General features: G+C 34.4%; 3 protein-coding genes and 3 pseudogenes across 3 annotated transcripts; 2 read left to right on the top strand and 4 right to left on the bottom strand.

Moving 5' to 3' along the window:
• Window positions 1-48636: 48636 nt before the first annotated feature.
• LOC120208311 lies at window positions 48637-50288 on the top strand (annotated as a pseudogene).
• Window positions 50289-52066: 1778 nt separating this feature from the next.
• LOC120208310 lies at window positions 52067-52471 on the bottom strand. Its single transcript, XM_039207612.1, has one exon. It carries the CDS (start codon window positions 52469-52471, stop codon window positions 52067-52069), a length of 405 nt encoding a protein of 134 aa, XP_039063543.1.
• An 11643-nt stretch (window positions 52472-64114) lies between these two features.
• Window positions 64115-65232, bottom strand: LOC120208298 (annotated as a pseudogene).
• Window positions 65233-82941: 17709 nt separating this feature from the next.
• Window positions 82942-99389, bottom strand: LOC120208309 (zinc finger BED domain-containing protein RICESLEEPER 2-like). Its single transcript, XM_039207610.1, has 5 exons — window positions 99322-99389; window positions 99193-99264; window positions 98903-99046; window positions 98717-98788; window positions 82942-83842 (listed from the first exon to the last, which is right to left on the bottom strand). The coding sequence occupies exons 1-5, from the start codon at window positions 99387-99389 to the stop codon at window positions 82942-82944; spliced, it is 1257 nt and encodes a 418-aa protein (XP_039063541.1).
• Window positions 99390-117765: 18376 nt separating this feature from the next.
• On the top strand, window positions 117766-118983 carry LOC120208326 (annotated as a pseudogene).
• A 2785-nt stretch (window positions 118984-121768) lies between these two features.
• LOC120208293 (membrane protein PM19L-like) lies at window positions 121769-122680 on the bottom strand. The gene is made up of 3 exons (XM_039207600.1): window positions 122531-122680; window positions 122134-122311; window positions 121769-122054 (listed from the first exon to the last, which is right to left on the bottom strand). Exons 1-3 carry the CDS (start codon window positions 122655-122657, stop codon window positions 121820-121822), a joined length of 540 nt encoding a protein of 179 aa, XP_039063531.1. The 5' UTR covers window positions 122658-122680; the 3' UTR covers window positions 121769-121819.
• Between the last annotated feature and the right edge of the window lie 21499 nt (window positions 122681-144179).

The following is a 144179-nucleotide window of genomic DNA, read 5'->3' as shown; positions in this document are numbered from 1 at the left end:
ATTCTTGATTTCTACTGCGTCGTGCTATGGACTTGATGTACGATGAACGATACTGACCATCTAGATTTTAGCTTGCCAGGAAATAGCTTGAGTCGTGAATTATAGAGCAATACTTGTTGTCCAGAAAAAAATTACCTAGGTAAAACTTTTGTCATGCCATCTTTTCATCTTTTCTTTGTAAAAGCGGTCATTTTCATATGCCTGAGCTCTAAATTCATCCAATTAATTCAGCTCCAGCAATCTTCTTTCTCCAACAAGCTGCACATCCATATTTAGTTTCTTGATGGCCTAAAATGCTTTGTGTTCCAATTCCACGGGAAAATGCCATGCCTTGCCATAGACTAACTTAAACGCGGACATTACAAATGGCTTTTTAAATGTTGTTTGGTAGGCCCACAATGCCTCATCAATCTTTGGCAACCAGTCTTAACACTTTGGATTGACCACCTTCTCAAGAATCTGCTTGATCTCGTGATTAGAGACCTCAACCTACCCATTAGTCTGAGGATGATATGTTGTGGCAATTATATGGTATACCCTGTATCTCTTCAAAGCCTTGGCAATTAAGTTGTTATCAAAGTGAGTACTTTCATCGCTGATAATTGCTCGTGGTGCTCCAAAATGTGTGAATATGTTTTTGTGCAAGAATTTTAACACGGTCTTGGAGTCATTGCGAGGTGTGGCCACATATTCAACCCACTTTGAAACATAGTCTACCGCCAAGAGTATATACAGATCACCAAATGATGATGGGAAAGGTCCCATAAAATCGATCCCCCATACATCGAAGAGCTCAACTTCCAAAATAATATAATTAAAGTAATTATACTCCCAATTAAATTTGAATTTTTAAAAAAAGCCCTAATAGTTAGGGCGACACATATATAAGGGATATATTGATCTAGCAGTCGTTTAAGGTTTTTTTTTTTTTTGAAAAATACTGAAAATCCTAGAACCTTTTAGAAAAGGTTTTTCTCTTAATAGTTATTCAACTGGGTTAACTAAGTAGAGGTCGAGACAAATTTTCGTGAAAGCTAGGATTCGAATTGTTCTTGATTTCCATTAGTCACTGTTGTATTTGTTGATTTTCAAGGAAACCAATGTAAGTAATCGCATCTCTTCCTCCCGGTTTCAGATTTAACGTACTTGGATCGTTGGTGAGACTGTCATGTTTTTGTTTCCGCTGCGCCATAGGTGCGCTGACAGTCCCAACAGTGATATCAGAGTAACTTGTATGAGATGTACGTTTTAGTTTTATCGTTTTCGATGAATATGCATACTATTATTGTTCGATTCGATAACCACTACGATTAATACGTTAATATGTTAAATTTACAATCACTGATTAAGAGTTAATCATATATTGGTTTGCTACAAGAGTTTACGATATTGATATGTTAATTTTTAATATGTCGATTGGTGGGTATGCGATAACAGATCGTGTTTGGTAGAGGAACAAAGATTTTTCTAATATAAAAAAACATGATTTTGTTGATAAATGCTATCAAATCGTGAGGTTTTTCATAGAAGCAGTAAGTGTTGTTTTTCAAAAATTCTGACCAGCGGTGCCTTGACCCCTTCGTAGGCAACATATATTGTAGGCCTATATTGGTAATTTTAAAAGAGTTAATAACATATATTTGATATATTTGATTTGCATGGTGTTTGACATGCATGGTTATAGCCCTTTTAATTTACAATGGTTGTAAATTTTAAATACAACATGTGTGTCGTGCCTTTCTATATTTCTATTGTATTTTTGTTCTCATCTAACTCCTTTGTATGTGAAATGAGTTTCTTGAATTGTAATCCCTTGAAGTTACAAAGAACCAGAAGAATGGACCGACTAAAGGCGAGAAGGTGCTTGAGAAGCAGTCTTAGGTTTTAGGATTCTTGGTTCACCCAATGGCTTGGGATAGGACCTTAGTTTTTTGTTTTGGGCTATAACAATTGCATTTTATTTACTATTTATATCTATCATGTATGTGATGAAACAAATGACACGTTAGCATGCTAAAATAAGAATGAACCTTGATTAGATCAATAAAGGACCTAATATTAACAATGATGAGATAATTTCGCAAATCCCTCTTTATAATCTAGGTTAGCAAACTGTCCAATATTTACCCTCATTAAGACTTCGATCGATATTGTGTGAGCTTTGCCAAATCATTGGCACATAAATCTATCTTGGTTAAACGTTAATAATAAGCAAATGATATTCGTCAGTTGAAATATTGGTAATAACTTAGCTAGGTTATTCTAATAGGATTAGAAACCTAGAGGTTAATTATTTAGATGAATCATGAGATGATTTAAACAAAGAGTTGTTCACAAAATTGAGGAGTTACATGAGATGTAATTAGTAAGGTGTTACTTACCTAAAAAACAATTTTCCTAAAAGAAAAAGCCAAAGCTGATTTAGGAAGAAGGTGAAATATGGATCCTCGTTCACTAGAAAAACTTCCGAGATGTTTTTTCTGAAATTAAAACTAAAGGGTTTTTAATTTTGAATAAAATAGTGGGAGTAATTTGTAAATAAAGACATGTTTATAAATTTTTTGGTAAATTTACTTTAAATATTTCCATTGTTGTATATTAATGGCAAACCACACTTTATCACTGCGATCACTTCTTGAGAAGGAGAAGTTGAATGGCATAAACTTCCTTGACTGGTTATTAATTTGAGAATAGTTCTCAAATAGGAAAGGAAAGAATATGTCATTGAAGAACATGTTCCTGATAAACCGGCAACTAATGCTTCTAGAGTTGACAAAGAAAAATTTAAGAAACATATGGATGATATGTTAGACGTAGGTTGTCTAATGCTTTCCAACATGACTTCTGAGCTTCAGAAGCAACATGAGGACATGGTTGCATATGAGATGATTCAAAATCTAAAAAGAAATATATGAGGGGCAACCACGTCAAGAGAGGTATGAGACTTCTAAAGCTCTGTTTCAATGTAAAATGGTAGAGGGATCTCCTGTAGGAGCTCATGTCATCAAGATTAAGGGCTACATCCAAAAGTTGGAAAAGCTGGTATTTTCTCTCAAAGATGAATTGGCTACATATGTTATCCTACAATCTTTACCAGATAGCTTTAACCAATTTGTCCTTAATTTCACTATGAATAAAATTAATAAGACTTTTCCACAGTTACTAGGCATGTTATGAATTGCTGGAAGTAACATGAAAAAAGTTAGACTTAAGCCTATTTTGATGATCTGTAAGGATAAAGGAAAGGGAGATAACAAGAAAGTGGCCAAGCCTAAGGGTAATGGCAAGCCCAATCCCAAATAAAAATATGCATTGAAACCCAAATGGGGAGTTAGCAAGGAAGGAAAATATTTTCATTGCGACAAGACCAGACACTGGAAAATAAACAACCCCATTTACCTTGAAGAGGTCAAGAAGGAAAAAGAAAACGAAATTCTTATTTCAGGTATTTATGTTATTGATGTTAATTTGTTAAAATCAACTTCTTGGGTATTAGATATCGGTTGTGGTTCTCATATTTTTATTTTTGTACAGGAAATACAAAAAATAAGGAATCTGGCTAAGGGAAACGTAGACCTACGAGTTGGAAATAGAGCAAGAGTTTATGCATTAGCTATAGGAACATATGATTTATCTTTGCCTAGTGGACTTGATTTGCATTTAGAAGATTGTTATTTTGTGCCCAGTTTGACTAAGAACATTATTTCTATTTCTTGTTTGGACAAGATTGGTTTTGAGATTATTATTAAGAATAATTGTTGTTCTTTTACCTCGATAATGTTTTTTATGGTTTGGCACAGTTGATTAACGCCCTCTATATTTTAAATTAAGAAAATACCATATATAACATAAGTATTAAAAGATCAAAAACAAATTAATCAAATCAAGCTTATCTTTGGAAATGTCATTTAGGCCATATAAGTGAGAAACAATATCAAAGCTCCATAAAGATGGATTCTTAGATGCATTTGTTTTCGAACAATTGGATGTATGTGAATCTTACTTATTAAGGAAAATGACTAAGTTTCCCTTTTAATAGTAAAGGTGAACAAGCAAGTGATTTATTGGGATTAATACATAGTGATGTATCAGTACAATGAATACACAAGCCAGAGGTGGATTCCAATACTTCATTACGTTAATTGATGACTTCAGTCTATATGGGTATATTTAGCTTATACTCCATACATATGAAGCTCTTGAAAAGTTCAGAGAGTTTAAAAATGAAGTTCAAAATCAATTACAGAAAAGTATTAAGGCACTTTGATCAGATCAAGTTGGAGAATACTATAGCATAGAGTTTGATGAGCTCTTAAAAGAATGTGTGATTATCTCACAACTTATGCCACTTGGTACACCACAGTGTAATAGAGTTTCCGAGAGGACGAATCGAACATTGTAGAAATGGTTCGATCAATGATGAGTCATAGTGATCTTTTGACTTCTTTTTGGGGATATGCACTTGAAACAGCCACTTTCAGACTAAATCATGTTCCATTTAAATCGGTTCAAAAGACACCATATGAGATATGGACTGGTAAGTGTCCTAGATTTAGGGTTGTGAAGCTTATGTTAAACATCAGATGTCTACAAAGCTTGAACCTAAATCTCATAAGTGTATATTTTTTGGATATCCTAAAGAAACTAAGGGATATTATTTCTTTAACCCTAACGAGAAAAAAGTTTTTGTTGCTCGAACTAGAGTCTTTCTTGAAAGAGAATTTCTCTCAAAGAAAGGGAAGGGTAGAAATGTTGAAATTGGAGAAGTTTAAGAATAATAAATCGATAAACTTGAGGTTGAGAATGTTTTAGAAGTTATTGAGGTAGATTTAACATATTTAAGAATACAACCACTGCGAAGATCGACAAGAGAATGCCATGTACTTGAGAGATATGGATTTCTCATTATCACACATGGAGACGATTGTTTATGAATAAAATGAGCCTAGAACTTATCAAGAAGCAGTGTCGGAACCAAACTCTGAGAATTGGCTTGAGGCCATGAGATATGAGATGGATTCCATGCGATATGAGATGTAAATAGGATTTCAAGAAGAAAGTTGAAATGGATGGTAATGTAAAAACATAAAAGGGGCGATTATTCGCTAAAGGTATTTGACAATTTCATGGTGTAGATTATGAAGAAACCTTTTCTCCAGTAGCTATGTTTAAATCCATCCAGATTTTGCTACCAATAGTTGCCTTCCATGATTATAAAATATGACAAATGGATGTCAAAACCACTTTCCTTAATGGAAAACTCAAAGAGGATGTGTGTATGACACAACCAGAAGATTTTTTCACTCCAGGAAATGTTAGAAAGGTTTGCAAGCTTCAAATGTCTATTTATGGACTAAAACAAACTTCTCAAAGTTGGAATCTTCATTTTAATGATGCAATCAAAAATTTTGGTTTTATCAGAAATAAAGATGAACCTTGTGTTTATAAGAAGAATACTGTGAGCATTGTTTCTTTCCTAATCTTGCATGTAGATGACATACTCATCCTAGGAAATGATACCTACTTTATAGTCTGTTAAGACTTGGTTAAGCAGTTGATTTTCTATGAAATATTAAGGTGAAGCAATGGTCATCTTAGAAGTTAAGATCTATAAAGATAGATCTAGACGACTTCTAGGTTTGAGTCAAAGTACATATATAGACAAAGTGCTGAAAAGGTTTAGTATGGAGGAATCCAAGAAAGGATTCTTACCTATGAGACATGGTGTTTCTCTTTTAAAGGAAATGTTTCCTTCAACCCCACAAGAGAGGAAACGAATGAGTAATATTCCATATGCTTCGGCTATTGGTTTTATCATGTATGCCATGATATGTACTTGACCAGATATATCGTATGCTTTGAAAATAATGAGTCGGTATCAGGAAAACCTTGGTGAAAATCACTGGGTTGCAGTTAAAAATATCCTTAAGTACTTGAGAAGAACTAAGGATACATTTCTTGTCTATAGAGGTGAATAATAGCTTGGTGTAAAAGGTTATATTGACGCAAGCTTTCAAACTGACAAGTATGACTCACGATCGCAATTGGGTTTTGTGTTTTGTCTTAACTAAGGTGTTGTGAGTTGGAAAAGTTTAAAGCCAGCAAGAAAAAGTAGTTGATTCTACAATAGAGGCTGAGTATATTGCAGCCAGTGAAGTAGCAAAAGAGGTTGTTTGCATCAAGAAGTTCATATCTGAACTAGAGGTTGTTCCTAGCATAGTAGATGATTTAGAACTTCGTTGTGATAACAATGGAGCCATTGCAGAAGAAAAGGAATCCATATCTCATCAATGATCCAAACATATTCTTAGGTGTTTCCATCTCATTCGAGAGATCATAGATAAAAATGATGTGGAGATATGCAGAGTAGACACTGATAGCAACATTGTTGATCCCTTGACAAAGCCTCTGTCACAGCAGAAGCATGATCGTCATACTGAATCACTCGGTATTAAATATGTGAGTGATTGGTCTTAGTGCTAGTGGGAGATTATTAGAGCATGCCCAAAGAACAATCATATGATGATTGTATTGACATGTTCTATTTACTATATTTATCAAATAAAGGCATTACCGTTATTTTCTTTTATTGTATTTATGTGCATTGAATAATCAAAAAGATAATAATGGCGTATAATAATGTGATTATTATTAAAATATCCTTAGTCAAGTATTATTATGGGCATGGACAGTAATAATACGCTTAAGACTAACAGGGTATTGATTGATGACAAAGAGTTGTCATTGGCATAGAGATGTCAAAATTAATAAATGAATATATTGTCAGAGAACAATATATTAGATTAACCAGCTATGAGCATATGTCTTGGATTATTATGTGATGGTCACGATATTGCTCATAGTGACAACTATTTGTATAATCCTTAGACTTGAGATCATTACAATCTCAACGTATATTGTTATATGTTTTGATAAAGTTAAGCGTGCTCCATAACTGATTGAACTCTAAAGACTTGCATTGAATATATCATGATATATGTAGCATGGAGTGAATGATTGAGATATTATGTCCTTCCTATATAATAGGAAATATATCACAATCCACTTGATTGAGTGATACAAGAAATGCATTGCCATGCTCTAATAAGTTGATATGAGATATCACAAATTATTTGTTTATTATAGTCTACTCTAGATATCAAGAAATAATAGATGGGCTACACAAGTGTGACTATTTCAAGACTTGTGTATATTCTAGATATAAAGTACAAAAGGATATAATACATTAAAAGAGTTAGTCGCGAGCATACTATGTCGAATCATGACTTCCCATAACTTAGGTAATAATGACATATTGCTAGATGTCACTCATTGTTTATAATATTAGAATAGTTCTAATTATTACTACTAACGTTATAGAAACCTATAGTGTCGCACCCAATGGATGAAAAGAGAGCAACTCATAAATGTGTCACATATGTACAATTTGATTGTACATGAATAATTTTTTTAATATATATATATATGTATGTGTGCGTGTGTGTGTGAGTAATTTTAATTACACAAGAATATCAAATTTAGTAATATAATTAAAGTGATTATACTCCCAATTGAATTTGAAAATTTTAAAAAGCCTTAATAGCTAGGGTGACACATATATATAAGGGATATATTAGTCTAGCAGCCGTTTAATTTTTTTTTATTTTGAAAATCCCGAAATTCCTACAACCCTTTTAGAAAAGGTTTTGCTCTTAACAACTATTGAATCGGGTGAACTAAGTAGAGGCTGAGATGAATTTTTGTGGAGGATAGGATTCGAACTATTCATGATTTCCATTAGTCATTGTTGTATTTGTTGATTTTCAAGGTAAATAGTCGGATCTCTTATTCCCATTTTCGAATATGATGTATTTGGATCGCTGATGAGACCGTCACATTTTTGTTTTTGTTATGTCATAGGTGCTCTAATGGTCCCAACACAATTCCTCCATGTCTAAAGGAACTTGATGTAACACCCATATCTCGCATACGTTTCCATATACGAATACAAATGTCACATTACTTTAAAAATGGTTTACTCATTTTGTAAAGTCTTTAAAATTTTGTTGCAAATTTAATTTCAACATAAATGAACATAATAAATAAGTATTCATTAAGACATATTATAAAATGTTATGTTAAATTTAATTACATGCCAACAAGTTTACAAAAGTTTACTACTGTCCTAATATTACTGGTGAGTCAACCGTAGTGAATGATATCTGCTGCTACGGCTTCACTCCTTACTTGATTATTTATGTTGTTACCTACGCGTGAAAATACACACGTTAAGTAAATTATTAGTGAGTAATAATAATGTAAAGTAACCATTATATATATGCATAAGTTTATTCACAATTATTAAGATAATTGATCATTATTCTTTCTTTTCATTTATAACCTCCACTTATGTTTATAATGCACCATTATGCATATTTCCAATATATCATACTTTTATGTTGATAATGCACCCATATGCATTTCAACTATAACATACTTTTCTATTGATAATGCACCCATATGCATTTCAACTATAGCATATTCTTCTGTTGATAATGCACCCATATGCATTCCAACTATAGCATACTTTCCTGTTGATAATGCACCCTTATGCATTTCAACTATAAAATACTTTTCTGTTGATAATGCACCCATATGCATTTCAAATATAGCATACTTTTATGTTGATAATGCACCCATATGAATTTCAACTATAGCATATTCTTTTGTTGATAATGCACCCATATGCATTTCAACTATGGCATCCTTTCATGCCGATAATGCACCCATATGCATTATTATTTTCATTTGTTTTAGAGCAGTTCATACTCTAAAACTCATTTGCAATATAATTTCCATATATTCAATAAAAAAATAATTACAGTAAAACATACATTAATATTTAAATATTACATCTTGAATAATTTCTAATCATTTTCATCTAGGTTTTTTCCAATAAATGTACTCACTTGCCTTGCCTTGCTTTGATATCCAAAACTCACCAACTGCTACTCCGGGACTTGGCCTTTGCCTTTTACTTCAATTGATTCATGAGCTTGATTTCGATCTACACCATTATCCATTAATTACACATAACATACCAATGTTAGTATACTATTTAACCTGATACCTTAAGAATATTCAAAATATCACTATCTCAATTTCTATAACAATTACAACCTAATTAATCGTTCCAAGCTTAATAGTATCGATACTACTTCAATACTAAGGTAACGATTCTTCCTCTGGGTATCGATACAAAAATTAGGTTCAATGTTTCCTGGTATCGATACCCTTACCATGGTATCAATATTACTATACTATGGTACCAATACCCCATTACGGTATCGATACCAAAATTAGATTCGATGTTTGCTTGGTATCGATATTGTCTCAACGGTATCGATACTGATTGAATCAGTATTAATACTATTCAACAAATTCATCCCATTTTTGCCTATAGTATCGGTATTGTTCTATTAGTACCGATACCCTTGCACAGATTTTCCAGTTTTTAACCAGATTATTAGCCAAATGGGACCAAATTTCTTTATATTTGCACTCAACAATGCTATTTAACTCTTCTTTACTTATCCATACAAATTTTCCTTCATCTTGATTCATAAAACATCTAACATCTACCAAGAACATTAAGTTCTAGAAATCACACCACTTTTTCTAATGTGTTTTTACTCATATCCAATGCTTCTAATCTCTCATTTGCTTCTATGACAAATCAAATCTACCATAAAACATTCATAAAGACTCCTATATTAACATATCATTTAAAACCCCATTTTATAAAATCCCCTATATTTCTTTCATTTCTTAGTACTAATCTCATTTAATCCTTCCTTAAGCTTCTATACCACTTAAGGTTGTAAAAGCAACTCATAATCAACAAGAAAAACTAATCAATTGAAGCTTACCTTTGGGAGCTATGGAGGAGGCTTATCACGTGAAAGAAGAAGAAGAGGAATGAGCTTTTGTTGATATCTACTTTCCCCATTTTCCCTTACTTTTAATATCTTATAAAATATGAATTTTTAAATTCATTTTTATTTAAAGGACTAAAATTCCCACTAAACCATCCCTTGTTACAATTTAGTCTAATTCACTAATCTAAATCATTTATATCTTTTATCATTTAATTAAAAATTTTCCTCATATTTTAAATCATTTCAATAAAGTCCCTACTTCGATATTTTGGGATACTACGAATTCTTACCCTTTAGAAAATCAATCCTCGAAATTAAATAAAAACCTGAAGCAAAAGGGTTGGGAAACTGCATTCTCATGTCCTCATCTCTTTCCCAAGTAGCCTCTTCCACCTTATGATTTTTCCAGAGTACCTTAACTAAAGGAATTTGTTTGTTGCGCAACTCTTTGATTTCTCTAGACAAGATTCGCACTAGTTCTTCTTTATAAGTTAGATCCGTTCGGACCTCTATTTCCTCTGAATTAATGAAGTTGGATGGAATGGATCGATATCTTTTGAGCATCGATACATGAAAAACATCGTGAATTTTGTCCATATCCAGAGGCGAGGCTAGCTGATATACTACTGGTCTGACTCTTTTCAAAATTTCATAAGGTCCAATAAATCTCGGACTCAGCTTTCCTTTTTGCCTAAATCTCAAGACTTTTTTCCAAGGTGAAACCTTTAAGAACACTTTATCTCCATCTTGGAATTTGATTTCTCTTTTTTTTCAAATCAGCATAAGATTTTTGACGATCGGAGTATATTTTGAGATTCCCTTGAATAATCTTTACTTTCTTTTCCATCTCTTTAATCAACTCCGGCCCAATTATGTCTCAATCTATCAATTCAAACCAATTAAATGGTGTACAACACTTTCTCCCATATAATGCTTTATACGGGGCCATCTTAATGCTCGAATGGTAAATGTTATTATACGTAAATTCGGCTAAAGGAAAAATCCTTTCCCATGATCCTTTAAACTCAATCAAACATGCCCTTAGCATATCCTCAAGTATTTGGATGACTCATTATGACTTCCCATATGTTTGTGGATAAAAAAATATGCTGAAGCTCAATCGAGCACCTAATGCCTCATACAATGACTTCCAGAACCTTGAAGTAAACCTTGGGTCTCGATCAGACACTATTGATATAGGCACTCCATGCAGTCTGACTATTTCTTTAGTGTACAACTTTGTATACTTATTCATCGAGTAATCTACCCGAACTGGAATAAAATGAGTTGTCTTGGTTAATAGGTCTACAATAACCTATATGGAATGCTTTTTACCAGGCAATAAAGGTAGCCCCGAAATAAAATCCATGGTAACTCGCTCCCACTTCAACTCCGGAATAGATATCTGTTGAAGTAATCCAGAGGGTACTTGATGTTCAGCTTTCACTTGCTGACATGTCAAACATTTTTCCACAAACTCTGATATAGCTCTTTTCATACCAGGCCACCAATAATGATTTTTTAAATCCTGATACAACTTATTACCTCCAGGATGCATCATTAAAGGGCTATAATATGCTTCACAAAGAATATCTTTCTTCAAATCATTGTTACCCGGAATACAAAGTCTTCCCATATAATAAAGACATATATTCTCAATAATCATTATTCTTCTTGACTTTGTAGCTCCCTAATCCGATCCAAGAACATCGAATTTAGATTAAGCTCTGCAATTAAGGAACCATCTTCCTTCAATGACATTTGTGCATCCAAAGCCCGTAAAGATGCAAAAATCTTTTGGCTTAGCGCATCTGCTACCACATTTGCCTTTCCATGATGATAATCAATAATTATATCATATTCCTTTATAATCTCAATCCACCTTATTTGCCTCAAATTCAATTCTCTCTGAGTCAATAAATACTTCAAACTCTTGTGATCAGTATAGATATGGCACCGCTCCCCATATAAATAATGATGCCAGATTTACAATGCATACACAATTGCTGCCAATTCTAAATCATACATCGGATAATTTTTCTCCTGATTCTTCAACTGTCTTGAAGCATAAGCCACCACCTTACCACCTTACATCAACACACAACCCAGTCCATTATTAGATGCATCACTAAACAAAACATAGTCTCTTCTGGACTTAGGTTGTACAAGTACAGGGGCCTCTTTTAATATTCTCTTGAGCCCTTCAAAGCTTTCTTGGCACTTTTCCGTCCAAACAAAAGGCACATCCTCAACAGTTTAGTTAGTGGCAAAGATAACATTGAAAAGTTATTCACAATCTGTCTATAGTATCCGGCAAGTCCCAAGAAACTTCAAACCTCAAAAACATTCCTTAGAGATTGGCAATCTACTATAGCTTGGATCTTTCTTAGACATACTCATATGCCATCTGTGGAAACTATGTGACCATGAAAAGAAACCTCGGCTAACCAAAACTCGTACTTTGACAATTCAGCATACAACTTCTTCTCGTGAAGCGTCTGAAGAACTACTCAAAGATTGACATCATGCTCTTCTCTGGACTTGGAATATACCAAGATATCATCTATGAATACCACTAGGAATTGATCCAAATAAGATTGGAATACTTGGTTCATCAGATCCATGAATGTCGATGGTTCATTAGTCAAACCAAATGGCATCACTACAAATTCATAATGCCCATACCGAGTTCGAAAAGTTGTCTTTGAAATATCATCGTCTTTAATTTTCAACTTATGGTACCTCAACTTTAAGTCTATCTTAGAAACACTGATGCTCCTTTCAATTGATCAAACAAATTGTCAATCCAAGGAAGAGGATATTTGTTCTTTATTGTGACTTTATTCAACTGACGATAATCGATACATAATCGCATAGAGCCATCCTTCTTTTTCACAAGCAAAATAGGTGTTCCATAATGAGAAACACTAGGTCTTACAAACCCCTTATCGAGTAATTCTTGCAGTTAGGCTTTCAATTCTCGTAGTTCAGTCAGAGCCATTCTATACGGAGCCATAGAAACAAGTTCGATACCCGGATAAATCTCAATCATGAATTCTACCTCGAAATCTGGAGGCAATCCTAGTAAATCCTCAGGAAATACATCTAGAAATTCTCTAACCGTGGGAATATCATTTATTCTAACTTCCAAAATTCTAGTATCTATCACATTGGCTAGAAAAGCTATACATCCATTTGACATCATCTTCTTCGCAATCATGGTTGATATCACATTTGAGGGTGATTTTGATTTTTCGCCAATTGATACAATTTCTAAACCTTTGGAATTATTTAAAAATAAATGTTTCTTACGAAAATCGACCCATCCATAATGTGAAGACAACCAATCCATGCCTAGAATAATTTCAAATTCATTGAAGGACAATTCCATTAAGTTTGCCAGAAACACAATCCCCTGGATATTTATAGGGCATTTTCTACATACTCTATATACTTTTGCACTATGACCCATAGGATTTCCCGCTATCACCTCACTCACAATTGGTTCTAAAGGAATTCCTCTAGCTCTAACTAACTTTATACTAATGTATGAATATATAGAATCAGAGAGACTAAAAGAAATACATGTTCATCGAAAAGATGAAAATACCTATTATGATCTCAGGGTCATCCCGATCCTCAGGGGTATTAATGTTGTAAATTCTAGCGACTCCCTGAGTCTCTTATCTCAGCATTGAATCCGTATGTCCCCTTGATCTACCCCTTCCTCTGATTCTATTTGAGGCTTCCACTGATCTTTCAGACTGTGTCGAATTATCACCAGATTTATTAGGGTAGTTCCTCGGTGCAATTTGCCATATGTTTGACATGGATTCCTTTCCCCAGAAGCTCCACTCGAGCTAACAACAAAAGAATGGGATTGTATACTTTTCTGTAAAGCTACTGCAAAACTATCTCTCTCAGAGAATCTAAAACTCGAGCCTTTGCCTCTTTTAGCACGATAGGGAGTGGAAGGTATTCCCACTCTTTTCCCCGCTTGAACACTCTGCTTCGCCGTTAATGTTTCCTCCTAAGCTCTCTCAGAGAATCTAAAACTCGAGCCTTTGCCTCTTTTAGCACGATAGGGAGTGGAAGGTATTCCCACTCTTTTCCCCGCTTGAACACTCTGCTTCGCCGTTAATGTTTCCTCCTAAGCTCTTTCAATATCTTTGGCTCTATTTATAACTTCTTGTAGACTCGGCAAATTCAAGGCCAACATCATCTCTTTCAGCTTCAGCCTCAAACCTTCTATAACCAATCACGTGTTACCTTGTCATTTGGCACAACTTCAATGGCAAAACGGTTCAACTTATTGTGCTAAGCCTCAAATTCATGTACGACTCGATCACCTTGATTTAAATTAAAGAACTTCAACAAAATTGCTCGTTTAAACTGTTCACCCACATACTTGTTTTTGAATTCTTCCTGGAAAAATTGACAGGTGACTTGCTTCGGTGGTGTATACATCGTAGTATTAGACCACCATACTCGAGCTGATCCTCTAAGCAAAGATACAACTCCTCCCAAATTTTCCTGATATGAGCAATGCAGGCTTTCAAGCATTAACATCATAATATTTATTCATATATCGACCTCTAAAGAACCCTCACCCTCATCTCCTCTGAACTCTGGAGCTCCCAAACACTTCAACTCCTTTGGAATCAGCATTCTAGGTACTGGAGGAGTAGGGGGAGGTTAAAACCAAGTCAGTATAACATCAAGGGCTTGCATGAAAGTTCCAAACTCAGGTGTCGGAATCCCTTGAGGTGAAGGTGCACTTACATTTTCAGAAGGAATAGGTTGTGCACTATTATCCTCATAACTTTCACTCCACGTTCCCTCTTGTATTTCTTGTTCCCTCATTTTTCACGAGTTCCAGGATTCTGACATCTAATAAAACATACAAAATAATAACAATACCATTAATAAGGAGTGTTATCAATCACTATCTAATGACACCATCTTAGTAACATTGACAACATTATTGGCATGTAATCCTTTTTCTATTTTAAAATAGAAATAGATTTAGCCGAGAATCGGCTAAACCTGTAGCTATGATACCAATAAATGTAACACCCATATCCCGCATATGTTTCCGTATACGAATACAAATGTCACAATACATTAAAAATGGTTTACTCAATTTATAAAGTCTTTAAAATTTTGTTACACACTTAATTTCCACATAAATAAACATAATAAATAAGTATTCATTAAGACATATTACAAATGTTATGTTAAATTTAATTACATGACAATAAGTTTACAAAAGGTTTACTACTATCCCAATATTACTGGTGAGTCAACCTTAGTGAATGATATATGATGTTACGGCTTCACTCTTTACTTGATTATCTCTGATGCTACCTACGCGTGGCAACACACACGTTAACTAAATTCTTATTGAGTCATAATATTGTAAAGTAACCATTATATATATACATATGTTTATTCACAATTATCATGATCATTGATCATTATTCTTTCTTTTCTTTTCTAACCTCCACTTATGTTTATAATGCAGCATTATGCATTTTTCCAATATATCATATTTTTATGTTGATAATGAACCCATATGCATTTCAACTATAACATACTTTTATGTTGATAACACACTCATATGCATTTCAATTATAGCATACTCTTCTGTTGATAATACACCCATATGCATTTCAACAATAGCATACTTTTCTGTTGATAATGATTCACCCTTATGAATTTCAACTATAGCATACTTTTCTGTTGATAATGCACCCCCTATGCATTTCAACTATAGCATACTCTTATGTTGATAATGCAACCATGTGCATTTCAACTATAGCATACTCTTCTGTTGATAATGCACCCATATGCATTTCAACTATAGCATACTCTTCTCTTGATAATACATCCATATGCATTTCAACTATGGCATCCTTTCATGCCAATAATGCACCCATATGCATTATTATTTTCATTTGTTTTAGAGCAGTTCATACTCTAAAACTCATTAGTAATATCATTTCTATATATTCAATAAAATATAGTAATTACATTAAAACATACATTAACATTTAAATATTACATCTTGAATAATTTCTAATCATTTTCATCTAGATTTTATCCAATAAATGTACTCACCTGGCTTACCTTGCTTTGATATCCAAAACTCACCAACTGCTACTCCGGGACTTGGCCTTCGCAATTTACTTTAATTTATTCATGAGCTTGATTCTGATCTACACCATTGTCCATTAATTACACATAACATACCAATGTTAGTATACTCTTTAACCTGGTACCTTAAGAATATTCAAAATATCATTATCTCAATTTCTATAACAATTACAACCTAATTAACTGTTCCAAGCTTAATAGTATCGATACTACTACCCTAGTACAGATACTTCAATACTATGGTACTGATACTTCCTCTGGGTATCGATACCAAAATTAGGTTTGATGTTTCCTAGTATGGAACCCTTGCCATGGTATTGATACTACTATACTATGGTACGGATACTCCCTTACGGTATCGATACCAAAATTAGATTCGATGTTTGCTTGGTATCAATACCTTTATAATGGTATCGATACTGCCTCAATGGTATCGATACTGATTGAATCGGTATTGATACTATTCAACAAATTCATCCCATTTTGCTTATAGTATCGGTATTGTTCTATCAGTACCGATACCCTTGCCCAGATTTTCCAATTTTTAACCAGATTATTAGCCAAATAGGACCAATTTTCTTTATATTTGCACTCAACTATGCTATTTAACTCTTCTCTACTTATCCATACAAATTTTCCTTCATCTTGATTCATGAAACATCTAACATCTACCGAGAACATTAATTCTAGGAATCACACCACTTTTTCTAATGTGTTTTTACTCCTATCCAATGCTTCTAATCTATCATTTGCCTCTATGGCAAGTCAAATATACCATAAAACATCCATAAAGACTCATATATTAACATATCAGTTAAACCCCATTTTATAAAATCCCCTATATTTCTTCCATTTCTTAGTACTAATCTCAATTAATCCTTCCTTAAGCTTCTATACCACTTATGGTTGTAAAAGCAACTCATAATCAACAAGAAAAACTAATCAATTGAAGCTTACCTTTAGGAGCTATGGAGGAGGCTTATCACATGAAAGAAGAAGAAGAAGAAAGAGCTTTTGTTGATATCTATTTTCCCCCTTTTCCCTTACCTTTAATATCTTATAAAATAAGAATTTTTAAATTCATTTTTTATTTAAAGGACTAAAATGCCCTCTAAACCATCCCTTGTTACAATTTAGTCTAATTCACTAATCCAAATCATTTCTATCTTTTATCATTTAATTGAAAATTTTCCTCATATTTTAAATCATTTCAATAAAGTTCCTAATTCGATATTTGGGATAATACAATTCTTTCCCCTTAAGAAAATTCGTCCTCAAATTTAAATAAATACCTGAAGCAAAAAGGTATGGAAACTGCATTCTCATGTCCTCATCTCTTTCGCAAGTAGCCTCTTCCACCTTATGATTTTTCCAGAGTATCTTAACTAAAGGAATTTGTTTGTTGTGCAACTTTTTGATTTCTCTAGCCAATATCCGCACTGTTATTCTTCATAAGTTAGATCTGTATCTTTTGAGCATCGATACATGAAAAACATCTTGAATTTTTTCCATATCCGGAGGCGAGGGTAGCTGATATGCTACTGGTCCGACTCTTTTCAAAATTTCATAAGGTCCAATAAATCTCGGCCTCAGCTTTCCTTTTCGCCCAAATCTCAAGACTTTCTTCCAAGGCGACACCTTTAAGAGCACTTTATCTCCTTCTTGAAATTCACTTTCTCTTTTTTTCATATCAGTATAAGATTTCTGACGATCAGAGTCTATTTTGAGATTCCCTTGAATAATCTTTACTTTCTCTTCCATCTCTTTAATCAACTCAAGCCCAATTATGTCTCGTTCTTTCAATTCAAACCAATTTAATGGTGCACGACACTTTCTCCCATATAATTCTTCATATGGGGCCATCTTAATGCTTGAATGGTAACTGTTATTATACGCAAATTTGGCTAAAGGTAAATACCTTTCCCATGATCCTTTAAACTCAATCACATATGCCCTTAGCATATCCTCAAGTATTTGGATGACTCACTCTGTCTGACATACGTCTGTGGATAAAAAAATGTGTTGAAGCTCAATCGAGTACCCAATGCCTCATACAACGACTTCCGGAACCTTGAAGTAAACATTGGGTCTCGATCAGAGACTATTGATATAGGCACTCCATGCAGTCTAACTATTTCTTTAATGTACAACTCTGCATACTTATCCATCGAGTAATCAACGTGAACTGGAATAAAATGAGTTGTCTTGGTCAATCATTCTACAATAACTCATATGGAATCCTTTTTACCAGGCAATAAAGGTAGCCGCGAAACAAAATCCATGGTAACTCGCTCCCACTTTCACTCCATAATAGATATCGGTTGAAGTAATCCAGAGGGTACTTAATGTTCAGCTTTCAATTGCTGACATGTCAAACATTTTGCCAGAAACTCTGATATAGCTCTTTTCATACCAGGCCACCAATAATGATTTTTTAAATCATGATACAACTTATTAGCTCCAGGATGCATCGCCAAAGGGCTATAATGTGCTTTACAAAAAAATATCTTTCTTCAAATCATCGTTACCTGGAATACAAAGTCTTCCCATCCATTCTCTCTTACCTTGAATTCTTTAGTCTCATTCTTTTCGACTTGTGCCATTCTCAATAAGAATTTCTCATCTTGACTTTGTAGCTCCCTAATTCGATCCAAGAACATCGGACATAGATTAAGCTCTCTAATTAAGGCACCATATTCCATCTTACCACCTTACCATCTTGCATCAACACACAACCCAGTCCATTATGAGATGCATCACTAAACACAACATAATCTCTTCCAGACTCAGGATGTACAAGTACAAGGGCCTCTGTTAATATTATCTTGAGCCCTTCAAAGTATTCTTGGCACTTTTCCGCCCAAACAAAAGGCACATCCTTCCTCAACAGTTTAGTTAGTGGCAAAGCTAATATTGAAAAATTCTTCACAAACCGTCTATAGTATCCGGCAAGCCCCATGATACTTCGAACCTCATAAACATTCCTTAGAGTTTGGCAATCTAATATAGCTTGGATCTTTTTTGGATCTCCTCGTATGCCTTCTATGGAAACTATGTGACCAAGGAAAGTAACCTCGGCTAACCAAAACTCGTACTTTGATAATTTGGCATACAACTTCTTCTCGCGAAGCGTCTGAAGAACTACTTGAAGATGGACATCATCTTCTTCTCTGAACTTGGAATATACCAAGATATCATCTTTGAATACCACTACGAATTGATCCAAATAAGATTGGAATACTTGGTTCATCAAATCCATGAATGTCGCTGGTGCATTAGTCAAACCAAATGGAATCACTACAAGTTCATAATGCCCGTATCGAGTTCGAAATGCTTTCTTTGAAATATCATCGTCTTTAATTTTCAACTAATGGTACCCCGACCTTAAGTCTATCTTAGAAAACGCCGATACTCCTTTCAATTGATCAAACAAATCATCAATCTTAGGAAGAGGATATATGTTCTTTATTGTGACTTTATTCAACTAACGGTAATCGATACATAATCGCATAGACCCGTCCTTCTTTTTCATAAACAAAACAGGTGCCCCCAAGAAGAAACACTAGGTCTTACAAACCCCTTATCGAGTAATTCTTGCAGTTGGGCTTTCAATTCTCGCAGTTCAGTCGGATCCATTCTATATGGAGCCAAAAAAACAGGTTCGATAGCCGGATAAATCTCAATCCTGAATTCTACCTCGCAATCTGGAGGTAATCCCAGTAAATCCTCTGGAAATACATCCAGAAATTCTCTAACCGTGGGAATATCATTTATTCTAACTTCTGGAATTCTAGTATCTATCACATTGGCTAGAAAAGCTATACATCCATTTGACATCATCTTCTCCGCAATCATGGCCGATATCACAATCAAGGGTGATTTTGATTTTTTGCCAATTACTACAATTTTTTAACCTTCATAATTCTTTAAAAATAAATATTTCTTACGACAATCGACCCATCCATAATATGAAGACAACTAATCCATGCCTAGAATAATTTCAAATTCATTGAAGGGCAATTCCATTAAGTTTACCAGAAACACAATCCCCTGGATCTTTATAGGGCATTTGCTACATACTCTAGATACTTTTGTACTGTGACCCATAAGATTTACCGCTATCACCTCACTCACAATTGGTTCTAAAGGAATTCATCTAGATCTAACTAACTTTGTACTAATGTATGAATGTGTAGAACCAGGGCGACTAAAATAAATACATGTTCATCGAAAAGATGAAAATACTTGTTATGATCTCAAGGTCATCCCAATCCTCAGTGGTATTAATGTTGTAAATTCTAGTGACTCCTTGAGTCTCTTGTCTCAGCATTGAATCCGTATGTCCCCTGGATCTACCCCTTCCTCTGATTCTATTTGAGGCTGCCACTGATCTTTCAGACTGTGTCGAATTATCACTAGATTTCTTAAGGCAGTTTCGGGCAAAGTGACCCATATCGCCACATAGAAAACAAGCTCCACTTATAAATTTGTATACTCTTGGGTGCAATTTGCCACATGTTTGACATGGATTCCTTTCCCCAAAAGCTCTACCCGAGCTAACAGAAAAAGACTAGGATTGTCTACTTTTCTGTAAAGCTACTGCAAAACTATCTCTCTCAGAGAATCTGGAACTCGAGCCTTTGCCTCTTTTAGCATGATGGGGAGTGGAAGGTATTCCCACTCTTTTCCCGCTTGAATACTCTGCTTCACCGCTAATGTTTCCTCCTGAGCTCTTTCAATATCTTTGGCTCTATTTATAACTTCTTTTAGACTCAAAAAATTCAAGGCCAACATCATCTCTTTCTGCTTCAGCCTTAAGCCTTCTATAACCAATCACGTTTTTCCTTGTCGTTTGGCACAACTTCAGTGGAAAAATGGCTTAACTTGTTGTACTCAGCCTCAAATTCATGTATGGCTCGATCTCCTTGCTTTAAATTAAGGAACTTCAATAACATTGCTCATTTAAATTGTTTACCCATATACTTGTTTTTAAGTTCTTCCAGGAAAAATTGTCAGGTGACTTGCTCCGATGATGCATATATCATAGTATTTGACCACCATACTTGAGTTGATCCTCTAAGCAAAGATACAAATCCTCCCAACTTTTCTTGATCTGAGCATTGCAGGCTTTCAAGCACTAACATCACATCATTTAGCCACATATCGGCCTCTAAAGGACCCTCGCCCTTATCTTCTCTAAACTTTGGAGCTTTCAAACACTTCAACTCCTTTGGAATCAGCATTCTAGGTACTGGAGGAGTAAGGGGAGGTTAAAACTGAGTAAGTATAACATCAAGGGATTGCATGAAAGTTCCAAACTCAGGCGTTGGAATGCCTTGAGGTACAGGTGCACTTGCATTTTCAGAATGAAGAGGTTGTGCACTATTATACTCATAACTTTCCCTCCCCGTTCCCTCTTGTATTTCTTGTTCCCTCGCTCTTCGCGAGTTTAAGGTTTCTGACATCTAATAAAACATACATAATAATAACAATATCATTAGTAAGGAGTGTTATCAATCACTCTCTAATGACACCATCTCAGTAACATTGAAAACATTATTGGCATGTAATCCTTTTTCAATTTTAAAATAGAACTAGATTTTGTTGAGAATCGGCTAAACCTGTAGCTCTGATACCAATAAATGTAACACACATATCCCGCATATGTTTTCGTATACGAATACAAATGTCACATTACTTTAAAAATGATTTACTCATTTTGTAAAGTCTTTAAAATTTTGTTGCAAACTTAATTTCCACATAAATAAACATAATAAATAAGTATTCATTAACACATATTACAAAATGTTATGTTAAATTTAATTACATGCCAACAAGTTTACAAAATGTTTACTACTATCCTAATGTTACTGGTGAGTCAACCTTAGTGAATAATATTTGCTGCTACGGCTTCACTCTTTACTTGATTATTTCTGCTGTTACCTACGCGTGGCAACACACACGTTAAGTAAATTCTAGTGAGTCATAATATTATAAAGTAACCATTATATATATATACATAAGTTTATTCACAATTATCATGATCATTGATCATTACTCTTTCTTTTCATTTATAACCTCCACTTATGTTTATAATGCACCATTATGTATTTTTCCAATATATCATACTTATATGTTAATAATGCACCCATATGCATTTCAACTATAACATATTTTTCTATTGATAATGCACCCATATGCATTTCAACTATAGCATACTCTTGTCTTGATAATGCACCCATATGCATTTCATCTATATCATATTTTTTAGTTGATAATGCACCCTTAAGCATTTCAACTATAGCATACTTTTTTTTATAATGCAGCCATATGCATTTCAACTATAGCATACTCTTATATTGATAATGCACCTATATGCATTTCAACTATAGCATACTCTTCTGTTGATAATGCACCCATATGCATTTCAACTATGGCATCCTTTCGTACCAATAATTCACCCATATGCATTATTATTTTCATTTATTTTAGACCAGTTCATACTCTAAAACTCATTTGCAATATCATTTCCACATATTCAATAAAACATAGTAATTACAGTAAAACATACATTAACATTTAAATATTACATCTTGAATAATTTCTAATCATTTTCATCTAGATTTTATCCAATAAATGTACTCACCTGGCTTGCCTTGATTTGATATCCAAAACTCACCTACTGCTACTTCGGGACTTGGCCTTTGCCTTTTATTTTACTTGATTCAGGAGCTTGATTCTGATCTACACCATTATCTATTAAGTACACATAACATACCAATGTTAGTATACTCTTTAATCTGGTACCTTAAGAATATTCAAAATATCATTATCTCAATTTCTATAACAATTACAACCTAATTGACTGTTCCAAGCTCAATAGTATTGATACTACTACCCTGGTACTGATACTTCAATACTATGGAATCGATACTTCCTCTGGGTATCGATACCAAAATTAGGTTCGATGTTTCCTGGTATTGATACCCTTACCATGGTATCGATACTACTATACTATGGTACGGATACTTCCTTACGGTATCGATACAAAAATTAGATTCGATGTTTGCTTGATATCAATACCGTTATAAGGGTATCGATACTGCCTCAACGGTATTGATACTGAATGAATCAATATCGATACTATTCAACAAATTCATCCCATTTTTGCCTATAGTATCAGTATTGTTCTATCAGTACCGATACCCTTGCCCAGATTTTCCAGTTTTTACTCCGATTATTAGCCAAATAGGACCAAATTTCTTTATATTTGCACTCAACAATGCTATTTAACTCTTATCTACTTATCCATACAAATTTTCCTTCATCTTGATTCATAAAACATATAACATCTACCAAGAACATTAAGTTCTAAGAATCACACCACTTTTTTTTTAATGTGTTTTTACTCTTATCCAATACTTCTAATCTCTCATTTTCCTCTATGACAAGTCAAATCTACTATAAAATATCCATAAACACTCCTATATTAACATATCATTTAAAAACTCATTTTATAAAATCCCCTATATTTATTCCATTTCTTAGTTTTAATCTCATTTAATCCTTCCTTCAGCTTCTATACCACTTAAGGTTGTAAAAGCAACTCATAATCAATAAGAAAAACTAATCAATTGAAGCTTGCCTTTGGGAGCTATGGAGGAGGCTTATCACGTGAATGAAGTAGAAGAGGAAAGAGCTTTTGTTGATATCTACTTTCCCCTTTTTCCCTTACCTTTAATATCTTATAAAATAAAAAAATTTAAATTCATTTTTATTTAAAGGACTAAAATGCCCTCTAAGTCATCCCTTGTTACAATTTAGTCTAATTCACTAATCCAAATCATTTTTATCTTTTACAATTTAATTGAAAATTTTCCTCATATTTTAAATCATTTCAATAAAGTCCCTAATTCGATATTTGGGATATTACATTTGACCACTACCAGAACTAGAACTTTCACTAAGAGCAGCAATAACATTAAAATCTCCCCCACACAATTCAAGCAGAGTTCCCAACCAAAGATTCAACTGCCTGCAATTGCCTTTAGAGATCTCTCCTAGCATTATCATCATTATGGCCATATACAACAGTAACAACAACATGCTTCCCATCAATATTACCCTTAAGAGAAATTGACAGATGAGCCATATGAAAAAAAAGAAAACTGCAAACATTTTTTTCCACAATACCCAAATCTTACAATTCACCACATGACTATAATTCCAACAGTAATTCCAGTTCTGAAAATACCTAGCAATAATATCAGGAGCTTTATGTTCTCTAACAATAGTTTCAATCAATCCTAAGATTTCAACATAATGTTTTTTAAACCTAGCCATCACCCCAGCTTTCTTCTTGGGGTGATTAAACCCTCTAACATTCCAGAGCACAATTATAAATAATAGTTATATTTTGATTTTGTAATATTAGCTTCTCGGATATTTTTTTAGTGAAAAATATTAGTATCTTGTTGTCACTATTTTTTGTTCAATTTCATCTTTAATTGTTAGTATAATAATTATAAATTTTTATCTTGTGTTAAGGACGAGATATTTTCATCAAAGTTTTGGTCAAGTTTTTCTAACTTGTACGATGGGTTGTTTTATGTTATTGACGGAAGTTGTTGAAAATATTATTGTTATTCTCTAAGATTAGAGGTTATTTGGTCTCCCATGTGAGAGAGATTGATCTTTTTTTACATGAACATCGTTCTATCGATTGAAACACGTTTGTGACATAGATTTTTGGGATCATCAACAATTCAATATAGTGTTGCTCAAAAAACAGGTTTGGTGTTGCATCATGTGTATTCTTTGCCAAGTACATTTCCCATGGTTCGATCCTAAAGTCTAGACTAGGCGGTCATCCTTCCTTTGTATGGTGTAGTATCCATGTTACAAGGATGGATGTACGAGAATGTTTCTATTGGCGTGTAGGGTAAGGGTGTGTAGGTAAGGGTGTGCAAAAATATCTGATTCGAATATTCGATTCTATTTTTTCTTCGGATAATTCGAATCGGATATCTGATAAAAAAATCGGATAACTAGATTAGATACAGATCAAAGAAATCTTAAATTTAGATTACCCGAATATCTAAAAAATAAATGGGCCTTTAGCCCTAAGTCCAATAACTCTTTGAAAGAGTGTTGGATTGCGAAAGTGACCGTTGTACGAACACAATTTGCCCAAGATCTTCCATCGGCTCTACCCATCCTACAAGTAAAGGTTTCTCTTTACTTTTATTATTATATACACAAGTTTTATTTCTTGTCTACCCATTCTGCAAGTAAAAATTATATACAAAATCGCGTTCACGTTTTTTGTCTATCTTTCGTACTTTTCATGTTGACAATATTATATCAAAATGGACATCAAACAATGTCAAAAGTTTGACTAAAAGGCAAAAAATATGTGATTGTAAATCGATGGTTTAAGAATAATGTGAGAAATGGGTGAATGATTTCGAGTGGTGATTAAGAAAATATAAGGCAACAATATAATAGTGAGTTGGTGATAAAAGGTTATAAGTACAATTAAGACAAGGATTAAGAAGTAATTAAGCCATTTTAAATTTTTGGAAGATTAGTTTTGACAAATAATCGGAAACTTTGATGCATAATTTTTAAAGGGTAAAGATTGTGAATCGAATAATGAATTTACTGATTCATATTCAACTCCGTGAGATCTTTACAACAGTATATCATAAGCTCAAAATGGTTGAGTAATGAATGAGAAATTGATGATCAAAGTAGAGTACATGTGAATTGTGTTGTGTAAGGAAAAATGGGAGAACCCTTTTCCCATATTGGTGGGTTAACAAGCAAGGGAATGATCTATATACACAAACCCACTTGTTAGTTATTGAATGACTTGGGTTAAACTTGTTCCTTGTGTGTAGGCTCAAGTGTGTCCAAATCAAAGCTTTCTAAACCCATCGGGGTTAGGGGCGCGCCCACATGAGGTGGGCGATGCAAATGTTTCGACCAATTGGGCCCATTGAGGAGCATATTGATATTTTGAATTAAATATTTTCCTTAAATGTATCATGTCCTTTTGAATATTCTGAATTAAAAAAGGGTATTATATATTTTCCTTTAATTCAAATATTAATATGATATGATAGTAGTTCACATTGGATTTGATTATTTCTGATTTTATTCATATATTATTAGTCAGTTCACATTGAAAATTAATTGATTATTTCTGACTTTATTTGGACACTAATCAATAGCCTTTACTTTCAAATGTTTTGTTTTCAACTTTTCTCCTATTTGAAACTCTATAAATACCATGCAAAACTATTAGGTTTTACTAACTCAATTCCTCTCTTCTTCTCTTCTTTTCAGTGATATTCTCTAGCAAGTAAAAGGTTCAGGATCTCAAAAGCAATGTTATTTTTTCATTGATCATATCGTTGTTGTATCCTGGGAGACAGACCATCGAATGATCTCTACCACCAAGGAGTAGCCGAAATTCTGTCTTAAGGAAACTACATAATTGTAGGCCTAAACCACTTCTAGATTATTCTGCCAATATTCAGGCTTTCCACTTTAATCTTTTTTTTCTTTTCGATCTCAATAAAAAGTTTTAATCTTATTTTATTTTTATTTTTCATCTATAATTGTTATTTTGGTAACAATCTTAAGACAAAATCTTCTTCTACCTTTCTTAAACAAATTCGAGATAGTTTGGAAAACTTGTGGAAATCGAGAAAAGCAAACTAATTCTTTTTTGGGATTTTATCATGTTGCTTTAATGAGTTTTCTTAGATTGGATAAATATGTTTTAACAAAAAATTTTGGTATAATAATTTTAATTCTAATTTTTTATTCCATTTCTTTTACAAAAAATGAAAACAACATATTCCAACGGGTTGCCCAGCTTGGACACTAGAATGATGATTCTAGTTCATAATCAAAATGTGAATGTGAATCAATCAATAGCACTGGATATTAACCACGACGAGAGGGTGTTGACATTTTGTGAAGAAAGTTTCAAGATATGGCGGCAAAACATATGGTTTTATCTGACCGCATTAACTATACTAAGTTCCTGAAGAAAGATCTCTTGCTTTTAAAGAGGGAGAAGGAGAAAGAGAATTGGATAATATCATTGTCTTTGATATGACTGAAGCTTGAAAGCATTCTAACTTCATTTTCCAGAATTATATCATGTACTATTTACATGATTCACGATATCAAGTGTATTCTACATGTCAAATGACAAAGAAATTGTAGGAGGCTTTAGAACACAAATATCAATCGAAAGATGCTAGACTAAAAAGTTTTTACACATCTATTAGGTTTTACACAACTCAATTTCACTCTTTTTCTCTTCTTTTCGATGATATTCTCTAGCAAGTAAAATGTTTGTGATCTCACAAGTAAATCTATTTTGTGTTGATCATATTGTTTTTGTATCCTGGGAGACCAACGACCAAAGGATCTCGAGCACCAAGGAGTGGCTGAAATTTTGTCTTAAGGAAACTACGTAATTGTAGGCCTAAACCACTTCTAAATTATTTTTCCAATATCCAAGTTTTCCACTTTAATCTGTATTTTATTTTCGATTTCAATACAAGTTTTAACCTTAATTTATTTTATTTTTCATCTCGGAATGTTGTTTTGGTAACAATCTTAAGACATAATCTTCTTATACTTTTCTTAAACAAATCCGAGATAGTTTGGAAAACTTGTGGAAATTGAGAAAAACAAATTAATTCATTTTCGAGATTTATCCTGTCATTTTAACGGGTTTGCTTAGATTGGACAAATTTGCTTTAACAGAAATTTTCGGTGTAGTAATTTTAATTACTAAATTTTATTCTGTTTCTTGTATAGAAAATGAAAACAACAGATTCCAACGGGTTACCCTACTTGTACACTAGAATGATGATTCCAGTTCAAAATCAAAATGTGAATGTGAATAAATCAACAGCAGTGGTTGTTAACCATGATGAGAGGCCATTGAAATTTTGTAAAGAAAATTTCAAGATATGGTAGTAAAATATGTGGTTTTATCTAACTGTGTATAACTATGTTATGTTCTTGAAGGAATATCCCCTTGCTTTTAAAGAGATAAGCATAATATCATCGCCTTCAATAAGATTGAAGCTTGGAAGCATTCTAACTTCATTTCCTGGAATTAAATCCTAAATTGTTTACATGATTCACTATATCTAGTGTATTGTACATATCAAATGGCAAAAAAATTATAGGAGACTTTAGGCCACAAATATCAATTCAAAGATGTTGGACTAAAAAGTTTTTAGTTGCCAAATTCTTGAAGTACCTTATGGTTGATTCCAAACCAGTATTGAAACAAGTTGAGGAGATCCAACTGATTATTAATGGAATTCTCGCCTAAAAAGATTGTCATCAGTGAATCATTCTAAGTGGCGGCTATTATTAAGAAGCTACCCCTCGGATGGAATGACTTCAAGAATTACCTGAAGCATAAGAGGAAGGATATGATCATGGAAAAACTTGTTGTCAGACTTCACATATAAAAGGACAATAGAGTTAATGCCAAAAAGCTTAACAAAAAATCTTTCAAGTAGGTTAAGATAATCATAGTTGAAGTTAAGGACTTCAAGAAGGGAAAACATCCCAATGATAGGCCAAAGTTGGGACCTTGATCTGTGTTATGTAATCTCTGAAGTCAACATGGCTTACTCTAGCCAAAGAGAATGATGTTTGGAGCCACACATCATATTTTTTGCAACAAGGATTCCTTTTCTGAGTTGATAGCTTGCAATAATAGGGAGAAGCTTTACATGGCCAATGTTACGAATTCCGAGATCAAAAGGAAGGGTTGTGTTCTTGAAGATGACTTTTGACAAAGAACTTAAGCTAAAAAATGTATTGTATATTCTTGACATACATAAAAATTTTATATATGGGATACTCTTAAGGGTTCACAACTTTAGGATGGTGTTTGAATCCTAAAAGTTGATGTTGTCTAAGGGGGAATGTTTGTGGGTAAAGGGTTTGTATCGAATGATATGTGGAAACTCAATGCAATTTTTGTAAAAGCCAAAAGCATGGATAAGAAGATTGCTTGTTCTTCCTTATATATGTTTGAGTCATTTAATTTATGGCATGGTAGGCTTGGACATAATAATTATGATATCTTATGAAGGTTGATTAATTTGGAACACATCCTTTCGTTTCACATCAATTATAATCATAAATGTGAAACATGTGTTGAGGAAAAATTAACAAGATCGTCCTTTAAAATAGTTGAAATAAATATTGAACCGCCTGATCTAATATATAGTTATGTTTGTGACTTAAAATTTGTACAAACAAGATGAGGAATAATACTTTATTACCTTCATTGATGATAGCTCGAAGTACTGCTATATCTATTTTCTTAAGAGAAAAGATGAAGTTATATAGAAACTTAAACTCTATAAGGAGGAAGTACAAAACCAACATAATAAAAAAGATTAAGATGGTAAGAATTGATTGTGGTGGTGAATATGTTGAACCATTTGGTGAATTTTGTTCACAACATGGTATTACTCATGAAGTAATGCTACCATATTATTCTTAAACTAATGGAGTAGCCGAGCGAAAAAAATTAAACTATAAAAAAGATGATGAATGCTTTGTTAGGAAGCTCTCGGTTATCATTGAACATGTGGGGGAATTTGTCTTTTCAATTGATTACCTTTTAAATAAGGTACCACGAAAGAAAGAGGACAAGGCACCATATAAGTTATAGAAAGGTTGAAAACTTTCATACAAGCACTTAAAAATGTTGGGGTGTCTTGCCAAGATAATGACCCCATTACCAAAGCAAATGAAAAATAGGTCCTAAAACTGTGGACTGAATTTTCATTGGCTATGAAGAACATTGCAATGCATATCGGTTTCTTGTATATGAATAAAAAATCATAAGATTCATAAGAACATAATAATGGAATCAAAGAATGTATCATTCTTTGAAGATATAGTCCCTTAAAAAATTAGTTTGGTTGATCAAAGTTCAATAAAACGAACTTTAGATGCTAACAATGAAGATAGTCTAGATGATCAACAAAAGACTTAAATAAAGCCAAGAAGGAGCAAACAAACAAGAGTAGAAAGATCTTTTGGATCATATTTCCTAACCTTTATTGTAGAGGTTAAACCTCAAACATATAGAAATGAAATATGATCTTCGAAAGGCACCTTATAGAATGAAGCCATTAAAAGTGAGATTGACTCCATTATGCAAAGTCATACTTGGGAATTAGTGGATCTTCCTCTGGGAATGAAATCACTAAGTTCTAAATGGATTTTCAAACAAAAAATGAAAGCATATGGAACAATTGATAATTTTAAAGTCATATTGGTAATAAAAGGTTACCAATAAAAGAAAGGCCTTGATTATTTTGATACATACTCTCATATATCAAGAATAACATCCATAAGACTAAAACTTGCAATTGTTGCATTGTGAAATATATAAGTAAATAAAATGGATGTTAAAATTGTTTTTCTAAAAGAAGATCTTGACGAAGAAACATACATGGAAAAACCTTAGGGTCATGTAGTTTCCGGTCAAGAAAGAAAAGTATGTAGATTGGTGAAGTCTCTATATGGACTTAAACAAACACCAAAACAATGGCATTAGAAGTTCAATAATTATGATGACAAATGACTTCAAGATAAATGACTGTGACAAATGTGTATATGTCAAGACCACAAACATGGGATATGTGATTCTATGTTTATATGTTAGTGACATGCTCATTTTTAGAAGTAACAATGAAATGGTAAAACATACCAGAGATATGTTAAATTCAAGATTTGACATGAAAGATATGGGATTGGCCGACACGATTTTAGGCATCCATATTAAAAGGTCATCTGAAGGCTTCATACTGACTTAGTCACACTATTTGAACAAGATTCTTGAGAAATTTAACAAGGATGATTCTGGTATAGCCATAACTCCAATAGATTCTTGTTCACATTTGTCTAAAAACCGTGGTGAAAGTGTTCACCAAGTAAAATATGCAAGGGTCATAGACAGTGTAATGTATCTAATGAGTTGTACTAGACTGGGCATCACTTTTATTGTGAGCAGACTAGGCATATTTACAAGTAATCCAGGGAAAGACCATTGGAAAGTGATAACAAGAATATTGAGATATCGCAGATATACTCGGCCTTATGGGTTGCATTATTCCAAAGATCCCATCACCCTAGAAAGATACTCCAATATCAGTTGAATATCGGATATTCATGATACTAAAGGTACAAGTGGATATTTATTCACTTTAGGAGGATGAGTTGTGTCATGGAAATACTCAAGACAAATAGTTATAACTAGATCCACAATGAAATCCGAGTTTGTAGCTCTAGATAAATCTGGAGAAGAAGATAGTGGCTTCGATATTTTCTTGAGGACATACCTGAGTGGTGGAAACATGTGCTCACAGTATACATATACTGTGACAACCAAGCAACAATTACTAGAGCACAGAATTTCATATACAACAGTAAATTGAGACATATGCATCGTCGACACAATACCGTTAAACAACAGATATCAGAATGAGTTATCTATATTGATTTTGTAAGATCAAAGGATAACAACGCATATCCGCTAACCAAATGGTTAAATTGAGATCAAGTTTAGAAAACATCTAAATGAATGAACTAAAGCCAATGAAAAATAAAGGCGTTATCTGAAGGAAAAACCTACTTTGTTGATAGGAGATCCCTAGATCTAGGTTCAAAGGGACAACTAATTACATAAACCATGCACGATCACTATGAGGGTTTGTTAATCCCAAGTATGTTCATAAGATGTAAACAATGATTAAAGTGGTATAGGCTAAGAAAAACTTTTAAAGACCATTGTGTGCTTCGATGAATAGAGCAACATAAGTCACCTATGTGAGAGTGAAGTGGGGGAGCTTCAAGGAGATTATAGGGCATAGTTCTTTCAAACTCTTGCAAAAACTAGGCGATGTTCACGACTATATGGACATACCCATGAGAACTAATATACTTGTTAGAAAGATAGTTGTGTGAAGTATATCATCATTTACACAAACAGTAGAACAATTCAAGGACAGCACGTCTACTGGTTAGCCAGTAAAGTAAATATACTATCACAAGGGAATGCTCAAAGGAAAACACCTACATATCCTATACACATATCATTCATAGGGTTTATTACTACATCGAGCCAACATGTTTTGATAAAAATCATAAATTTCATTCATGTGGGGGATTGTTGGAAAAAATTGTGATAAATTGGAAACTTTGAGGCATATTTTCTAATGATAAAGATTGAAAATTGAATAATGAATTTACTGATTCATATTCTACTCCGTGAGATATTTACAACGATATCTCATATGCTCAAAATGGTTGAGTGATGAATGAGAAATTGATGTTGAAAGTAGAGAACATGTGAATTGTGTTCTATAAGGAATATAAGAAAACTCTTATCCCACATTGGTGGGATAACAAGAAAGGGAATGGTTTATATACACAAACCCACTTTCTAGTCATTGAATGAATTGAGTTAAAATTGTGCCTTGTGTGCAGGCTTAGGAAGTGCAAATTGAAGCTGACCAAACCTATCATCAGGGTTAGAGGCACACCTGCATGACATGGGCAACACGAATGTCTAGACCAATCAGTCCCATCGAGGGGCCTGGGAATATTTCTCCCATTACAAATTAAATATTTTTCTTAAATGTATCATATCTTTTTGAATATTCTAAATTAAAAAGGGTATTATATGTTTTCCTTTAATTCAAATATAAATATGGTATGATTGCATTTCACATTGGGATTTGATTATTTCCAATTTTATTCGAATATTATTAATCAATTCACAATGGAAATTGATTGATTATTTTCAAATTTATTCAGATACTAATCAATAGCCTTTATTTCCAAAAATTATGTTTTCAACTTTTCTTCTATTAGAAACTCTATAAATACCATGCAAAACTATTAGGTTCATAACTGAATTCCTCTCTTCTTTTCGGTGATAGTCTCTAGCAAGTAAAAGGTTCATAATCTCACAAGTTGTGTTATTTTGTGCTAATCATATTGTTGTTGTATCCTGGGAGATAGAAGACCAAAAAATCTCGAGCACCAAGGAGTGGTTGAAATTCTATCTTAAGGAAACTGTGTAATTACAGGCCTCAACCACTTCTAAATTCAATATTATACCAATATACGAGTTTTCCACTTTAATCAGTATTTTCTTTTCGATTTCAATACAAGTTTTAATCTTATTTTATTTTTATTTTTCATCTCGGATTGATATTTTGGTAACAGCCGTAAGTCAGGTACTCGCATTTTCAGGTCACGGGTACCATGTTAATATTTATTTTATTTTTAATTTATATTAATTTTAAAAAATCCACATAAGAAACATAAAAATTAAAAGTTTATAATACATAACATAAACATAAAATTTATAAATCCAAATTATATATTTTAAAAATAAAATAATTATAAAATTATAACTAAATTTAAAATAATTTGGGAATGAAAGAATTAATTTAAATGTTAAGGTGAAATAATTTAAAAAAAAAACATAGATTTGGAATGTTAGGGTGAAATAATTTTGAAATTAGAAATGAAAAATCTATTCTTTTTTTATAAATCTTTTTTTATTTATCCAAAAGAACCTCAAAGTCAAATAAACAATACAACCAACAAACAACTATACAAAAAAATCATCAAACAAATCAATACCAAAAAGATCTCAAAATAAAATCCTCGTTTAGTAACTAGTAAAGAATTAAGAGTAGAGATATTTTTATTTCCAACCAGCCTCATACAAGTATCTTCATTGATCTGGGAAAAATAACGCCAACCTCAAAAGCTCTCTTTCCATGTTGCCTTTTATTCCTTTCTTGTCAAATATAGTAATTAAAAGAACACCAAGTTATTCAGACAATAGTAGCATGTAACGACTTTACCTTGTCAAACTTTTCCAAATAATTAATCAAATCCAACTAGTAATTGTGAAGACCCTCATGCCCGCAAACCTGCAAGACCAAATGTCAAACTTGACGAGTATAACCGCACTCAACAAATAAGTGATCATGTGTCTCTAAAGCATCACCACATAACAAACATCGAGGATCCAGTTGGCAGCCCCGTCGTATCATCATGCTCTTTCTTGGTAGTCTATCCAACACGGTCAACCAATAAATAAATAAGTGTTGAGGGACTGGTCAGTCCTCCCAAACAACTCTAAACCAAGGCACTCTATCATGTTTGTGCCAAAATAACTCCCAAACCTATCTCGCTTTATACTTCTCCTGTAAATTACCAACAAGAGCCAAATCATCTCTAAGCTTTATTAGCTTTTTCGAAGCCCAACTATAACTAGCATTAGCCTGAAATTGCCAAATAAAGCAACCCTTCAACATATATTTCTCTACCCAAGCTTCCCATAGTGAACCAGATTGAAATAAGATTAGCCACAAATACATCATCATACATGCTTTATTCCAAACTAAGATGTTCTTTAGCCCTGGCCCTCCTTCACGCTTAGGATAACAAATCCTCTCCCAACTTACTCTAACTCCTCACATGGAATCATCATTCCCTTTCGAAAGAAATGCATATCAAACTTTTATAACTTGTTTTATAACCTTTGAAGGTAAAAAAAACATCCTACTCCAAAAGTTCTATATACTAACGAGCACTGTCTGGATAAGTTGTAACCTACCAGCAAACGATATGCATTTTACAGATCGATTTCTAATTCTTTTCACAATTTTTCCACCAAAACCCACAGTCGACAAATGATAGATTCGTAGTTATTAGGGGCTCACCTAAATATCTCAGAGGTAATAAGCCAATTGAAAACCATGATGTCCGCTATTTGTGAGTACTAATTATGAATGCGGAATTATGTGCAAGTATACATAATCGAACAAGTAATACAGTGATGAGTGAGTATCATTCTCCACAGGGATTGGGGAAATCAAATAATTTTGTCACGGTACTTTACTTTGTCACCTAAGTAAAGTTAGTGATGGTATTTGCAAATTAAAATGTTGTGGCAAAATGAATGGATATTGTGGAAATTGTCTGATGGTAATATGGTAGAAAATGGATATGATATGGCAAATTAAATTATGCTGAGTGCAAACAAATGAAAATGTAAAGGAAAAATAAACTGTAAATATTGGATTTGCTTATAAGAACTTTAGACTCCTCATACGACAAGTTACTATAGGAATGAGTGATGGGAGTCACTAAGGAAAATCTAAGTCTACTTCTCAGAATGGTCTTACTTCTATGCCTTAACTGCCCGACAGAGTTTACTAAGGGTGCCCTATGCTATCTCTAGTTAAGGGACTCGACAGATTGAATATGCCTTGGCAAAACCGATTGGCGTTAGCTACTGCAGGGATCCTATCGGTCCAGATAACAGGATGTCTCGACAATACCTTTTTGTGGTAGCATTAACATCTAACCTATCGCTCATGCACAACTCTTTTTAGTCAAACGAAAGCCTAGCCTTATCTCTAAGGTGGATTAGGCCTAGTTACTATCTATAACCCCTTGCTTATGTGGTTCCTCCCTAGTTTCTCTCGAATACTAAGGATATGCTACTTAGGCATTCTCTCGAACATTAAATAATCACTTAAGGAATGGCTACTCTCATAGCTCCAACAACCTTAAGGCATTAAAATTCATAAGCAAAACAGATTATAACATAGAAAAACAATCATTCATTAAAGCAAATCTTAAATATCCAAAATAAACTCCCACCAAATAGCATTAGTTCATGGTGGGGTTCTAAATAAGCAAGCACAAAGCAAGTTAATATGTTCCTTACAACCCAAATAATAAATAACGAAAGCAAAGAGCAAAGGGAATGAGGAAAAGCCTTTGACGTGCACTGTCGGAGCTTCCCTCGGCCACCACGAATAGTCCCAGTGATCTAGCTCCTCTCGGACGCTTAGTTCGCCACTCCCTATAGCCTGTCAACGGAGGAATGCCACGGCAAAAATGATATGACAGAAAAAGAGAGAACTTTTTCTCTGAATTTTTAGACTCTGACGGCTGTCTAAAAATCTCCCAGTCTCCTCAAAAAGTCAGGCTTCATCTTCTATTTATATGGGAGAATGAACCTAGGGTTTTGTATTAAAATTACACTAGCACCCTAAAGTTCATTCCTTTAATGTGAGAGTCGGTACAAAGATGGTAGATGACCCCTCCTTTAATGCTGATTACAGAAAGCACTTTTTATGTCATGACAGTTGGCTCTTACTAAAATTATATTCTTTGACTTTTTCTGCCCAGAAATGCCATCCGAGTTGTCGCGACAATCATATTTTGCTCAATAGTCTCATCATGTTATGCAATTCCCTTTTGCTTATCATTGCTCCCAAATCCTGCACATCATCAAACAAAACACCTTCCCCATGGCGCAGCACTGATTACAAAATAAAATACCGCGACAAATAGAATTTCACCACATGCAACTATAAGCTCCTAAATGCATCTATATAATCCTATATGAGCTTTTAGACAGTCAATAACTTAAGTGAAAAGGTCCCAAATATGACCTTTTTACAGAGTTATCACACCCCCAAACTTAAGCTATTGCTTGTCCTCAAGCAATGGATAGCAAAAAAAAATACTATGGCAAGTTCAGAAGTAGAATAGTTATATGGGATAGAATTTCAGCCCTTAGAACATTTGGCTTCAACATGCTAGACTGGTTTGAGAAATCAAGTACTGTCCCCTAGGGCAAGATTCTTTGTATGGGTGTGTGCATGTTTGTATCAAGTCCATGCTTAACAAACCTAAAAATTTTATGCGCAAGTTTTCTTGTTTTGCCACAACATTTACAATTTTTACTCCCACATTGTTTTCTTTTCCTTTTTGCTTTTTTTTAACACTGCTACGAGGGGAGTCAACACATCACACCTACCATCACACACTCTAGGTGAAAGGGAGCATACCTTCCACCCCTGAGCTAGTCAGGCAGAGTCATCCCATGACTACTTTCATTCACTCATATACCATAGCTGCCATTTATTTATTTGTAGTTTCCAAGAAATGCCATGGCATAGCGGAGTGTCCCTCTACAGATATGACGAAGCATTTATTCACAACTTCATTTTTTCTTTTTTTCTTTTTTTTTAGAAAAACAAAGTGGGGTTTTCATCGTTTATGCCAAGACATGCAAGGGTTCTCTTATAAAAAAAATTCAAGTTCCTTAAGCATGAAAAACCTAAAATCGTATATTCAAAGGTGTCAAAGAAGTAAGCCTATAGTTGGTTATATCATCCTTAACAGTCATGTACATTCAATCCTATCCATCAAGAATTCATCATCATCGGGCATCCTTAATTTATTTCAGAAAACCAATTCAATCACTTACTAATGTCATGGAATATTCATTCTACTAATACTATCATGCAATGATTTATGAACCTTACCTCCCCCAAACTTGAGAGAAGCATTGTCCTCAATGCTAAATAAAAACTAAGGAAAAATCTAAACTACATGCTATGAAATTCAATGCAATGCAAGGTACCTTGACTTTACGCTTGTGGTGGTGCGGCGGTCGTACGACGTGTGTGCTTTTGAAATTGTATGGGGCTAGAGTGTTCATGATTTGATGGTGGTACGGTTGAAATATGGATGGACCCTAACCTTTCAAAGAAAAATGAAATAGTAAATTAAAAGGAAACTGAATAGAAACAGTAACAAAATAACCATTTATTTATGCACAGGAGTAAAACTAAAATGTCACGGCATCCTTAAGATGTTGGGCCAGTATCAACTTCATGCAAAAGAAGTGCAGTCTTGTCATGCAATGGTTGGACTCAGGCGATGTCCATTGACTTTAAATATGGACTCATTGTCCATGTTCTTGATTTCAACAGCGTCGTACGGGTAAACATGGTAGACTTTGAATGGTCCCGACCAACGTGACTTTAATTTTCCCAGGAAGAGTTTGAGCCTAGAGTTAAACAATAGCACTTTCTAGCCCACATGAAAATGCCGAGGTAAAAGCATTTTGTCATGCCACTTCTTGGTTTTTTCCTTGTAGAGCTTGGCATTTTCATATTCTTGTGCTCAAAACTCCTCCATTTCATTCAGATCGAGCAGCCGTTTTTCCCCAGCAAGTTGCGCGTCGAAGTTTAGCTTCTTGATTGCCCAGTATGCCTTGTGTTCTAGCTCAACTGGCAGGTGGCAGGCTTTTCCATATATCATCTTGAAGAGAGACATTCCCAAAGGTGTTTTAAATGTCGTCCGGTATGCCCAGAGCGCTTTATCGAGTTTTGGGACAAGTATTTCCTTCGAGGGTTCACCACCTTCTCGAGAATCTGCTTGACTTCACGGTTGTACACTTCAGCTTGCCCATTTGTTTGTGGGTGATATGGCGTGGCAATTTTATGTCGCACTCCATATTTCTGTAATGCCTTGGCAATTAGCTTGTTATCAAAGTGGGTACCCTCGTCAGTGATGATGGCTCTCGGTACTCCAAATCGAGTAAAGATATTCTTGTGAAGGAACTTGAGCACCGTCTTATAGTCATTCCTCGGTGTGGCAATCGCTTCAACCTACTTTGAGACGTAATCCACAGCAAGCAAAATGTATAAGTCTCCAAAAGAAGATGGGAACTATCCCATGAAATCAATTCCCCAAACATCAAAGAGTTCTATCTCCAAAATATTTTACAGCGGCATTTCATTTCATCTGGAAATGTTTACAGTGCGTTGGCATCTGTCGCACGCTTTGCAAAATGCGTGGGCATCCTTAAATAGTGATGGCCAATAGAAGTCTGATTGGAGGACCTTTGTAGTAGTCCTTGCACCTCCAAAATTCCCTCCATAGGTTACGGTGTGGTAATGATATAAGATATCGCATTGCTCCTCTTCGGGGACACACCGTCGAATCATTTGATCGACACATTGCTTGAACAAGTACGGCTCGTCCCAAAAATAGAACTTGGCATCATGCAGGAACTTCTTCTTGCCCTGGTTGTTTAGTTCATAAGGAAAAACACCACTAACAAGAAAATTAACAAGGTCAGCGTACCACGGAATTGCCATGGCATATAAAATTTTCTCATCAGGGAATTCTTCTTTAATATTGAAAATGTCATGGCATTCTGAAATGTTCTCAAGCCTATATAAATGGTCTGCAACCTGGTTTCCAGTACCTTTCCTATCGATTACCTCTAAGTCAAATTCTTGTAAGAGTAATATCCACCTAATAAGTCTAGGTTTGGCATCTTTCTTGTTCACTAAGTATTTTATATCTGAATGATCGGTGTGAACTATGACCTTTGTGCCTATCAAGTATGGCCTAAACTTGTCAAATGCAAATACCACGGCAAGTAATTCTTTCTCAATGGTAGTATATTTCAATTGTGCCTCATTCATGGTATGGTTAGCATAACATATAACATGAAAACTTTTACCTCTTCGTTGCCCAAGCACAGCTCCCACGGCAAAATCACTTGCATCACACATCAACTCAAATGGTGATGTCCAATCTGGGGGAACCACGATCGGTACAGAGATAAGTTTTTGCTTCAGCTCTTTGAATACGCCATGTCATTTCTGATCGAACATGAATGGCTGGTTCTGTTGCAGTAGGGTGCACAAGGGCTTGGATATTGTGGAGAAGTCCTTGATGAATCTCTGATAAAATCCAGCATGTCCAAGGAAACTCCGAATTACCTTGATAGAATTTGGTGGGGGTAACTTCTAGATCACCTCGATCTTTGCTTTGTCCACCTCAATGTCTTTTGCAAAAAATTTATGGCCAAGAACAATGCCCTCGGTCATCATGAAGTGGCATTTTTCCCAATTCAGCACGAGATCGGCCTCCTCGCATCACTTCAATACCTTCACCAAATTGCCGAGGCATTTTTGAAAATCATCTCCAGAAACAGAAAAATCATCCATAAAAATTTCTAAAAAGTCCTCAACCATGTCTGAAAATATGGCTTGCATGCAGCGCTGAAAAGTTGTCGGGGCATTACAGAGTCCAAAAGGCATTCTTCGAAAAGCATACATGCCATAGGGACACGTGAATATTGTCTTCTATTGGTCCTCCGGTGCGATGGCAATCTGATTATACCCCGAGTATACGTACAAGAAATAATAAAATGCCTTGCCAGCAAGTCGATCCAGTATTTGATCGATGAACAAAAAAGGGAAGTGATCCTTCTTGTTGAGCTTGCGGTAGTCCATGCAAATCCGTCACCCTATGACCGTACGAGTAGGTATCAACTCGTTGTCTTCACTCGTCACCACGGTCATGCCTCCCTTCTTTGGAACACATTGAACTGGACTCACCCATGAACTATCCGATATGGGGTATATTACTCCAGCATCAAGCCATTTGAGAATCTCTTTCATAACAACTTGTTTCATGATTGGGTTTAATCTTCGATGTGGCTCTATGGATTTACCGTGGCATTCTTTCAGCAGGATCTTGTGCATGCAGATAGTTGGACTTATTCCCTTCAAATCTGCCATAGTCCATCCTAACGCTTTCTTATGCTGTGACAAAACACTTAACAAACTAAATTCTTGGTTAGGAGTAAGGGCATAGGAAATAATCACAGGTAAAGTTTCATTACTACTCAGATAAGCATATTTAAGATGTTGTGGTAAATTCTTAAGTTCTAGGGTAGGAGCATGCTGTAATGAGGGCTTGGGAGGAACAAACTCTTCAAAATTCAAAGGTTCAAAGTGCGTACCTAGGCTATCTTTGAGAAAGCTAGCCTGCTGCTCCTTGGAAGAAAAATCATTAGGCTCTCCGGCCTTTAAGTCTTCAAATAGCCCCTCATCAGGTCCCAACTGAATGAAATTGTCATGGCAAAATTGATATACTTCTTTTGTAATTATTGTATCCACTTCAAAAATGCTTTGGCATTCTTCAGAATCATCCATGTACTTGAGAGATCGGAAGACATTCACAGTGACATGTTGATCGGCCACTCGCATGGTTAGCTCGCCCCTCTCACAGTCGATGAGAATACGACAGGTAGTTAGGAAGGGTCTCCCCAAGATGATGGGTGATGTGGCATCGACCTCACAGTCCAGAATCAGGATATCGATAGGAAAAATGAACTTGTCAACCCTTACGATGACATCTTCAATTTGCCCTTCAGGACGCACATGTAAACGATCGGCTAATTGCAAAATGACATATGTGGGTCTCGCATTTCCTATCCCAAGCTTTACGAAAATTGACTTAGGCATCAAGTTTACACTCGAGCCAAGGTCACATAGTGCCTTTCCAAGAAATATTTCTCCTATCGAACATAGGATGATAAAACTGCCCGGATCATGTCTCTTTGGTGGCAGCTTGCTTAAGGAAGAGCAAAATTCTTTTGTCGTGGCAATTCTCTCGTACTGCTCAGCCTTTCTTTTCTTGGTAACAATCTCCTTGAGGAACTTAGCATATGCAGGCATTTTTTCCATAGCCTCCAGAAACAGAACATTGATTTGAAGTTCACTCAAAATGTCAACAAACTCTCTGAATTGAATATCCTCGTTATGCTTTTTCAGTCTTTGCGGAAAAGGAGGTGTGAACAAAAGTTCCCTTGGAATTTTTATTTTCCCCCTCAGTTTCTTTACTTGACGAATCCTCAGCCTTGTCCTCTTCCTCTGGTACTTCTTTCAGCACTTCTTGCTCAGCTTGCACGATTACATGGGGTAAATTATCCTTCGGTCTTCCCCAAAACTTGTCTTCAACATTAATTTGTGTACCACTTCGAAGAGTTAGGACACTGTAGCTCTCCTTGCCATGAGGTTTGGTGACTTCAGTGTCACTCGGCAAATGTCCTGGTCTGTGTTCTTGTAATGCTGCGGTAATTTGACCAACCTGACTCTCCAGCGCCCTTAATGATGAACTATGGCTCTGAAGCAGGGCTCCTTGATTTTTGATGGAGGTCGCATGATCTTCTTTGTTGTAATAAACTCTTGCATTGTGGCCTCCAAAGAACTAGTGTTTGATGAAGATGACCCTCCCTTGTTAGAATTATGCCATGGCATATTCGATTGAAATCCCTGGGAGTCATTGAAATTATGCTGCCGAGCTGGTTGATGTGTATTATTGGATCCTTGATTTCCCCACGAAAATTTTGGATGGTGACGCCATCCAGGATTATACTTGTTGGAATAGGGGTTATTGTTGCCTCGATTAAAATTGCCTACGAAGTTGATGGATTATTGATTGGTCGGGCAGTCACTCTCATTGTGATTGCCTTGGCATACTAAACATGCTGAATGGGCTACCTTTACTTATCTCACCTCACTTGGCCTTTGCAAATTCTTCAACATATTGGTAATAGCAACAAGTTGGGCAGACACGGTATCTTTAGAATCTAGCTCGAAAGCTCCATGTTATTTGCGCCCAAATCCAAGCCTTGTGGATGGAAACTGATAATCATTGGTGGCAATCCTATCCATAATGTCAAATGCTTCTGCTGGTGATTTATCAAGTAACGTCCCATTTGCCGAGGCATCTACCATCATCCTCATGGGTACATTTACTCCATTATAGAAAATCACCACTTGCGTCCAATCTTCAAAACCATGATTCGAACATTTACGAAGCAATACTTTGTATCGATCCCAGTATTCATACATCGACTCGTCATCAGCTTGACGAAAAGAAGCAATGTCGTTCCTCAGTTGGGTGTTCATGTTTGGAGGATTATACCGCAACAAAAAAATTTTGCATAGATCTATCCACGATTCCATTAAACCCGCTGGAACGCCACTCAACCAAGCCCTTTCTCGGTCACGCAGTGAATAAGGAAATAACTTTAACTTCAGAACATCTTCGTGCACTCCTTGTTGGCGAAAAGAATCACACACCTCCAAGAAGTTACGAATATGCTGCCTGGCATCTTTATTTGGCATGCCCCCAAATCGCCCTATGGATTCAGCATATTAAACATGACAGGTTTGAGCTCGAAGTGGACTGCCTGAATTTTTGGTGCCATAATTCCAGGATTTAAATCATCCAGGATAGGGTTTAAGTGATTACGAATGGCATGAGGTCTGACTGCATTCCCAGCATTTGGAATTGCCCCAACATTCAGATCATCCTCATGACCAATGCCTTGATTTCCGATTTGATACATATTTGCACGTTGATCTCGTATTCTTCTCTTAAAAAGCCTCTCGATCTCAGGTTCTAATGGTTCGTTCGAACGTCTTCTGGTCATACACCACGAAAAACCTGAAATAGATAAAGAAAATAAAAAGTAAAACTATCTAAAAAAATAAACAAGTAAAATAATAATGCTATGACAAAACAAATTAACTTCCAATTGCCAATCCCTGGCAACGGCGCCAAAAACTTGTCTGCTATTTGTGAGTACTAATTATGGATGCGGAATTATGTGCAAGTATACACAATCGAACAAGTAATACAGTGATGAGTGAGTATCGTTCTCCACAGGGATTGGGGAAATCAAATAAGTTTGTCACGGCATTTTACTTTGTCATCTAAGTAAAGTTAGTGATGGTATTTGCAAATTAAAATGTTGTGGCAAAATGAATGGATATTGTGGAAATTGTCTGATGGTAATATGGTAGCAAATGGATATGATATGGCAAATTAAATTATGATGAGTGCAACAAATGAAAATATAAAGGCAAAATAAACTGTAAATACTGGATTTGCTTATAAGAACTCTAGACTCCTCATACGACAAGCTACTATGGGAATGAGTGATGGGAGTCACTAAGGAAAATCTAAGTCTACTTCTCAGAATGGTCTTACTTCTATGCCTTAACTGTCCGACAGAGTTTACTAAGGGTGCCCTATACTATCTCTAGTTAAGGGACTCGACAGATTGAAGATGCCTTGGAAAAATCGATTAGCGTTAGCTACTGCAGGGATCCTATTGGTCTAGATAACAGGATATGTCTCGGTAATACCTTTTTGCGGTAGCATTAACATATAACCTATCGCTCATGCACAACTCCTTTTAGTCGAATGAAATCCTAGCCTTATCTCTAAGGTGGATTAGGCCTAGTTACTATCTAGAATCCCTTGCTTATGTGGTTGCTCCCTAGTTTCTCTCGAATACTAAGGATATGCTACTTAGGCATTCTCTTGAACACTAAATAATCACTTAAGGAATGGCTACTCTCGTAGCTCCTACAACCTTAAGGCATTAAAATTCATAAGCAAAACAGATTATAACATAGAAAAACAATCATTCATTAAAGAAAATCTTAAATATCCAAAATAAACTCCCACCAAATAGGATTAGTTCATGGTGGGGTTCTAAATAAGCAAGCACAAAGCAAGTTAATCCGTTCCTTACAACCCAAATAATAAATAACGAAAGCAAAGAGCAAAGGAAAGGAGGAAAACCTTCGACGTGCACTGCCGGAGCTTCCCTCGGCCACCACAAACAGTCCCAGCGATCTAGCTCCTCTTGAACGCTTAGGTCGCCACTCCCTATAGCCTGTCAACGGAGGAATGCCACGGCAAAAACGATTGACGGAAAAAGAGAGAACTTTTTCTCTGAATTTTTAGGCTCTTGGCGGCTGTCTAAAAATCTCCCAGTCTCCTCAAAAAGTCAGGCTTCATCTTTTATTTATAGGGGAGAATGAACCTAGGGTTTTGTGTTAAAATTACAGTAGCACCCTAAAGTTCATTCCTTTTATGTGAGAGTCGGTGCAAAGATGGTAGCTGGCCCCTCCTTTAATGCTGATTGCAGAAAGAACTTTTTATGCCATGACAGTTGGCTCTTACTAAAATTATATTCTTTGACTTTTTCTGCCCAGAAATGTCGTCCGAGTTGTCGCGACAATCAAATTTTGCTCAGTAGTCTCATCATGTTATGACAATTCCCTTTTGCTTATCATTGCTCCCAAATCCTACACATCATCAAACAAAACACCTTCCCCATAACGCAGCACTGATTACAAAATAAAATACCGCGACAAACAGAATTTCACCACATACAACTATATGATCCTAAATGCATCTATATGATCCTATATGAGCTTTTAAACAGTCAATGACTTAAGTGAAAAGGTCCCAAATGTGACCTTTTTACGGAGTTATCACCTGACACCCCTATTAACCTTCGAACATCATAATTCTCCACTCCATAATAGAATAACTCACTTTTTGAAGTGTTCGTCTTTAGCCCACGCATCTTGCGAAATACTTTCAAAACCCTATGAACTACCAAAACATAAGAAAGATTACATTTGGTAAACACTAAAAGATCATCAACAAAACAGATGTGAGTCAAAATCAATTCTTCTACATTTAGTGTGGAAATCAAAGACATTATATTTTCCTGCCAAATTCAGCAAGCAAGAGAGAACATTCATAACCATAATAAACAGATAAGGAGAAATATATCAAGTTTGTTACCTTGATTATCCTTAAGCATTCGAATAATGTTCGCATTTTGCCTAAAACTAACTTAAAATAAAAATCTAATTTAAAATAAAAACAATAATAAACCAAAAAAGGGAACTGGGTTGGTGAGTGGCGGGTACATGATTAAGGGAAATTTTGTGACCCGGACTCGACCCGAACACCTATCAAAAACAATGTGCTAGGTATATGACCCGCAAAATCAGATATTTACCTCTAAAATACTCGGTAATTTTACACCGAGTCGATGGGTCGGTAATTCGGACTGGTCGCTAGGGTGAGATCACGCCTGTTCAGTTGGTGTAATGTAACATTATATGGACAGGATCGTCCAGCTTATTCAGTGCGTCAAAATCATGGTTTCAGATGCTGCAAGGTAGGATATCCATTATGTTGGACGTATCTTTGCTACGGAAGATTTCGCATCCATTCTACGGGTTCTAATTTCGCAATTTGTCGTCAATGTGCTCGTTTAGAGTAACCATTCCAACATTGTCTATTTTGTCCGATTTGACTATAATTAAGTGGCTTATGTAGTAATCACACGTGTCCTTGGTGGTGTCTCTATTGTGGTATTTCATAGCTCGACCACGCACCCTTCCTAAGATCCACATTTTTTGCTGGCAGATTGCTCACGAGACCCTCCCAATTAGCAACTAGTTGTTCCTTGTTGATTTGGATGATGGTTGTTCTCAGCTATGTGGTGGTGACGAGGAAATTGTCCTACATGTACTTTATTACTGTGTGGAGGTTCGTGTTATATATCATTTTTGGTGAAAGGGTTTGATAGACAACTTCTCTTCTTACCTCACTCCTCGTGTGGCGCCTGGTTGGATGACCTCGATCAAGATTGTTTCATAACCTTGCTCGTCTTATCATTGTATCATCACAATTTATTCATTCACGAAGGTAGATGTTAATTGGGGTGGCATATGAACTCGGAGGAGCTTTCCTTAAAAAAATTTAAAAATAAATAAATTTACGAAAATTATTAATCAGTTAATTCAAATATAATATTACAAAAATTTATTACGAAGATGACTCTAATATTATCTCACCTCATCCAATGATTATTAATGTTAAATATAATTTTTAATTCATATTTCCAAAATTATTTTATCAATTTTAGAATACTATAAAGCAGCATGTGAGGAACCATGTTCGTTTACCAAGCTGCCGGTGGAGCTGTCAATGTCACAAAAGGAGAACGTGTGCAACAAGCGCGCGTTTCAACTACTATTTTTCCAACACAAGTACCAAAACTAACGGTTCATAAGAATCTTCGAACAAGATACTAACATCTGTTGTTATCATCATCTCTCGATTAGATCAGTATTTGCCATGCATCGTGGATTTGACCACATAGTCTAACATATTTAGGTTTTGAAGCACGTCATCCGTCCATTTTAAACAATAATGAAACCCCTCAAATCACTAAAAGAAAAATACAAATTTTTCATTTGTCCTTTACTTGAAGGGTGTAAATGAATTCGTATACATTCATTAAGTTTGTTCGTTAAGTTAAATAAATAAATATAAATGAATTTTTTATGTTCATTTAAAAAATAAATGAATATGAATATATGTGTGTTTGGTTCATTTATGTTCACGAACAAGCTCGTTTATTGACTCGTTCATTTATGTTCATGAACAAGCTCCTTTTCTTTTTAAAATTTTAAATTTTAAAAGAAAATAAACGAATGATAAATGAACATGTTCGTGCTCTTTAAATGAATACGTTCGTGAACATATAATCGAACACATCCACGAACATTAAATGAACGTGTTCACGAACAATAAATAAAAACTAACACAAACACCTTCAAAAATAAATAAACGAACACTAACAAGATATTAAAAATTTAAATGAACACGAACCAATCATGAACACCTTTAAAAATAAACAAACGAACACGAATATGACCTTGTTCGTTCAAGCTCGATTCATTTACACCCTTACCTTTACTAAATGACAAATTTTAGATTTAATCCCTACATTTATTAAATTTAAAATTATAACCGTTTATTTAAATAGTAGTCAGTAAATCTGTTTAAATTTTATTGTTAGTCTATACATATACTTTTTAGACGTTCAGTAAACACTTTTTTAATAGAAATGACTAATTTTATTAAAAGGAAAACATTTAAATTTAAATGAATGTTTATAGTCATAGCACTAAATTAAACATATAAATAGAATAATTTTCTATAATGATTAGCACAAAAAACTAGTCACTTGATATCATACAAGGATTATATAAGAAAATGTTAAAAATTCAACCAAAATACTCGAACAAATATATATATATATGAATAGATCTGATTGCATCGGCAAACAAATCACAAAAAATGATAAAAACTACTGAAAGATCACCGACAAACCGCATATCAGATTCGAGTGACGTGGGAAATTATCCATGAATGCAACAACATATCACAATCCAATCCGAGGGTCCAAAACATGAAAGATCATCATGATAATAAATAAGCGTCATCTTGATCAATCGAGACGTTATCAAATTCAACCCAGAGAAAAGATTAAAATGAAAAGAAATGGCCAAATGATTGAAAACCTACCAAAAGATAAAAAAAATGTCATAAAAATAGAAAAAATGTGTCACAAAGGGAGAGTTCTTGAAAACTAAAAACCACATAAAAAATAAAGATATAATATAAAAAGTAAGGGAAAAATAAGAAACACCAACAATCAACAATCAGAGCTAAAATTAGTGTTGCAGCCAACTAAACAAAGATATAAAAGAGAAAGCATAGTAAGAAGAAGAAAAAAAACTAGGGAGAAAATCTAAATCGATAATTTTATTTATCCTTCGAATGATTTGGGTTTTTGAGTTTTTCTTAGTTAATTTATCTTCGGTAAGGATTTATTTTTCACGTTATAAATTAATAAAATTGAATTAAAAAATATGTTAAAATATAATTTTATGTTATTTAATTTAAATTAATTAATTAAGTTATCAAATATCGATTGTTATCGAAACAATTATCATTATTTTACATTTATCCATGATTTCCAAATTTTATATAGATAATAAACCATTCACGTGCATGAACTATATACATGTAGAGATTCGATTTTCAATCTTTTCAATATCTTTCTCTTCTCTGTAAAGTTTTTCAGAAATTTTCCTTTAATATCTCAAAAACTATGATTTACTCAGTAATTCCCCCTAAATCCCTGTAATTTTAACCAATCCAAGAACCCCAATAATCCATGAAAGCTGCACAAAGTTTTCAAGCTTTCAATTAAGATCAATATCCAGGTCTTCACACCATCAAAATCCCAGTAAAAATGACATAAAAACCAAAACCCAATTCATAAAACTGTTCCGGTGACCGACCAGGGAGAGATTTCTATCAGAAAATCCCACAAAAATTTCCAGGAAATGTCGACTTTGTGTGGATTGGGCTATTGGGTTCAAGGTTTCAGGTGTTTTCCATGGTTGGCTTTGAATTTCCACATGTCTCACAATCTTAAGTTCAATCCTTCAACATTGCAGCTTGTTCAGACCTCTGCTAATCTCCCCATGGTGGCTAAGCCTCTCTATGGAATCCTCGCTGACGCTTTCTATATCGAAGGTCCTCATAGAATACCTTATATTTGCATTGGAGGTCAGTCGGTGTTTTTAGTTAGTGTTTGATCATTTTACTAGCTGAAAAATGGTGTACTGAGAATCCGAGTTTCAGTTCTTGTGCAGATCATTTCATGGGGGCAATTGGCTTTGATTCAAGTTGTTCAAGTTGCAGGTCAATCACTTCCCACTCTAATGGCATGTGTTGTTCTCGGTAATCTAGGAGCATCCATTGAAGATGTCTCAAAGGATGCTCTCGTGACCGAGTATGGCCTAAAACACAGAATCAAAGGACTCCAATCATATTCTTTCATGGCCTCAGCTATTGGTGGGATCCTAGGCAACTTCCTAGGTGGATATTTCTTGCTCAAACTAAAACCTAGAACCATGTTCCTCGTTTTTTCAGCTTTGTTATCTCTTCAACTTGCAATTTCTTTATCGGAATGTATTGGTTTACCCTTATCGGAGGATCAAAATCGAATCCGAACTAGACAATCGGTTTCGGACAATATCAGAAAAAACCTGTTCGGTCTCATGATTGCCATAGGTGAAGACACCATGTTGATGCCACTAACATGGATTGTAACATCCATTGCAATGGTTCCCATCCTGTCAGGCCCAACCTTTTGCTACCACACAGTGTCTGAACCTCGATCTTTCAGTGATCGGAACGTCAAAATTGGTCAGCCAGTTAATGCTTCTTTCATTCACTGTGATCTATGACCATTACTGGAAACAAATCCCCATGAGAAAACTTGTTGGTGGGATACAATTTGTGTACGCAACTTCACTTTTGCTTGACCTCATTTTGGTAAAACAGATCAACGCGGATGTTTTTCGAATACCGAATGAAGTGTTTGCACTCTGTTTCTGTGGTTTAGCTGAAACTGTTGCACCGTTCAAGATCCTTCCTTTTACAATTTTACTGGCAACACAGTGTCCTCGAGGTTGTGAAGGGTCTTTCAGTTCCTTTTTGGCATCAATATTGTGTTTATCATCTATTGTTAGCGGATTTTGGGGCGTTGGATTGGCTGATTTGCTTGGGATAAAATCTGGGGATTATTCAAGCTTGCCTGTTGGAATTTTGATACAGTTTCTTGCAGCATTGTTGCCTTTAGGGTGGATTCATCAATTGCCAATGTCTCATCCTGTTGAAAAGGAAATCAAGAAATGTATTGAAGAAACTCAAGGGTTTGAAGAGTCGTTAGCTCAGTAAGAACCCGTGGCACGGAAGAAGGAAGTTATTCTTTCTTTGTTCGGGTTCTAGTTTAAGTTCCGAGTTCCGATTTGTTGCACCATTAAACCTCTCTCCCTGTAATTGAACATCAATAAAGTTTAATTTTTTTCCTCAATTTTCACATATGTGAAGTGTTTAAAGAAAATTCTTGTTTGAAAATAACCATCTTTGATTAAGTTGTGAATCGTATATCATACAATAATTTTATAATATGATATTTTGAATCAAAATAAGATTGGTTGAAGTAAACAAATGATCCTCTGACTATAGGGCTTTATTTTGTTGAGTTCTATTACTATTAAAAGTAACAAAAATGATCGTTCGACTATTTATATGTTCCAAACTCGTCATTTTCCTTTTAAAAAATTTACAGTCGTCTGAGTTGGACGTTAATCTATTGTCTGAAACATATTTAATAATCTAAGTTGGACAGTTCACTCCTAATTTGACCGAAAAATCATTAAAGGTAAACATGAGAACGTTGATTGATGGCATCCTACAAATTAAAAGAGATGAATTGTCATCAAACACCATTAAACCTCTCTCCCTATAATTGAACATCAATAAAGTTTTATGTTTTTTTTTCTCAATTTTCACATATATGAAGTGTTTAAAGAAAATCCTTCTTTGAAAATAACCATCTTTGATTAAGTTGTGAATTGTATATCATAATTATTTTATTTTATGATATTTTGAATCAAAATAAGATTGGCTAAAGTACACAAATGGTCCCCCGACTCTGGTTTTATTTTTTTGAGTCCCCTACTACTAAAAGTTACAAAATGATCACTCAACTATTCATATGTTCCAAATTCGTAATTTTCTTTTAAAAATTTGACAGTCATCTGAGTTGAACGTTAATCTGTTTTCTGAAATATATTTAATAATCTAAGTTGGATAATTCACTCCTAATTTGACCGGAAAATCATTAGAGGTAAACATGAGAAAGTTGATTGATGGCGTCCTATAAATTAAAAGATATGAATTGTCATCAAACACCATTAAACCTCTCTCCCTATAATTGAACATCAATAAAGTTTTATTTTTTCCTCAATTTTCACATATATGAAGTGTTAAAAAATCCTTGATTGAAAAAACGATCTTTGATTAAGTTGTGAATCATATATCATACAATAAATTTATAATATGATATTTTAAATTAAAATAAGATTGGTTAAAATACACAAATGGTTCCCCGACTATATGGTTTTATTTTATTTAGTCATCCCACTACTAAAAGTTATAAAATGATCACTCGATTATTCATATGTTCCAAACTCGTCATTTTACTTTAAAAAAATTGACAGTCATCTGAGTTGGACGATAATATGTTTTTTGTGATGTATTTAATAATCTAAGTTAGACAGTTCACATCTAATTTGACCGGAAAATCATTAGAGGCAAACATGAGAAAGCTTATTGATGGCGTCCTATAAATTAAAAGAGATGAACTTTCATCAAACACCATTAAACCTCTCTCCTTATATTTTTTTGGATAATTTGATTTTATTACCCAAAGAAAGAGCAAATACCAATACAACTGCAGAAAGCAAATCAAAAATAAACAACACCCTACAAGCAACCTAAGCAAAACAACTCAAGAAAGACAACTAAAAGAGAAGCAAACAGCAAGTAGTAAATAGCAAAACAACAAACAGAAAAATTAGAAAAGGAAAACAACCCGCAAACAACCACCACAAAGGGACCTCTCGCATGTCTACAGGCAAGAGACCAACAGATCAGAAGCAAATATCAAGCTAGCCGATGTTCCAGTCAAGGCAAAGTTGAGAATTAACCCTATCAGCTTTGTTAACGCTACAATCATGCAACTTAACGCTGACTGTCCGTTTGATAACCTCAAAGACCTCATCAATCGCCCGAAAGCAGCCTCTAAAGTGACTGAGATTACGTTCTTCCCAGACAAAGCACAGAAGACTAGTCCAAGCTAGCTTTAGAATGCATACCAGCAAGGATTTCCCCTTAAGATTACTGGCAGCCCAGACCAAGGTATCATCCCAACATAGCACCCTATAGGGAATTCTGCAAGTCTGCAAAATTTTACTCCAGAGACCAACAACAAAAATGCAATCATTAAACAGATGATCCCTGCTTTCCACACCATCACTACAAAGCTCACAACACCCATCTAACTCAATCCCCATATGGATAAGCTATCCTTAGTTGGCAAGCGATTCAAAAATCCATCCAAGCAACAATAGACATTAGGGATATGAAGAGGAAACCAAATTAAGTGTTCCCAAATGACCTTCTCTCTTGTCCCTCAATTCTCCCACACCAATAACCTTTAACCAAATTCCAGTCAACTACACTGTCAAATAAGCTAGCAGCCTCTATTCTAAGCTTAAACAGCTTCCTTAAGATCCACAGCCCAGACTTTTAAGGCCCAAACCACCTTCAGACTTCAGCAAACAGACTTGCTTCCAGCTAACTCTAGCCCTTGGCAAGTATCATCCCCTTCCAGAAGAACCGCATACAAAGTTTCTCAACCTGCCTAATGACATCACTAGGCAATACCAACTGCCTGCACCAGTAATTGGAAATACTGAATAAAACAGATTGGATAAGCTGCATTCTGCCACCATAACTCAGTCTCAGCTTGGACCACAAAGACAACTTACTTCTAATCTTATCAACCAAAGGAAGACATCTTTAGCAGTAAGTTTCCTGGTACTAATGGCACACCAAGGTACCTAACAGGGAACTTACCCAAATTAAATCCAATAGCCTGCACTCTTCTCAAAACATCCTCATGTACACCACAAGAGAACAACTCAGTTTTTCCACCATTTAACTGTAGCCCAGACAACTCATAAAAGGCCTCAAGAACACTAACAACACCCAAAATAGAAGTCTCAGCCCCATGACAAAAAATTAACAAGTCATCAGCAAAGCTGAGGTGGGTGGAGAAACACGCTTACATTTAGGGTGAAACCGGATAAGCCCATCCTTGGCAGCAATTTTAACAAGTGGGACAACACATTCATAATAAACAAAGAGATAAGGGGACAGTGGGTCACCTGTCTAATTCCCCTCCTCCCTTTAAAAAACCCACTAAACTACCATTAAATGCCACAGAATATCTAGCACCAGTGACACATGCAGAAATCCAATCCCTAAACTTTTCAGGAAGCCCCAAGGAAGCAAGAACATTCATCAAGAAGTCCCAAGAAACACAATCAAAAGCCTTTCTTAAATCAACTTTAAGGGTGCACCTAGGGGAAAGTGATCTGCGAGAGTATCCCCTAACAATCTCTTGAGCTAAGAGTGTGTTATCGACTATACTACGCCCTTTAATGAAAGAAAATTGATTTGGTAAAATCATGTCAGGGAAGTAACTAGCTAACCGTTTAACAATGATACCAGTGATGGTTTTATAGACAACCGAGCAACAAGATATGGGATGAAAGTCTTTAGCCATACCAGCTTTAGGAGTCTTAGGAACCAAGGTAATTGTTGTAGTGTTGAAAGCAGGTAGCAGAGTTCCAGACTGGAAAAAATCCCTAATAGCATCCAGAAAATCATCCTGCACAATATCCCAAGCCATCTTAAAAAAATGAGCCGTATAACCATCTGGCCCAGGGCTCTTTTCGTTACCTTGCCTGAACAAAGAATTTTTAATTTCTTCATTAGAGACCTCCTCAACTAATGAAGCAGCAGCAGCACAAGGAAGCTCATACCCCAACAGACTTTTGAGAAGATCAACACCACAGCTTTTAACCCCCAGCATCTTCAAAACCAAGCAAGTCAGTGTAAAATCTCAACATCTCAACAGACATTGCATCAAAAGAATCCAACCGAGAACTATCCTCAGCATAGAGTAATCTAATCGTGTTTCTCTTTCTTTTACTCATTACACTAGAGTGAAAAATTTTTGTATTTCTATCACCCTCTTTCAACCAATGGACTTTGGCTTTTTGCTTATAGAAAGAAGCTTCAGCCACCTCAAGCTCTTGAAGTTCATTAAAAATAATCTTCTCCTCTACAAAATGACAACCAGCTTGTGAAAGATTTGCAAGTTGCATCTTCTCAAGCTGGGCTCTTTTGGTGTTTACCCTGCTTGAAATGTCATCAAAATGACTTCTGTTGAACTCCCTAAGTCTTAACTTGAGCCTTTTCATCTTAGCAAAAAGGCAAAACATAGGAGAGCCGGACACTTCTAGCTGCCAAGACTCTTTAAAACACCTCTTGAAATCACCATGATTAGCCCAACAATTGAAAAACTTGAAAGGTTTGGGCCTGTCAGCCTGGTTGTCCTTGAAAAAAGAAATCACAGCAGGGCAATGATCAGAAACCCCCTGAGCTATAAACTCAACAAAAGAACTTGGGAAATCTTCAAGCCATCGGGAGTTAATAAGAAATCGATCCAATCAAGCCATCGGGAGTAATAATAAGAACGATCCAATTTACGTGCCAAGAAATTCTCTTCTTGTTTATTAGACCATGTGAAAAGAGGACCCACATAGGAGTGGTCAAAGATCCCCAAGGAAGACAAACAGCTCCTTCTTCCAGCTGCCTACAGAGGCACAGTCTGTCAGAACCACTGTTACTGCCATAGACTGCAGTTATAACACATCTATGGCCACCAATATCACCAACAAAAGATAAAGACTGATAAAAAACTTTCAAGACTGAGAAAGAAATATATTTCCTCCAGAAAATCCACAGTCTACCGTTGTCAGAACACTCGTGATTTGTGAAACAATTCCAATCCAAGGAATAACAATCAACCAACTTGCACACATTAACAGTCCTCACTCGAGTTTCCATAAGGCAGATAATATCTACATTCAGTTTACCCAATCTAGCAAAAACTTGCTTTTGTTTCAGGGGATTATTGAAGCCCCTAATATTCCAGAAACATATAATCATTGAGCTGGATTAGCCTCCCCTCCAACAGCTCCAACAACAGTACCCACTGACTTATCAACAAGGTCCTTCTTCTTATGCTTCATCTCATTTAAGAGGGCAGCAACACCCATGGAAGCCACGCGGGGCTTCCTACCTCCTTCTAAACCAGCAGCAGCCATCAAAACCTCAAAACGATTAGAAGAGCTAGCCAATTGCTTTTTAGCTTTATTCTTGGTCTTCTTTTTCTAAGATAAAGCTTACAAAGGAGGGAAATCCACAGTAGCAGGCTTAGCAAACCCCTCACTAGCAACTTTAGCTTCATTAATCAAGTCCACAACCAACTCATCCACCTGAGAATTTACCCAATTTTCCAGCTCCTTACCAACAGGTTGACCAGATTCCTGCAAAACCTCAATTCCACCAACAACGGGCATTTCAGAACACTTGTCCGCCCCACAACTCTCCAACCTTTCACCAGTAGGTTCATTAGCTACTTTTAATTCATTTGTACTATCAACAGCAGGGATTCCAGGATAATTAACATCCCCTTTCTTCCTCCAGACCTGAATCACAGCAGGTTGGGGCATATGCTTAGGACAAGCCTTCTCACTATGCCCAAAAACATTACATCTCAGACAGCAAGGGGGTAACCAAGGGACTACAACCCTAATCAACACAGTAAAACCATCCTGCAACACAACATCTACAAATTTTGGGATTGTATCATTCACTCCAATTTCAACGCAAACTTTTGCATACTCCAATCTAGTCCTGGACGCAGTCACAGAGTCCATAGACAAAGGCACACCCAACGCACTGGTAATATAGCTTAACCCAGTACGTGAGTAAAGCTCCAAAGGAATGTTGTAAAGTTGAACCCATACAGGAATACGAGAAAGATCAAACTCTAAACGCTTCATACTAGGTTCCCACTTCCTCAAGATTAAAGACTTATTCTGAACATGACATGTCCCATTATCCAAAACCCAGTCACGAGCAAATCCAAAGCAAAATGAGAAACAAACAAATTTCTACCTGCAAAACTGACATGTACACCTGAACTCGCAAGACCCACCTTCCACAAAATTTCCACAATACGCTTCACAGAGGATAACGGAGGAGTTGGCCCAAGAAATTGCCCTACAAGAGACAATTTCCACTCCGAGATACCCGCCTCAAGGACCTTCGAAGGCGGCTGAACCGAAGGAATCAGAGACCCTTCTCGAACAATTTAGGGGGAAAACTCCAAGGTCTGCTCAGCGGTGCTCCCAAAGAGCTTCCTCCAATCCATCAAACCAACATTCATCCTAAACAAAGAGCCAGAGAAACGCCAAGACGAGAAAAACCGATCAGAAATCAAGAGAAAACCGTCAAGAACGCACCGGAGAACTCAGATTTCGTTAGCCCTGCTAACGTGCACCCAGAGAAAACCGTAAACGTGCACCCTGATCCCCCGCTTTTTTTTTTCCTTGTTTAATCTTATTACTTCTCTCTCCTTATATTTGAACATCAATAAAGTTTTATTTTATTTTTCTCAATTTTCACATATATGAGGTGTTTAAGGAAAATATTTGTTTTAAAATAACGATCCTTGATTACGTTGTGAATCGTATATATTACAATAATTTTATATATATTTTGAATTAAAATAAGATTGGCTAAAGTACATAAATGGTCCCCCGACTATATGACTTTATTTTGTTGAGTCCCTTTACTATTAAAAGTTAAAAAATGATCACTCAACTATTCATATATTACAAACTCGTCATTTTCCTTTAAAAAATTGAAGATCGTCTTAGATAGACGTTAATCTGTTGTCTAAGATATATTTAATAATCTAAGTTGGATTGTTCACTCTTAATTTGATCGAAAAATCATTAGAGGTAAACATGAGAACGTTGATTGATTGCGTCCTATAAATCAAAAGAATAAATTGTCATCAAACACCATTAAACCTCTCTCCCTATAATTGAACAACAATAAAGTTATATTTTTTCACAATTTTCACATATACGAAGTGTTTAAGGAAAATTCTTGTTTGAAAATAACGATATTTGATTAAGCTGTGAATCACATATCGTACAATAATTATAATATGATGTTTTGAATCAAAATAAGATTGGCTAAAGTACATAAATGGTCCCTCGATTACATAGCTTTATTTTTGTTGAGTCCCTCTACTATTAAAAGTTACAATAGCACTCAATTATTCATATATTCTAAACTAGTCATTTTTTTAAAATTGACGATTATCTTAGTTGGACGTTAATCTATTGTCGTAGATATATTTAATAATCTAAGTTGGACAATTCACTCCTAATTTGACCGGAAAATCATTAGAGGTAAACAAGAGAATGTTAATTGATGGCGTCCTATAAATTAAAAGAGATGAATTTTCATCAAACACCATTAAACCTAGGGGTGTTCATTTGGTTAAAACGGTGGTCGACTGAACCGAATTAACCGAACTTTTTTTTTCTTTAACCGTTAATCGAACCGAACTTTTTTTTGAAAATATTAACCGAACCGAATAAATTTCGGTTAATTTTCGAATTAACTGAAACTTTTTAAAATTTTCTAATTTATATAAAAATTGAATATTTTTTAGTTAAAAAAATTAATTTACAATTAATTTAAATAATATATAATTATAAAATAAAAAATTTTATATGGATTTTTTTAATTAATTGATATTGATTTAGGTTTAAAAGTTATTAGATCTTAAATTATTAATTGAGTTTTAAATGGTTTGGGCTGAGCCCATATTTATATATAATATATTTAAAATTTAATTTCTGTTAATTCGGTTAATTAACCGATTTCGAACCGAATTAACCGTTAACCGAATTCTAAAAAAAATTCTTAACTGTTTCCCGACCGAACTAATTCAGTGACGGACCGAATTAATCGAACTAATTTGGTTCGGTCGATTAATTCGGTTAAAACCGAAAAATGAACACCCCTAATTAAACCTCTCCCCCTATAATTGAACACCAATAAATTTCTATTATTTTTTATCGATTTTCACATATACGAAGTGTTTAAGGAAAATCCTTTTTTGAAAATAACCATCTTTGATTAAGTCGTGAATCATATATCATACAAAAATTTTATAATATGATATTTTTGAATCAAAATAATATTGGCTAAAGTACACAAATGGTCCCCCGACTATATGTCTTTATTTTGTTGAGTTTCTCTACTATTAAAAGTTATAAAATCACTCAACTATTTATATATTTCAAACTCGTCCTTTTCCTTTAAAAAAATTGAAGATCGTCTGAGTTGGAGGTTAATATATTGTGTGTGATAAATTTAATAACCTAAGTTGGACAGTTCACTCCTAATTTGACCTGAAAAACATTAGAAACATGAGAACGTTGATTGATGGCGTCCTATAATTTAAGAGAGATGAATTGTCATCAAAACAATTAACATCTCCCCCTATAATTGAACACCAATAATGTTCTATTTTTTTCTTGATTTTCACATATACGAAGTGTTTAAGGAAAATCCTTTTTTGAAAATAACGATCTTTGATTAAATTGTGAATCATATATCATAAAATAATTTTATAACATGATATTTTGAATCAAAATAATATTGGTTAAAGTATGCAAATGATCCCCTGACTATATGGCTTTATTTTGTTGAGTCCTCTACTATTAAAAGTTATAAAATACTCAACTGTTCATATATTTTAAATTCGTCTTTTTCTTTTAAAAAAATTGATGGTCGTCAGAGTTGGACGTTAATATGTTGTGTGGGATATATTTAATAATCTAAGTTGGACAGTTCACTCCTAATTTAACCAGAAAATCATTAGAGGTAAACACGAGAACGTGATTGGTGGCGTCCTATAAATTAAAAGATATGAATTGTCATCAAACACCATTAAACCTTCCCCTATAATTGAACACCAATAAAGTTCTGTTTTTCTCGATTTTCACATATATGATGTGTTTAACGAAAAATCCTTGTTTGGAAACATCGACCTTTGATTAAGTTGTGAATCATATGACATACAATAATTTTATAATATGATATTTTGAATCAAAATAAGATTGGCTAAAGTACACAAATGGTCCCCGATTATATGGCTTCATTTTGTTGTGTCTCCCTACTATTAAAAGTTACAAAATCACTCAACTATTCAAATATTTCAAACTTGTCATTTTCCTTTTAAAAAAATTGACGGTCGACTGAGTTAGACGTTAATCTATTATCTGGGATATATTTAATAATCTAAGTTAGACAGTTCACTCCTAATTTGACCAGAAAATCATTAGAGGTAAACATGAGAATGTTGATTGATGGTGTCTTATAAATTAAAAATGATGAATTGTCATCAAACACCACTAAACCTCTCTCCCTATAATTGAACACCAATAAGGTTCTATTTTTCTCGATTTTCACATAAGTGTTTAAGGAAAATCCATGTTTGAAAATAACGATCTTTGATTATTTGTGAATCATATATCATACAATGATTTTATAACATGATATTTTGAATCAAAATAAGATTGGTTATAATACACAAATGGTCCCCGACTATATGACTTTATTTTGTTGAGTTCCCTTACTATTAAAGTTATAAAACCACTCGACTATTCATATATTCCAAACTCGTCCTTTTCCTTTAAACAATTGGTGGTCGTTTGAGTTACACATTAATCTGTTGTCTTATATATTTAATAATCTAACTACTAAGTTAACTAATAAGACATGTTTTGTGTACTTTACCCAATAGGATTGTAGATCACTTACTATTAAAGTTATAAAACCACTCGACTATTCATATATTCCAAACTCGTCCTTTTCCTTTAAACAATTGGTGGTCGTTTGAGTTACACATTAATCTGTTGTCTTATATATTTAATAATCTAACTACTAAGTTAACTAATAAGACATGTTTTGTGTACTTTACCCAATAGGATTGTAGATCACAATAAGACATGTTTTGAATCATTTGAGTATTGCATTAAAATATATTTAAGAATGTAATTCCGAAGTTAACTAATACTTATAATGCTTAATACTCAAACAAGTGTCTAAATTATATATTTTTTCCAAATAGGTGCCTACAGTAGTTTTTTAGACCATTCAGGTGCCTAACATTACAAAAATTAGCACTTTAGGTGCCCGAACTGTCAACGGTGTTAATTTTCTCTGTTAAATGACACATGTCACAATATGATAATTTTAAAATTTTTATATAAAATTAAAAAATTGTATATTTTTTAAAAAGAAAACACATAAATTTCAAAATAACCCTAGAACTTTAAAAACTTTCATTTCAACCCCTAAACCCACACCGACCCCCCTCTTTGTCGTCAACGAACCTTTGCCCGACCTTACCACCCACGGCGACCAAAACCCCTATGAAATCTTGATCGATGGACGGTGAATCGATATTTTCAACAACGCGAACCCTAGGATGAAAATTGTGATCGACGATAACTACGGCGACGTATAACTAGGATGATGACAAAGACTACGTTGGCGGTGGTGGTTGTGGCTGGAAAGGGCGGCGGTGGTAGGTTAGTGTTAGGATTTGGGGATTTTAGGGTTGGAGGAATTTTTGTAATTTAAAATAAATTTGGTTATAATAATAATAATAATAATAATTTTAATATATTTTAAAAAATAAATTTTAAAATTACCAGATTGTAACATGTGTCACTTAACGGAGAAAACTAACAGTTGTTACGTTCTGAGTACCTAAGTGATCTAAAAATACTATATGCATCTATTCGAGAAAAAGGGTATAATTTTGGCAGTTATTTGAGTATTAAGCCTACTTATAATTATTATATGTAATGCCAAAAATGTCCATAATAATTTATTTTTGAGTAAAAATACTATTTGTTAGACAAAACTTTTTAACTGAATAACCTTCAATGATTTCCACTAATTAGATAGATACACATAGACATATTAAACTTAATTCTAAATTAAGTTTTCGATATTCTTATTTTTTTTAAAAATTCTTATTATTTTCCTAAAAAAGCCTAACCCAAAAGAGGGAATAATTTAAAGGGAATTACATTGTTGTTAGAGAAGTGTCTATCACACAGCTCAGCAATTACAATACAAAAGTGTTGTAAAGAGTATTAAAAATGATGTGTTGTGTTGTGAAGATGGTGTTTTGAGTTTTATGTTAAGTGATTCTTAGTTTTAATCATAATATTATTACTACTACTACTTCTGGGTTTAAGGCATCATTTATAATAGGGTAAATTACAAATTCCATTACTAAATTTTATTCTCTCTTATTTTTCTGATTGAACTCTAACAGATTTTAATTTCCTCAATGAATTTAATATGTTAGGTTTTTTTTTGTTACTCTATCATTAAATAGTTAACGCCGTTAAAATGAGTCATTTTAAAAAACAAAATTTTCATCAAAACGACGTCGTTTTGCATTTATATAACAACCCATTTATATTACCGTTTGTGACAAAAAAAACCCAATGTATGAAATTCAGTGAGGAAATTGAAAAGATTTAAAGTACAATGAGTGAAATAGGAGAGAGTAAAATTTAGTTACCAATATGTAATTTACCCATTGTAATATTATCCGTACATTTATTTTTTTAATAGACCATACATTTAATTTTTAAATTTGTATTTAGTTTCTTTTGTTTAATTAAAAGATTGCATAAATCATGAAAAGATAAAACTATCCTAATAATAATAAAAATTCAAAAAAATTGAATTAACCACTGGTAGATCTATTGACCGACTAATCCATATTGAGTACTGCAGAGACGATTAATCCAATTTGCTTCATTCACAAACGCTAAGGTGCGAACCTGTAACCTTGCTTAAGAATCTAGTACCTCATCCCACTAAACCAACTGATTGTTGGTAATAATTCAAAAATTTTAATAATAGTTAATTGATCCCTCAATAAATAATAAGTATGGACAAATTTAATATAATATGCAAAAATTGTACTCTTCATCTTTTTTCCCTTTAGTTCTAGTCTTAATCACTTCTAGTTTTAATTGGTATTTTTATTTTTAAACAATTATTTCTATATGGTATTAATATTAGACACATATCATATATGGGTCTAAGCTATAATCTTCAAAATATATGTCAAGGTTGGTCGTACTATTTTAAAATTTGAAATTCAGTTTATATGTTTTATTTTCTATTTAAAAATTTTGATATCTCTATTAATTTTTGTTCAATTTTATTATTAATTATTAACTGGTAGTCATAAAATAAGATGAAATAAATTTTGTAGTCCCTTACATTTATAGTTTTTGATCAATTTAATCTTTAAAAGTTTAAATAAATTTATAATTAATTGAATAATACAATTTTTAAGCATCTAAGTTCATAAATTTTTAAAGTTCAATTAAATAAAAAATATAAATATAAAGAAATAAAACATTGTTTTTTATAGTTATCAGATCAATAATTAACAATAAAATTTAGAAAGAAAACCAAAATTTTCAAATAAAAAAAATTATAGTATGACAGAATTTTGCAAAAAATATATAAAAAAGTTAAATTAAAAATATTGAACAATTTTTATTTATTTTTAATAGATATTGAACTTATAACCTATGAGAAAGGAGGTGTCAACTAAGAGATTTTAACTACTTGTTCTATAAGTTGTTCACTAAATTATTTTAAAGGGATAATAAATTATTTTAAAGGAATAATTGTTGACTAAAGTTTAAATTTTGAACATTAAATCTACTTAGGGATGGTCAAAATACTCTAATCCGATCCTATAGGGACGATTTTTTTTTTGCAATTTTGACGTCTGGGGGCGGGACGGGCTATATAGTATATAACTTCCTAACGAGGCAGGGCCGAGTTTAAAGTAAAAAAAAAATCGATCCGACCCAACCGGTAATTTATCCTTTTATATATAAAAAATTAATATATTAAAATAGTTTATTTTTATACTTTTAAAATATATTCTTTAATTATAAAAATATAAAAAAATATATTATTTTAACCATTTAAAATATAATAAATAATTATAAATATATTATTATATAATATATTATTTTAATTATTTTAAAATATTAATATATTCAAATCGAGTCGGAATTTTAACCTAAAAACTGAGATAGGGTCAAGGCGGGACCAGATATAAGATATATATATTTTTGAGTCGGGGTTGAGCAGCCAAAAAAAACCGGCACGACCCGCCCCGCCCCGCCCCACCTTGTGTGAGTTGTGTCCATCTCTAAATCTACTGTAAATTATTTTTTAACTGAAAAATTATCTCATCTAAATTGCTTTTAGACCAAAAGTACTTTTTGATTCAAAAATCAATTTTAAAAAGCATTATTGAACATGATCTTAATCAATAATCAATTATCAATTTATACTTGCATTGAATCTATACTAATAACTAAATTTTAATTAAATTTGATGTCACATATTAGCCGAGGATCAACTCAATTTTAAATTATCAAATTACAATATTTTGGATCATAATTAATATTTTTTATAACATGATTTTTTTATTAAAAAAACATGAGATAACATGAATTAAGTTATCTCAGTGGTTAAAAAAATTATTGTTATTTTTATATGTTTCAGGTTTAAGTACTAGAAAATGTTGTTGAGTATTTGAACGCTCATTGTCAAATGATTAAGAATCTTCAGCATAGATACTATCACTTGTAAGCATCATAGATTAATATAAAAAAGGCATGGGATATTTTTTTCCATATGCAAAATTGGATCATTTTATTGATAAGCTACATCATAAGCAGGCTTAACTTTTAATTAGAGTCACAACTTAGAAAATTTCACACCTTTGATCATCAATCTAAGACTCCCTGCGGATTTGCGAGAGCCTCCTCATTTGACGATGATGATGACTTAACAGAAGCAAAACTAGATTAATAGCATCAATTATTTGAAACCCTTTTCTCATTTGATGAGAAACGTTATGTTGTTAAAATCAGCAGAAAGGGATGATCAGATTGTGCAAGCTCGCTTTGCTAGTTGCACATGCAGCACCGAAATTCCCATAGAAATTATTATGATCATCCAAGTTCCACAACCCATCCCAAATAATCTCCTCGTTCGAGGTATCGCTGCTCGAAACATCGCCGTTAATGGCCATCATCGGATAGAGCAAGCTGCTTTGTCCTTGATTCATGGTGTCGGGGTATGAATTAGAAGTACCCATCATAGGCACACACGGGGACCTTGTGTTCCGTTTCGTCGAGCAACGACATGATCCGTTTCATGTCGAATTGGTTCGATTGTAACTGTTGATGCTGCTGCTGTAGCAGACGTTGCTGATGATGCTCTTGTTCTTGTTGTTGTTGCAGGAGTTGCTGCTGTTGAAATAGTTGCCTTTTAAGTGTTCGAGCTTTTTCCTTATCGGAGTTACCAGGTGCATGCTTGCCTTTTTTCTTGAAATGAGTCCTCCAGTAGTTCTTGATCTCGTTATCAGTCCTTCCGGGTAAGCTTCTTGCTATTGTTGACCACCTGATGAAAATTTTCATTGATTTTAGAATCAATAAACAGAATAAAAACAAAAATCCCCAGAGTTTGATTCTTTGCAGAATCAGATCATTTGATATACCTGTTTCCCCACCTTGCATGCAGCGCAAGAATTATACTCTCTTCATGTGGAGTTATTTGGCCTCTTTTAAGGTCTGGCCTTAAATAATTCACCCACCTGAGCCTGCAACTCTTCCCATTCCTTTTTAGCCCTGTCCAACAACAACATTACATGAACATTCGAATCCTGAACTATCCGTTCGGTTTAAGATTCGAGTCTACCGACTCGTCCCCGAACATTATCCGAAAAAGAAGATAAAGAAGAAAATATTTTCGCTTACCAGCAAGCCTAGCAACAGAGTTCCATCTACCTTCACCATGTAACCTGACATATTCAATAAGAAGCTTATCTTCTTCAGCTGTCCAAGGACCTTTCCTCCAGCTTTCTTCCATAGTACCCCAACCCAAGTGTCCAGCCATTAATGCCCAAGACATGTAAGAAAACAAAACAAAACAAAGAGACAAATTAACAGGAAGAAAAAGGCTATAACCTTAAATAAATGTCTTTTTCTTCTAGCAAATTCTATGCCATCTAAGGTTAGTGTGTCACATATTTATATATGCACTCAAGAGGCCTTTTGCTTCAACCCTTCCCATTAGTCATTTTCAATATCACCCATCCCCTTTTACCTTTTCTCTTGGTTATGCACAGCTCATCTCTAAGATACCACATCAATTATCAAATCACTCGTGCACAATTAAATATATAGATTATTGTATGAATCAAATTATCTCAGTGATTAAATGAATGATTGTTATTCATAAAGATTTCATATTCAAGCACTAGAAACTACAGTGTATCTGAGTGTTCATTATCAAATGGTTGAAAGTCTTTATAATACATATTGCCACTTCTAAGCAACCTAGATTAATCAAATATATATATATACCGTCAATGAAAAAAATATTTTTTTTGAACGTTAGGTGTTTTATTTAGAATTAGGGTATAAAATTTAAGATTTTGGGTCGTTTAAATATGTCAAATGTCATTTAAAATACATATTTGTAAAATATTTTATTCTATAAATTTTATATAAAAATGAAACTCAGGCTTAATCCAACTAATTCATACATCATGTTTAAGAACTGATAGTTTGAAATTTTAACATTCGTAGGTTCTTTCCTTATTCGTAAACTATAATCTTTTACAATAAAAAGAAGATTAATATAATGTTGTAAAAATCAAATATATATATATATATATATATATGATTAATCTAAGATAAATATAAGGTAATATATGTTAAAGATAACTCACGTCATTTGAATTTAAATGTTTATACCCCTAATATTAATGATTCTCGAACTCGAAAATTTAAGGAATAACAATAATTCTTTAAACTGTCAGAAGTCGGGTGGTTTGTGTCTATCAGGTAAAATATGATTGAGTTGCAAAGGGACAATTAAGAATGTCAAGGAATTGGGTAACATGTTTGAATGAAGACCTTTATCCAATTCTCATATATTCAATATATATTTGTTTGATGCTAGAGAATTTCTGCAATCCCACACTAGCGACTTTAATATATATATATATATATATATTAAAGTACATAAAATAGCCACTAAATTATATTAAAATATTATTTTGATCATTTAAATTTCAATAATTATAAAATTGTCATTAAATCTATTGAATTAATAAAAATGATCATTAAACTTTATCAAATCAGTATAAGATGGTCATTAAAATTAATCAAATTATTGTAAAACTATCTTTAATTTTATGTAAATTTATTATTGTGTGGTGATTAATTTAAAACAATTGAGGACCAGTTTGGTATAACTTTTAAAAGTGTTGTAGAAACGGAGTTTTAAAAGTGTTGTACAAAAGTGTAATTTAAAATTTAATTGCTCGGGATTACTGTTAAAAAGTGAGTTTGAAAAAATAAAATGTTCATTATAGACATTATGTTGTAAATTAAAAATATAAAAAATATATAATTATAATAAAAATATATTATATAATAACTCACTATTAATATTTTAATATATAAACCATGAGTTTTATTTTTTAAAAATAATTAAAATAAATTATTTTTTAAGGATGTTAGTTTTAAATTATTAAAATAAAATTGTAAATACATAATTGAATAGAACTCATGCATTAGTAAGGGTAAAATTATAATTTGCTTCCAAACCAAAGTTGAAAATCAAAAAAATAAAAATCTTAGCTTTTACGGTTGATTTAAAACCATTGTTTTTATTATAGATTTTTTATTTTTACCCGTTTAACATTAATTTTACAGTTAAAATGAGAATTTTAACTAAATGTACTTTTAGAAAACATTACCATACAAACTTAATAAGTTAAATATTTATTTTATTTTTTCAAAAATTCACTGAAATTTAATGATGATTCATATATTTTACCCTAAAAAACATAATAATCTAAGCAACAATTATGTATTCGTATACAGGACAAATGAAAAGATTATTATAAGGTGGGTGCTTTAGTTTTTTTTTTTAATGAAAAGAACAGGATGACCAATGCAAATTCTCCAAGTATTGTATTTGCTTACATCTTAAGGAGATTCATCCAAGTAATCCCCATTAAATCTTATTAAATATTATTTGTTGGATTCCATATTGGGTATCTGTTGCATTAAAATAATGAAACCTTTTTTGATAGTCACCATGGACAGGTGTTGCGTTCCAGATAGGTTGCCTAAAAGGATGGTTGATTTTGAGCCGTCGGATGCATTGAAAATCCCATGTGTCTCTCTTCTAATTCAATCTTGGTATGGATGACTCAAAGAAATATAATTAATTAGATAATCACATAAATATCTAAATCTTTTGTTCAACTTTTTCACAATTGAGGTGTAAAAAGATATGGCAAAACCCACTTAATTATGAGTAGTTGAAGTAGTAGAGTGGTTTGAGATTTAGATATAGGTCAAAAAATTCTATTTGATTAAAGGGTAAAATAGACAAATAGTCCATCAACTATAGAGTGATGCTTTGTTGAGTACTTTTATTATTAAAAGCTATAAAATGATCCTTTGATTATGAGGTGTTGCTTTGTTGAGTCCCCGGCTATTAAAAGTTACAAAATGGTCAACCAACTATGTTTCAAACTCGTCCTTTTCCATTTAAAATTTGACAACAATTTGAGTTAGATATTAACATGTTGACTGAGATATGATTGTTTTTTTAGATTATGTAATAAAATTTTATCATATCTCAACCATCAAGTTAACATCCAACTCAGGCTACCGTCAATTTTTTAACAGAGAAGGACGAGTTTGGAACATACTAAATAGTCGAGTGATCTTTTTGTAACTTTTAATAGTCAGGTGACTCAATTAAGCAACACGTATAGTCGAATGATCATTTTGTAATTTTTAATAGTCAAGAGACTCAACAAAGCATCACCCTATATTTGGAGAACCATTTGTATACTTTACCCATGATTAAATTATTGTCCAAAATAGTTAAATCGATACAATATGTATGATAATGAAAAAAATTAAAAGGTCAAACTAAACAAATTTCTCGAAATCAAAATACAATTTTATGATCAAAATATTATATAGCCCAAATAAAAATAAAGGTTGTAATGCAGGTAAAATTAGATTAATAATGCAAGCGGAATAATTGATTAACAAAATAAGGCACTTTCAAAAATTTTGGGAGATCTAGGCCATTTGTTACATTGTTCATGAAACTCATCACGCCCGCATCACGAGTTTCATAAAATATATTAAAAATTAGAACTCGTTATATGATATGGAGCAAAATTGTATGGAATATATTTTATGGAATTCGTCACACCCACTTGATGAGTTTTATTTTATGTGTACTATAATAAATAGTCTAGATCCCAAAATAATTCTCAATTATCCCCATTTTTTAACGAAAAAAAATTACACCTGTATTATTTCCCTAGTTTTAATGTAACCAAATTTCTAGAACATCTAACAACACAGTGGCATAAAGAAATTTCACCCTACTTACCACTAATAATCCGTGATTAGTACGGATTTTCTCTCTTGGTTTATTTTTAAAAGCACTTGAGCTTTTACTGATGAACCTTCGTTTAACAGCTAAGCATTTAAGCTTTAATTAATTAATTATTAATTAATGTGTGTTTACAAATTTGGGTAAAAAGTGTAAGATTATTGTGGTTCTCTATTTCTTTGGTTTTATTTGTAACATGCCTTTTCAAATTAGATTGCTCTAAGATTAGATTTGTGGGATCCTTAATTAATAAAATCAATAATTAAATTAAAGATTATTCAACCTATTATCAATAATTAACATCAAATTTCAGGTCCAATGAAACTTTTCTAAATCCATGTCATATTAAATTCGTGGTGAAAAAGATATAATTTTCATATCGAATTGGGTTAATCAAAAACTTAATTTGATAATAACTATCCCCTAATTGGAAGGATTTTTTTTGGCCAACTCATGTTTTTCTAGAAACCCTAACATTTGGAATTTCATTTCACCTAAAATTCAATAAAATGATTAAACATGTAAATTCTCCGATGCATATATATAGGATAGGATCATGTTATACAATGTAAAACTAAAAGTGTTTTACATATATTTAGGACAATTGGATGAGTAAAAATATATAATGAGTTAGGATCCACATACATAATGTAAACATTTTAGTTTTACACAGATTTAGGATCATTGGACGAGTGAAAATAGATGGTTGAGATTGACTCATTGTCTCTTTTTTTTCAATGAATATCTTCTCATCTCCTATTGCTAATCTAAGTCATCTATTTTCACTCATCCAACAGTCCTAAATCTGTGTAAAACTAAAATAATTTTACATTATGCAACAAGATCTTATCCCGTATGCGTTTATATATATATATATATATATATATATATATATGCTTTATGTTTAAAAATATTTTATTCCAACATTGATTTTGGTTAAGATATGAGTGTGACGTGAATGAACAAATTTTAATGCAAAACTTTCGGTTGAGTCCTAAGTTCACTACAAGTGGATCTAATTATTAAATATCCTTAAGATTTAAAGCTCCTGATTTTGATAAGTTACATTTAATTTCATCCTTCTTTGGGATTAAAAAAATAACACATACTTGAATTAGTATGATTCCCCACATCTTGATCATATCATCCTATCTAAATTAAAGATATGTTGCAAATATAGAAGCACGTTTGTCCTATGCGTGTAACACGTAAATTATAATCATATACACATATTGATTATACGATGTTATTTAAATTAAATATTTATAACATAAATTTAGTAAATCATATACACACACCTGGATTATACGATGTTATTTAATTTTAATATCTAGATTTAAAGATCGCTTTTATCCTTGTAATAGATTCCATTAATCATTTTTGTCCCTTTGGTGTTTTGTATCAATTTAGCTTTCGATGTTGCTTAATTACATCAATTTTTAAAATATTTACTATTCTTTAGGATTTTAAGTTAGGGTTTAGGGTTTGAGATTAAGAGGTTATGATTTAGGGTTTTTGAGTTAGAGTTAGGATATAGAATGATACAATTAAACAACTTTGAGGATTAAATTGATGCAAAAATGATAAATTAGGTCTGCTACAGAGGCAAAAGTGACCCTTAAACCTCATATCTATAACATGAATTTAGTAAATCATATACACATTAAATATAAAAATGAAAAAAATAAAATTAGTGTCGATTAATTTAATAAAAACTTTGAATTAATTATATAAATGAATTAGATATTAAAAAATATTAGATATTTGTACACGCTCATTTTGGCTAGGGGTTTCATTCGATTCTTGCTCGTGTTTATATATATTATTAATTAGTTTGATTATTAGGTTAATTATTTAAATAGTAATATATGTATATTATTATTATTATTATACGAATATACACATATATATAAGCTGAAATTTAAAACAAAAATTTAACATTTTGTTTTTACAGGCCCAAACAGTAGCCATGAACCAAACCCGAAGTGGCCTAACAAGCAGGCCCGAACCATTAGCAGCCCAAAAGTATAAGGTTTGAGAAACCCTAGGGTTCCCTTTGCCCAGTCGCCGCTCAACCTGGGCTGTTAGATCTGCCTCCCATCTAATGGTTCAGATCAAATGACCACTAGGGTTTCACCCTAATCAATAGTCGCCTCCATGCACCAAGACCACTATCATGTGCCCAGTCCCCTTTGCGTGTCAGCCACACCGCCTGGTCAAAAGCCACCCGTGACTCCTTATTGTGTCTCGAGGATTGCCATCGCCGCTGAGATGCCTGCTGGTCGCCTTGAAATTGAGGAAAAGGCCTCGGGTAAACCTTTTTATCCCCGTCTAACCCACGTCACCGTCGTTTGGGATAACGTGTTGTCCCCGCCGAACTCCCATCCTCGGTCAGCACCTATAACACGAAAATGGATAAACAACAAAAAGGACAAAGGGTCAAGCCCTTACCAGAAACATGGAACACCGAAAAAGAAAAAAGGCAGGAAATAAGAAAAATCCTCTCTTTTCTCAATGATATATGCAACAACACAACAACAAAATAGGGGGCATCAACAACCAATAAACTTTTTTGAAAGCTAAAAAGAGAGAAAGAGAGAGAGAGAGAGAGAGACCAAAAAAGAAAGATCCAGAGCCATTTTTGAAGAGAAAAACACAAAGAAGAAAATGGGGAGCCTTACCCTCATTCGTCGAAGTCTCGCTTGTCATCGAAAAGTTCAAACGTCGCCGGGAGGTGATATTTTGCCGAAGGTAACCCCTTCGTTTCTCTTAGATCTAGGATGATATGGGTAGTTTTATATTGAAAGGGGTTTAGATATGGTTTTAGGAGAAATAAAGGGTTGTTTTGGGATAAGTTTTTAAACTTTGGTTGCCATGGGCAGTGGCGGAGTGCTCCGACGAGCGGTGGCCGGAGGCATTCGGCCTCCCCCTGGCGATGAAAGAAAGAGAGACAACAAAGAAAAATCTCTTTCCCCTTTTGAAGAGAGATAATGAAATTGAAGTAAATGGTGATTTAGGCCAAAAAAGGCCATGGTCTTGGGGTTGTATACCCCACACCGAACGACGTCGTTTCGGGGAGGTAGAGTGCGCGTTTTAGTGCGTGGATAAACCCCTCCCCAGGTCATTCCAACTTTGTAAAATTCTGATTTGGTCACTGAAATAAATTTTTGTTTGTTTTAATTTACGTTTTAAGTTTTACCAGTGTTATGTTTTAGTCCCTTTGCATTGGTTATTTTATTTTTATGCTTATTCCAGTTTGAGTACCCTATTTTAATAACTTTCATTTTAGTCCTGAATATTGATGATGGTTTTATTACGATTCCAGTGCCTAGTTTGTGTGATATTTTTTTTATGGCCATGATCTTTGTTGGTTTTACTATTTAATTCTTAAAGTTACTACACATTCTATTAATTTCCTATTAATTGTATTTAAGTTTCATGTATTGATGGTTTTAAGCCCTCGTTGGTTTCTCTTTACTGTAAATGCATATTGTATTGGGATAATATGTTGTACGAGGAATTTATGGAAGCATACCTTAAATAGCAAGGAGTTTGTTTCTGAGATTGTTCGTAAAAAACAATTTATATATATTTTACATCTCAATTATTTTTTAATATATTTATTTAATGTATGTATTTCATTAAAAATTAGGGCAATATTATCTCGCATGGAGAATCCATGGAAATGCCCCTTAACTGAAAATGAATGTATTTTCAAGAATTATTCATACAAAATAATACCCCTTTTAATTTATATAAAAAGGATCTTAATTTAAATGTATATTGAAATTTGCCAATTTCAATATTTAGATGATGTATAATCGCTTAGGTACTGATTTTGGGCGCTTTGGGGGTGTTAATCCTTCCCCACACGTAATCGACTCTCAAACCCTTTTCAAAATGAATTTCTGGTTAAATGCATATCACTTTTTATATTTTAAAATTATTTTCCTTAAAATTAAATAAAAATATATTTTTTAGGTATTTGGCCTACCTAACCCAAAAACCGATGGCGACTCTGAAATTTATTTATTTATTTATTTTTAAAAACCCAATATTTCCTAAAATTAAGTTGGATCGTTTCCTCGCATAGCCACAAAAAGCTTAAGGACCGTTCCAACAACTTGGCGACAACGTTGGGGAAAACTAGAGAGTCAGGCTGTAATTGATTATACGTCATCTTTTTAGTTGAAAATGGTAAATTTGAATAATATTTTTGTTTGCATCGCATCATACATCTTTTATTTATTAGTAGTACTAATCTGTGATTTACGTGTTTCAGATTTCTGACCTTTTTTAGTTTGTTTGTTTTTGGATCGAGGCAAAGGATTGTAAGTTCCCCCATTCGCTCTATAACCCCAAATATTTAAAGCCTTCTAACTGTTCTCTGTTCCGATAGGTAGGGGTGAATGCTACGCTTACGTAAGAAAAATTATTTTTCTCCACATGGGCTTTAGAAAGTAACCTCTTGGTTGCATATGCCTTGTGTTTACGAGCGAAACATTGAGTTTCCTCACATGGACATAAGGAAATGTATCCACTCAAATTGAACACGACTCGTTTAAGCTTATAATGGGTGAGGATCAAAGGTCTGGTACGCCCAAGGGGGCACAAGTAAAGGACAATTCAAGGACCCTGTTAATAGTATCGAAACTCTACATGTTTTGTGATAAATTTCTATCTGTGGTTCTTCAAAAACCACAAAGGGGAAACTCACTCAAACCTTTACTCGGATTTATTTATTTATTTTGCAAAAAGCATGAGAACTAGAAGATAATGCGGTTAGTTTTTGTATTTTTGTATGAAGCCTATGAACTAGAAAATGTGATTAAGGTTTATTTACCAAATAAAAGCATGGGGGTAAATATTATATTGGGTAGATTACATGTAGGTAAGGCTTACAATATATTTTCTTGATATTCGATTATTCTTTGTATATAGTGACACAATTCTATTTTTATTTTTGTATTGTTGCATTGCATGATCATTCATTTAGAAAAGTGTTGGTTCACGAAGTGGTCATCAGAGTAGAAGACGGTCATAAAATGGACAATAGTTTTCATAAGAAGGAAATAAAGAATACATAAGTGAGGTCATAGTCTGAATAAACTCAGAGGAATAAGGGGGATAGTTTGACTATAGACTACATATCAGTGCTACCAAAGGTTGCTCTAGTCAGTCTTAAGCAAAATGATCTACAAGGGCTACGTGAAATCTGGGAGAGTTAGAAAACTGATACGAAGCATGCATTCTAGCAAAAGTATGGTGACATAGCTCTCTTATTGTATGTGAAAGTAAATGAGCCATTGATCAAGGCTTTGATCCAGTTTTGGAATCCAGCATATTGTTGTTTAATTTTCAACAAAGAGGACATGACTCCCACTCTGGAAGAGTACACCTCTCTATTTCATTTCGAAACGATACACTTGGATAGAATCTATTCAAGGGCAACAAGAGTATAACCCTTCAAAATCAAGCTCGCAAATATTATCAGAATGGGGGAGAAATGTTCGCTTTGGGAATTTATGGCTTGGAGATTTTCCTAAAAGTTCTTTGCCATATAGACTCTGTCATGGTTGATATATTTGAGAGGTTGGAAAAGAAGGTGAATCATGTTTCTGCAGTCTTAGCTGAAGCATTCAGGTCTCTTAGCAGCTGTAAAAGAGCAAAGAGTAGTCGCTTCACTAGATGTGTTCAGTTGCTTACTGTATGGATCCGTAGCCACCTCTAGAAGATTGAACGATAGTACAGTCGTCGATTCTCAAGTTCTCACTCACCATTAAAGGATTTCCTCAGCAAAGAATACCCAGTGCATTTGACGAGAAAAGAATGGGTTTCATTTTTTAGGAATTTACAAGATCTCGATATAATGTGGCGCATCCCCTGGTTAGACTGTGTTGATATATTTTACAAGTATGGGGATCTGATTGGATAACTCTGTTAGGGTTATGGGGTGGAGTAGGTTATGCCCCACTAATCATATTAAGGCAATATAGGGCACACCGGTTCATCCCATCCACCTCTGGCCTATGTATATATGAATTTGTGTACCATGAAGATCACTACAAGAAAATAACTCGTTTAATGTCAGATGCTTGAAGTTAACCTTTCGAACTGATATGGTAGCAACCGACGTTATGTTAACACCAGACTATGTGGCTTGCAGAGATGCAAGGAAGAAAAGGAAGAATGACATTACTCCCTTATCCGACCGTGATCGAGCTATTTTGTTAGAGGAGCAATTCAGATATTTTCCATCTGAGTTAGAAATACTGAGAAATGAATATGAAGCCGAAATTGCCAAAAAAGAAAAAGAGTGTGAAGATCTAAGACGAGAAAAGTTTGTGTTGGACCTTGATTTTGGGATCCATGGCAAACAATTTAAACTCATGAGAAAAAGGAATAACGAAGTTGAGGCTGATTTCGTGGACTTGCAGAAAGATTATCAAAAAATTAATCGAGCTTGGGAAATTGCTGGACTAGGAAAAACTTTATAATAATGGAAGTTGAAACTCAATGATGAGAAAGAACGTCGAATTAAAGACATCATATTTGAAAGAGAATGCAAAGTCAGAGAGCTATAAGCAGAGAATAATAGAAGGGATCAAGAGCTCGAAGCAGAGAAAAAGTCTCAGACTCGTACACTAAATGGGGAAAGAAAATAAGCCAAAGAATTTAGACAAAGGCACACCCTAAGCAAGAAGTGAGAAGATGAGCTCACTTTTGAAATGCAAAAGTTTCAAGCTAAGATTGTGGAGCTCAAAGTTGAAAATCAAAGCAAGTTAAGCGATCTAGAAGAAGAAAAATAAAGAGTCAAAAAGTTAGAAGTTGAGAAAAGAAATATTTTCGAAGGGTTCAAAATGGAGATGGATAACATGCTGAGTGAGCTCAAAATTAGAGGACAAAGAATAGATAAACTTGAAGCTGAAGAGAGGCAAAGCAATGAGGAAGTGAAGTTGGAAAGGCAACATCGAGATCTTATGCTCCAAGGCAAGCAGGATGAAGTCTTCCTTTGGGTAAAATGATGTGGGGTGAAGAATGAACAAATAGAGGTCTTCACTTAAGAGAAATAAGAGATGGAGGCAAGGCATGAGGAAGAGTTAGGTCAGATCCAAGCTAAGAATGAGGAGTATAGTGCTTACATTTTACAGCTCGAAAATTCCCTATTTTTGGAGAACGTTCAGCGTGGACCGATAAATTTAAGGATCGGTCTCGAAGAGAATGCCACCTTACAAAGAAATGTTCATGACTTAGAGTAGGCACTGCAAAGTTGTCAAGTGTAGATCGTTGGCCTTAAGCGCACTATTCGAAGCACCAGACAACAATGGTATAACACGAATGATTATTATGAAGATTGGAAAGAAAATGTGAATCGTGTGATAATTGAAACCACAAATCAATTAAGTGGTATTGTAAGGAAGCTAGGGGAGATGGATATCCAAGCAAGAGTCATCCAGGGCTACATAAATCCAGTGTCAGATTTAGGAAGAAGGGTCACTTGGCTTGTCAACGAGATAATGGAGCTGAATATTAGAGCTAGGCCTTTTCTATAATGGATTTGTCTTGTAATGATGATGCTTTTGTCCTTAAACAAAAGTTGTTCTAAGACTGATCACTTTTTATGAATCAATGCCTTTCGACATGCATTTGCATTTTATTTACCTTTCAAGTTTTATTTTCTACATTTTACTTGCATTTTTACAGTTATTTGTGTTTAGCATTTCATTTTCGTACAATTTATATTCATCATCAAACCATAGAAACTAATAATAAATGGTACACTACATATTACTGTAAACTTCCAAGAACCCATATAATACCAGGAGAAAGGCAATGAATGAGAGAATAGCCCAAATTGAGAAATCCCAGCTAGAAAGACATGAGAATATGAAGAAAGCTCAAGAAGATATGTGTGAACAAATGTTGAAATACCATAATGATATGATAGAGAGACTTGCAAGCATGTTACAGGGAAGAAATATAGATCGAGAAGAAACTATAGTTGTTGGTGCTACTACCGAAGAACATTTGTACCCCCAGGTTTTGCACCACGAGCGGATCATGGAAAAGCTCCAACTATTAGTGTTACGACTGAAGAACCCCTATACCCCCAGGATTTACACCATCTCATGTTGGAGCACAATAAGAAGCGACTACTCAGCCAGGAAGAGTGCACATAAACTTACCAAACACCTCCGTAAACAAACAACAAGATAAATATGTCCCAAATTTTGACGAGGAGGGCATAAAAGAGCTGAACAAGTAATTAGAAGAAAAATGGAAACGACTGAAAGAGGAACTTAGGGCTATGAAGGAGGACACTAGCATGTATGGGATTGACGCCAAGGAATTAAATCTGATTCCCGATTTGGTGTTACCTCCCAAGTTCAAAGTTCTAGATTTTGAAAAATTCGATGGCACGAGATGCCCTTCTGCTCACATCACTATGTTCTATAGAAAAATGATTGGCTATGTAGGGGATGATCAACTGTTGATTCATTGCTTCCAAAAGAGCTTAGCAGGCTCCGCCATTCGATGGTACAACCAGTTGAGCAGGGCTCACATCACGTCATGGAATGATTTAGCTAAAGCCTTTCTAGAACAATATAAGCACATGAAGGATGAAAAGCCTAATCGAATCATGCTGCAATGCATAGAGAAAATATCTAATGAGAGCTTTAGACAATATGCTCAAAAGTGGAGGGATGTGACTGTACAAGTTCATCTGCCGCTGGAGGAAGAGGAAACCAACATGTTTTTTATCAACAATTTGAGAGTTCCTTTTATTGGCCACCTTATAGGGAATTCGTAAAGAAGTTTTGCTGACATAGTTAATGCAGGAGAAATGGTCAAAATTATAGTTAAAAACGAGAGACTCGATGAAGGTGAGTCTTACAAAAAGTCACCAACGAGAAAGAAGAACAACAAGGTCAACAATATGAGGAAATATGACTCTAACAACATTATTGTGTCTTGACCTCAAGCTGCAAGTTCATCCATACAAGGTCATGTTAAGTAGGGGGCAGGGGAGTCAAGTCAAGAAAGAGAGAAATATCAATTCGACCCAATCCCTATGACTTACAAAGAATTATTCCAGGTCATGTATGATATACATGTGGTATTTCCTTACCATGTGTCGCATCTGCAGCCCCTATCCCAAATGGTACGATGTCAATGTCTAATGCAAGTATCACGCAGGGGTCCCTGGACATTCAATAGAAAATTGCACTGCCTTTAAAAAGATCATCTAGAGATTGAGGCAAAAGAATGTCATAAACTTTTGTGATAGTGAGCAACCGAACATGGCTCAGAATCCACTGACAAGCCATGCAGGTTCAGGAGTCAATGCCATTGTTGAGGAAAAAAAGGAAGAAGATTATGAAAAATGTTAGTGATGTGAAATCCCTAATGCGATGGGTGTGGGGTCAAATGATCTAGACAGACCTATTGGTCCCTAACCTAGCAACTGAACGAATTAAGAATGAGGGTGTATGACAATATCACAATTATGATGAACATACTCTACAACATTGTCCTGAGTTCCGAACTCTAATACAAATAATGATGGATGATAAAGAAATGGAGGTTTACCAAGAAGCCGATGAAAGAGAATAATGAGAGATTTATGCATCTGAAGGTTCATCTAGGGGATCTACAATGCTAGTTGTCCTCTAGTTGTCACACTAAAAACACATCCGACAGAGAAAGTAACCCCTAAGGTGATGATCACACCCCATCTCCATTCTCTTATAAGGACAAAAAATGAGTCCCTTTGAGATATGAGTGTAAAATAGATAATGTGAAAGCATCATAGATTGCTGAAGAATAAGTAAGTGAAGTGGGCTATTTTACCAGAAGTGGGATGTGTTACACTCTGGATCAGCCTAAAGAGCCTGAGAAAATAACTACCGCCGATAAAGAGAAGAAGGTTAACTTATTGCTGAAAAAGGATGAGTCAATCATTAACGAACCTATGACTGAGAAAGGTGATGTGGAGTTCTTGAAACACAGTGAATAGAGCATTGTTGAACTACTGCACATGTTACCTGATCGCATCTTAGTCCTCGCCCTTCTATTGAGTACCGAGGTATATCAAGATGCCCTGTTGAAGGTTTTGAATCACACTTCTGAGCCTAAGGATATACCTGTGAACAAGCTAGATAGGTTGGTTACGAATATCCAAGAAGACAACTTCACTATTAGATGTAAGGGACATGTTTTATCCTGAGTTCTAGTTGACAATAGCTCTGCACTGAATGTAATGCCATTAGTAACCCTGAAGAAGTTACCCATCGAGAGTACACATATGATAAACTGCCATAGTGTCATTCGAGCATTTGATGGAACAAAGAGAGAAGTACTAGAAAAGATTGACATCCCCTAAGTATTGGCCCATCCACCTATGAGGTCAAGTTCCTTGTCATAGACATCATGCCTACCTACAATTGCCTATTAGGAAGGTCGTGGATCCATCAGGCAGGGGCAGTGTCATCCACGCTGCATCAGAAGCTTAAGTTTGTGATCAAATGGAGGCTGATATGTATCAATGTCGAAGAGGACATTATTTCTTTTGTGTCCACTACTACTCCTTATGTAGAGGTATATAAGGATGCCATTGAATGCTCCTCCAGATCTCTAGAATTTGTCAATGCAACATTCTTGGCTGAAGGGAGAATGATATCTAAGCCTAGGTTGTCTAACTACACCCGAATGGGATTAAAGATGACTTCAGGAAGAAGGGCTAAGGTTAGAAAAGGGATGAGAAACCATTTATAGGGAACTGTTAACCCTATTTACCCCACTACCAAGATAGATCGCTTTGGTCTAAGATATCAACCGACTCTGAGAGAGAAATTAAAAGGCATCAAGAAAAGCCATGAGAGGAAAAAAATGAGGTTAGCTGGAGAAGACCTCAGCTGGGAGTCGATGACCTTCTCGCCATTGTATAACACATTTATGTCTGGAGGAAATATGTTTTAATAGAGTCAGCAAGAAAAGAAGTCGATCGTTAAGAATTCCCTAGGACACCTAGGCATTAATGGCATACTGGGTGATGAATCAAAGGAATGAATATGTAATATCCCAAATATCATACCAGGGTCTATATTGGAAATATTGGAAAATTTAAGATTTAAATTGAATAAGTGGTAAAAGTTGAGAAAAAGGATTTGGATTAGTGTTTAGACTAATTTGTATAAATAGATAAGTTAATAGGGTATTTTAGTCTTTAAAGGAAAGTTAATTAAAAATAGATAAGAAGAAATAGGAAGATAAAAGCAATTTCATTACACTTCTTCTTCTTCTTCTTCTTCACGTGGGTATTCTCTCCTCCCTAGCATAAGGTAAATTCTCATTATTTAGTGTTTTCTTTAAATTATGGGTAACTTTGGTAATATTGAGTAATATATGTGCATAAGAAATGATTAGATGAGATTAAAATGAAGAGATAAGGAAAATAATAGTGATATTATAAAATGGGTTTTGAAAGGATATGTTAATCTAGGAGTGTTTATGGATGTTTTATGGTAGATTTGACTTGTCATAGAGGTAAATGAGAGATTAGAAGCATTGGATAAGGTTTATAAAAACATTAGAAAACTGGTGTGATTCTTATAACTTAATGTTATTGGTAGATATTAGATGTTCTATAAAATAAGATGAAGGAAAATTTGTATGGATAGGTAGAGAAGTGTTGTATAGCATTTTTTGGTGTTAATATAAATAAATTTGGCCCTATTTGGCTAAAAATCGGGTGAAAAACTGGAAAATATGGGTAAGGGTATCGTTACTGATAGAACAATATCGATACTATAGGCTAAAAAATGGATGAAATTACTGGATAGTATCGATAGTGATTCAATCAGTATCGATACTATTGAGACAATATCGATACCATTGAAGAGGTTATCGATACCATGAAACATAGAACCTAATTTAGGTATCGATACTAGGAAGGGGTATCGGTACCCTATTATAGAAGTATTGGTACTATGGTAGTAGTATCTATACTTTGGAGCCAAAAATGTTAAAAATAGGCTGATAATGATATAGAAAGTTAATAATATATTCTTTTGAATATGGTTTAATTACAATGCTTAGGAAATATTCTAACATTGAGTATGACACATGTTTTAATGGATGATTGAATAGATCGGAACCAAACTCCTGAGACAAGCAAAACTAATGGTGCATTATAAACATGAATGGAGGTACAAAAGAAAAGAAAGAATCATGACAAATGATTATGATAATTGTGAATAAAATACTTATGGTTACATAAGGGTTTAGTTACTATATTATGACTCACGAAGATATACTTAACGTGTGTATTTCCACGTGTAGGTAACAGTAGAGAATAATCCAGTAAGGAGTACAGCAACAGCAGCAAATATCTTCCACTAAGGTTGACTCACCAGTAACATTAGGACAATAAAAATCATTTTGGAAACTTGTTTGGCATGTAATAAAATATAACAAAATATTTTGTAATATTTGATAATGAATACTTATTTATTATGTTTATTTATGGGGTATTAAATTTGCAACAAAATTTTAAAGGTTCTTTTCAAAATGAGTAAACATTTTTTAAAGTAATGTAACATTTGTATTCGTATATCGAAACATGTATGTATATGGGTGTTACAGAATAGATGTAGGCATTTATCCCATTCCGTCAGGCTTTGTGTTGAACAATTGAACTATCGAAGAATTGGTTGTGTTTTACAAATTTGTTTTAGAGTAATGCACGAAAACTTTCCCTACTGTCTAAACCCGAGGCAGTAGGTGATCTTATGTAAAGGGTTAACCTATCTGTTTTTAACCTTTTAATGAAAGATGTATTTCTGTTAATTTACAAAGTGGTAAACATTCTTCCATGCATTTCTTATTATTTATATTATTATTTTCTTCTATTTGTCTTGATATAGGATAGATTCTTTTGTATGTGTGTTTGTGTGTGTGTGTGTGTGTGTGTGTATATATATATATCTTCTTGTTCGTTACTCTTTCAGGATGTCAAATATCAATAACATGATTGCTGATGACACTGACCCTGAGATTGATTTCTAGCTGCCTATATATCAGGGGGAAATCGAGGGTTGTGATAATGATGAGGAATATGACTTACCTTTTGAACTGCTAAAAATGGTGGAAAAGATGATAAGCAAATTCTATCTCATGAAGAGCCTACTGAAATTTTGAACCTAGAATCATATGAAAATAGTAAATGAGTAAAAATTAGCACCACCTTATCTACTGAGGGACGACAGAGTTTGATTGAACTGCTCTGAGAGTAGGGATGGCAAATGGGCAGGTCGGGTGTGGATACCCCTTCCCCCATCCCCATACCCACCTAAAATTTTTCAATCCACCACCCGCCCACCACCCATGATGGGTAAGAATTTTCAAATCCACACCTGCCCGCATGGGTACATTCTCAAATCCATCCCCACACCCACTACCCAACTGGAGACATACCCGGCTAGACCCGTCTGACAGCAAACTTAAGTTATACATAAGCAACAAACATAAAACAAACACGTCCATTAAGAAGCATACAAAAATAAACCAAGGATTATATGAGTTAAGTGTTAATATATATCTTAATGTACATAAAACACCATAATAAAAGTCATAATTAAAGCCTAGAAACATAAATGACAAACACATAATTTTTTTGTTCTTTGGCAGGACATTCTCAAATTTCAGGCAATACTTGTGACATCTGATACTCCAGTATTACAATCATCATTCTCTATTTCCTCCATTTAAGAGCTCTCCAATTTAAATTCACTACTACCTACATATATAATAGAAGGCAAAACTAATATAAGTTAGTAAATAAACTTTAATATAAGCACAATTTGACAACTAACATAGACTAACTAATAATATTACCTTTAATATCGGCCCAAAGCCAATTCTGAGCACACATTAATGCTTCAATCATCTCCGGAAGTAGTCGACTATGATAAGGACCAATTACTCTTCCACCTGTACTGAATGCAGATTCTGATGGGACAGTGGAGACATGAATGCTCAAAATATCCTTTGATATTTGTTGGAGAGTTGGATAACTATTGCCATTTTTTTCCACCAGTTAAGAATATCAAAATCATCAACAAGTGGTATATTGGTTGTTTCTAAGTACCTGTCCAAATCATATTTTTCTAAAATTGCATCATTATTTGCTCTATAAATTCAGTAAACTCGTTCAACATTGTTCATTTACCCTTGGTATTGAAAACCTTCAGCAAACTTGGTTCTTACCATTTTTATATCCATAATCATCCACCAATTCATGTAGAAGACCTTCAATTCTATCAATCTCAGCTTGAACAATAAACTCGTCATAATTTTTTTCAAAATAGAAACGAATCAATTTTAGCTTGAACCTCGGATCAAGTATAGTGGCCACGTCCATAAGACCATTAACATCAGCCCAATACTTGTTGTACTTCTCCAACATTACTAGCACCATCTTTCTTATATAATCACAATGAAATGAAAGCCAATTTGACATTGCTATTCTAAGCCCACAAATACATGGAAAATAATTATTTGACGTGGAATATTTTGAGGCAGAAAATACAAGTGTAATATCGTTAAATACTTCCAATAAATCACAAATTTTCTCTACCTTTTCCCAATCTTCATTAAGTGTCAGATTCTTAAACAAACTTTCACGACCACTCAAGATAACAAATACCTCCTTATAATTTAAAGCAACCATAAGCATGTCATAAGTCGAATTCCACATAGTCTTGCAATCAAGTAGTAACTTTTTTGTACATTCAAGAACCAATTGCTTAGCTACTTCTTCAAATTTTTTATTTCTTTTATCTGAAGCAATCCAAAAGCCAACACTATCCCTAATTCTGTCAAGACCAATTTTTATCACAGCACTCAACCCATCTTGAACAATCAAATTAAGTATATGAGCACAACAAAGCATATGAAGAAAACGTCCATGCAACATTAGCGAGCCATAAGGAAATTCTTGGTGCAAAATATCAATCATAGCATCATTAGTTGTGCAATTATCCACAGTTATAGAAGATAACTTGATATCAATATTCCAGGAGTGGATGCATTCTTTCAAATGTTCAGCAAGAACCACAGTCGTGTGAGGTGTCGGGACATACAAAAACCTATCATATTAATGTGACATGCATTAACACATGAAATAAAGGAAAGTGAAACTTCATCAAGGAAAAACTTCTAAAATAATATTACCTAAGTGTTCGACTTTGGAGTTTCCATCCATTGTCAATAAAGTTTGCGGTGACAGCCAAATATCCCTTTCTTTAATTGCTTGAGGTCCACATGTCAGTGGTCAAGGCGATCCTACTATTCATTTTGCTCAACAATGCGCTTATGCCCTCTTTTTCAGTCTCATATCTTTGCATGATATCTTTCTTGGTTGTATTACGACACGAAACTTTAAAGCCTGGTTGAAGTGTATTGGAGTACTTCTTAAAGTCATAATGCTCAGCAATGGTAAGAGGGTATTCATGCAAAATGATCATTTCTGCCAAGTCTTTTCTCCCTTTATCTTGGTGGAATTCATATGGTGTCAAAGAAAGAGTGTCATTCGAACCACCATCTTTAGCTTGTGTTCCAAATAGCCTTGTTTGTCAAATATGCAAAGCATTTTTTGACACATTTATTTGCATGCTCAGTTAAGTGACTTGTCCCCGCTCTTGGTCCTCCAGTAAGTTGTTTATTGCAGTAGTTACATTCAGCTTTTATTTCCTTCCCAACTCGTTTTCTTGTAAAGTGACTCCAAGTTGTTGATGAATGCCTCGAAGTTAAGGGAATGACCATAGGATCTGCATTATCAGTTTGCTTTTGACTTTTGTCACCACATTCAGAAGTTGGGGTAGAACTTGCTGTAGTGGTTGGCTTTGAGATTGATGGTAATGAGGTGGTTGTAGTATTGTGTTGTTCACTTTTGTCTGCCATTATGTATTCTGTAATTAAAATTACAATAAAACATATTATATAAGATACATAAACCACATATTAAGCACATTAATACATGCATCAAAGTAAGTAAATTCGAAACAACAAGAAGAAACACATAAATTATTGCTCTACGGTTGTCATTTTGATTTTAATATTATGTTGAATCTAAGAGCATTTGTATATTGATTTTGATTTTTAAGATTATAAAACAAACAGAACATTGCATGTGCATAGCATAGTAGAATGAGCATAGAGTAGGTGAAATACACATTTAATTTTGAAATTACTTAGTTCAACTAAAAAGAAACCCTAATCAAGACAAGAAAATAAAAATGAGAAATTGGAAAATCCATCTTAAATGTAATGCACCAGAACCAACATCAGGTTGGTAACTACTATTTGGTAAGTCGTAGCAAGTCATAAGTGTACAATAACACTAAACAAAGTCGATGATGTGAAGATTTAAAACACAGTCCCAAAATCAAATTTGAGAAAATCAAGATTACATATCGAATGTGGTAATGCAATAGATAAATTATCTTCTACTTTTCACAGGTTTCATATCATTATTGAGTTCTGAATTCCAATAAAAAAACCACTTTATTTGGTCTATAGAACAAAATGATAAACAAAAGGCAGCAATTATTTGTCAACACAAATAACATCCACCTCATAAGGAAAACTCTCAAAAAATATAGAAGCAGCAGATATTTTCTTCCCACCCGGCATATGCCATCCATGGCTCATATGCATTTCTCGCTAAAACAACACTCGGACACACGTGTACCGCATATACCAAATAAGAGTGTACACACGAAAATCACTCAAAGAAATACAATAAACAAAATATTTATTCCTCCTTTTCCATGTAGTTGTACGTTGCGAAATTAAAATAGCAAAAAAAAGTAAGATGTTGAAGTAAAACGATAGTGATGGCCTTAGATAGGGGAAGATTTGCTTGATTTTTATGATGAATCGTTCAATCCCTAACACGGCCTAACCAGCCCTGTCCCGGGTGGACCCGTAAGCCATCTCTCTTTTGACGCATCATCCCAATCCAGAAAAAGAATACCAAAACAAAACTAAGAGGATTAGATCTAAAAACCGGAGTATTCATTTTACAATAAATTAAAGCGGCCACAAACAACTTCGATACAGCAAACAAGATTGGGGAAGGTGGTTTTGGATCTGTGTATAATGTGACATACAATTCTACTACCCACAGAGGAGACCAGAGTAAAGATTAAAGAAGAAGAAAAAGGCATACCTGAATGAGATGAAGACCAGAGTTTGAAACTTAGAGAAGAAGAACTATCTGAATATCGGCGCAAAGCAAAGCACAAGAGGTTTGAAAGAAAAAAATAGAATCATAAACTTATCCCTAATGTTTTGTTAAATTATAAGTTATATCTTATACAATATTAAGATTTATAAATTAGTCTCTAAAATTATACCTAAATATATAATGGTCCAAAATTTAATGGATATTTAGTGGGTGGGCGGATGTGGGGCGGATGCGGGGCGGGTAAGGTCTCAACCCCATCACCTGCCCACTACCCATGATGGGTACCACTTTCTAAATCCATACCCACCCACTACCCACTAAAGCTATACCCATCCCCGCCCCAATTGGAGTGGTACGGTGTGGAATCCACTAAATTGTACCCGTTTTACATCCCTATCCGAAAGTATAAAGATGTATTTTCTTGGTCCTATGAAGACATGCCTGGTTTGGACACAAAATTGGTGGTACACAAGTTGTCAATAAAATCGGAATGTAGACATGTGGAACAAAAGCTTAGAATGATGAAACCCGAGATGCTGTTAAAAATTAAAGAAGAAGTAAAGAAGCAATTCGATTCTGGATTCCTCAAAGTAGCCAAATATCATGAGTGGGTGGAAAATATCGTCCCATTACCAAGTAAGGATGGGAATGTTCGTATGTGCATTGACTACATAGATCTCAATAGAGCCAGTCCGAAGGATAATTTCCCTTTGTCGCATATAGACACCTTAATGGACAATACTACTGGAAATTCCCTATTTTCATTCATGTATGGGTTCTCTGGCTACAATCAAATAAAGATGCACCCTGAAGATATGGAGAATACTATGTTTGTCACCATGGGTGGGACATTTTGCTACAATGTGATGTCGTTTGGGCTAAAGAATGCAGGGGCAACATACCAAAGAGACATAGTAACATTATTTCACGACATGATTCATAAATAAATAGAAGTTTATGTCTATGATATGATTTTCAAGGCCAAAACAGAGGAAGAACATGTTGAGAATTTGAGAAAACTCTTTCAGAGACTAAGAAAATGCCAACTGAAACTCAATCCAAGTAAATGTACCTTCGGGGTAACATCTGGGAAGCTCTTGGGCTTTGTAGCGAGCAGAAAGGGAATTAAAATATATCCAGACAAAGCCAAATCCATTCAAAACTTTCCACCCTCACATACACATAAAGAAGTTCGAGGATTTCTGGGGAGATTAAATTACATCACTCGGTTTATCTCACAATTGATCGAGCGACCCCATTTTTCTCCTTCTCTGCAAAAACAACTCAGGAGTGTGGAGTGATGATTGTCGAGAAGCTTTTGAAGCAATCAAGCAATACTTGTCAAATACCCTAGTCTTAGTACCACCTATCTCAGGCAAACCCTTAGTCATCTATTTATCAATCTTTGAGAACTCAAGGGGTGTGTATTAGGGCAGCATGATCAAATTGCGAGGAAAGAGAAAGCAATTTACTACCTCAGCAAAATGTTTATTGATTATGAAGCAAAGTACTAACCGATCGAGAAGTGTTGATGTGCTTTGATTTGGGCTACTCGAAGGCTTAGGTAGTATATGTTGTATCACACCACTTGGTTGATTTCCAAACATGATCCCTTGAAATATATGATGGGTGTATTTTCTCTATCCGGAAGGTTGGCTCATTGGTAGATTTTATTATTAGAGTTTGACATCCAATATGTTAGCCAGAAAGCAGTTAGGTGGAGTGTTATAGTAGATTTTATCACAACCAGGGCTTCTGAAGAATATGAGCCACTGAGTTTCAACTTCCCAGATGAAGACTTAATGGTTATTTCGGTAGAAGAAATGATTACTTCCAGCAGTGAACATTGGAAGTTGAACTTCGAAGGTGCTTCAAATGCCTTGGGGCATGGAATTGGGGCAATTATGGTCTCACCTAGTGAAGAACATTATCCTTTCATCAGCCGACTGAATTTCGATTGCACAAACAACATGGTTAAGTATGAAGCTTGTGTTTTGGGTCTCAGAGCTGCCATTGAGCTCAAGGTAAAGACACTCAAAGTATACAGGGATTCAACTCTAGTGATCTATCAACTCAGGGGTGAGTAGAAAACAAAAGATCCCAAACTGGTTGAATATCTCTGGTCAACAATGGAAACTGGTTGCATCAATTACACTAGAAAATGTCACAGGTGCTAGATTTTTGGAGATAAGATTCATACCTTTCATCACCCGTTGCACGTGATGATAGCCCCATGGTCGTTTTCTATGTGGGGCATGGTTGTCATTGGACAAATTTCACCTAAGGCTTTAATGGTCATCGTTTCATCTTAGTGGCAATAGATTACTTCAATAAATGGGTAGAAGCGGCTTCCTATGCAAATGTCACTCAATCAACAGTCTGCAACTTCTTAAAAAAAGAGATCATATATCAGTATGGCTTACTAGAGAGAATCGTCTCTGACAATGCTTTGAACTTAAACAATAAAATGTTGAAGTCAGTCTGTGAACTTAACCCAAAGGTCGATAGCGACTCCGATTTTTATTTATTTTTTCCTTTATTTATTTTTAAAAACTAAATATTTCCTATAAAAAAAAGCTGGACCGTTTCCTCGCATAGCCACAAAAGGCTTAAGTACCGTTCCAACAATATTAATGTGATGTAAGTATATATGCCCTTGCTTCTTGCATGGTTATGTTTCATTACGTAAAATAAATATATGTCATTTTTAAATGAAAATATTTTTTATAGATTCTCATAAAAATAATAATAAATTAAAAATTAGAATATTTATAAATACGAATAAAGATTAAAATTATTGTACAAATTATACAAATTTTTAATAAAAATTCACGTCTGTGGAAAATTTTAAAATAATGTTTAATAATGAAATTGATAAAAACTCAAGTAGGGATAATGACGAACAATAAAGAAAAAAACAATTTAGGAGAAGATCAGTACTAAATTAATAGAATTATTAAATATGAAGGGTTAAATTTATTGAACTATTTTGAATTAGAACCAAATTAATTGATTGTATATGTTTTAAAGAATAAAACTATTATTATATTAGACCCTTCTGTTTTAATTTTAACAATGGAATGACATATTTGTAGCAATATTTTAATCGACTGACTAAACTGTAAATTTTAGAAAAATACGACATGTCTGTAACCTATCTAATAATTGAGTGGCCTGGAATGTAGTTTACCCTATTAATGATCCATGTCAAATAATCTTTTTGATCACTTAACCTTCAAAAGTTACAAAATGGTCATTCAACTTATCATATTGTTGCAAAATATCACCATGATGTTACAAATAATAATTAAATTTATTTAATTGATATAAAATGATCATTAAATTTATGGTCATAAAAACATCAAGGTGACCATTTTATAATAACTTGATAAATCTAATGATTATTTTTTAAAATTTTGAAAGTTTAACAATCATAAAAATTATTTGAACATAATTTGGGGAACTCTAATATACTTTACTCCACTAAATATTACTACTATATTAATGTGGTTAACACTCTCCACTCTCCACTCTCAAAGGAATATCTTGCATCAACCTTTACTTTAGATAAATTATTTATATAATTATATCATATTTATATAAATTTTAATAAATCAATAGTTAATATCACATACACATACATATATATATATATTTACGTGCCATACAAGAAAGGAGCCACCTTAGTGGTATAGGTGTTAATTGATATCTAAAAAAATTATTTTTTATATGAATAAATTTATACAAAAAAAAAATTAATTAATAGAATTTTAAAAAATATCAATATCACTTTAAAAATATTTGAAACCCTTTAAAGGGAATTGATCTTATCATTTGCTTTGATTCATAAAATGTATATATCTTAAATTTTGTTTCTATAATTTAAATTTTCTGACTTTACTCCTAATATAGTATATAATAGGATAAAGTACACAAATAGTCATCCGACTATAGGGTGATATTTTGTTGAGCCCTTAGACTATTAAAGTTACAAAATGATCTTTCGATTATAGGGTGTTGCTTTGTTCAGTCCCCCGACTATTAAAAGTTATAAAATGGTCACTCGATTATTTAGTATATTTCAAACTCGTCCTTTTCCGTTAAAAAATTGACGGCAATCCAAGCTGGTTGTTACTCTGATGACTGATATATGATAAAATATGATCTCATAATCTAAAAAACTATCATATCTCAGTCAACAAGTTAACATCCAATCAGATTGTTGTTAAATTTTTAACAGAAAATGATGAGTTTGAAACATATTAAATAGTCAAGTAATCATCTTGTAACTTTTAATAGTTGAGGGACTCAATAAAGCAACACCCTAGAGTTGAATGACCATTTTGTAACTTCCAATAATCGAGAGACTCAACAAAACATAATCCTATAATCGAGAGAATATTTGTGTACTTTACCCTATACAATATTATCAAATCTATTTCACTTAGAGCCAAAAATAGAAACATACTAAAAGCAGAATGATACCCATTACAAGAGTATATTCGGCTTTGTTATGGATCGTTAATGGTGAATTACAATAAGCATGATGGATACATGGATTTTATGCCAAATTTAAAATTGCCCTTTGTTTTACTTTCCCACTTTACATTATTTAACTTTTGTTTATTTTTCCTTTTTTTCTAATTTCTTCTTTCACATTGTACATATTTTTTTATTGTTTTAGAAAAAAAAATTGAGATAAGTCAAATTTTGGTCCTTGAACTTTATCGTCTTTTAGTTTGGGTTTTGAATTTTACATTATTAAGAAACAAAAAAATAAATTTAATGACTAAATTGAAAAATTACCAAATTCCAAAACTAGAACGAACAAAAAAAAGGCTACATTCACTTGTAAAACATTGTGGTAATTTTAAATGTTTCCATCCATATCCCTTTTGTAACATTTTCTCCATCACAATCATTAGAAAGTTGCTCTCTCTTTTCTTGACAGGTGGTTTAAATTTAAGGTAATCTACATTTGTGACCATTTAATTATGAGAGATTCTAATCTAATAATTGATCTTTCAATTTATCAATCGAATCACTTAACTATTTAAATGATGTTAATTAAGTCACATTCCATTAATATTTTAACGGAGGTGTTGACCTTACAGTTGACAAAATTAGTATAATTTGGTCCTCATTAATTATATATTTTATCAATTTGGGCATAGTTTTAAATTAATTCAATTTGGTCACCATCTAATCGAGGATTAAATTTATTAAATTAAATTAAAAGTAAGATCAAATTGGTATAATGTGTAAGTAATAAGGACAAAATATATAACTATACCAATATTGTTAATTGTCAAGTCAACACCCTCGCTAAATGTTAATGACGATTGACTTGATTGATATCATTTAAATAAATAAGTGGTATGATTGATAAAATTTAAAAATGAAATGTCAAATTAAAAGCTTTCCATAATTAAGTGATTATTAGTGTAGTTTAACCTTAATTTTATTCTAGGATGAAATAAGTTTTCCTCCCACAACTATTCATGGGCTAGAAATTCTTATTTAAAGTATGTTTGAACAATAAATATTTTCTCTTTTTTTTTTCAAATTTTAATCTAATTCTAATTCTATTTTTTTATTAATTTGGTGTAAGTATAAAGTAATATATGTTCCAAAATAACTCTCAACCATTTGATATTGACGCTCACACTCCTAGCATTCATAGTGCTCGAACTCATGACTTCAATGAATAACAACAATTTCTTTACCATTGAGGTCGCGTGGTTTGTGCCCTAATCTTAGTTTTAGAGGGGAGGAGAAGGGAGATTCTAAGAAAAAGGAGATTGTTTCTATTGGTCTAAAATCTATGACCTAAGAGAATATGAGAGAACAAAAATAAACAACTTAACTGACCGACCAAATGTACTTGCTCAACTGTTGAACTTTTTTCTTTTAAATATTATAATGATAATAGTATAGATTGAAGTAAAACTCTATGGAAACATATTATATTAATATTTTTAAACTAAGTTGAGATATAAATTAGTTAGGTAAACTAAGATATTTGGGTTGGTGATTTATCCACGGTTGTATTAGTAGGGCAAACTTTGAACAAATTGAACTACCAATTTGACTTACAAATAAAGAGTATTTAGGGCATTGACCCTATAGCCTGCGATTTCGTATGCCGGTAAAAAGTAATTGATAGTTACTCATTCGCTAAGTCCAATTAACTTGGATTTTAATTGAAATTAAAACATTTTAAACAAAATACTAATTATCATTGTGTCTTAAACCCAATGAATAAATTAGTGAAATTTAAACCTCTCTCTTTCATTTTGACTATACCTATCTTTTACACCCCCTAATGCCCCAATGGTGCTTTTGTGTGGGGAGAATCATTTGGATTTTTGGACCTAACTTTGACGCTAAACATGTTTTTTGCATTTCATTTTCAATACTTTTTAACCCCTTTTCTTATAAAATGAATTGCTTCATATTTATTAGTTATTGTTAATGGAGTGAGCAAAATTGACCAAACTTGGTGATAGAGTTTGGGGGCAATTTAAAAATTTTTAAAATTTAGAAATTTACATTAAAAGTTTCAAAATTTTTGAAGGGTTCAGTTTACATTTTTTCAAAAAAAAATTGAAGCCTAACTAAAATTTTTGAAAATTTGAGAAGCTTAATGAGAATTTTTAAAAATTATGAGAGGGGTTTAATTAAGAATATTCAAAAATATTGAAGACTAATATGAATTTCTAAAAAATTTATGAAGAGAACTTAAATATTTTGAAATTTTAAAGGTCTAAAGTATAGTTTTTTAAATTTTTTTGGGGCCATGAAGCCTACTATCTCCCTTGTGTTCCGCCGTTGGAAATCGATTTTTAATCAACCCAAGCTCGATACGATATTATAGTAAAAAATTTGACTCTATTTTATATTTTGTTTAAAAATAATTTTACTTATTCTGAACTCAACTCAAAGTTTAATTGAAAACACGATTCTGAATCAATTTGATTAACATAATTTTTAATTTTTATATATTTTTTAAATGAAAAAATAATAAATTAAAAATATTAATTTATTTAATTTAATAGTATAAAATAAAGTAAATTTTAATCTAATATCATAATTTAAATACCTTATAACTAACTTTTTACCTGTATTTTTTTCAAAACATATTAATAATATATAAATACATAAAATGATATTTTCATAATTATCTTGACCTGTTTAAATTCTTTTTAAAAAATCGATTCAAAACTTAAATCTTATCATAGAAAATTCGACTCTATTAAATTAAAACTTGTCAGATACGATTTTTTTTACTACTAAGAAGTAACTATTTTAACATTTAGCGTTCACATCTCTGACATTCATGATGTTCGAATCCGATACTTCAAAAGATAACAATAATTTATTTACCACCGAAGTCACCTAGTTCAATGGAGAGCTAAAATTTAAAATATCTAAACATGTTTTCTTCGCATTTCATTTTCAAGACTTTGGGTTGTTGATGGTCCTTATTTAGTTATTTATAATCCAAAATTAATTTCAAATGTTCATCATAAGATTAAGCACACATTATGGTCCCAAAAATTAAATATTCAAGTGCTCTTTTTTCTTCTTCTTAATTTACTATTTTTCATTCTATTTTTTTATTTATATTACTTGTAATTGTGATTGTGTGTTGTGCTTGTAACTTCATATTATGTATTAACTATAATTTTAATTGGTAATTAAAATAAATTTTAATATAATTTTAGTAATAGAAAATTATTCGATGATTAAGTTTATATAGTCAATAATTCATATGAAATATTTTTTTGACTAAGTTATCATAAGATATAATCTTTATTAGATATAAGTTTGAAAACTAAAATTTTCTTGTGATAAGATTCTATAAATACGGAGTATATATTAATCTTTATAATTATGAGAAAAATATCATAAAGATATAATCTTTTTATATATTTTTTTTTATTTTATAAGGATGCATAACATAATTCTACATCCGTTTATAAAATTTTTTATTATATTATCGGTGTATTAAATAATTGATTTAGATAAAAAAAATATGGAGAAACTATGTATTTAGACATCCAATTATTCTTACGATTCTATTTTGATCACTCAACTATTTTTCAAATTATATTTGACATTACGTTTTTGGTCATCCATTGTTAAAAAAATTGTTGGTTATATTGATGGGTCATCATAAGGTAATAATACATCATGATTGGAATTTTTTTAAAAAAATGACATATTAGTAATTATGTTAGTTTTTTAATGATGTATGACCAGAATGAAACCAAAATATAATGATATATATAATTTTAAAAAATAATTAGATGGCTCAAACATAATTATAAAAATAGTTAAATGACTAAATATATAATTTATTGTAAAAATATCCCTCAAGAAGGTGAAATCATTAATCTTGCGATTAAAATCAAACTTTTGTGCTGTTGGGCACTACTCACAAAAATCCAAACAATGTTCCCTTTCTTTAGACAAATGATGTCATCAAAAATCACCAAAACCTCGACCATCAATGAATTAATCTAATATAATTAGGGGTAAAGTACACAAATAGTCTTTTGACTATAAGATAATACTTTGTTGAGTCTCTCAACTATTAAAGTTATAAAATGGTCCCTGATAATAGGGAGGTGCATTGTTTTATCTCTCGATTATTAAAAGTTATAAAATTGTCACCCAATTGTTCATTATGTTCCAAACTCGTCATTTTTCGTTAAAAAATGAAGATAATCTGAGTTGGACGTTAACCAGTTAACTGATATATAATAAAATATGATATCATAATCTTAAGCGACTATCATATTTCAGTCAACTTGTTAACGTCCAACTCAGATGATCGTTAATTTATTAACGTAAAAGGACGAGTTTGGAACATAATGAACAGTCGGATGACCATTTTGTAACTTTTAATAGTCGAGGTACTCAACAAAGTAACTCTCTATAGTCAGGAAACCAATTTGTATCTTTTAATAGTCAGATACTCAACAAAATAATATCTTATAGTCGGGAGGCCATTTATATACTTTACCCTATAATGAGATAATATATTAAGTCTTTTAAATAAGTATATAAATTTAAATTTTATTATTATAAATAAATTAAAAAAAAATCGTCACTATAATAGATTTTTATAATATTTTATGTAAATTAATCGATTAATAAATAAATATAGATAGTTAATAAAAGAATCATTAAAATTCTAAAACTCTTAAAGATAAATTAATAAATTAAATAAATATATAAGATTAACTTTCTCGTTCGTCCTAATCTTTGATTAATAATTTAATTAAAAAATTAATGTAAGTGCTGGGTTCGAAGCTGTACTTGGACTTCCCAACTATCAGTATTGTTTTCACAGCCAAATTACTTTTTTCCCCTTTTCTAATGTCCCACGAGTGGACAAAGACGGGTGTCTTTTTGGCCTTTCCCGACCTCAATGATCATATTTTATATTAAATGTATTATATTATAAATTAGGGTAAAGTATACATATGGTCTCCCAACTATAAGAGATGCTTTGTTGAATCCACCAACTATTAAAAATTACAAAATGGTAACACGACTATTTAGGATGTTCTATACTCGTCCTTTTTTGTTAAGAAATTGATGACGGTCTGAGTTGGATGTTAACTTGATGACTGAGATTTGATAAAATATGATCTCATAATCTAAAAAAACTATCATATCTAAGACAACATTTTAACATCCAGCTCAGAATGTTATCAATTTTTTTATCGAAAAAAGACGAGTTTGGAACATATTAAATAGTCGGGTTACCATTTTGTAACTTTTAATAGTCAAGGGACTCAACAAAGCAACATCCTATAGTCGAAGGACCATTTTGTAACTTTTAATAATCAAGGGACTTAACAAATCATCACCACATAGTTGAGGGACTATTTGTGTACTTTACCCTATAAATTATTATTTTATGTATTAACAATTGAAAAAATATTTCTTCTTTGAATGGATTGCATTAATATTGTTATTCGTCTTATTTAAAGTTTAAAATTATAAATTCTTAATTATTTAGATATATTAAATGATTTTTAAACAAATATATTAATGGAGTTAAAATCTTTTATATATAAAATATTTTTTATATTATATTTATTAATTATTATCGAATATATTTGTTTTCTTATTGTATTCTATAGGGTAAACTACATTAGATACTGTCAAACTTTAGGTGATGTATCGTTTATAGCACTGAACTTTCAATTTTGTCAATTGTAACATTGAACTTTGATTTTTGTTTCCATTATACCCCTGGATCGTTAAATCATTCACAGTCGGATCAAAACAATTTTGTTTTGGTGAGGTGTCTACGTCAATAGCTGTCAGTCACAGTCGCAATTGTCAGCCACGTCATCGTGCCGTTAACGATTTAACAATTCAGTGATATAATTGGCAAACTTGAAAGTTTGGTGGTATAAAAGATTCAATATCTAAAGTTTGATGGTATATAATGAAGTTTACCCTATTTTATATCGTGTTTGAAATCATAATCATTAATAAGTTTGTGGAGTCAATGGGTCAAAGATTGCTATTGAGTTTATCCTTTATGTAACTACTTAATAAATTAATTAAATTATCTCATTTTACACGCCTCCCACACGATTTGGGTAGGCAAATATTGGCAATCATCCTTATAATAATCCACTTTTATTATTTGTTATATAATACTTTATCCTTTTTGTTACTGTAATACCAAGCATGGATTCAATAACATAATTGAATGCTTTTCTTTTCACCTTTCTGCTTTATTTTTTTTAATGTGAAAAATATTTGTTATAAGAAATCAAGTCTTTCCATTGGAATCATATTAAAACAATTCATTTTTTGATATTATGGTGATATATGTTGATGGAAACAAACTTATCTCGTTAGTTGGTGGTTTATATTCTTTGATTTGAGCGAAAAGTAAAAGTTGATAATATAATGATCATTGATCAATTTTTTTTGTGAGATATGTGAAAACATAAGGGTAGATGAGAGTAAGGAAGGAGAAAGGAGAAAGGAGAAAAGATGGAAAAGATCCCTTCATTTTAGTTATAGTTAAAGAGATATTTATAATTGTCCTACCTGATACCACTTGTCACACTTCTAGAGTTTCGGTCTAGCGGGACCTTCGGCCTTAGACTTTTTGGGATGCTTCTTAGTTGGTTGTGCGTCTAAATAAGCCTTAAAACCACGCATTGTGAGAACTCCAACTAACCAAAGGTTGGATCAAGCACTCAAGGCTTAGAAGGATGCGGAAGCTTTAACACCAATTTTACCACTCATGCCACAATAATATGAAAATACAAACACGATCGTGGCTACTAGCCACCATGAGAGACAACTAGCACAAATAAAATTAGAATAAAGAACAAAGGAATAAAGTAAACACTTCAGAACTTTACTACTCTCTCATATTGTTATACAAAAGATAATTTTAACTACTCGTGATCAGCTTGCTAAATAGATCTTGTATTCATTTATTAAATTTTAGTTTGATAGATCACGTAAATTAATAAAATAATTATGATTTTTGGACGAAGTATCAATATATTAATATATTTGTTAACTCAATTTTTAAATACAACACTTTGTTATTCCTTGATCTTTTTAATCACTCCATACTTTCGGCTATTTATTCATTTTATTCTTTAAGTCGTGACTATATGCATCAGCAACATATATCAACTATAAACATTCCGATCAGACGGTCTAAATGAATTTGAATCAAGGTATTATAATTTAATTTTCATTGATATAATATTATTTGAATATATTTAATTTTTTATTCAATCATATTGTGAGCACCATTTTTAACCACCTAAAACCCAAATAAAAAAACAAACCCTTTTACATTTTAAACCCGAAGCCCAACTACCCAAAACCTAACCCCCAAATCAAATTCGAATCAGGTCCAAACTAGACCCGACCCGAGTCCAACTAACCCCCAAACCCCCAATTGACGTGCACCATTTTCATCCCCAGTCAACATTCACCTTTTTTTACCCCCAACCAGATTCCACAGTTCTTCTGCCCCAACCAACAACCACCATTTTCACCTAGTGATGGCAAACGAGCGGGTCGGGTGCGGATACCCCCCTCCCCCATCCCCATACCCACCTAATATTTTTCAATCCACCAACCGCCCACCACCCATGATGGGTACAAATTTTCAAATCCATACCCGCCCACGCGGGTACATTCTCAAATCCATCCCCACACCCACTACCCACTAGCGACGTACCTTTCTAGACCCGCCTGAAAGCAAACTTAAGTTATACATAAGCAACAAACATAAAAAAAACATGTCCATTAAGAAATATAATAAAACAAACGGAAAAATAAGTAACTATTTTTAGAAATAAGGCTTTTTAAAAATATATATATATAGTAAGTTTAAACATATAATTATCCTTTGTTTTTCCCTTTCAAATTTTATGATCTTACTGGTTCTTTTGTACTTCCACGTTCAACATTTGAGCTGGTCACTTAGCTCTTCCTACTTCATATCAAACAAAATAGTATAGATTCGACAAACATCCTAACCAAATCATCAAATGATGCCAAAATACTCTAATTAACACTAACAAAAGCAAGGTAGATAGAGCTTTAAAATTGTAAGACATGTCCCTATAAAAACATTTTTTTATAGACGACGGGCGAGTGAAACAACATAAAGAACATTAACAAGGTAAACTTAAGGCATTACAAATAGCATTTGCAAATTCCAAGACATCAAAATAAAAGATAAACGTGTCCAGATACATACACAAGAGCAAGACCTCCAATTTGTGACAAAGAATCCGGGCAGGGTCCAGTAAGGCTATTATTGTTTAACCGTCTGATACGTCCAGCAAGAACAAGGGTAAATACATATAAGAAACAGAGCTACTAGAAAGAAACTCAACAGGGAGATGAATATGATGAAAAAACAGTAAAAAATATGGACACTTACAAATAGTTGAGGTTTTTCAAGTCTCCGAAGGAAATCGGTATTTCGCCACTGAAAGTATTGTTGGAGAAATCAAGAGTCTGCAGCTTCTCTAACTTCCCAATCGTAGCTGGAATCGGACCCAAAATAGCATTATTCTGAAGCAACCTACTCATGAAAAAAGAACAAACAAGTAATTACTTAACAAAAATACAGGAAATTTAAGTCACAAAAAAAAAAAGGAAAGCCCAAAAGTACATGAAAAGATTAGCTAAATTTATATGCAACTTAATCAACAAAGGCAATTAACTTACACTGACTGTAGCTCAGTAAGGTTTCCAATCAATGGAGATAAAGTTCCAGACAAGCTTTGACTAGGAAGGCCCCTGGTCAAGGTAGAAAAGATAGGAGTTTACACAAATACTAGGTTTATTTTCCTATACCAGTGTGAAGTGCTATTAGAAATAAGCCAGTTATGAAGAGAAGAATTACAAAGCAGAAACATAGCCATCTGAAGAGCAAGTAATTAATGGTTCTTGATTTATGAAAAACCAGCAAAAACAAAGCAAAAAATGGAACATAAAGGAAACGCCTTTTTTCCTTTATTTTTTCTGCTCGAGAAACAAGCAAAATATAGGAATCAAAGTTGGGTTTTTTGTAGATTTGAGGCATAGAGACTAAAGATTAAAGATTAAAGAAGAAGAAGAAACGTACCTGAAGAGTGGAGACCAGGAAAGATCGGCGCAGTAACAAGATTAAGACTAAAGAATAGATCATATTAAGACTAAATATCCCTAATATTTGGTTAAATTACATGTTATATCTTATACAATATTAGAATTTATAAATTAGTCTCTAAAATTACACCTAAATTTATAATGGTCCAAAATTTAATGGATATTTAGATGGGCAGGAGGATGCGGGGCGGGCGGATGCGGAGCGGGTAATGACTCAAACCCATTACCCACCCACTACTCACGACGGGTATCAATTTCTAAATCCACACCCGCCCACTACCCGCTAAAATTATACCCATCCCCGTCTTAATTGGAGCGGGTGCGGTGCGGAATCCACGAAATTGTACCCGTTTGCCATCCCTATAATTTCACCCCCAAATCACAGTTAAGCACCCAGCACGCCGGCCACCACCAGCTACACGCCTCTGTAGAAACAAAAATAGCAATGATTTTTTTTCCAATTGTAAATAGGTATTTAGGCCATGCAAAAACATTGTAAAAGGATTCGAAAAATCCTCCAAAAATATTGTAATAATGTTCAAACAATAATAGAGATTTCAAAAGGTTATTCATCCTCTATTTTTTAATCATATTCAAATATTCTGTTTTTTTTTATGTTCTTGTCCTGTTATTTTCGCAACCTAGTATTTTTTTTTTATTTTTTAGGGTCTTCTAACGAGATTAAAACACCCTTATTTCATTTTTTTTTTCTTTAAAAAATATTGATCTTCTGCTAAAAATTTGCATGCCCAAATAAAAATAAGTTTTTTATCGAATGTAACCTAGTCTAATATCAACCAACGATCCCAGCTAGCCGGAAAAAATAATACGAAAAATAAAAAGGGGGTAAATCAATCATACCTGGGTCATCGGAGCGTCGTTGGAGTCTATGGTAGTCGAACGGTTTCAGCCGGATTTCACGTAGTTCAGGGTCGTTTTAGGTTGTTTTAGGCTTCGGGCTAGGTTCGGGGTGGGTAGATATACATTCGTTGAGTTTTTGGGCGAGTTTTGGTGTTTCCGGTGGCTGTCACACTGTCGGTCGGGAAAGAGGGGAGAGAGTTTAGACTCTTTTTTTTTTTAGAATGAAATAAAAAAAAACTTTGGTATTTATAGGCTAACTTTCGGGGTTAATTGCATTTAACCCCCAAATGTTTATCGTGTTTTTGTAGTTTGGTCCCTACAGGGACCAAAACTGTTATTTCATCTTTCTTCTATGCATGCTTTATTTTTTGGTTTATTCACGTTTTAGTCCCCCAAGTTTTAGCATGTTTTTACATTTTAGCCCAATAGGGTCCAAATCTGTAATTTTTCCTTTTATTTGCCTATTTTTATTTATTTTGGTGAAATTTCTTTTTAGTCCCTTTAAGTTAGCCGTGTTTTTTTATTTTAGTCATGTGTAGTGACTATTTATTTTTAAAAAAATATATGTGGTTCGATTCTGTAATTTTTCCTTTCTATTTAACATATTACTTTTTAGGCTTAAATAAAATAAAAAAAATTATCTTAGGTCCCTGTATATTATGCGCGTTTTGTGTTTTAGTCACTAATCTGATTAGTTTTATTTTATTTTGAATTAGGCTTTAAATTTTAATTTGTTTTAATTTAGCCCTTTTATGTTTAATTTATTCCCTTTACATTTAGGATTTTAAAATTTATGTAATTAGGTCCTTATATTTAGGTTTATTTTATTTATTTATTTATTGTTGTTTTTTCTGCTTTTTATTTATTGTTTTATTTTTTAATTAAGTTTCTTAATTGTTTCATATTCCATAATTTAATTCTTAGATTTAGTTTTAAATTAGATTAACGCTCGAATCGAACTTAGAATTTAGGATAACACTCTAGCTTCACTAGGCAGCAATTCGAGTCGAGTTTTCGTATAAGATGTCCGATTACTCGAATCGATTGCTCGATTTTAAAATTTATCAATAATTAATATTTTCTAAAAAAAACGTCAGGCTTAGTTCTTTAAATAGGTTAATTTAGATAATTAGGTTTTTTGGGTAATTATTTAGTCCTCAACTTTAGAAATTATCAATTTAGGTCCTTGGCTTTTAGATCTTTTAGAAATTGGTACTTTTAGATCTTGACCTTTTTAGTCCCCGAACTTCGATTAGTGTTTTAATTTTGACATAATTAATTAAGATTAACATTAGAGCCTCCATCTTAGGCTTGATTTCACATTTAGTCCTTTAATTAGGTGAATTCTTAATTTGGTCCTCGATTTTGCTCGAGGTTCCAATTTAATTATTCGAAGCAATATTTATTAAAATTAATTTAAGTTAACGTTATAACCTTTACTTTAGGTTAGATTTCAAACTAGTCTATTAATTTAGAGGATAATTCGAGTAGGCCCTCGTGTAAATGCTCTACGGAATATCTCGGTTATTTGATTCAATAATTGGTTTAAAATCAAATAAGGTTAATATTAGAACCTACACTTCTAAGTTTGTGCCTTTAGGTCCTTTAATTTTCATAATTTGACACCTTAAGCTAGAAAAAGCCTTTAATTTACCTTAGCTTAATTAGGATTAAATAAAAATTTGTTTGATTGCATTGTTTTTTTAACCTAAGGCAATGTTCACTTATTAGGGAATTAATGTTATATCTCCCGAAAGTATGCTCAGGGGGTGACTACTGGTGATTCTCGAAATAGGTCGACATTATTTTCAAAGACTGCATCATGATTTTCTAAAAACAATGCAATATTCGGTTATTAGGCACAATAGCTGATCTCCCGTATTTACTCTTGGGAGCGAATGCTATCGGTCTCAATAAACGAATACCCTTTTCAACTTTGCATCCGTAATGATTTTCAAATTAAATAAAGATCGGTCTTTGAAAAGGATGTCGACCTATTTCGGGAATCACTAGTAGTCACCCCCTGAGCATACTTGTGAGAGATATACCATTAATTCTCTAATAAGTGAACATTGCCTTAGGTTTAAAGAAACAATACAATCAAACAAATTTTGATTTTAAATATAAGGTAATCAACTAGGTACTGATTTTTGGGCGCTTGTGGGGCTGTTAATCCTTCCCCACGCGTAATTGACTCCCGATCCTGATTTCTGGATTTTCACAGACTCTAAAACTCGATATTTTAATAAAAATAAAATGTTTTATTAAAATCACTCAGTTTTCATGGTGTTCCAATCGCACCTTAAATGATTGGTGGTGACTCCTCATATTTCGAAAATTCCTTTCAAAAGAGAAAACCCCTGAGTTAGTATCGGTATTTCCCTACCCTGGCGAAAAACGGTGTCGACAGTTTGGCAACTCTGCTGGGGATGTTTTTTTAAACAAATTGAGAGTCAAGCCATTAGTTGGTTACCCTATATTTAGGATTTTAGAAAACTATGAGTTCGATCTTATTTTAATTTACAGTTCATTACGTTATTTCAAATAAAAAAGATTTTCTCTCTGGTTAATGCTTACACTTCTGTGAATATTTAGGATTGTTTCATATCATAGCTCTAAACCCGAGCTCAAACCCGGTTTATCTAAGTAGGGAGAAATGTCACACCGCATGAGGAACATTGGGCTTTCTTATGTGGGTCTGACAAAGTATCTCTGGAAAGTATCCTAAGTTGCCTATCTGAATATCAGATCCGAGGTACGCTTTTAGTGGTGTGATCCCCTAAGGAGAATTCGATTCACAAGTCTGTAATGGGCCAGAATCGGAGTCAACCTTAGCAGGTTATAAAAATAGATTGGGAATCCATTGCTAGAACCCAGCCTCATTTAGAGAATTTAGTAAATCTACCCCGCTAGAGCCATGTGAATAACTTAGGAGAACTAGAACGCATGCAGCTAGGATTATTAATTTCCTCTGTATGCTTTATTTTTTAGTCTCAACTTTGCGTCATATTTAATTATTTTTACTAAGATTACATTTCTTTGACTAATCATTTCAACTAACTTGATTTTTTGTCTTGTTTCTACTAACATTGATTTCCTTTTGTTTGGTCTTGTTGTATTTTTGCATGGACATGACATATCATTCAAAGCTATTGATCCCTTAAATAACTAATCTTTTAGAAGGTTCTTGAAAAACAATGCCCACAACAATGCCTTTCACTGAGATCGGAAGAATTTTGAGAATGCTCTACGTAAATCGAGTAGCATCAAGAGAGAGTCTACCTACTAAGGTGACAAACCAGATACCTACCTGCTGAGATAACAAGGTGGACTCAAGAAGATTCGATGCTGAAGCCAATAGTTGAAGATCACAAACCAGCTCGAAAGATTTCTAAAAGTAGGAGATTAAGTATATGTTAGAGTATGCCCAAAGACCAATCATATGATGATTGTAATAATACTTTTATTTACCGATATTATTGAATAAAGGCATTGCCACTATTATTTTCATTTATATATATGTGTTTAACATAAACTGGAAGATAATAAAGTCCAAATAATGACATAATAGTTATTATTAAAATATCCCTAGTCAAGTATTATTATGGGCATGGACAAGAATAATACGCTTAAGACTAACATATTATTGATTGATGACAACGAGTTGTCATTGACATAGAGATGTCAGAATTGATACATGATTATATTGTTAGAGAACAATGTATTGGATTGACCGACCATGAGCATATGTCTTGGATTATTATGTCATAGTCATAACATTGCTCATGGTGATAACTATATGTATGATCCTTAGACTTGATATCAATACTATCCCAACATATATTGTTATATGTTTTGATGCAACTAAACAAGCTCCGTAACTGGTTGCTCTATAAAGACTGTTATTGAATATATCTCAATATATGTAGTGGGTGTGTATGATTAAGATAGGATTTGTCCTTCCTACATAATAAGAAATATATCATAGGCCACTTGATTGAGTAAGACTAGAAACGCATGGCCATGCTCGAATAAGTTGATATGAGATATCATAAACTATTCGTTAATTACAGTCTACTCTAGATATCAAGAAACAATAGATGGGCTATACAAGTGTGAATATTCCAAGACTTGTGTCTATTCTAGATATAAATGACATAAGGATGTAATACATAAAAGAGTTAATCATCAAGATGATATGTCAAATCACATTTTCTTGTAATTTAGGTTACAAAGATATATTGCTAGATGTCACTCATTGTATGTAATATTAGAATTATTCTAATAATTACTGCTAACGTTACAAGAACCTACAAGGTCGCACCCTAGGATTAAAACGAGCAAAGATGTACAATTTGTTGTACGTTACTAAAATATATATCTAGAGTTAATTAAATATATGTTTTAATAATCCCAAATATTTAATTTCAATTAATTAAATATAGATTTAATTACTTTAAAATAATAAAATCCCTAATATGATTAGGGTAACTTGGATATAAAAGGATTATTAAATTCCAATTAATTAAATATAGATTTAATTAATTTAAAATAATAAAACCCTAATATAATTAGGGTAACTTGGCTATAAAAGGGTGTGTTAGGTCTAGCAGCCGTTTTAGAACACACACACAAAACCTTCAGTCGTTTTTCTCTCAAAACTGTTTGGGGAAGAAAAATATTGCTCTCAATCGGGTGAACTGAGTAGAGGCCGAGACGTGATTTCGTGGAGGCTTACGATTCGAACCGATCTACACTACCAGTATTCAATGTTGTCCTTGTTGTTTTTCAAGGAACACATTGTAAGTATTCGCATCACTTCCTCCCGATTTCAGTTTTTCGTACTTGGATCGCTGGTGAGACCGTCGAGTTTTATTTTCGCTGCGCCATGGGGTGCGCCGACGGTCCCAACAGTAGAAGCTTTAAAGATGATGTAGTACCCAAATGCTCGTAGGAGCTGGACAACTTGCAAATGGACCATATTTTCACTTCCCCAATGTACCGAGACTGTCAGTTTTCAAGAATTGTTCCAGGAACAATTATTTTTGGGATCATTTCCTTGTTGCATTTGCATCTCGCATTTTACACTCCCATTTTTGCATCTTTGCATTTGCATGTGCATCTTTGCATTAGTATATATACATTGTACATTACATGATATACATTGCATCTCAACGTGCATTAATCACGGATCCTGAGAGTAACCCACGAGAATCTTGTGATAAAAGCTTTGAGGTAAGATGAAGTCACCCCACTCGTTCCTAGAAAAAAAATTGAAAGCTATAAACATGATGTTAGCCGTCCAAAGTTTGAGGCACATCATCCAGATCTGTGGGGCACTGAGAAGTAAGGCCCAAATTTTGTTTGACCGAGGGGTATTGACCTTTAACTCGTAATGAGACACTCTGGGGCCAACTAAAAAGAAGTTCTTTCACTGACCATGAAGCCTTATTGCACTAGTTTTGTCTTGTTTGAACGTGTTTTTGTTTTTTCATTATTTTCTCAATAAATATTTTTTTGATTGAACTTATGTCGTTTTCCAAGTTCATGAGCAATAAATCAAGTATTAATCTTGTAATTCTTTGAATATCAAATGAATTAAAAGTTCTTTTACTACTTCATTAAATAGATCTCTGATAAGGGGTAAGATTAGACCTTCCATACCCCATCCAAAGCCGAAAGAACCATTGTTTGGTTGCTTACCCGAAATAACACACATTTACTCCCAAAAGGCCGAACATTGACATCACCTCCATCTGAAACAATAAAGTCATGCCCTTATCCCCTGAGGCACCAAAACATGTACTTTTACCTTCCCAGACAGAAATAGCATTTCCATAACATTACCTTTTTTAGAATTATGACTTTAAAGTCACACATTTCCCTTCCTAGACACGGAACCAACATTTATTTCCCAACCTCAATAAATCATGGGGCATATCGAGGACAGTTTCTGCAAGAAAAACAAGATGGAGAGTTACGGATAAAGTTTTTGCAAGAGAATTTGAATAATTGGGGCATACTAGGAGCGAAAGGAAGAAGAAGAAATAAAGGGAATCTAGGAGCGAAAGGAAGAAGAAGAAATAAAGGGAATCATTGAAATAATTCTATCATGCATTAATTACATTGTTTTCATGTAAATAAGGTTAATCTTGAATACTCGTCCCCGTGGGGATACCTCTTTTACAAAGACTTTCGTGTATGAGATGATGAACGACTTTGTTTCATTTATCATTTCAAATATATATGTATATCCCTTGTTGTCCCCTTTTGATCCTATAGTATTTTTTTCTTCTGATTCAACCATAACCAAGGATAACCTTTCACACTGGGGCCAAATTTGAAGGACTTCTGCTCGCATGAGTGAAGATCATCAAATAAAGAGATAAATAACAAGATACCGCAAGATGGACCAAATACAAGTGCTCAAAGATTTAATCGAGTTGATAACACAAAAAGAAAGAAATAAGAGAAAGAAGAAAAACAGAAGAAAAAAAGACGAACGAAAGAAGAAGAAAAAACAGATCCAAAACTTCAAGATGAGTGACCCAAATCAATTTACCCGAAGATCATAAAACACCAAAGAAAAATAAAAAGAGAATAAAAGACACGCAAGCATATTCAAATCGAGCAAGACATGATTAAAGATAGCATGACGAATTGATCCTTGGTTTATTAACCCTTAAACACTTCTTTGGGCCTATTTATCCTTTTCTTTCATAATCATGAGCCCCGACCTACATTACGTACCTGAAAAATTCCTTCTAATCATACATGGATTTCTAAGTTGAGAGATTATCTTTAGATTTCATTCTGCCCGTCAAGGTTAATTTTATTTGCAAAAAATGGTTTCTAAAATCTTTAATGCATGATAAGGAAAAATAATAAAAGGAGTGTTCAAGACGTAAAATTTTAAGTGACGTTTTGAAACCAAAGGAATTCGAGTTTAAAACCTAAAAAGACAGCTCGAACACAAAGATTATCAACCACTACACAGAATACGATCTTATACATTTCTTGATAAAGTACTACACAACCCAAAAACGCTGACAAGGGCTGAGAACCAGTAAACATTTCCATAAGAGAAGCATGACGGCTGCTTCATCAGGTTAATAAACACCAGAATCGAGGACGCAAGAACCCAACCTGAAACACATTACCTCCGCAAATTAACCTGAAACATATTACCTTCCCAAGTCAGCCTAAGCCTTTTATCAGCATTAATCTTTACACTTTTCAAATATATATAATTTTTGAAGGATTAAAAGAAAAGTTGACTTATTTGATATTCAATGAACTATTATTTTACCATTTGTTTTTATTGTGAGCTGGAAGAAAATGACAGCACTTTTGAAATTTATTCAACAAATTTTTCACAATTCTAAAATAAAAGAATGAAGAGAAATATTTTCAAACAGGATAATATCAAGTGGAAAAGGTCCTGAAAGCTGGTGAGGCTCATTCTACCTCAGTTAGAGAAGAACAAAATATGCCAAAATAATAAAGCATTTCTTGAGAGTAAATAGTCCAAAAGATCATAAGGACTATAGGATAGAACTCCTAATACTTCCTTTTGACGTTGTCAGTAATCCATCAAGAAGCAAATGATTGCCTTAGTTGAAAGTGACACATATCTCAGCTCATGGCAAAGATTCAAGACATTTCTGTTAGGAGAATTGATCAGTTCTTAAGTGCCCATTTGATTGTGGCATTATGAAGAGAAGCCCTCAAGATATTCGATAACATTGCTGATTATCGACACAAGGGTGAGACCATTCAAGATTAAGAGTTTGGTACGAAGAGAGCCAAGAGTACCCACATTGGGGCATTACCAAAATTAGATGTCATTAAGATCACAAGATTTAAATCAAGCAGATGTGGAATATGAGCCTCACCGTTTGGAGTTCCCATGGAAGAAAATGAAAACAAACAGAACTTACCTAGAGAAACATATCATTCATGCTTCAGTTGGAAGATGAGTTTTGAGAAACAAATTTGTTTGAGTGGTTGAGTCAGGGACAGAAATGGCGTCAAGGCCATATACCTGGTCATAGCAAGAATTCGAGAGAGAAAGCATTTCCTCCGAAACGAAGATAGAAAACAAAGACCACAAGATAATCATGTTAATCCTCAGAAGATTGCAAACCTGAGCTGGCAAGTTGCTACAACGATATTGAGGCAGGTTCCATGCAAATATAATCGAGTGAAGGAAGACTGAGGTCTACACTTTGATCCAGAATAAGAATTGATGATCAACATTTTTGAATTCAAGAACTTCATGCATTACATAAATATCTATTGCATTCACATTTCATGCATCAAGGCATATTTTAACTGATTGTTCAAAGAAAGGAGAGAGCGAAGAAAGAGCATGATTCGAGCCTCGAATGAAGGGGATTTTGTTCAAAGTGGCTAAGCCTCAAGGATCGAGGAGCTTAATTGAAAAGAATCATTTTGTTGATATGGGGATTTGTTCAATGCGAGTGAGTAGTGTCACTCCTGGGATAGACCCAACAAAGACAAAAACTCAGCACATATAAAGGAGTAAAGATTCACTGGACGATATAATTCAGGGAGTCAATCCATATTTTTCTTAGATCTCAACAAAATTCGAAGACCTTTGAATCAATACCTTCGGGTACTTCAAACACCAAATCAGTGACACATGATAATCTTTTACAGGTTTAAATCTTCAAAGAGAAGATGAACCGATCAACATTTCCAATGGAGAGTTCATAATGAGAAGAGCACATCTGAAAGAGGGAGAGGAAGTATAATGAGAAGAACTTGTTCGACCTATTGCTCAATTCACAATATTTCAAATCAGTAACGCCTCACTTGAGGGATTAACATTTCAAATTGAGAGTTCATAATGAGAAGAGCTCATCCGACAGAAGGAGAGGAAGATCATAATGAGAAGAACTTGTTCGAACTATTGCTCAATTCACAACACTTCGAATCAGAAACACCTTGCTTGAGGGATTAACATTTCAAATGGAGAGTTCATAATGAGAAGAGCTCATCCGACAAAGGGAGAGGAAGTTCATAATGAGAAGAACTTGTTCGACCTATTGGTAGATTCACAACACTTCGAATCAGCAGCGCCTTACTTGAGGGATAAACATTTCCAATGGAGAGTTCATAATGAGAAGAACTCGTCCGACAGAGGGAGAAGAAGTTCTTAATGAGAAGAACTTGTTCGACCTACTGCTCGATTCAAAACACTTCGAATCAGGTACGCCTCGCTTGAGAGATTGACATTTCTAATGGAGAATTCATAATGAGAAGAACTCATCCGACAGATGGAGAAGAAGTTCATAATGAGAAAAGCTTGTTCGACATATTGCTCAATTCACCATACTTCGAATCATCAATGCCTCGCTTGAGGGATTGTTATTTTCGATGGAGAGTTCATAATGAGAAGAACTCATCCGACAGAGGGACAAGAAGTTCATAATGAGAAGAGCTTGTTCGACCTATAACTCGATTCACTGTATTTCGAATCAGTGATTCCTCGCTTGAGGGATTAACATTTCAGATGGAGAGTTCATAATGAGAAAAACTCATCCGACAGAGAGAGAGGAAGTTTATAATGAGAAGAACTTGTTCGACTTACTGCTAAATTCACAACACTTTGAATCAGCAACACCTCACTTGAGGGATCAACATTCCAGAAGGAAAGATCACGATGAGAAGAAATCGTGACTTGAATAGAAGATATTGAGCTAAAAATAGCGCTCTATTATCTTTGCCGTATTCCCGTTTCGCAGTAATGAGTAAAGAGGGGCAGCTGTGAGCATCATTTTTAACCACCCAAAACCCAAATAAAAAAACAAACCCTTTTACATTTTAAACCCGAAACCTAACTACCCAAAACCTGACCCCCAAACCATACCCGAACTAGGTCCAAACTAGACCCTACCAGGGTCTAATTAGCCCCCCAAACCCCCAATTGACGTGCACTATTTTCACCCCAGTCAACATTCACCTTTTTTACCCCCAACCAGATTCTACTGTTTCTCAGCCCTAACCAGTAACCACCATTTTCTCCCCCAAATCACAGCTAAGCACCCAACAAGCCTGCCACCACCAGCTACACGCCTCTTCAGAAACAAAAAATAATAATGATTTTTTTTTCAGTTGTAAATGGGTATTTAACCCATGCAAAAACACTATAAAAGGATTCGAAAAATCCTCCAAAAATATTGTAATAATGTTCAAGTAATAACAAAGATCTCAAAAGGTTATTCATCCTCTATATTTTATCATATTCGAATATTTTGTTTTTTATTTTCTTGCCCTGTTATTTTTGCAACATATAATTTTTTTAGGGTCTTCGAACGAGATTAAAACACCTTTATTTTTTTTTTCTAAAAAAAATACTGATCTTCTACTAAAAATTTGCATGACTGAATAAAAATAAGTTTTTATTGAATGTAACCTAGTCTAATATCAACTAACGATCTGAGATAGCCAGCAAAAATAGTATGAAAAATAAAAATGGGGTAAATCGGTCATACCTAGGTCATCGGAGCGTCACCGTTGTCTATGGTAACCGAACGATTTTAGCCAGATTTTGCATAGTTCAAGGTCATTTTAGGCAGTTTTAGGCTTCAGACTAGGTTCGGGGTGGGTATATCTACCTTCGCTGAGTTTTTGGGTGAGTTTCAGTGTTTTCGGCCGTCCACAGTCAAGGTGGTCGGTCCACTGTCGGTCGGGGGAGGGAATTTAGACTTTTTTTTCTTTTTTTTGTGTTTGGGTGAGAATGAAATAAAAACAAAAAAACACTTTGGTATTTATAGTCTAACTTTCAGGGTTAATTGCGTTTAACCCCCCAAACGTTTGCCTTGTTTTTGTAGTTTGTCTCTGTAGGGACCAAAATTACTATTTTACTTTTCTTCTGTACATGCTTTATTTTTTGGTTTATTCACGTTTTAGTCCCCCGAATTTTAGCATGTTTTTACATTTTAGTCCAGTAAGGTCCAAATCTATAATTTTCCATTTTATTTGCCTATTTTTATTTATTTTGGTGATTTTTTGTTTAGTCATTTTAAGTTTGTCGTGTTTTTGCATTTTGGTCATGTGTAGTGACTATTTAATTTTTTAAAAATATATGAGGTTCGATTTTGTAATTTTCCCTTTTTATTTAATTGATTACTCTTTAGGCTTAAATAAAATGAATAATTACTCTTAGGTCCCTGTATATTATGCGCGTTTTGTGTTTTAGTCACTAATCTATTTAGTTTTATTTTATTTCGAATTAGGTTTTAAATTTTAATTTGTTTTAATTTAGCCCCTTTTTATGTTTAATTTATTCCCTTTAGGTTTAGGATTTTAAAATTAATGCAGTGTGGTCCTTATATTTAGGTTTATTTTATTTTTTAGTTTGTGTTGTTTTTTATGTTTTTTATTTATTTATTGTTTTATTTTTTTAATTAAGTTTATTAATTGTTTCATATTCCATAATTTAGTTTTAAATTAGATTAACACTCGAATCGAACTTAGAATTTAGGATGACACTCTAGCTTAATTAGGGAGCAATTCGAGTCGAGTTTTCGCATAAGATGCCCTATTACTCGAATCGATTGCTCGATTTTAAAATTTATCAATAATTAATATTTTCTAAAAAAACTTTAGGCTTAGTTCTTTAAATAGGTTAATTTAGATAATTAGGTGTTTTGGGTTATTATTTAGTTCTCAACTTTAGAAATTATCAATTTAGGTCCTAAGCTTTTAGACCTTTTAAAAATCGGTATTTTTATATCTTAACCTTTTTAGTCCCCGAACTTCGATTAGTGTTTTAATTTTGCATAATTAATTAAGAATAATATTAGAGCCTCCATCTTAGGCTTGATTTCACATTTAGTCCTTTAATTAGGAGAATTCTTAATTTAGTCCTCGCTTTTGCTCGAGGTTCCAATTTAATTATTCGAAGCAATATTTATTAAAATTAATTTAAGTTAATGTTAGAACTTCTACTTTAGGTTAGATTTCAAACTAGTCATTTAATTTAGGGGATAATTTGAGTCGGCCCTCGCGTAAATGCTCTAGGGACCATCTCGGTTATTCGATTCAATAATTGGTTTAAAATCAAATAAGGTTAATATTAGAACCTACACTTCTAGGTTTGCGCCTTTAGGTCCTTTAATTTTCATAATTTGACACCTTAAGCTAGAAAAGTCTTTAATTTACCTTAGCTTAATTAGAATTAAATAAAAATTTGTTTGATTGCATTATTTTTTTTAAACCTAAGGCAATGTTCACTTATTAGGGAATTAATGTTATATCTCCCGCAAGTACACTCAAGGGTTGACTACTGGTGATTCCCAAAATAGGTCGACATCCTTTTCAAAGACCACATTATGATTTTCTAAAAACGAGGCAATATTCGGTTATTAGGCATAATAGTTGATCTCCACATTTACGCTTGGGAGCGAATGATATCGGTCTCAATAACAAATACACTTTTCAACTTTGCATCCATAATGATTTTTCAAATTAAATAAAGATCGAACTCAAAATTTTCGAATTTAAATATAAAGTAATCAACTAGGTGCCGATTTTTGGGTGCTTATGGTGGTGCTAATCCTTCCCCACGTGTAACTGACTCCCGACCCTGATTTCTAGATTTTCGCAGGCCCTAAAACTCGGTGTTTTGTTAAAATGTTTCATTTAAGGTGGATTTTCGCACCTTAAATGATTGGTGGCGACTCCTCACATTTCAAAAATTCCTTTCAAAAGAGAAAATCCCAGAGTCGGTATCGGTCTTTCCCCGCCCAGACGAAAAATGGTGTCGACACATATATTATAATGGATGATTTGAATCATAATTATTAGATATATAATTGACTCATTTTACAAACTTTCATACCAGTAACCCTACTCGAACCATCTCCATTAAACGATCTATCAATGCTTCATCCGGACACTACTTCCCTTGAAAAATTCTGCCATTTTGTTCTCTTCCAAATCAACGCAATGACACAATTTCAAACCAAGCGAAAAATATAAGCCAAAGCAGATTTTCCCTGACTTTGCAACAAACCCTGCCGAGCTGATGCCTCCAATACATGACCTGCCACGTCACATTACAAGCTGATAAGATGCTCCTCTAAACCCTCCTAAAATAACAACAATCAAAGAACAAGTGGTCCCTAAATTCAATCTCTAATCTTAAATAATAATATGAATTGATTATAACTTAAATTTAAAATATATATCCAACGTTTAGTTTGAACCAAAACAAATAATTCAAATGGAGAGCATTTTCATAAGTTTTGAAGTGTGGAAATCAATTACATATTGGTGATGATGCAGCTAATGTAATCCAAATCCATATGATGAACTAACTCAGAGTAGACTTAATTAATTTACGATCTCTCAGCTCATGGCGTCTTTGGGTCCATTAGTTCACAAGTAATCACTAATGTTTACCATGCAATTAATTTAGTAGCAAAAAAATGAATACTTGTAGATTTATTAAAGGCCAATTTGGTATTACTTTGGAAAAAAGATAGAAAAATACTTTTAAAGTACAATTTAAAATTTAATTGTTTAAGATTAATGTTAAAAAAGTGATTTTGAAAACACAAAATGTCTATTTTAGATATTACGTTGTAAATTAAATATATAGCATTTAAATTATATTTACATTTATTAATATTATGATATATTAAATTAAAATGTAATAAAAATATAAAAAAAATTAAAATAACTCATTAATAATATTTTTTATATATAAAAATACAAAAACATACCTACACTAATATAATTATGTGTTTGTTTGAATTTTGCACAACAACCTCCCTGCTATAAAGAAGATGTAAGAAAGAAAAAATAACCATTGTTTATAGAATAAGCTTTTATTACTTGTAAGATAGTGCAACCCACCCATTTAATGAAGGTTAAAATTGGTATTTCCAACATAATAGAGCTTTTCAACCTCAAAAGCTTCAAAATCCCAATTTTTGGGTTTGGGTCTATAATCCCGTTTGAAATGTTAATTTTAGTTAAAAGTGCATTCGTTTGGGGTTGCTTTAACTTAAATAAGTGATTTTAAGTTGTCAAAAGTAATCCCAAACGGGATCTAAGTGACCTCAGTGATAAAAGGAAGATTGAATTTTCTAGAAGTTTAAGGCTCGTCCAATTACGTCTGTAAGGTGGGTGTATTATCAATAGTTTAAAAAAATTCTGAACATTAACTGTATCAACTGATCACAACCTGCTTCATCTAAGGGTCCGTTTGTTTCACTGAAAAAGTTTTCAGGAAAATATTTTTCGTAAAATAAATTACATTTTCTGAAAAACGTTTTTCAATGTTGTTTAAACCATTTTTCCACTAGTTGATGAATTTTTTAAAAATTATTTATTATAAATATTAAAGACAATAAATAATATTATTTAACATAAAACTTAATATTATTATTTTTAAAATATTAAAATAATTTATTTTTATTAAAATACTATTTTTATAATTTTATTAATAAAAATATTAATATTGGTATATTTTATTGAAATAAAATTATTATAAATTATATTAATTATTTATTAAAGTAATAATGTTATATTATATTTTAAAAATATTAATTAGTATATGTTAAATATCTTTATTAAAATATTATTAGATTATTATATTGATAATAAATATATAAATAATATTATTCATTATTAATAATTTAATAATATTATTTCTATGAATTTAATAAATAATATAAATTTTATTAGTAATTTATTATACATTATTAAAATAAAAATATAATATCTTATATTATATTATTATAATATAATTTTTTATTTTATTATAATTTTAAAAATATAATATTATATTATTAGAAATATTAATAAATATATTTTAAATATTTTAATAATTAATATTTTGATTAAAATGATATTAAAATATTTTATTAATATTAAATTCATAAAATAAAACTATTTTGGGTATTTATTTTTTGAAGTGAAAAGTTTAGAAAATAACTTACGAAAAATCAGACCGTAAGTCATTTTCCAGAAAACACAAAGGAAATTCTGTTGACTAGGAAAATATTTTACGTTGACCAACCAGTTTTCCTTCAACCAAACACTTAAAAATGAAAAAAACAGTTTTTGAAAAGTGTTTTACGTAAAACAAACGAACCTAAGATGAAATTATATTTCTTACTAAACCAAGAAACCATATTGTTTCCCAAGTAAAAGAACAACGTTTCCTGTCCAATCTGCAGCGAACTGATATCTTATTACAGAGTTAGGAAATCCATTAACAGTAAGTGTTACGATTCAAATATTTCACATAAACCGAATACACACGAACGGAGGTATGTTCATGTTCGTTTATTTAAATGATAAACGAACACAAACGAATGAACAAAATTTTTTTTGTTCATGTTCGTTCATTTAAATGATAAACGAATATAAACGAACACAAACGAACGAACATAATAAACGAACAACACAAACACAAAAAACAAATTTATTCGAACACAACAAATGAATGTAAAAAAAAGTAAACAACAAGAATAACAACTTAAAATTTATTAATATAACCTGCAACTTTAGAGTTAATTTATTCGAATACGAAAAAAACATACATAAATCATAAATAAGTTATATGAACATAATAAATTCTTAAAGTTAATTTGTTCAACAAAACAATCTTCTTGAAATCAAAATAACTTCAATAATCTTCGTAACATATTTAACTTGCCCTTTGTTCGAACATAAATGAACGAACATAAATTAACATAAATGAACGAACATAAATGAACGAACATATAATCGAACATTTTCGAACGTAAATAAACGAACAAGCCCTTTGTTTGTGTTCGTTTAATTAAATGAACGTAAAATCTTGTTCATGTTCTTTCATTTAATAAATAAACGAACATAAACGAACTTCCCACCGCACGGTTCATGAATGATTCGTTAAATTTTCAGTTCATTTAAATGACTAATCTGGCGAATTTTAACTTAATCCAATTGAGTTTTTTAAAACTAAGTTAGGATCAAATCAAGTTTTTTTAAGAGATAACGTCAAATCGAATTGGATTCTTTTTTCTAATAAAAAAATTAATACAACTAGATATAATATTATAATTGTTTCATATATATTTAATGATGATTGCAATAATGTCACTTTATATTATATTTTTCAATTAAATTATTATTTTATTTAATAAAAATAAATTTATATATATTTCGGGTGAAGTACAAGTCCTTCTAAATCTATATCGAATTCAGGTGGACTAAAAATTTAATCCGATTCATGATCATCTCTAGTAAGCGTGCATTTTCTCATCAATTTAGGGACTGGTTCTGGTTTTTAATTTTTTTAAGATAAAACGTGATTCGGATCATTTAATTATATGTTTGGTAATAAATTGATTATTTTTTAAGTCATTTAATGAAAATATCATTACAAATATATTACTATCCATTAAGCATTAGACGGAATTATTATGTGATTTAATATAACAATAGTTTTAGTTTATAATATTTATTTATTCTATCAATTTGATTATAAATCGTGATAATAATATTTTAATTAACTCAAGAAAATATTCTGAATTTTAGATTGGGTAAACTACTTATTAATATCTAAACTATTAGTTTTAGTCTATTTTAATATCTAAACTTTTAATTTTTTTAAAACTATATTTAATTTTTAGTTTTTGTTTCATTTTAATACTCTATTATAAGTTTTGAAAAAAATTTGAAAGCTTAGGTACTAAAACGAACCAAAACTTAGAATTAACACAAAACACATTAATTTTTAATGGCGGTGCTAAAATGAAACAAAAACTAAACATTAAGTATGATTTTAAAAAAATTGAAAGTTTAAATACTAAACAAGATCAAAACTAATAGTTTAAGTACTAAACACATAATTTACCCTTTTAGATTTTGATTTAATAATGTATTCTAAATTTGATTATCCTGATTGTATTTCAAACATTGTAACTCAAGAAAATATTTTTTTTATTGATTTAATAATATTTCTATTTATTTTAAAAAAATACTTTTGAAAATTATGTACTAATTAGAAGTTTGAGCAAGTTTAAAAGGGTCTATTGTAATTAACCCTAAAATTATTTATCAAGAATGTTCTCTAAAATTTCATTTGAAAATTCCCCGACCTAGTCTCGACGCATATCCTCGCCGGCGAACAAGCCTCACCCTGTTCCTCTCCTCCAGTTCCTGGACCAAGAGAAATTAATTGTAAGGTAATCTGAAACCCTAAACTTGATTCGAAGATTGCTTTATTGGTTCATGTGATTTTTGAGTGAGATGATGTTCACACCGCTATTTAGGTCTTTGGCGGTGACGGAAGGCGCCGTTACGCTATCGCTATTTGAAACCCCAATTTCATATTTAAAACGAAATCTTTTCTTTAATGTTTATGCAGATGGTGAAGGAAAAAGAAAGAACTTTGAATGAACCCGAATCGGTAATCTATTTAAAGTCAATCGTTCATGAAAAATGCTTTGTTTTTTGACAAATTGGTGGAGTTAATCCCTGCAAGGTTTTATCTGCCCGATGAGAAGGATAAACCTTGGTTTCAGGGTTTCAGCAAGGCCGAAAAGGCTTCAGCTAAGAAACAGTCTAGAAAAAACATTAAGAAAGCCCGTAGAGATAGGTTAGATCCGGTGAAATCGATGAAAACAACTCTGGATTTGTTGAAAGAGAATTTGGAAAAGGAGAAATCGAATGAGGATAGTGATGGCGAGAAGGAAGAAATCGAGGTTAGACCTATAATGTCCGATTTAGATGGTGGTGTGGAACGGTCAGTGACTTACGAAGAACTTAGGGAAAGGCTTCGTAGGAAAATCGAAGAGCTTCGGAGTGGTCGGAATACTGCCGGTTCGGATAAAGGGAAGAAGAGGAAGAATGTGAGGAATGATAAGAAGGGTAATATCAAAAGAAGCAAAAGAAGGTTGCTGCAAGTAATGATGAGGATGAAGTAGAGAAGGACGTTGAAGAGGCTGCAGAGGAACTTACTTTTAGTCGTGTTAAACTCGGGGACGACGACGATAAACATGGGAAAAGGAAGAGAAAACTTTCCAAGTTCAAGGACCTTGAAAATGCAATGAAACTGGAAGAAGGTAAGAAAGATCCCGAAAGAGGCGAGGTTATCGCGAAGAAGCATTCATGGAAGGCAGCTATGGATAGAGCTGCCGGGATTAAGGTTCACGATGATCCGAAGTTGTTAAAACAGAGTATACACAAGGAGAAGAAGAAGCACAAGAAGAATGTTGAGAAGTGGAATGAGAGGGTGGAAATAACAGAGAAGTCGAAAGCGGAGAAACAGTAGAAGAGATGGGAGAATATAGCGGACAAGATTCACCGGGAGAAAATGCGACGCATCGCAAAGAGAGAGAAGAAGCTGTTGCGACCGGGGTTCGAAGGTCAAGGATGGTTTCATTAATGAAGGGTTCTTATCTTTTAATATATGCATAGCCTTAAGAGTTTTTCATCCACATAATGTGATAGTTGAAGTAAAGGTTACATGTTAGGGAGAAAATGAATGAAGGTTGCTTGAGAACTTGTATACACCTGATTTTGATCGGGCTTATATATATATATATATATATATATAATATTTATTATTATTATATTTATTATTATTATTATTAATTATTATTTACATTACAGGCCAAGTACAAGCAGCCCAATTACAACAGTTGAACTAAGCCTACTAAATTTCACTTAGTAGCCCAGTTATAAATTACAAGCCTAACAGATCAGCAACCCAACAACCCATACCCGAAACCCATGAATTGACCCGAAGAAAATCAGGTCCAGATCCATAGTTAACTTGGATCCGACCCATCTTCAACTAGGGTTTTAAAACCCTAAACTAAATTATCATCCAACCATTGAAATAAGTTGACGTCGCCAGTGACCAACCCTTCAACTTCAGTCGCCACCGCCATGGTCAAGCCACCGAATGAAGCCATCACCGATGAGCCACCGAGATGCCGAGTTACCGAAGGTGCTACGTCACTACCTACGTCAAACAGCAACCAAAATCATCCCAAATAAATTAGCCATCCATTAAACCTTTTTAAATCAAATAAAATCCCCAGAAATTCAGTAATATACCCTACCATTATTACCCCAGCAACCAACGTTTACTATAAATGCATGCAATTATATTCGAACAGGGAAGGAAAAAGAGAGAAAAAAAAAAAAGAGTTCTACCTTGAATCCTTCGACAACTATAGATCTGGTGCTTGAATTGCAAATCCGAGCAGTGGAGAGGTTTAAGGTGGTGAGTAGGCTGACATATCTTGACTAAATGAAGAATGAAAGACTAAATGCCCGTGTTTTGGGCTTATATATCCCTAGTGAAACTACACCGTTTCAACAAGGACCTATCACGTATTTTCTGGTTACGGGATATTAGCAACTTCGGTCCCTCTGCCTTTGTATATTTATTTTCAAGTCATAAAATGAAGTTATGTTTATTTTGTTTTAAGTATTTAATTTTTAATATTCATATTTTAGTCATATTATTTCATGTTAAGTTATTATTATTTGAATTTAGTTATAATGTTTGTAATTATTGTATGTTAGTCACTGATTTATATTTTCGATATTGTTCAATTTAACCTCGAAATTTTTAAATATCTTATTTTAGTCATGCTATTATTATAATATTATTTGTTTCAGGTTTATTTGCAAATTGAGTCTTCACTAAATATTATTTGTTTTAATTCGATCATATTATGTTACATTTTATTTTTTGCTCAATATAAGTAATATATTTTAAATTATTTTAAATTTATTCTATAATTTTGGATAATTTATATTTTAATCCTAATTATATGGTTTTGTTATAATTTAGAATTTTAAATTGTGTTATTTTCACATTATGAAATATATAAATTATTAGATTGGTTAGACATTTAATTTTTCAGTCTTTTTATTATTTAATTTATTTTGCTTATTTTTTTATTTCATCTCAAAGTTTAAAATAATATTATAAATATTTTCTTATTCAATATATTTTTTAAAGAGTTGTTTATGTTATTTTACTTAAAGGGTGATAGTCAATTTATATTTGATTTGAATTTTTAAAAAAAATCAATGAGGATGGAATTTTTAAATTTGAATAAGAAATAGATGAAATAGCTTTCCCGACAAGGGATTGCTAATGTCGAGATTTCTTTTCAAATTAAAGAATTTTCTTTAATTAATTAATTTGAAGAAAATTAATTAATATTCAATAAATAGATCATATTTTAACTTTATATTTGATTCATGATTTCTACTATTTACAACTACATGTAAACAGTGTCAATTTTGGGCGTTGTGGGGTGCTAATCCTTCCCCACGCGTAACCGACTCCCCGAACCTATTTTAATCGAATCTTTGGTAAACACATACCAACTTTTTGTCTTGAAACGATTTTTCTTAAAATTGGTTTTAAAAAAAACATTTTTTAGGTATTCGACCTACCTAACCCAAAGGTTGATGAAGATTCTTTTCAATTTAATTCAAAATCACTAAATTTTCCACATTAAAGTCGTAACTGTCTTTTTAAAGAATTCCACCTAAAATGGTTATGACAAAACTCAATTGTGTTATTGAATGACATAATGTGTAACTTGATTGATTTAAGTGTAAATTATAGTACCTAATTTTTTAATTATTTTAAAATTATATTTAAAATTTAATTTTTGTTTCATTTTGATAAAAATAAAAATCTAGGTACACTATCTAAATCATAGTTAAGTTTATAAAAATATAAAAATTAAATACTTTAAAAAATATTAAAATTTAAATACTAAAATAGATCAAAATTTATAATTTAATTACTAATCGCATTAAGTTTTTTATTATCATAATTTTATTTTTTTAATATCATAATTTTATATTAAAAATATCAAATTTTTTTATTAAAATGAAACAAAAAATAAGTTTTTTAGATATGATTTAAAAAAAATAAAAGTTAAAGTACTAAAATGGATCAAAACTGATAATTTAAGTCTAAAATAGATCAAAACTGGTAATTTAAGTCTAAAATAGATCAAAACTGATAATTTAGATACTAAATACGTAATTTACCCTTAATTTGTTGCAATTAAATTGTAAGTCTCTCTCTTACAAGCTTGATGCAGATGTTTAAGTTGTAAATTCTCTTTCCAAACATCATGAAGCTTTCATCTATGGAACTTGATTGTGTAAGTTCCCATAGAAAAAGACCAGAATCATTAAACCTTACAGACCAGATATCATCACAGGAACATGAAAAGATCAAACATAACCCACTTTCAAATGAAAAAAGTTTGTCCAAATTCAGCAAACGGAATTACATGATATTTAGCTACTTAAACTGTGGTCCTTATCAAACCCTGGACCCTGTTACTCCAGTGCCACCCTTTGTCCCCAGTTCATCCCCGGTTCCTCGCATGCCATAGTCGGTATCTCGATACCCCGGTCCATACCGACTGCTGTACACACCAGCATGGATTAGTAACACATACAAAAGTTGAGTAAATGTGAGGATTATTATAAATGCTTCAAGTATTCTCAGCCTCCATCCTCTCCACCCTCCTATGCTTATATGCTTGCAAGCGAACCTGCAAGCAACCAAATATCGTAATCTTATACATGTATCCGAATATTTGAATAAAAATCGAATCGGAGATCAAAGTTCACCCAAATGCCAGTGCAGTCAAGGTCCAAGCAATAAGTGCAGATGATCCGGCTGCAGCCAAACTATCACTTCTCCATGACCTAACATGTTGAGCTCCTGCAAACTTGGACACTATGCCCACTACGGCAGCCACAATAGAAAATGTCAAGAAGAAACCTGTTGCTCCATTTCCACTCATACCTGAAAATAAGACGTAAAATTTTATGTTAGAGAAGATATTTTTATAAAATTTTAGGGAACAAAAATAGATTTTCAACAGAAAATACAAAGAAAATATCTAAATTATATAAATACAAGTCTTCGTCGATCCCTGACTGAAAACATGATATTACCAAGGTTATTTTACGATTTTTACTTTTTCATCACAACCATTAATGGGAAAGTAACGAGTAAACTCACTCGGATGATTAGTCTGGCCATTGATATACCTATTAACACACCAACTAGCAAATCCCAACACGATAAAATACATAACCAGGTTGAGGAACAACAAAGGAGCTGCTACGCTTCTTCCTGCAGTAGCCATTTCTTCTTCTCTCTCGGACAGAACACAGATGATGGTAATTCTTGTCTTGAAGATTGTTGTGTTTGTGGTTAAGAGCGAGTGGGTGATGAGCTAGGACAGTGGAAGAGGGTAATATAGAGAAAGATAATGGCGTAAAAGGGAAGAGATGCATACGTGTAACTTGCATGGCGAGGAACAGGAAACAGGTGGAAAGACACTTGTCGAAAATGGTGTTTACGTTTCCAAGAAACGGGGGTGTTAATCAATCTCGAAGTTTAAGATTTGTTGGAGACGGTGATGCAGAGAATAATATTAAGGGAAAAGTATAATAATGGTCATTGAACTTTTTTGAAGCCTGCTTTTAGGTCCCCAACTTTTAAAACTTATAATACAGTCTTCAACATTTAGTTCGTTTGCAATATGGTCCCCGATGTAACCGTCCATTTGACACCGTTACATTTCCGTTAGTACATTTGCAATATGGTCACTAAACTTTTCAGGCACTTGCATTTAGGTCTCCCAATTTTTAAAACTTGCAACATAATCCTCAATTTCATTCTAAACCCCAAATTCCTTTTCGATCTCGAATTTCCTTTTTCGCTTCTCTCTTATCATTTCCAACGTAACTTTTTCAGTAGGGGATGCATGAGAAATTCTAATCTAACTTTGAATTATGTGGAAGTGATGACTTGAATAAGGGTCCATTGAGAGAAGGTCCGACCAAGGGACTATCGGGACCATCAACGATTCAAAGTGTAATGTTAGATACATGTCATCTCAGGTGAAGCATAGATGTTCGATGAAATACTTGTGAGAAAAAAATGGGGTTAGAAATGCAGAGTTGACAAATACCACTAATATAAACTAAGTATCATTGTTGAAAGTCACCAACAAAGCTGGAATTATTTTGTATAAATGACATATAATAATTTATTCGTTTAATCCTTGTGGTTAAAGATTTCCCAACAGATGATCAAATATAATGAAATCTCAAACATCGCCTTTACCTCTCAGTCTCTTTCGCTCACATGCACTCTCGTTTGTATTTGTTCTTCAGTTTTCTGCCATGTAAAATTGTAAACCCAAGCAGTGATCTGTCTTTCAGCTTTTTATTTACAAAGAAAAAAATAGAGGAAGAGTTGCTGGAACGCAACATCGATTGCATTTATTTCTTAGCCTCTCCCCTCACTTACAAGAAGATATTTATTTTCTCTTTTGGGCTATCCGGAAGTAAGCTTTTCCTCTTTCGCACTTTCCCATTTTTAGCTCGCATTATGTGTTTTTTTGTTGAAATTTTTATGTTTCTGGAACTGCATGTCAAGGATCTGGATATTCAGTGTTAGTTTTGAACCAAAACCATCTAATTTTCTTTCTTTTTTCTTAATCAAAACTTTTAGTACTTCTTATGAAAGATATTCAGTCCATCAGAATAGAAGTGAAAGAGGGTCCTAGGCTAAATTTTTTGATCTTCTTGTTTGGTTTTTCTTTAAATAAGGGAATTCGTTGTGAGTATCGACATAGTGAAATCGCCAGGCTCATTCCGAGAGACTCCTGGTACTAGTTTATAGGGAATTATATTGATCTGACCTGTGGTTTTCGGCGTCCTGTGAGCTCGTGTTCTTTTTAATAAGTTCATGTTGATTATGGGACTGATATATCGTGAACAAATTGGATTTTTTACATGTTTTGGAATTTTTACAGTTGAATCTGTATTGAATTATAGCTTTAGAAGACAATTTTGCATGCATGCAACTCGAAAGACATCATGACAGGGTAGTATATTTGGAGTAACTACTTGATATGTTGCCCGATCTTTGCTTATTTGTACCTTCATTTCTGGCATATATATGTTTGTTGTAGTGTCCTCTATGTTTTACAATGTCTTTTATTGCTGACATGCCATGACTTTACAAGGATTATGCGGTCCTATGATTTTAGTTACGCTATCTGCTTTAGATTCTCATCATGTTTGGCTATTGAGGAACATTAAACATGGAGCATTAGAAGCAATTATATGTTAAAAGGGTAGGCCATTAATGCATTTGCAATTGGTAATGTTGTATTTGACATCTAATGTCTATCTTAAACAACCCATTTGACGCCTTGGCTTTTGGAGTGACTATGACCGAACCTCTTTCCCTTTATTTATTAAGTCCTCTTTCCCTTTATTTATTAAGTCCTCCTTTTGAACAAGTTCCATCCAAACCTATTGGATTATCATACCAAAGTGCGGCAGCTACGAACAAGACAAATTGGCCTTGTTACTTTTACTTCAACGGTTTATGCAATAAACGTGATAGGTGCACTTTTCATGTTCAAAGTGCGACAACCGTTGGATGTGCATACACCAAACCTCAAATTTATATATTAAAGTAAACACTACCAAATAGCAAATTCTTGTTTAAAATTCCAAAAACACTTTAATTACATTCTAAACCCCATATTCTAAAATATTTTAATTACATTCTAAACCCTAAATTAAAGTATTTTAGAATTTAGGGTTTAAAATGTAATTGAATTGTTTTGGAATTTAGGCTTTATAATGAAATTGATGATTGTGTTGCAAGTTTTAAAAGTTGGGGGACCTAAATGCAAGCACCTGAAAAGTTCAGTTACCATATTGCAAACGGACTAAATGTTGGAGGACTGCCACGTCATCTTCTTCTAACCGCAGTGTAACGGCGTCAAACGACCGGTTATGTCGGGGACCGTATTGCAAACGAACTAAATGTTAGAGGACTGTATTGCAAGTTTTAAAAATTAGGAGACCTATATGCAAGCTTTAAAAAAATTCAGTGATCATTACTATATTTTACCCTAATATTAATTATTCCATAATTATTTAATATGATCGTAATGCAACTACTTTATCATTGTACTTTGGGTTGTTCAAAGAAAATTGTAACATAATTGATATAATTGTTACATTTAGTAGGTTAACTATTGGACTGTTTATGTTAAATAATTTAGATTAACCGAACCGTTAAAATAATGATTAACTTACAGTTAAGAATTTTGATAAACGGTTAATCGTTAATAAATTAAATTTATAAATATCTTTTTTAGGAAAAATAGTAATAGAATTAAAATTAAATTTTAGCCATATTCTTAAAATTCACATATTTTTTATAAAATTTGTACACAAATAATTATTATATATATATATATTATATTATATTATATTATATTATATTTTTATTTCTTTGAAAATACAAAAATATACTTACATTAATATAATTATATGCTTATTGTTACGTACTAAAATATTGAAGGATATACATATTTATATCAGTGTAAATATGTATTAAGTAAAAATATTTTTTTATTTTATTTACTTACACAATATAAATATGTGTTAAGTGCTATATTTTTTTGTAGTATGAATAATGAAACTTTAAAACGTTCATGTTGTTTTATTATTATAATAGGCTAACCATGTGTTAACCTGTAACTGAGCCATTAATTACAGTTAGATTCAGTTAGAAAAATCTTATAATCGTTATAACAATTAATCTACCATTTGAGCTAAACAATACAGTTAACCGTCCACGAACAATCCTAATTGTATTTATCATTTTTCTTATAAGCGGGAGAATAATGAATTGCTTGAGATTTGAGATTGAATTTAAAATTTAATATAAGCATGATTAAAATAGTGTATTTTAAATTAAATTTTGAACGAAGTATTTAAATTTAAGTTTAATCCAACTTAACTATTTTTTTAAAGCAAGTGCCGGTTCATTTATTATTTTAAGAAAAAAGAAATTACAAACTGCTAGTTTTACCTCATTTGCTACTGTGGGGTCAGCCATCGAAAACCAAAAATTGAAATGGTTCTTCCATTCCTTTCATTTGTTTTTCTTTGAGGATTTCACGAGGGAATGACTTGAGATGAGATAGAGCCTTCTTGCGCTGGAAATATTTCTTTAGTGCGTACTTATGGTGGATCCAACCACCTTCTGTCTTCTGTTACTTGTCTCTTCACTCGATCTGGAATTTCCTCTATCCAGAATTTATCTTCTTCACCAAGACTCGAGTATGTGGCTAGTATATGCGCCGCTTTGTTTCTTTCCCGATGGGTGAATCTGTATTCGCAGGTAATCAGTTGTTTCGCTCGGTTCTTTACTTCCCAGATTAACGCACTGATTTCTGAATGGTCTGGATTTGCAGAAGTGAGTTTTGAAGTTTCCGTTCTTGAATCGCCTTCTAAGATAATTTTCCTGAAGCCAAGATCTACTACCAACTGGATTGCGTGTTTTGCTGCCACAACTTCTGCTTCAAAGGCTGAGGGAACGCTTCGGGTCAATTTTCTACATGCTCCCATTTCTAATCCTTCGTTATTTCTGATCACCACTCCTGACCACGATCTTTTTTCGTTTAGTTTGAAGCTTGCATCGTAGTTAACCTTTACTGTGTCCATCGGTGGCGGGATCCAGGTAGATTCAGGGATTTGGTGAGGATTGTGGAGATTGATATTTGCTCGTAAATAGTCTCTGCATTGACTTTGTATAATGATTATAATTTCGTCTCTGTTGAATGTTTTGCCTTCATGTAGTCTCTTGTTTCTTGCATACCAGATTACCCATATACTGGTTAGTATTTCAGCATGCTTTCCTGTTGCGCGATTCTCCAGTACCCAAATTAGCCATTCTTTAAAAGTCTATTGCGTGTTTTGCTCTGGCCATATGTATTTTAATTTCTCCCATACCGATTTGCTAATCAAACAGTCTTTAATAATATGGATTCTAGACTCTACTTGGTTTGGGCATGACTGACATCTTGGATTGTTTGCTATGCGTCTGTAATGAAGCATTTGGTTGGTAGGGATGAAATCTAGGAAAAACTTCCATACCTGTACCTGATTTTCCTTTGACATTTGCATGTCCAGATTTTTTTTGAATAGGGTTTTATTTGAGATTGGGCCTTCTTCTGAATTCATAAGTAGTTTATACGCTCTTCTGACTGTATATTCTCTAGAATGTTCTCCACTCCATACATTTTAATCTATTTGATTAAAGCTAGATATTGGAATGGATTTTATCTCGTTCGTTTCCTCTACTGAAAATATTTTCTCTATGATATCATCTTTCCATTCCTTCGTGCTTGGTTCTATCAGATCTGCAACTCTTTCGATTCCTTCTGTCTCCCGGAATGGTAATTTTTTAGGGGGAATTTTGGGAGCCAAAATTTGTTCCAAATCTCTATTGATGAGTCGTTTCCACCTTCCATCGAATTCCTTTTTCTAGTAGGCTTCTCGCGCTCCATATGCTTCTCCAGATGTAAGATGGCTGCGATCCAAGTTTTGCACCCATAAAATCCAATGAATGGAAGTATTTGGCCTTCAGTAACCTATTTACTAAGTATGTGGGTTGGATGATTAGTCTCCATCCTTGTTTAGCTAACACGGCGATGTTGAATTTAGACAGGTCCCTGAATCCTAGCCCCCTATTCTCCTTTGATTTGCACAAATTCTCCCACTGGCACCAATGTATTCCTCGTTTCTTCTCGGACTTTTTCCACCAAAACCTGGCCATGATGCTTTCTAATTCCTTGCATAACGTTTTCGGTAACAAGAAACAATTCATTGCGTGCTGAGGAAGTGCCTGCAATACCGATTTGATGAACACTTGTTTCCCACCTTGGGAGAGTATTCTTGAACTCCATGAGTGGATATGAGAACATAATTTTTCCTTTATTGGTAGGAAATCTCGTTTATTGCCTCTCCCTATTAAGCTAGGTAGTCCTATGTACTTCTCAGGATTAGATGTGCTTGAGACCTCTAAAATTCTTCGCACATCACTTCTATTTGAGTCGATCACGTTAGTGCTAAAGAACACGCCTGATTTGTCGAGATTTATTGTCTGTCCTGAACTTTTTTCGTATGTATGCAACAAATTTTGTTAGTTCACTTGATGCTTTTGCTGTTGCTTCTCCAAAAATCAGAGAATCGTCTGTAAACAAAAAATGAGTGATTCTAGGGGCATACCTATTTAGTCTGACTCCTTGAAGTATGTCCGAATTTGCTGCCTTTCGAAGTAGTGTTGATAATCCTATCCTTCATATCAAGAATAGAGTCGGGCTCAATGGGTCTCCCTGTCGTAATCCTCGTTGGGGATAAAAGGTTTCTCCTGCTTTTTCGTTTATCATGACAGAGTATGACACTGTTGACACACATCTACTCACAATGTTTGTCTAGTCTCTATTGAATCCCATTTTCCCCATCATATGCCAAATAAACCCCCACTCTACTCTATCATATACTTTGCTCTTATCTAGTTTCAAGGCAAAGTAGCCTCTTTTTCCTTCCCTTTTTTTTAATGAATGTAGAAGTTCATATGTTGTGACGATGCTATTTGATATCAATGTGCCTGGTACGAAAGCACTTTGAGCCTCATCTATGCATATGTGGAGGTAATCTTGCATTCGGTTTACCAACATCTTTGCAACTATCTTATATAGAACATTGCATAAGCTGATCGGTCTAAATTGGGATAATTTGTTTGGTGAATTGAATTTGGGAATTAGGACAATGTGTGTCTTGTTGATTTTCTCCACGCTATATAGTCCATTTAGTAATCTGATACAGTACTCGGCTACCTCTGGTCCCATTATGTGCCAAAATTATTGCTAAAAGATTGCCCCTAAATTGTCTTCGCCTGATGCTTTAAGTGGACTCACTGCTTTCATTACTCTTGTATCTTCTTCGATAGTGAATGGCTTCATCAAGTTGTTGTTAATTTCCTCATTGATGCATGGAGAAAAATCCGACGTGATCTCCTCGTTTACTTCTTCGTCCCATGTCGTGAATAGTTTTTTTGAAAAAGTCACTTGCTAATCTTTGAATGACCTCTTCTTCTTTATGCTCATTCCCTTCTTCGTCCACGAGTGTTCGGATGGTTCTGCCATTTTGATGCAGGAGGATCCGAGACAGATGATGTTGAGCTGTCAGATTGCACCTTAATGGCGCTGAGATACCATGAATTGGCAGATCAACGCAAAGACGGGAATTGATTGTGACATGTTCCTCATTGGGGTCGTTTTGAGTATGTTTCAGTCTTTTGGCCATAACTTTGGCTACAGGTGTCAGAATCGCGCATAAGACCCCAATCCGAAAAGCTCTTTTCGACGCGCACGCTCTCCACATGAGCTATGCTTCATGTGGCCTTTTTTTTCAACCTCAAATTCTACCGTTTTCCCCTCTGAATCACTAGATTTAGATATGTTTTACTATTTATGGTAATATTTCGATTGTCAATTAAGAAGTCAATTTAAAACCGATTTAGGCCGGATTTTTTTGGAGATTGCTTATTTTATTTCGAATTTCAATTTAGAGTGATTTTTGGGATTTTGTTATTTTTGGCAAAATTCGAATAAAGACGATTTTTTGACTATAACAGTCCGGCTTGTGGACTGATTTTGGATGGTTTTTTATTTTATAATATTTTATTAAACCCTAGAGACTTTTTTCTCTGGTTTTTCTTTGGGCGAATTTTCTCTTGTGAATCATTTGTTGGAGCGCCTGTAGGATAATCATTATTCTGTTCGGCGTCAGTTGGTATCAGAGCGTATCAGAGCTTCAACATCTTCCTGGGAAATTTCACCAGTTTTAATGGCTGGAGGTCGTGGTCGTGGTCGTGGTCGTCGTGAGCAGGTTCCGAATGAGGAAGCCCAACGCCGTGATCGCAGCGTTCAGGATGTAATGATTACGGATTTGCAGAGGTAAGTCGCAGAATTAACCCAGCGCCTGGCAGCGCAGGACTTCGAGAATCGTGAGGCCTCTGATCACGATACCAATTCCACTTTCGAAAACCCATATCACAATCGTGCTCTATTCCGGGAGCACCGTGGTCGGGAGGAGCGTCATGGAGACCTCGGTTTTCAGGTCGATCTCCTTGAGTTTTTTGGTACATTACAGGTCGAGAGATTCGTGGATTGGATTAATGAAGTGGAGCGTATTTTTGAATATAAGGAAGTCCCCGATCGTGTGAAAGTAAAACTGATCGCCATCAAACTCAAGGGCAGAGCGTCTGCGTGGTGGGAACAGTTGCGACATTCACGAGAAAGACATGGCAAGGCCAAGATCACTGATTGGGAGAAGATGAAGAAGAAGATGAAGGGTCATTTTCTTCCCTTCGGCTACACGCAAACCTTGTTTCAGCGACTTCATGCGTTGAGGCAGGGCGCACGATCAGTCGATGATTACACAGAGGAGTTTTACCAATTGGTCACCTGGAACGATTTATCTGAGACGGAGGAGCAAATGGTGGCACGATATTTGGGGGGTTTACGCCAGCCCTTAAAAAATATCCTCAGCCTTCATTCAATGTGGAGTGTTTCGGAAGCTTACTAGCGTGCACTTGCTGTTGAAAAACAGCAAAACAGGAGACCAGTGATCAGGAACGATCACAACAGTCGGCCAGTTCGTCCTCAGGATTCCCGTCCTGCTCAACAGCCACCGCAGGGTAATTCTAACCCTACTATTAGATGTTTTCGTTGTGGTGAACAAGGGCATAGGGCGACTGATTGCAGGAAGTCTGCTAGTCAAAAGGGCAAAAATTTGTTGATTGAGGAAAACGCGGAAGACGAGACTGAGGAGATTGGCGAACCCGTGTATGACAATGATGAGACTGATGATGTGCTGTATGGAGATGGTCATGAGACTCTGGTCGTTCGCAAGAGTCTACTTACTCCCAAGGGAGATTCAGGGGACGATTGGTTGAGGACCAATATTTTTCATACGACCTGCATAGTTGCAGATAAAGTCTGCAAAATGATCATTGACAGCGACAGTTGTGAGAATGTAGTGTCCGAGGAGGTTGTCCAGAAATTGCAGTTGAAGACGGACCGTCATCCTAATCCATACAAGCTGTCATGGCTAAATAAAGACAGTGAGGTAACAGTTGATAGGCGATGCCTCATGTCTTTTTCAATTGGTAGAAAATATTTTGATAATGCCTGATGTGATGTTGTCTCTATGGATGCGGGTCATATATTGTTTGGTAGACCCTGGCAGTATGATCGCAGTGTCATTCCTGATGGTTGGAAGAATTCCTATTCCCTTAGCATCAAGGGAAAAAAGATTGTGTTGGCACCCCGGCGGGAAGGACTCACGCCTACCCCAGTAACCCATAATACTACTCTGCTTTCTATGTCTAGGTTTTTAGATGATATTGAGCATGGCGACGTGGTCTATGCCTTACTACCTTGCGAGAACAATACAGTAGACGTGGATGCAGATTTACTAGTAGAGGTGTAGCGGCTGCTAGCAGAATTCTCTAACTTGATGTTAGAGGATCTTCTTCCTGGGCTACCACCTATGAGGGATATTCAGCATCAAATTGACCTTGTTCCTGGGTCAAGTTTGCCAAATCGACCAGCATATCGCCTCAGTCCCAAATAGGCTGAAGAGTTGCAGCGACAGGTGGAAGAGTTGTTGGAGAGGGGCTATATCCGAGAGAGTATGAGCCCATGTGCAGTCCCTGCTCTACTAGTGCCAAAGAAAGATGGTTCTTGGCGTATGTGTGTTGACAGCCGAGCGATCAATAAAATTACAGTGAAGTACCGGTTTCCAATTCCCCGTCTAGATGATATGTTGGATCAGCTATCTGGTTTTAAGGTCTTTTTAAAAATTGACCTAAGAGCGGTTACCACCAAATCAGAATAAGACCTGGAGATGAGTGGAAGACTGCGTTTAAAACGCCACAAGGGTTGTATGAGTGGATGGTCATGCCTTTCGGGCTATCCAATGTGCCTAGTACGTTCATAAGATTTATGCATCAGGTCTTGCAGCCTTTTATGGGGAAATTTGTTGTAGTTTACTTCGATGATATCCTCGATTATAGTCTGACATGGACTTCACACTTCGATCACCTCCGTGCTGTTTTTGAGATGCTGAAAACGGAGTACTTGTTTGTCAATCAAAAGAAGTGTTCTTTCTTCACTACTTTTGTGACTTTTCTTGGTTTTGTTGTGTCTACTGATGGTGTTCATGCAGATCAGTCAAAGGTAGATGCAATCTTGGAGTGGCCCAGACCAAGGACCTTACATGACATCCGAAGTTTCCATGGCTTGGCGTCTTTTTACCGCCGATTCATTAGAAATTTTAGTACTCTGATCGCCCCTATCACAGAGTGCCTAAGGGGCGTGATTTCCAGTGGTCTGAAGAGGTAGAGGTCAGTTTTCAACTGGTCAAGCAGAAGATGACCGAGGCTCCAGTTTTGGCACTTTTAGATTTTGACAAAGTGTTCGAGGTAAATTGTGATGCATCTGGCGTTGGCATTGGTGGTGTTCTGAGTCAGGCAAGTCATCCGGTTGCTTTTTTCAGTGAAAAACTATCGGGATCAAAGAAAAATTATTCCACTTATGATCTGGAGTTCTATGCCATAGTTCAGTCCCTGAAGCATTGGCGTCACTACCTAGTACAGAAGGAGTTTATTCTGTTTACCGATCATGAGACCTTGAAGTACATCAATGGCCAACACAAGCTGAGTAGACGTCATGCCAAGTGGGTGGCATACTTGCAAGAATTCACTTTTACGCTGAGGCACCAAGCAGGGAGTTTGAACCGCGTCGCAGATACCCTGAGCCGTCGTACCTTACTTCTCACCACCATGAGTTCTAAAGTTGCAGGCTTTGAGCTGTTCACAGATATGCATGCAGCTGATCCTTCCTTTGGAAGGATATTTCAGGAGGTAACTGAGGGTCACCCTCATGATTTTGTTTTGCATAATGGGTATCTGTTTCGTGGATTACAGTTGTGCATTCCAGATTGTTCATTGAGGCATCAAATTATAAGTGAACTCCATAATGAGGGACACTTTGGCCGAGATAAGTCCTTGGCCCTTATCTCTTCTGACTTTTATTGGCCCAAGTTGACTAGTGATGTGGCCCATTATGTGGACCGTTGTTATGTGTGCCAGCGGTCTAAGGGAGTTCTCACCAATGCGGGCTTGTACACTCCCTTACATGTTCCTGAAGCTCCTTGGTTCGATGTCAGCATGGATTTTTTACTAGGTTTTCCCTGCACCCAAAGGGCCTCGGATTCTATATTTGTTGTGGTTGACAGGTTTTCCAAGATGGCTCATTTTGTAGCTTGCAGAAAGACTATGGATGTTGACCGGATTGCCCATATCTATTTCAAGGAGATTGTGCGTTTACATGGTGTTCATCGATCCATCACTTCAGATTGTGATACTAAGTTCATCAGTCATTTCTGGAAGAGCCTGTGGGGGAAACTGGAAACGCAATTGAATTTCAGTAGCGCCTACCACCCGCAGACGGATCGCCAGACCGAGGTGGTGAACCGATGTTTGGGAAACCTTTTGAGGTGTTTGGCAGTAAATAAGCTGAAGCAGTGGGATTTGGCATTGCCTCAGGCAGAATTTGCCTACAACAGATCAAAAAACAGAACCACAGGTTTAAGCCCACTTGAGATTGTCTTTGGTCAGAACCCATCCGGGGTGCTAGACTTAGCCCCTATTCCACGTATAGTTCGTTTCAGTCCTAAAGCAGATGAGATGGCAAAGTATCTTCGAGGTATCCATGAGCAGGTGAAACAGACCATTCATGAGCGCAATACCAAGTACAAGACTCGGGTCGACAATCATCGTCGTCAGGTACTTTTTGATGTTGGTGATTTTGTTTGGGCTGTATTAACTCGTGATCGTTTTCCTGTTGGTGAGTATAATAAGCTTAAGGTTCGAAAGATTGGACCTTATGAGGTCGTACAGAAGATGAATGATAATGCTTACAGGTTGCGCCTTTCCAGCCACTTGAAGACTTCTGATTTCTTTACTGTGAAGTACATGAGCCATTGTTTTGTGGATTCTGATGACACTACTCTGAACTCGAGGACGAGTTCTTTCCAACCCGGGGTGACTGATGTAAAGGGATCCAAGACAGATGATGTTGAGCTGTCAGATTGCACCTTGATGGCACTGAGATACCATGAATTGGCAGATCAGCGCAAAGACGGGAATTGATTGTGACATGTGTCAGAATTGCGCATAAGACCCCAATCAGGAAAGCTCTTTTCGACGCGCACGCTCTTCACAAGAGCTACACTCCATGCGGTCTTTTTTAACCTCAAATTCTGCCGTTTTCCCCTCCAAATCACTAGATTTAGATATTTTTTACTATTTATGATAATATTTCGATTGTCAATTAGGAAGTCAATTTAAATCCGATTTAGGTCGGATTTTTTTGGAGATTGCTTATTTTATTTCGAATTTCAATTTATAGTGATTTTTGGGATTTTGCTATTTTTGGCAAAATTCGAATAAAGATGATTTTTTGGCTATAATAGTCAGGTTTGTGGACTGATTTTGGATGGTTTTTGATTTTATAATATTTTATTAAACCCTAGAGACTTTTTTCTCTAGTTTTTTTTGGGCGGATTTTCTCTTGTGAATCATTTGTTGGAGCGCCTGCAGGATAATCATTATTCTGTTCGGCGTCAGTTGGAATCAGAGCTTCAACATCTTCCTGGGAAATTTCACCAGTTTCAAAGGCTGGAGGTCGTGGTCGTTGTTGTCATGAGCAGGTTCCGAATGAGGAAGCCCAACGCCGTGATCGCAACGTTCAGGATGTGATGATTGCGGATTTGCAGAGGTAAGTCGCAGAATTAACCCAACGCCTGGCGGCGTAGGACTTTGAGAATCGTGAGGCCGCTGATCACGATACCAATTCCACTTTCGAAAACCCGTATCACAATCGTGCTCTATTCCGAGAGCACCGTGGTCGGGAGGAGCGTCATGAAGACCTCAATTTTCGGGTCGATCTCCCTGAGTTTTCTGGTACGTTATAGGCCGAGAGATTCGTCGATTGGATTAATGAAGTGGAGAGTATTTTTGAATATAAGGAAGTCCCCGATCATGTGAAAGTAAAACTGATCGCCATCAAACTCAAGGGCAGAACATCTGCGTGGTGGGAACAGTTGCGACGTTCGCGAGAAAGACATTGCAAGGCCAAGATCATTGATTGGGAGAAGATGAAGAAGAAGATGAAGGGTCACTTTCTTCCCTTCAGTTACACGCAAAACTTGTTTCAGCGACTTCATGCGTTGAGGCAGGGCGCACGATCAGTCGATGATTACACGGAGGAGTTTTACCAATTGGTCGCCCAGAACGATTTATCTGAGACAGAGGAGCAAATGGTGGCGCGGTATTTGGGGGGTTTACGCCAGCCCTTACAAGATGTCCTCAGCCTTCATTCACTGTGGAGTGTTTCGGAAGCTTACCAGCGTGTACTTGCTGTTGAAAAATAGCAAAACAGGAGACCAGTGATAAGGAACGATCACAACAGTCGGCCAGTTCGTCCTCAGGATTCCCGTCCTGCTCAACAGCCACCGTAGGGTAATTCTAACCCTACTATTAGATGTTTTCGTTGTGGTGAACAAGGGCATAAGGCGACTGATTGCAGGAAGCCTGCTAGTCAAAAGGGCAAAAATTTGTTGATGGAGGAAAACGCGGAAGACGAGACTGAGGAGATTGGCGAACCCGTGTATGACGATGATGAGACTGATGATGGCTGTATGGAGATGGTCATGAGACTGGTCGTTCGCAAGAGTCTACTTACTCCCAAGGGAGATTCAGAGGATGATTGGTTGAGAACCAATATTTCCACACGACCTGCACAGTTACAGATAAAGTCTACAAAATGATCATTGACAGCGGCAGTTGTGAGAATGTAGTGTCCGAGAAGGTTGTCCAGAAATTGTAGTTGGAGACGGACCATCATCCTAAGCCATACAAGCTGTCATGGCTAAATAAAGGCAGTGAGGTAACAGTTGATAGGCGATGCCTCGTGTCTTTTTCAATTGGTAGAAAATATTTTGATAATGCCTGGTGTGATGTTGTGTCTATAGATGCGTGTCATATATTGTTGGGTTGACCCTGGCAGTATGATCGCAGTCATTTATGATGGACGGAAGAATACCTATTCCCTTAGCATCAAGGGTAAAAAGATTGTGTTGGCACCCCGGCGGGAAGGACTCACTCCTACCCCAGTAACCCATAATACTACTCTGCTTTCTATGTCCAGGTTTTTAGATGAGATTGAGCATGACGACGTGGTCTATGCCTGACCTTGTTCCTGGTTCAAGTTTGTCAAATCGACTAGCATATCGCCTAAGTCCCAAGGAGGCTGAAGAGTTGCAGCGACAGGTAGAAGAGTTGCTTGAGAGGGGCTATATCCGAGGGAGTGTGAGCCCATGTGCAGTCCCTTCTCTACTAGTGCCAAAGAAAGATGGTTCTTGGCGTATGTGTGTTGACAGCCGAGCGATCAACAGAATTACAGTGAAGTATCGGTTTCCAATTCCCCGTCTAGATGATATGTTGGATCAGCTATCTGGTTCTAAGGTCTTCTAAAAAATTGACCTTAAGAGCGGTTACCACCAAATCAGAATAAGACCTGGAGATGAGTGGAAGACGGCGTTTAAAACGCCACAAGGGTTGTATGAGTGGATGGTCATGCCTTTCGGGCTATCTAATGTGCCTAGTACGTTCATGAGATTTATGCATCAGGTCTTGCGGTCTTTTATGGGGAAATTTATTGTAGTTTACTTCGATGATATCCTCGTTTATAGTCCGACATGGACTTCACACTTCGATCACCTCCGTGCTATTTTTGAGATACTGAAAACGGAGTGCTTGTTTGTCAATCAAAAGAAGTGTTCTTTCTTCACTACTTCTGTGACTTTTCTTGGTTTTGTTGTGTCTACTAATGGTGTTCATGCAGATCAGTCAAAGGTAGATGCAGTCTTGGAGTGGCCCAGACCAAGGACCTTACATGACATCCGAAGTTTCCATGGCTTGGCATCTTTTTACCGCCGATTCATTAGAAATTTCAGTACTTTGATCGCCCCTATCACATAGTGCCTCAAAGGGCGTGATTTCCAGTAATCTGAAGAGGCAGAGGCTAGTTTTCAACTGGTCAAACAGAAGATGACCGAGGCTCCAGTTTTGGCACTTCCAGATTTTGACAAAGTGTTCGAGGTAAATTGTGATGCATTTGGCGTTGGCATTGGTGGTGTTCTGAGTCAAGCAGGTCGTCCGGTTGCTTTTTTCAGTGAAAAACTATCAGGATCAAAGAAAAATTATTCCACTTATGATCTGGAGTTCTATGCCATAGTCCAGTCCCTGAAGCATTGGCGTCACTACCTAGTACAGAAAGAGTTTATTATGTTTACCGATCATGAGGCCTTGAAGTACATCAATGGCCAACACAAGCTGAGTAGACGTCATGCCAAGTGGGTGGCATACTTGCAAGAATTCACTTTTACGCTGAGGCACCAAGCAGGGAGTTTGAACCGCGTCGCAGATGCCCTGAGCCGTTGTACCTTACTTCTCACCACCATGAGTACTAAAGTTGCAGGCTTTGAGATGTTCACATATATATATATGCAGCTGATCTTTCCTTTGGAAGGATATTTCAGGAGGTAACTGAGGGTCACCGTCATGATTTTGTTTTGCATAATGGGTATCTGTTTCGTGGATTACAGTTGTGCATTCCAGATTGTTCATTGAGGCAGCAAATTATAAGTGAACTCCATAATGAGGGACACTTTGGCCGAGATAAGAACTTGGCCCTTATCTCTTCTGACTTTTATTGGCCCAAGTTGACTAGTGATGTGGCCCATTATGTGGACCGTTTTTATGTGTGCCAGCGGTCTAAGGGAGTTCTCACCAATGCGGGATTGTACACTCCCTTATGTGTTCTTGAAGCTCCTTGGTTCGATGTCAGCATGGATTTTGTACTAGGTTTACCCCGCACCCAAAGGGCCTCGGATTCTATCTTTCTTGTGGTTGACAGGTTTTCTAAGATGGCTCATTTTGTAGCTTGCAGAAAGACTATGGATGTTGACTGGATTGCCCATATCTATTTCAAGGAGATTGTGCGTTTACATGGTGTTGCTCGATCCATCACTTCAGATCGTGATACTAAGTTCATCAGTCATTTCTGAAAGAGCCTGTGGGGGAAACTGGAAACGCAGTTAAATTTCAGTATCGCCTACCACCCGCAGACGGATGGCCAGACCGAGGTGGTGAACCGATGTTTGAGAAACCTTTTGAGGTGTTTGGCAGGATCGAAGCTGAAGCAGTGGGATTTGGCATTGCCTCAGGCAGAATTTGCCTACAACAGATCAAAAAACAGAACCACAGGTTTAAGCCCATTTGAGATTGTCTTTGGCCAGAACCCATCCGGGGTGCTGGACTTAGCCCCTATTCCACGTATAGTTCGTTTCAGTCCTAAAGTAGATGAGATGGCAAAGTATCTTCGGGGTATCCATGAGCAGGTGAAACAGACCATTCATGAGAGCAATACCAAGTACAAGACTCGGGTCGACAATCATCGTCGTCAGGTACTTTTTGATGTTGGTGATTTTGTTTGGGCTGTATTAACTCGTGATCGTTTTTCCTGTTGGTGAGTATAATAAGCTTAAGGATCAGAAGATTGGACCTTATGAGGTCGTACAGAAGATCAATGATAATGCTTACAGGTTGCACTTTCCCATCAACTTGAAGACTTCTGATTTCTTTAATATGAAGCAGCTGAGCCATTGTTTTGTGGATTCTGATGACACTACTCTGAACTCGAGGACGAGTTCTTTCCAACCCGAGGTGACTGATGTAGGGGGATCCGAGACAGATGATGCTGAGCTGTCAGATTGCACCTTGATGGCACTGAGATACCATGAATTGGCAGATCAGCGCAAATACGTGAATTGATTGTGACATTCTCCTCATTGGGGTCGTTTTGAGTATGTTTCAGTCTTTTGGTCATAACTTTGGCTACAGGTGTCAGAATCGCGCATAAGACCCCAATCCGGAAAGCTCTTTTCGACGCGCACGCTCTTCACATGAGCTACACTCCATGTGGCATTTTTTCAACCTCAAATTCTACCATTTTCCCCTCCGAATCACTAGATTTAGATACTTTTTACTATTTATGGTAATATTTCGATTGTTAATTAGGAAGTCAATTTAAATCCGATTTAGGCCGGATTTTTTTGGAGATTGCTTATTTTATTTCGAATTTCAATTTAGAGTGATTTTCAGGATTTTGCTATTTTTGGAAAAATTCGAATAAAGACGATTTTTTGGCTATAACAGTCCGTCTTGTGGACTGATTTTGGATGGTTTTTGATTTTATAATATTTTATTAAACCCTGGAGACTTTTTTCTCTAGTTTTTTTGGGCGAATTTTCTCTTGTGAATCATTTGTTGGAGCGCCTGCAGGATAATCATTATTCTGTTCGGCGTCAGTTGGTATCAGAGCTTCAACATCTTCCTGGGGAATTTCACCAGTTTCAATGGCTGGAGGTCGTGGTCGTCGTGAGCAGGTTCCGAATGAGGAAGCCCAACGCCGTGATCGCAACGTTCAGGATATGATGATTGTGGATTTGCAGAGGCAAGTTGCAGAATTAACCCATCGCCTGGCGGCGCAGGACTTCGAGAATCATGAGGCCACTGATCACGATACCAATTCCACTTTCGAAAACCCATATCACAATCGTGCTCTATTCCGGGAGCACCGTGGTTGGGAGGAGCGTCATGAAGACCTCGGTTTTCAGGTCGATATCCCTGAGTTTTCTGGTACGTTATAGGCCGAGAGATTCGTGGATTGGATTAATGAAGTGGAGCGTATTTTTGAATATAAGGAAGTCCCCGATCATGTGAAAGTGAAACTGATCGCCATCAAACTCAAGGGCAGAGCATCTGCGTGGTGGGAACAGTTGCGACGTTCACAAGAAAGACAGGGCAAGGCCAAGATCATTGATTGAGAGAAGATGAAGAAGAAGATGAAGGGTCACTTTCTTCCCTTCGGCTACACGCAAACCTTGTTTCAGCGACTTCATGCGTTGAGGCAGGACGCACTATCAGTCGATGATTACACGGAGGAGTTTTACCAATTGGTCGCCCAGAACGATTTATCTAAGACGGAGGAGCAAATGGTGGCGCGGTATTTGTGGGGTTTACGCCAGCCCTTACAAGATGTCCTCAGCCTTCATTCACTGTGGAGTGTTTCGGAAGCTTACCAGCGTGCACTTGCTGTTGAAAAACAGCAAAACAGGAGACCAGTGATCAGGAACGATCACAACAGTCGGCCAGTTCGTCCTCATGATTCCCGTCCTGCTCAACAGCACCACAGGGTAATTCTAACCCTACTATTAGATGTTTTCGTTGTGGTGAACAAGGCCATAGGGCGACTGATTGCAGGAAGCCTGCTAGTCAAAAGGGTAAAAATTTGTTGATTGAGGAAAACGCGGAAGACGAGACTGAGGAGATTGGCGAACCCGTGTATGACGATGATGAGACTGATGATGTGCTGTATGGAGATGGTCATGAGACTCTGGTCGTTCGCAAGAGTCTACTTACTCCCAAGGGAGATTCAGAGGACGATTGGTTGAGAACTAATATTTTCCACACGACCTGCACAGTTACAGATAAAGTCTACAAAATGATCATTGACAGCGGCAGTTGTGAGAATGTAGTGTCCGAGAAGGTTGTCCAGAAATTGTAGTTGAAGACGGACCATCTTCCTAAGCCATACAAGCTGTCATGGCTAAATAAAGGCAGTGAGGTAACAGTTGATAGGCGATGCCTCGTGTCTTTTTCAATTGGTAGAAAATATTTTGATAATGCATGGTGTGATGTTGTGTCTATGGATGCGTGTCATATATTGTTGGGTTGACCCTGGCAGTATGATCGCCAGTGTCATTATGATGGACGGAAGAATACCTATTCCCTTAGCATCAAGGGTAAAAAGATTGTGTTGGCACCCCGGCGGGAAGGACTCACTCCTACCCCAGTAACCCATAATACTACTCTACTTTCTATGTCCAGGTTTTTAGATGAGATTGAGCATGGCGACGTGGTCTATGCCTTACTACCTTGTGAGAACAATGCAATAGACGTGGATGCAGATTTACCAGTAGAGCTGCAGCGGTTGCTAGCAGAATTCTCTAACTTGATGCCAGAGGATCTTCTTCCTGGGCTACCACCTATGAGGGATATTCAGCATCAAATTGACCTTGTTCCTGGGTCAAGTTTTCCAAATCGACCAGCATATCGCCTCAGTCCCAAGGAGGCTGAAGAGTTGCAGCGATAGGTGGGAAGAGTTGTTTGAGAGGGGCTATATCCGAGAGAGTATGAGCCCATGTGCAGTCCCTTATCTGCTAGTGCCAAAGAAAGCTGGTTCTTGGCGTATGTGTGTTGACAGCCAAGCGATCAACAGAATTACAGTGAAGTACCGGTTTCCAATTCCCCGTCTAGATGATATGTTGGATCAGCTATCTGGTTCTAAGGTCTTCTCAAAAATTGACCTTAAGAGCGGTTACCACCAAATCAGAATAAGACCTGGAGATGAGTGGAAGACGGCGTTTAAAACGTCACAAGGGTTGTATGAGTGGATGGTCATGCCTTTCGGGCTATCCAATGCGCCTAGTACGTTCATGAGATTTATGCATCAGGTCTTGCGGTCTTTTATGGGGAAATTTGTTGTAGTTTACTTCGATGATATCCTCGTTTATAGTCCGACATGGACTTCACACTTTGATCACCTCCGTGCTGTTTTTGAGATGCTGAAAACGGAGTGCTTGTTTGTCAATCAAAAGAAGTGTTCTTTCTTCACTACTTCTGTGACTTTTCTTGGTTTTGTTGTGTCTACTGATGATGTTCATGCAGATCAGTCAAAGGTAGATGCAGTCTTGGAGTGGCCCAGACCAAGGACCTTACATGACATCCGAAGTTTCTATGGCTTGGCGTCTTTTTACTGTCGATTCATTAGAAATTTCAGTACTCTGATCTCCCCTATCACAGAGTTCCTCAAGGGGCGTGATTTCCAGTAGTCTGAAGAGGCAGAGGCCAGTTTTCAACTGGTCAAGCAGAAGATGACCAAGGCTCCAGTTTTGGCACTTCTTGATTTTGACAAAGTGTTCGAGGTAAATTGTGATGCATCTGGCGTTGGCATTGGTGGTGTTCTGAGTCAGGCAGGTCGTCCGGTTGCTTTTTTTCAGTGAAAAACTATCGGGATCAAAGAAAAATTATTCCACTTATGATCTAGAGTTCTATGCCATAGTTCAGTCCCTGAAGCATTGGCGTCACTACCTAGTACATAAGGAGTTTTTTCTGTTTACCGATCATGAGGCCTTGAAGTACATCAATGGCCAACACAAGCTGAGTAGACGTCATGCCAAGTGGGTGGCATACTTGCAAGAATTCACTTTTACGCTGAGGCACCAAGCAGGGAGTTTGAACCGCGTCGCAGATGCCCTGAGCCGTCGTACCTTACTTCTCACCACCATGAGTACTAAAGTTGCAGGCTTTGAGACGTTCACAGATATGTATACAGCTGATCCTTCCTTTGGAAGGATATTTCAGGAGGTAACTGAGGGTCACCGTCATAATTTTGTTTTGCATAATGGGTATCTGTTTTGTGGATTACAGTTGTGCATTTCAGATTGTTCACTGAGGTAGCAAATTATAAGTGAATTCCATAATGAGGGACACTTTGGCCGAGATAAGACCTTGGCCCTTATCTCTTCTGACTTTTATTGGCCCAAGTTGACTAGTGATGTGGCCCATTATGTTGACCGTTGTTACGTGTGCCAGCGGTCTAAGGGAGTTCTCACCAATGCGGGCTTGTACACTCCCTTATGTGTTCTTGAAGCTCCTTGGTTCGATGTCAGCATGGATTTTGTACTAGGTTTACCCCGCACCCAAAGGGCCTCAGATTCTATCTTTCTTGTGGTTGACAGGTTTTCTAAGATGGCTCATTTTGTAGCTTGCAGAAAGACTATGGATGCTGACCGGATTGCCCATCTCTATTATTTCAAGGAGATTGTGCGTTTACATGGTGTTCCTCGATCCATCACTTCAGATCGTGATACTAAGTTCATCAGTCATTTCTAGAAGAGCTTGTGGGGGAAACTGGGAACGCAGTTGAATTTCAGTAGCACCTACCACCCGCAGACGGATGGCCAGATCGAGGTGGTGAATCGAAGTTTGGGAAACCTTTTGAGGTGTTTGGCAGGAACGAAGCCGAAGCAGTTAGATTTGGCATTTCCTCAGGAAGAATTTTCCTACAACAGATCAAAAAACAGAACCACATGTTTAAGCCCATTTGAGATTGTCTTTGGTCAGAACCCATCCGGGGTGCTGGACTTAGCCCCTATTCCACGTATAGGTCGTTTCAGTCCTAGAGCAGATGAGATGGCAAAGTATCTTCGGGGTATCCATGAGCAGGTTAAACAGACCATTCATGAGAGCAATACCATGTAGACGACTCGGGTCGACAATCATCGTCGTCAGGTACTTTTTGATGTTGGTGATTTTGTTTGGGTTGTATTAACTCGTGATCGTTTTCCTGTTGGTGAGTATAATAAGCTTAAGGATCGGAAGATTGGACCTTGTGAGGTCGTACAGAAGATTAATGATAATGCTTACAGGTTGCGCCTTCCCAGCCACTTGAATACTTCTGATGTCTTTAATGTGAAGCACCTGAGCCATTGTTTTGTGGATTCTGATGACACTACTCTGAACT

The sequence above is a fragment of the Hibiscus syriacus genome, unplaced genomic scaffold (genome assembly GCF_006381635.1).
Source record: "Hibiscus syriacus cultivar Baekdansim isolate YM2019G1 unplaced genomic scaffold, ASM638163v2 tig00016212_pilon, whole genome shotgun sequence".
NCBI classification, from domain to species: domain Eukaryota; kingdom Viridiplantae; phylum Streptophyta; class Magnoliopsida; order Malvales; family Malvaceae; genus Hibiscus; species Hibiscus syriacus.
The sequence above is the reverse complement of the archived record's forward strand: the minus strand, read 5'-3'. Positions and strand labels throughout refer to the sequence as shown.

Bases quoted from the DNA above. Each gene is read 5' to 3' on its own strand.
- LOC120208310 (XM_039207612.1), bottom strand. From the start codon at position 52,471: ATGGGGATTGAGTTAGATGGGTGTTGTGAGCTTTGTAGTGATGGTGTG.
- LOC120208309 (XM_039207610.1), bottom strand. From the start codon at position 99,389: ATGGCTATGTTTCTGCTTTGTAATTCTTCTCTTCATAACTGGCTTATT. The intron at 99,047-99,192 runs GTAAGTTAATTG...TTTCATGAGTAG, and splicing joins CTTACTGAGCTACAGTCAGT to GTTGCTTCAGAATAATGCTA. The intron at 83,843-98,716 runs GTATGTATCTGG...TTAATATGATAG, and splicing joins ATTGGAGGTCTTGCTCTTGT to GTTTTTGTATGTCCCGACAC.
- LOC120208293 (XM_039207600.1), bottom strand. From the start codon at position 122,657: ATGGCTACTGCAGGAAGAAGCGTAGCAGCTCCTTTGTTGTTCCTCAAC. The intron at 122,312-122,530 runs GTGAGTTTACTC...TCTTATTTTCAG, and splicing joins TGGCCAGACTAATCATCCGA to GTATGAGTGGAAATGGAGCA. The intron at 122,055-122,133 runs GTGAACTTTGAT...GGTTGCTTGCAG, and splicing joins TTGACTGCACTGGCATTTGG to GTTCGCTTGCAAGCATATAA.